At 45.3% G+C, this 122,453-nt stretch overlaps 7 protein-coding genes and 1 pseudogene across 10 annotated transcripts in view; 3 read left to right on the plus strand and 5 right to left on the minus strand.

Moving 5' to 3' along the window:
- Nucleotides 1-6,869, minus strand: part of LOC134396011 (zinc finger protein 260-like) — an 11,015-nt gene extending 4,146 nt beyond the window's left edge. Inside the window, exons 1-4 of the mRNA XM_063122331.1 lie at nucleotides 6,795-6,869; nucleotides 5,198-5,324; nucleotides 3,725-3,835; nucleotides 1-1,646 (exon numbers count right to left, since the gene is read on the minus strand). The exon at nucleotides 1-1,646 is cut by the window's left edge and continues 111 nt beyond it. Coding sequence (XP_062978401.1) covers nucleotides 1-1,646; nucleotides 3,725-3,835; nucleotides 5,198-5,324; nucleotides 6,795-6,800 — 1,890 coding nt within the window. The 5' untranslated portion in view covers nucleotides 6,801-6,869. The remainder of the gene's footprint in view (nucleotides 1,647-3,724; nucleotides 3,836-5,197; nucleotides 5,325-6,794) is intronic.
- Nucleotides 6,870-10,602: 3,733 nt separating this feature from the next.
- Nucleotides 10,603-12,041, minus strand: LOC134395524 (zinc finger protein 665-like; annotated as a pseudogene).
- A 1,173-nt stretch (nucleotides 12,042-13,214) lies between these two features.
- Nucleotides 13,215-16,447, minus strand: LOC134395525 (zinc finger protein 621-like). Its single transcript, XM_063121689.1, has 4 exons — nucleotides 16,373-16,447; nucleotides 14,723-14,849; nucleotides 13,855-13,950; nucleotides 13,215-13,249 (listed from the first exon to the last, which is right to left on the minus strand). The coding sequence occupies exons 1-4, from the start codon at nucleotides 16,445-16,447 to the stop codon at nucleotides 13,215-13,217; spliced, it is 333 nt and encodes a 110-aa protein (XP_062977759.1).
- Nucleotides 16,448-21,171: 4,724 nt separating this feature from the next.
- On the plus strand, nucleotides 21,172-34,912 carry LOC134396012 (zinc finger protein 665-like). Of its 2 annotated transcripts, XM_063122332.1 has the most exons (6): nucleotides 21,172-21,273; nucleotides 22,738-22,822; nucleotides 24,230-24,380; nucleotides 25,466-25,576; nucleotides 27,193-28,838; nucleotides 33,657-34,912. In XM_063122332.1, the coding sequence occupies exons 2-5, from the start codon at nucleotides 22,748-22,750 to the stop codon at nucleotides 28,818-28,820; spliced, it is 1,965 nt and encodes a 654-aa protein (XP_062978402.1). In that variant the 5' UTR covers nucleotides 21,172-21,273; nucleotides 22,738-22,747; the 3' UTR covers nucleotides 28,821-28,838; nucleotides 33,657-34,912. The 2 variants fall into 2 exon arrangements, with proteins under 2 accessions (XP_062978402.1, XP_062978403.1); XM_063122333.1 differs by lacking the exon at nucleotides 33,657-34,912 and having other exon boundaries at nucleotides 24,230-24,356; nucleotides 27,193-28,870.
- Nucleotides 34,913-38,712: 3,800 nt separating this feature from the next.
- On the plus strand, nucleotides 38,713-62,381 carry LOC134396018 (zinc finger protein OZF-like). The gene is made up of 5 exons (XM_063122340.1): nucleotides 38,713-38,795; nucleotides 49,763-49,889; nucleotides 54,634-54,744; nucleotides 55,698-56,879; nucleotides 58,510-62,381. The coding sequence occupies exons 1-5, from the start codon at nucleotides 38,790-38,792 to the stop codon at nucleotides 58,695-58,697; spliced, it is 1,614 nt and encodes a 537-aa protein (XP_062978410.1). The 5' UTR covers nucleotides 38,713-38,789; the 3' UTR covers nucleotides 58,698-62,381.
- Nucleotides 62,382-74,595: 12,214 nt separating this feature from the next.
- LOC134396016 (zinc finger protein 883-like) lies at nucleotides 74,596-81,569 on the plus strand. Its single transcript, XM_063122337.1, has 4 exons — nucleotides 74,596-74,660; nucleotides 75,192-75,318; nucleotides 76,979-77,089; nucleotides 80,128-81,569. The coding sequence occupies exons 1-4, from the start codon at nucleotides 74,601-74,603 to the stop codon at nucleotides 81,489-81,491; spliced, it is 1,662 nt and encodes a 553-aa protein (XP_062978407.1). The 5' UTR covers nucleotides 74,596-74,600; the 3' UTR covers nucleotides 81,492-81,569.
- Nucleotides 81,570-87,562: 5,993 nt separating this feature from the next.
- LOC134395526 (E3 ubiquitin-protein ligase TRIM7-like) lies at nucleotides 87,563-96,520 on the minus strand. Its single transcript, XM_063121691.1, has 7 exons — nucleotides 96,130-96,520; nucleotides 92,608-92,699; nucleotides 91,343-91,573; nucleotides 90,861-90,883; nucleotides 90,282-90,397; nucleotides 89,507-89,542; nucleotides 87,563-88,552 (listed from the first exon to the last, which is right to left on the minus strand). The coding sequence occupies exons 1-7, from the start codon at nucleotides 96,317-96,319 to the stop codon at nucleotides 88,026-88,028; spliced, it is 1,215 nt and encodes a 404-aa protein (XP_062977761.1). The 5' UTR covers nucleotides 96,320-96,520; the 3' UTR covers nucleotides 87,563-88,025.
- A 7,457-nt stretch (nucleotides 96,521-103,977) lies between these two features.
- On the minus strand, nucleotides 103,978-117,894 carry LOC134396020 (zinc finger protein RFP-like). 3 transcript variants are annotated; one of them, XR_010025243.1, is made up of 9 exons: nucleotides 117,384-117,894; nucleotides 116,616-116,705; nucleotides 114,149-114,379; nucleotides 113,024-113,046; nucleotides 110,533-110,648; nucleotides 109,185-109,211; nucleotides 108,170-108,196; nucleotides 104,457-106,653; nucleotides 103,978-104,181 (listed from the first exon to the last, which is right to left on the minus strand). XR_010025243.1 is itself a non-coding variant. In XM_063122343.1 (8 exons), the coding sequence occupies exons 1-8, from the start codon at nucleotides 117,813-117,815 to the stop codon at nucleotides 106,121-106,123; spliced, it is 1,479 nt and encodes a 492-aa protein (XP_062978413.1). In that variant the 5' UTR covers nucleotides 117,816-117,894; the 3' UTR covers nucleotides 103,978-106,120. The 3 variants fall into 3 exon arrangements, 2 of the variants coding, with proteins under 2 accessions (XP_062978413.1, XP_062978414.1); XM_063122343.1 differs by having other exon boundaries at nucleotides 103,978-106,653; XM_063122344.1 differs by lacking the exon at nucleotides 109,185-109,211 and having other exon boundaries at nucleotides 103,978-106,653.
- Between the last annotated feature and the right edge of the window lie 4,559 nt (nucleotides 117,895-122,453).

Here is a 122,453-nt window from a genome sequence, read left to right on the forward strand (position 1 = left end):
CAATTTCAGAGAAAAACATTTTGCACATTCTAAGCATTTATAGGGTTTCTCTCCTGTATGGACTCGCTGGTGGCTCATGAGTACTGATTTCTGAGAAAAACACTTCTCACAGTCCAGGCATTTATACGGTTTCTCCCCTGTGTGGATTCTCTGGTGGGTCATCAGATTGGATTTCAGAGAAAAGCGCTTTGCACAATCCAAGCATTTGTACGGTTTCTCCCCTGTGTGGGTTCTCTGATGCCTCATTAGACATGTACGCTGAACAAAACATTTATCACATTTCAAACACTTGTAGGACTTCTCTCCCGTGTGCAATCTCTGGTGTTTCGCAAAAGTCGATGGAGCACCAAAACACTTTCCACATTCCAAGCATTTATATGGTTTCTCTCCTGTGTGGACTCTCTGGTGCCTCACGAGTTGTGATTTTTGTGCAAGACACTTCCCACACTCCAAGCATTTATATGGTTTCTCCCCTGTGTGGATTCTCTGGTGTCCTGTGAAGGCTGATGGATCAGCAAAACACTTCCCACATTCCAAACATTTATAGGGTTTCTCTCCTGTGTGGACTCTCCGGTGTTTTGTAAATGCCGAGGGACTAGCAAAACACTTCCCACACTCCAAGCACTTATAGGGTTTCTCTCCTGTATGGACTCTCTGGTGAACTGTGAGTTGTGATTTCCGAGTAAAACATTTCCAGCACTCTATGCATTTAAAAGGTTTCTCTCCTGTGTGGACTTTCTGGTGGCTCATGAGATGTGATTTCAGAGAAAAACACTTCCCACACTCCAAGCATTTGTAGGGTTTTTCTCCTGTGTGGACTTTCTGGTGCCTTTTGAGACTTGATTTGAGAGAAAAACACTTCCCGCACTCCAAACATTTATATGGTTTCTCTTCTGTGTGGGCTCTCTGGTGTTTTGCAAAGGCAGAGAGATTTGTAAAATGCTTCCCACACTCTAAGCATTTATCTCCTGTGTGGACTCTCTGGTGTTTTGCAAAGGCAGACGGATCAGCATAAGACTTCTCACATTCCAAGCACTTATAAGGTTTCTCTCCTGTGTGCATTCTCTGGTGCCTCCTGAGACTTGATTTCAGAGTAAAGCACTTCCCACACTCATAGCATCTATACGGTTTCTCACCCGTGTGGACTCTCTGGTGAAACACGAGAGATGATTCCAGAGAAAAATACTTCCCACACTCCAAGCATGGATATGGTTTCCCTTCCGTGTGGGTTCTCTGGTGGCTCATGAGGACCCAACTCCGAGTAAAACGCTTCCCACATTTCAAGCATTTATACGGTTTCTCCCCTGTGTGCGTTCTCCAGTGGCTCATGAGTATCCACTTCCGAGCAAAATACTTCCCACATTCCAAGCATGGATACGGTTTCTCCCCTGTGTGGATTCTCTGATGTCTCATAAGGTTGGAGCGCCGACCAAAACATTTCTGACATTTCAAGCATTTGTGGGGTTTCTTTTCTACGTGGATTCTCTGGTGTTTTGCAAAGTTTGATGGATCAGCAAAACATGTCCCATCCTCTAAGGATTTATATGGTTTCTCCCTTGTGTGGATTCCTAAAGGTTTAGCAAGGTCTGAGTTCTGAGTAAAATTTCCCCCACACGTGGTCCTTGAGTACTGTTTCCTGCACTTGCCTGTGGGCATAAAGGACAAAAAGAAACAAGATTGATGTTGGAGGATGGGAAAGAAAGCAACCCAGTGTGGTGTAGTGGTTAGAGTGTTGGACTGGGAGTTGGGAGATCTGGGTTCTACTCCCCGCTTGGCCATGAAGCTCACTGGGTGATGTTGGGCCAGTCGCAGACTACCAGCCCAACCTACCTCACAGGGTTGTTGTTGTGAGGAGAGAAGGAGGATTATGTACACTGCCTTGAGCTCCTTAAAGAGGAAAAAAGGTAGGATATAAATGTAACAAATTTAATTTAATTTAATTTTTTATTGGATTTATATCCCGCCTTTTTTCCTCCAAGGAATAAAATAAATTAAATTAAGTTGTAGGGGGAAATTGAGCCATTAAGACTGTGGAGATATTGAAACAAGGCACAAAACCTCATCATTTCTACCTCTCTACTTTTATCCCATTACCTCAGGGGAGGTATTTTTTTGACCCGAAGATCCACATGCCGCTATAAGTGGTGGGCTGGGGAATGTATTTTGGTGGGGGTGGTTGAATATGGGAGGACACCAGGGCTGTTGTCCCTCTTGCATTCCCCCCCCTCTCTCTCTCTCACACACACACAGTCAGTCATATATACATTCAGTGGAGGCTGGTGGCTCATTTGTCAGTGGGGCAGTGAATCCACTCTGGATTTCAGTCAGAACTCTAAAGAAACTATCTAAAGTGCTGAACCCATTTTGGGGGTAGGATTCAGAACCTTGGATAGCCCCTTTAGACTTCTGACTAGCTCTGATTGAAATCCAGAATGGGTTCACAGCCCCACCAAAATCGGAGCCTCCAGCCTCCACTGCACACATTTCCAGGGAGGACTGGTGCATAGGGAAAGCTGAGGAATGCCTCCCCTCTACCGTGTCAGGCCGTGGTGAGCCTGATTCTCATGCAGAGGGTTTACCCATCCTCCCTGTCACAATCACACTCACTCCAGCAAGTCGCTCAGCTGTTTATGGGCTGGAGGGAACGCAATACGCACAAGGACGTGGGTATGCGGGAAAGAGTCGTTCTTGCACACTGTCCTCCCCGAGAAAAGCCTGATTCACCCAGGATGACGATCACCTGAATGGTGGGCTTGGGGATGCAGGAGAATTTGGCAGCAGCGGAGGTCCAGACGGAGGGACTCGGCAGTGGCCATGAACTGGGGACCCTGCAGGGCAGCGCTTCCTCCTGACTTCTGAAGGAAGCGACTGAAGCATAAGGCGGAATGTTAGCATTTGAAAGGGGACGGATCAGAGTTCCAAGGGGCGTTGGTCAACTGGCCTCAACTGACGCAGGAGTCCGGCAGTGACATGGACTCTGAGGCCAAAGACCCATGGAAACTCTAGGGCCTGAGCACCACTGCAGAACTGCCAGAGACCCTGAGCACTGGCCTCCAGAGACCCCCGAGCCTAGCCCCAACACCACACCAGCATCCTCTTCTACAAGAACTCCACCTCCCGGGGCATAAGAACATAAGAAGAGCCCTGCTGGATCAGACCAAGGGTCCATCTAGTCCAGCACTCTGTTCACACAGTGGCCAACAAGCGTCGATCAGGGACCCACAAACAGGACAGGGTGCAACAGCACCCACCCATGTTCCCCAGCAACTAGTGTATACAGGATTACGGCCTCTGATATTGGAGACAGCACACAACCATTAAGACTAGTAGCCATCAATAGGCTTCTCCTCCAGTAATTTATCCAACCCCCTTTTAAAGCCATCCAAACTGGTGGCCAACACCACATCTTGTGGTGGTAAATTCCATAGTTTAACATAGTATGAGCTCTTTGAGAGATTGGAGGAGTCCTAGGCTCCAGGGGGGAGGCCTGTCCCTTTAAGGCCTCTCTTCTGTAGGAAAGGGTAGAGTCTGGGACTGTAGCATAAAAAGGCTTCCATTTGGGCTCAGGCCTCCTTTTGGAGCAAACTGCTCATTAAGAGCTCTCCTGAGTGTTGAAACTTCCAGCCGGCTTTGCCTCGACTCCTTGCTGCCGTGCCACTTTTGGCCTGGTACTAAGCCCTGTGGGCTTCTACTCGGTCCAGAACAGGACCCCGGGATCCCTCACCTGAGGTAATGTTGGCGTTTTCCGCTCCATCCAAGCCTGGGGAATCCAGCACCCACACTTCTTCCCCTTGTTCCAGCCGGGAAATGAGCTCAGGCTTGGCGACTGCAAAGCCTGCTCAGGAAAGAAGAGAACAGGGAATATCATCACTCAGTTTGCGACCTCTAAAAATACCCAAACAACCTCCCATTGTACGGCTCTGTGTTTGTATGTGTGTGTGTGCATGCACCACAGGCGTGCACAAGGGGTATGCCAGGTGTGCCCAGACACACCCTTATGTCTCAAGAAATAAGCACCAAATTGAGGAAGCCATTGAGTAGGGATTCAGAGGGGGATCGAGGCACAGTGAGAACAGCCCTCCAGCTGCTCTGATGCCACTGCCTGCCCCACCAACAAAAAACAGTGTGCCGTTATTCCTGGCAGCAGGAGCAAAAAGGAATCACTCTGCTGGGAGCCTCTCTGCCAGGAGCCACACTTCAGAGAGACCAGGGCAGGAGGAGGGACCCCGAAGGCGACTGTTGCCTCTTAAGCCCCTCCTCTGGCCAGTATCACCACAAAGCCCCACCAATACTGGGCTTGAGGAGCGTCTCCTCGTTCCCCAACCCCTCACCAGTGACCCTCCTGTGGTCAGGCAAGCCAAATGCAGAGTAGGGCATCAGTCTCTACAATGTTTAATAAATGAATGAATAAAAATAATGCCCTTTATGACTGAGTATTCAATAAATGTTCACTTTTAAAAAAAAATCCCTGGCTGCACACCCTAATTAAATGTGCTGTGCACACCTTTGGTGTGCACGCATGTATGAGATGGGGTGATGGCTTCACCCACTTTTTGCTTTGGTCCTGGTAATTTTTTGCTATAGCTCCTACCCATCATTAACATTCAACCTCTGGGACTTCCTTCCATCCCAGCTCACTCCAAACATCAGAGCCAGGAAGAAAGAAAAGTACTTGGAGCAATTGGTTGAAGGGAGCTCTGGGGCTGTAGTGGGGGTGTGGGGGAAACTCCTGGCCTACCCAGTCGAATTTTAAGATGTCTGACTGTTATTTTAATAATGTATTAGTTTTATATGTTTTTAATTTTATGTATTTTGTAGTATTTTTGTATTCATTGTTGTTCCCTGCCTTGATCCAGAGAGAGAGGCAGGTAAGAAATAAATGTTATTATTATTACTATTACTACTACTACTACTACTACTACTAATAATAATAATAATAATTCAATATGAAACATAATGGCTCTGTAATGTCCAAATCTTTCCTCAGCTGAGCATGCCAGAGATGGTTGCTGTGAGGAGGAAGGAGGTCAGTATTTCATGCAATTTGCCCTGATTTGCTGGGTTAGGCTGAGAAGAAGCCGAGGGAAGCAATCCAGATATTAACGAACAAACAAAGTCATCATTTCCAGAATGCAACTACTGACAGGGGAACACCAAAACTTACAGCTCATACTGAACGAGGATTCAAATCCCTTACCCAATGAGGCCATGTTCCCATAATTCTCCATCATGACGTCCCTGTACAAGGCCCGCTGACCCGGATCCAGCAGAGCCCCCTGGCCCTCCGTGAAATACACGGCCACATCTTCGAAGGTCACCGACACCTGCAAGAACAGAGAGATTCCCCATCTCAGTCTCCACAGCCCTAGAAATCCTTTCGAAGTCAGAGACATGGAATACAAGGCTGCCACCCTGAATGTGCAGGGAATGCTAAATAATGAAATGATATGGTTAAGCATATCAAGAGTGACATGGTTTGAAAAGCACTACAGAACTATATTTTGCGATTTTATTTTTTTTAGGAAAACTGAAGGAAAAGACAAACTTCAATGAATATACAGTTTTTCAGTCTGGCAAAATTAGTGCAATATTGCTAGATTTGGGGGGTCCTGGACAAGACTTCTTCAGAGGGGGGGTCCTCGCTCATAGGAACCCATCCTCCTCACGTCCATGGTCACCAACTGCTGCTTCTCTTCCCCATCAGCAATGCCCCCCAATATCTCTTCCTCCCTCTAAAACATTGATACCCCCTAAACGAATTAGCAAGCAAGCAAGCAAGCAGGGATGGTAACTGCTGTTTCTCTTTTGGGCCAGAGGTATAGGACAGGTGAACAAGCAGCAGGCCCTGGGAGCTCTCGATGGAAGACGCACAGGTAGGTACCCTATCCAACTATCCTGACCCTGCTGCTTCCACTTATAGAAGAAGTGGAAGTAGGGGAATAAAACTATGGGGAGGAATGGTTCTTCCCAGGATTTCTGAATGTGCAGTGCTGTTTCTACCAGGATGTGCTGGGCCATTCATTCTTCAGTTTGCATACACTACAACAACAATTGGAGGAGGATGCTATTGCCTGTGAGCTTCCCATTTAGTTGGCCGCTGTGGGAACAGGACGCTGGATTAGACAGGCCTTTGCTCTGATCCAGCAGAGATCTCTGTATGTTGCTAGAGCCTCCTCCCCGAACCAGGTGCCCTCCAAATACTTTAGGTTCCAACTCCCCTCAACCCAAGCCCAACTGTCAGCAATGATTACTGTAGTCCCAAACATCTGCAGGACACCAAGTTATTCCTAGAGCAGGGGTGGGCAGAAAGTTGATTTTAAGATGTTTTGGACTTCAACTCCCAGCACTCCAGATCGCTAGCGCTGCTGGCAGAAGGCTTCTGGGAGTTGAAGTCCAAAACATTTGGCGATCTATCTTCGGCCCATCCTTGTCCTTCATCACATTTGTGACACGCATTTTATTAACAACGGTAACGAGGCTCTTTCAATTGCTACACAGATCGGACTTTTATTTTATTATTTTTCTGCCTCCGCCATTTTAAGGAGATGTCGGTGGGTCTAGCTTCCAGCTTTCCTGTCCTTTTTCCTTTCTCCCGCTTTCCTTCCCAAATCTACTGCGGGGGGTGGGGGGGGGAAGGATCCAAAGCGCAGCCATTTCTTTCTCCCCTCTAGATCTATTTTAAAAGGGGGCTCAAGCAAACAAAGGAAAGAGACACTGTATATAATACAAACCCTCGCTCCCCCCCCCCCTCCTCCTCCTCCTCCCCCCACGTACGCACCTTCTCTCCTCCTTACCTGCATTTTGCACGGTGGGATTCAAAATGACACCTCCGAAAGTTTCTTGCTCTTGCAAGAAACTCAACACCTCCCACCCCCAACCCCGCACCGTGATCATGCGTTTTCCCCACCCATTTTCCAGCTCAGCCAATCACTCCGCTCCTCTGCACACCTTCTTTCCCAGCTCAGCCAATCAAACATGGGAGTATTCAAGCCCCTGACAGGCAGACAAAAAGCCGCGTCGCTGCTGGGTATTGTAGTCCTTCTGTCCCTTGTCAGAGCACAGCCGGTCCCGTAAGCTTCGAGCGTCCCCAAATTATTGGTTCTTGCAGAAGCTCGTGAAAATCACCGCTATATTTCCGTGAAATACACCGCCACGTCTTCTTTTAAATAAATAACGGGTCCGATCCGGGCTGTTTCGTTACAGCTTTTACACCGTCCCCAAAAATGTCATTGCGTGGTGCCAGTGCCAGATTTAGGAACAAGCCAAGTAAGCCATGGCTCAGGGCTTCATATTATGAGGGACCTCTAAATAAGTTGGAGATAAGTAAGATGCACTATAATTTAAATTGCTTTGGCTTAACTATGTTGGAAAGACTAGTAGGACTTTCAGCAGATTTGCCTTAGATAGAGAAAGCGTGGCAACCCAGCATTTCGTATTGGAGGCAATAAGCACAGATGAGAGCCAATTTAAAAGAAGTTCAAATCAGCTTACTTTATTGGTGTTTTTATTTATACACATCTTTAGAGAAGGCTGACACTGCTTAACTATAAGCACCAGGTAGTATCCTTTCTATTATAATGTAATACACACTTTCCCCCTTTATTTAGCTTTAACTGTGCAAATGCACTCCTGGCCACCGCTGAAATCTGGGCATCCAGGGTCAGGGCTGAATCCGGGAGTACACCCAAGCTGCAAACCTGTGTCTTGAGTTACGATCTCAACCTCCTCTACTGTGTGCCTTAGGGAGCAATCCTATGCATGTTTAGAAAGAAAACGTCCTACAACTCCCAGCATTCCCCAGCCAGCCAGGTTGGGAAATGCTGAGAGACGTAATACTTTTTTCCTAACTAAACATGCATAGGATTGCACCCTTACTCACTTTGAGCAGCCCTGTACTGGATCATCACAATATCCCCTCAGGCTATTGAATTCTCTCACACTGCTGACATCCACGGAGGGTTGTTTCCCTGGCTGCGTTCGGACAACACAATAGTCAATGGTGGGTTAACAGTCAACTCTACAGTTGATTACCAAGGGGTTACTCCCCACACAACATGATTATAATCAACCATGGTGTGGATTAAGGGCAGCATTGAGTTGACTATTAGTCCACGGTGTGTTTGACTTCCACATATCCTCCTCTCTCCCCCCAGTCCTCCCACTAGTATTCCATCAGCCATTGCAAGTTCTGCCAGTTGGACTAGAGCGGCATCCACTTTGGTTGCTCTTGCCAGGGGACTCTGTAGTAGCTAAAAATAACCAACTGTTTGAGACAAAATAGTCAACGGTGCCCAAGACATGACATGATAACCAACGGTTGTTCAAATAATTCTGCGCAGCATTGGTTATTTTGGCTGAATAACCAACCATGATGTGAAAAAGCCCCAACAGACAACACTATAGCCCACCATTGAATATTTAATCCACCACTGGTTATTGTGTCATCCAAACCCAGTCCCTCTCTTTATCTATGTAGGTCTTTAATCCCAGATACTCAAGTAAGCGCCCTACCTATTTATTTATTTTAAATCTTAAAGAAATAAAATAAAAGTTAGAAGGAAGAAGCAGCCTGATGGATGCCAAGAGAGGTGTCCATGGGCACACTGGTACCCAGGGGCACCATGTTGGAGACCCAAGACTTAGAGAGGGTGTTATTAGGTTGTTACAATACTTTGCCAGGCCCATGAATTCTGTGCAGTATGAAGGCCAGGCTCTATTTTTGATCCAGGGAGTCAAGTGTGCAGCCAGAAAAAAGGACAAAAGAGCCAGATTATAAATTAAATGGATTTGAGAGATTTATTGGCATAACATCATACAAATGTTGAAAACTTATTCGCTCATCAATAAAAGGTGTACGTGGATGATAAAAGAGCAGTATAGAGATGGAAGAGGAAGGTGGATTAGATCAAGACAAGATAACACTATGCAACAAAAAGAATAACAATTAAGACAGTGTGAAGTGAGCGTTAGAATGACAGGAATTTGAACACGAATAATAGATGAAACGACTACTAATGAAACAATTGTATATACATTACCAAATACTACATTACCTCTTCCCAATACTTCCTCCAGTCCACCTAGTTTAAAAGCATTTAGGCATTAAGTTCAAAAGAAATGCATCACTAGCTACAAGTTCAATGTAGATAGAGTTGATGAATAAAAGCTGGGAAGGGGGGAATCCTTTTGTAGCACTGGGGTAAAAAGTGGGAAGAGTTGAAAATATTCCCTAAAAGTTGGGAAAAGCTCAAAAGCAGGTCATAAAAACAACTGATACTAGTTCTAGAAGATCAGAATAGGAAGAAGAAATGAAGATTAAATCAGAAAAGAAATAATTAAGCCCAAGCCTTAAAAGATTTTTTTTCAAAAAAAGAAAAGAAAAAAAAGAACTCCTAACAGAAAAAAGGACAAGAAATGAAACTAATTAGAACTACCACTCCTGACAGCTAAGTGTTACCTGCAGTATCAAAGGCAGTAAGCCTATATGCACCAGTTGCTGGGGAACATGGGTGAGAGGGTGCTGTTGCACCTGTGTCTTGCTTGTGGGTCACTGTTCGACAGCTGGTTGGCCACCGTGTGAACAGAGTGATGGACTTGTTCTGATCCAGCAGGGCTCCTCTTATGTTTATTTATTTATTTAAAACATTTGTATCCCACCCTATATCACTAGGATCTCAAGGCGGCGTACAGATAAAATCATACAATATAAAACAATAAATATACACAGCTAAAAACAGATTAAACCATGAATCAAGTTAAAACCAGTATATAATTTAAAAGCAATAAAAACAATTAAAACAGTTAAAAATAATGTGCAAATTTGGTGAACTTATAGCTATGAAAAGAACCTATGAAACAATCCATTTAATAATAATAATAATAATAATAATAATAATAATAATAATACCGTATTTCTTTGATTCTAAGACGCACTTTTTTCCTCATATAAACATCTTTAAAAACGGGGTGCGTCTTAGAATCGCAGGCGTGACTTAGGGTTTTTTTTTCTGTTGGTGGTACTGAAATTAGTGTGCGTCTTACAATCGATGGCGTCTTACAATCGAAGAAATACGGTAATAATAATTTATTTATTACCCGCCTCTCCCTTTGGATCGAGGCGGGGAACAGCATTAGAACAGGAACCAATACATCTTAAGAATTCTTGATTTTACATTGATCTGGATAGGCCTGCCGGAAAAGGCTAGTCTTTAAAGCTGCCTTAAAATCAAACAGAGAGTTAATTTTACAAATCTCCTTCGGCAGGCCATTTAAACAAATACCCGCAGAAAAACTTAGAAGAATAAGAAAGAAAGAATTCTAAAAACGAAAGGAACAAGGCATCTTCCCCATGGCCCAGGCGGCTGGGCGGAAAACAAACTGCAGCATAAAAAGCAAAGGAAATAGTGCCAATAATGTATTTATGAGCTCCTCGTCCACCTTATATTGGCTTTATAGGTGACTATGGGAATAAGGGGAGCTTAAACATATTCATTTCCAATCACACAGTCCTAATTTTGGCTTAGGCCGTGCGACTCACTAGTGTGTAAATATCTTTATGCAAGCCAAAGATTTCAAAGAAAGCCAATTTGGGGGAGGGGGAGGGGGGAAGCATCTCTCACCTGCACATTCTTTGGTGTTTAAATAAGCTCCATTCTCTACTGCATGGGTAAAGGTTGGTAACATTCATAAGGTTTTTCATCCGCATGGGCTGGTTGGTGTCTAAGAAGGGCTGATTTCGAAGGGAAACCACCGCCACACAACAAGCATTTATGAGGTTTCTTTCCTACGTGAACTTTCTGGTGGCTCACAAGACTTGATTTCAGTGAAAAACACTTCCCACACTCCAAGCATTTATAAGGTCTCTCTCCTGTGTGGACTCTTTGGTGGATCATGAGTCCTAATTTCCAAACAAAACACTTCTCACACTCCAAGCATTTATAGGGTTTCTTCCCTGAGTGGATTATCTGGTGGTGTATCAGTTGTGATTCCCAAACAAAGCACTTGTTGCACACGGAGCACGTATAGGGTTTCCCTCCGTTATGGACTATCTGGCGGTGGATGAGTTGTGATTTCCAAGCAAAACACTACTCGCACTCCGAGCACTTACGTGGTTTCTCTCCTGTGTGGACTATCTGGTGGTGTATCAATTCTGATTTCCAAACAAAGCACTTGTCGCACACGGAGCAGGTATAGGGTTTCTCTCCCGTGTGGACAATCTGGTGGTGTGTGAGTTGTGACTTCCAAGCAAAACACTGCTCGCACTCCGAGCACTTATGAGGTTTCTCTCCTGTGTGGACTCTCTGATGAACTGTAAAGGACGAGGAAGTAGCAAAACACTTCCCACAATCCAAACAGTGATATGGTTTCTCTCCTTTGTGGACTCTCTTGTGTCTTGCCACCGCTGAGGGAGAAGCATAACATTTCCCACACTCGAAGCATTCATAGGGTTTCTCTCCAGTGTGGACTGTTTGGTGCCTCGTGAGTTGTGATTTCTGAGCAAAACCCTTCCCACACTCCAAGCACTTATGAGGTTTCGCTTCTCTGTGGACTCTCTGGTGGGTCACGAGATGAGACTTGTGATCAAAACACTTTCCACATTGCAAGCATTTATAGCATTTCTCTTGTGTATGGACTCTTTCGTGGTCCGTGAGATTGGATTTCTGAGCAAAACACTTCCCACACTCAGAGCACTTATAGGGTTTCTCTCCTGTATGGATTCTTTGGTGGTTCATGAGGGATGATTTCTGAGCAAAACACTTCCCACACTCCAAGCATTTATAGGGTTTCTCTCCTGCCTTGACTCTCTCGTGGTATATAAGATGTGATTTCCAAGTAAAACACTTCCCACACTCCAAGCATTTATAGGGTTTCTCTCCTGTGTGGACTCTCTGGTGATATACAAGTTGTGACTTCCAAGTAAAACACTTCCCACACTCCGAGCATTTATAGGCTTTCTCTCCTGTGTGTATATGCTGATGTTTAGCAAGATTTGACTTCTGAGCAAAATGTTGCCCACAGATGTGGCACAAGTGCCCTTTCATACACTTGTTTGCTGGGATAAAGGGAAAAGAGAAACAAGATTTACTTCGGAGTTTGGAAAAGATGGAAACCCAAGAGGCAGGTTGAAGGGGGAAATTGAGCCATTAAAACTATGGTGATATTAAACCATGGGTTAATTAAGCAACCCTCAGTTAACCTAACTAATAATTCTAGGTTAACTGTGAGTTGTTTAATCCATAATTAACTTACAGTGTCCTGGTTCGGACATCACATAGCAATCATGGGCTGAAAAGGTGGCAGAACGCTTCAGGCGCACAGCATGGCAAATTGTGGGTTAAGGAATTAAGGCATGCACCAACTATTGTGAGATTCAGGCACATCATGCTAAACACATTTCCTTTCTTCCAAGCTTTTGCAGTTTAATTTCGGTTGAACGAGTATGCTGCTAGTTATTTTTTCAGATATATATGGTGAAATAGACATTTTACTATTTTATTTTGTTGTTTGTAATTGAGTTTTTGTGTTATACCCCACTTTAGTAAATTCCTTTGTAAAATGGTATGTGTGTGCATAGATAGATAGATAGGACAATTCTGGGAGATCAATGGCGTAACTTGACCGTATGTGTTTAATTTCTGGTTTGCCCTAGCACTCAATAGCACTGAAAGGGCTAAATTTAGCTTGTTTTCAAGAAAAATGCATCTCTGAGCATCATCACACAGGGGGAAATTGTGTTTGCTTACCGTCGCTTCTCTGCCTGCACATTTGTCCCTCATTACTTCCTCTTTTGAAAGAGGAAGTAAACAACGTGCCCATGGCCCATTCAGTGGGCCGTTTTGATCGTGCTGCTTCTCCTGCACACAGCAGGAGATAGTGGCAATTCCCATCTTTAAAAATAAGTCGGACTTACTGGGGTGTTTTTTTGTCATGTGAAGAAGGCTAAAAGAGGTGGGAGGGACCCACGAAAATCCGTGAGTGCCCAGTAGCAAGCATGCAATAAAACACGTGTCTGATGGAGCTCCCTATTAGCTATCTGTGGCAACTATAGAGCACTAAAAAAGTCAAATTTAGTTTTCCAGAAGGGGCATTTCCCCCCCCCACATTAAAAGAAAGAAATCACCGCCACCAAACTCAGCAGTTTTGCAGGGGGCAGGGGGGGCTGCATGTTGCCCACCCCCTTGATCTAAAGAGCTCAGTGCTGTACAATAACTGTATTAAAGGGAGTCGCACCTGCCCTCACGGCGACATTCTGAAAGAGACAATACAAAAAGAATTAAAAAAGGGAAGAGGAGCAGCAGCAGAGATAATTAAAGGTCCCAGGAGTGGAAGAACGTCACTCTTCAATGCTATTTGAGTTAGTGCAAGAAGGGAGAGGGCTGATATCGGGAGGCAGTGCGTTTTAAATAGCTGGACCCTTCCTCTCATCCTAGAGTTAAACAAAGGGGAGATGCCTGCCCTGATGCACCTTCCCAAGAGAACACCTCAGCTGAAAAAGAAAAGAAACCTCACAGCTCGGACCACAGTCTTGATCTTCTTCTGCAACGTGCTACAACAGAAGAACACTGGATGTGGTTAGGGTCACTCAGTTTCCATGGGGCAATAGAGTTTGTTTTTAGATGCCTTGGAAATCTTTGATTGCGAGGTGGGGTAGACATCTTTTAATGATTCAAGAGGCCAGACGTTGCCCTAGAGCGTGTCCCAGAATCCTTTGCAAGGGGCCTCCTGCCATCTGAAGCAATATAACCAATGCATAAGAAGAGACCTCAACATTTTAAAAGGGGAGGGACCAGAATGCCAAGGCATCAAGAAATCGCCCACAAGTCTTTCATCAACTGGTTCACTCGGAACTCTCACCTGAGTCAACGTCGGAGTTCTCCATTCCATGTGGCACCCACGGCTCTTCCCCTTGTTCCAGCCGTGAGATGAGCTCAGGCTTGGTGACTGGAAATCCTGCTCAAGGTGGAAGAGAACAGAGAATAATGATGATAATGAATTTTATGTTTAGTTAAGATGTTTGAGAAAACTTTGTGTTTAAGCTTTGCTGTTTCTGTGGGTTTCTGAACGCAGGAATGGCACCAACATACAGGCAAAATAAGGGGTATTGTTTTCTTTCATTTTCCTCGCTCTGACTTGTATTTCTCAAAGAATGCACCGCATTTGTCAAGTTGCTTTGTCACCTTGTGCTCACATTTGAATTTGGGCCTACATATGAATTTCCAGCTTTGTTTTGGTGGGTTTTTTTTTACACAAAGGGGTTTTTTTTCCTAGTAAAAGCTACACATTATTATTATTATTATTATTATTATTATTATTATTATTATTATTATTTTATATCACCAACATTATTAGCATCATGGCTAATAATTTTACTAGGGTCCTACTCTAATCTCCAAACTACCCCATTTAAAGGCCCATGTATTTTGAAGGAACTGTTCTGAGAGATAAAGGAGGTAATGGCTGAAGTAGCATTCCCCTTTTACACCAAGAATGCTACCTCAGACGTTCATAAATACACTAAGGGCAAAATCCTATGCACGTTTAGACAGGAAAAAAAGTCCTAGTCCTCAACATTCCGCAGCCAACATGGGCTTTTTTCTGTCTAAACATCCATAGGATTGTCCCCTAAGTAATTTCAAAAGGTTAAGAGAGTGGAAAAATGCAGTGATAGACTGAGGAACATCAAGACTTCCAGCTCTTACGAATAAGGAACGAAGCGCCTTACCCAAGGAGGCCACATTCCCATAATTCTCCATCATGACGTTCCCGTACAAAGCCCTCTGACCTGGATCTAGCAGAGCCCCCTGGTCCTCCGTGAAGTACACAGCCACATCTTCAAAGGTCACCAGACTCTGCAAGAACAGGAAGACCTCAGCTCAGCCTCCAGAACTCTAGAAACCCTTTCAAAGGCTTAGCCATAGACATAGAATACAAAGAAGCCACCCCAGAGGGAACAGCAGAAAACATGATAACACTGCTATTGGAATGTACCACTTCAGACTGCGGGTGGAGCAATCAGATATTAGAATAATCCCCTATTAAAAAAAAGAAAATAGTAACAACTCTCCCTGCACATAGACACCTAACATGTTCTAACCTAGCCTTTTCTCTGATATGCTCATTTTTTAAGCACAGGGATTTTTTTCCTGTGGGGTAGGCATTCAAAGATGTGACCACCCCAATACAGGAACAGTTTTACCATGTGAACTTGCCTTGCAAGGGAGATCTACAAGTCGAAGAAGAATTTTGCATGCAGTGCGTAATCTCCACACAGACTACATACATCTTGCAATGTGCACGAGAAATGTGCATTCCCACCCAGCGTCCTGGGGACAATTGTCTGTATGGGGGTGTCTCACTGCTGCAAGTTGCCCTGAAAGCCTTTCACAGAGCTGGCATCAAAGCATGAGAAAAAGGAGTGTACAGTTAGACTATGGAATTTGCCACTGTAAGATGTTGTGATGGCCACCAATTTGGATGGCTTCAAAAGGGGGTTAGACAAATTCCTGGAGGAGAAGGCTAACAAATGGCTATTAGTCCTGATGGCTATGTGCTACCTCCAGTATCAGAGGCAGTATGGGTACACTAATTGCTGGGGAACATGGGCGGGTGGGTGCTATTGCACTCACATCCTGCTTGTGGATTTCTCGTCGACAGCTGGTTGGCCACTGTGTGAATAGAATGATGGACTAGAATCAGCCTTCCTCAACCTGGGGCGCTCCAGATGTGTTGGACTGCATCTCCCAGAATGCCCCAGCCAGCAGAGCTGGCTGGGGCATTCTGGGAGTTGTAGTCCAACACATCTGGAGCGCCCCAGGTTGAGGAAGGCTGGACTAGATGGACCCTTGGTCTGATCCAGCTGGGCTCTTCTTATGTTCTTATGTACTGCCTGCTTGCTCATTATCTCTTTGCCTATAGGCAAGTTGTAGCAATGATGAGAAAGAGGATGAGGAGCAATAGCAGCTGGTGGCAATGGCAGGGAGAAGGTCTTCTCACACAGAGAGGGAGCCCATTGAGGTGTCTTGCCCAAGGGCCCTCAAAATCCTGGAGCCAGAGTGGACCCTTAGCTTAAATGGCCTTGTAAGAGGATTATACAGTTCACAGTGTACAGATCTAACAAGAGATATTTGCCATGGTAGCCAAACACGATTCTTGATCGAGAACAATGGACAGCATTTGCTTTGATGCCTGGCTTATGGGCCTCCTAGACTCGATAAACCTCTTGTTCAGGTCCAGAAGAGGCCTTTTTACATCCACTAGAAGAGAAAGAAAGTTGCATTGTGATCCTGGCTGGTTTCATTCTCCTTGTACAGGTCTTTCTTTCGCTCTCCCCATCTCCCCGTCCTTCACCATCAGCTTTTGGAGAATCTCCTACCTGGCTTGGATCTACTGCAGTCTCTTGCCTTGTCCCAAGAGGAGGAAGTAATCTTGGTCGAGACTTGGACTTCATTCTTTGGGGACAAAGCAAAGGTGAAAAATGTCAAAAACAGATCTTTAACATCGCTTTCTGACTCAAGATGCAGAGAGGCTGATTTTTCCGTTCTTCAACCTATGTCATGACCGGAGGAAAGAAAGGGGCAAGATCCGCAACAGCATCAGTGAGTATGTATATGGAAGGCTGCTGTATGCCGAGATGGACCATTAGACCCTATAAGCCAGAGCACTTTGCTCTAGCTGGCAATGGCTCTCCAAGATCTCAAGCTAAGAGGGGTCCCCCCCCACAGTTCTAACAGAGCAAGTTCATGGAGGCCAAGGATATCAGTGGCTACTAGATGCGAGGGAGACTGGAGCAGGCAGGCACCATCAGAGCCTGCTTCAGTTGGACCCCCCCCCCCCAGGGCTAACTGACATCTTCACCCTGTGGGGAAGAACATGCGAGGGAGACTGGAGCAGGCAGGCACCATCAGAGCCTGCTTCAGTTGGGAACCCCCCCCCCCACAGGGCTAACATCTTCACCTTGTGGGGAAGAAGGAGCTGTTGGTTTGCCCCTCCATTGGGAGATGAGAGGACGGAGCAGGGCCTTCCTACCAGCCTAAACAGTCTCCTTAATTTCTTTTTATTTTCTCCCTTTTCCCTCCCCATCCACTTTTCCTTGTGTGTCACGTCTTTTTTTTTAGAATGTAAGCCTGAGGGTAGGGACTGTCTTCTTTATTGATACATTGTAAGCCGCTCCGAGAGCCTTTTGGCTGAGGTGTGGGATAAAAATACTCTAAATAAATAAAATAAAATAAAATAAATAAATACTAGTCGTGACGACTATACAGTACCTCCAGTATCAGAGGCAGTATACCTATGCACACCAATTATTAGGGAGCCTGAGCAGGAAGGTGCTGTTGCATTCATGTCCTGCTCGTGGGTTTTCTATAGGCAGCTAGTTGGCCACCATGTGAACAGAGTGCTGGACTAGATGGACCCTTGGTTTGATCCAGCAGGGCTCTGCTTACGTTCTTAGCTCCTTGCAATGTGAGATGCCTGGGACTGAACCTATGATCTTCTACCTGCAAAGGATATACTCTACTCCTGAACTCCCAAGTATCGATTAGGACAGCAGAAGACACCACCTTTCCTATAAACAGAATCAAGAAATGCAAAGCTAAAAGGAGAAGTGAAACACCAAACAGCATAGAGACATCAAGGGCTGCTTCCTCGGCAGAGACTCTGCCACACCAGTCCGAAATTCCTCTTTCAGCTCAAAAGAGGAATTTAGAAAAGGGGCAGAGAGTAGAAATTGGATCTACATAGTTATTCCTGGACTCCCGTGATTTCTACATAAAGATTCCTCCAAACTAGGGTGACCATATGAAAAGGAGGACAGGGCTCCTGTATTTCAGCAGGTATCATTTGTATGGTGATACAAATGATGAAATTTGTATCTGGTGAAATATGATACATATTTCACCTGGTGAAATTCCCCCTTCATCCCAACAGTTAAAGCTGCAGGAGCCCTGCCCTCTTTTGTATCTGGTCACTCAGGCAGGGCTCTTGCAGCTTGAATTGTTAGGATGAAGAGGGAATTCCACCAGGTGCTGCATGCATACAAATGACACCTGCTGAATTTCCCTTCTCTGTACAACTGTTAAAGATACAGGAGCCCTGCCCTCCTTTTCATATGGTAACCGTAGTTCACACGACATGCTAAGTCATGGTTCACACGACATGCTAAGCCATAATGTTTAGCTCAAAATGCTTAACCCCGATAGCTTAGTGTGTTGTCTGAATGGGGCCACAATGGGGTGAGGCAGTGAGGAGGCAGAGCCCTCCTGCTTCCTCAGACTTTCAGCTGCCATAAATGAAAGGGGGTAGACTTGGCTAGTTTTGATTGCCAGATTCCCTACACGCAACTCCCCTTTTCTGTGTCAGTCTGAAAGCTTGTGAGGTCCTCATCTCCTCCCACAGCAGGGTGAGTGCTGGGCAAAGCACAGGCATGACTGAGGAAGGAATAAAGGTAGTTCAGTAGGCCAGGAAACTGGTTAGAAGGGCATATTCCCTTAAAAGGAATTATATAAACACAAGGTGATTGGGATTATGTGCTTCTCTTGGGGCAACCAACCTCTACAATTGGGCAGTGGATGTAAGATTCATGAAGGGATAAACCCTATGTTTATTCTGGAGTCACAACCTATTCAATTCAGGAAATGCTTCTTTCTCTGCCTCTGATCTGAGCTTATTTCTCTTTTCTCAAGATCACTAGAAAATATTGGGGGGTGGGATGCTACCCTTCCCCACTCTTGTCAGGAGAGGGGTGAAACGGGGAGACCTTCCTCCATAAAATGAGTGAAACTATTTGCTCTGCAGCCCATGCTCCTTTCTGCATTGCAGTGCCAGTTTTAGGGACAAGCCAAGTAAGCCATGGCTCGAGTTGTAGGGCTTTTCCTCCTGTCTCAACATACATAAGCTTGCGCCCTAAATCTCCATTATCAATGCCATTGTTCTATGTTTAATGTGATTTTCATAGCAACATTTTCATCCGGGAGAGGGAAAACCGACTTTAGCAAGACACATGCACGCCTGGATTCTCCCCCACAGACACACACACTTAATCGGAAGGAGGATTAAGTGGCTGAAGGATCTTGCCTTTGGGCACGAGGCTGCCCTCCTCCAAACTCTCATTATTCCAAACCTCTTTGCAAAGGGATAGGAGACGGCCTAACAGCATTGGGTCTCTTCTTCCAGCCCGTCTCATCCTGCCGCTTCATAACAATGGCGAGACCCGGATCCGTTTGCAAAGGCAGAGATCCCTTCCCTAATCTCTACCCACCCAGCGTTTGCGGCACACTCGTACGCAGGTTTACTCGGGCGTCAGCTCCACTTCGTGCAGAGAGGGTTGCAGACAGCCTTTAAAAACAAAACCTCCCTCTCTTCCAGCGTCGGTTTCCTTCTCCGATCTGCCGTCAGCCCCCACCTCGCAACGCAAAGGGAGATCCAACGTGCAGCCCACGCCCCCACTGCACAACAGAATGTGCAAAGCGAAGACGGATTCAGACGTGCGGAAAAGGCACGACACTCTTCGCCCCGCTACCGCCACGTAACAAAATACAGAGGAACAGAAAGACAGACAGAGACGCGCTTCTTCTGGTCCTCCTCCCCCCAGCACTGGCACTCGGTAGGATTCCGACGCTTCTGCAAGGCGTTTATGTGTTGGCGCGGAAAACGCCTTTCCTCCACCGCGGTGTCCAGGAGAGGAAGGAAGACGCGGCAGGCGAGACCTCGCACTGGCAAGCTCTTCTCGCCTTTTCTTTCTTCCCTCTATTTGCATCTCCTCCTCCTCCTCCCCTGTTCCCAGCTGGGTCCGCACAGAAACCAACCAGATCCCTTTGAGCATCCCACAAGTAGGACATGAAGGGAACAATCCTCTTTGCTCTCCCCCCACCCTAATCCCCCTACCCTAATCCATTGCCATTCAGAGGCCTACCCAACCACTTCAACTCCCATCATTCCTGACTTTTGGGCCAATTCTGGCAGGGGCTTCTGGAAGTCAAAATCCAGAACTTCTGGAGACCTACATCCTCCCCACCCCTGTCCTACTGCAGTCTTCCTCAGCCTGGTGCCCTCCAGATATATTGGACTCCAACTCCCATCATTCCTAGCCAGTCTGACCAATGGCTGGGGATGATGGGAGTTGGAGTCAAACACATCTGGAGGGCAAGATGCACAGTGTGAAGTACTTTTCTTCATGGGATGACCCCATCAAGTTCTAGTATTATGAAAGAGGGGAGAAAGGACCACTGTCTACATTCTTTACACTATGCATAGTTTTGTACATTCCTGCTAATGTAACCTTCCCTCATGGGGGGTGGGTGGGTTCTCAAACCCTTTGATTATTTTAGTTGCTCTTTCCTGCACCTTCTCCAGTTTTACAGTGACCAGAACTGCACACAGTATTCCAAGTGTGATCACACTATAGATTTGTATATAGGCAGTATGATACTGGCAGTGCATTAAGTGCTTTCAAACTTTTGGAATATGATGCTAAGCAACATTCACAAGAAAATTGCACAGGTGCGTTACAGCAGTGTGTGTTATGTGCACAAACTGAAATCACATACAATTGTGCAGCTTTTCCTCTACCCCGCCGGCCGGAAAAGTTCCTCCGGACGTCCATACAGGGATGCAGAGAGAAATCGTCAGAAGCAACTTCTCACTTAAATTCTTGGACTGGGGTGAAGAAGAAAAAACTTTTCACACTCTGCGGAGGGAAAACGCTTTAGGGCGTGGGGAGAAGAAAGCCCTGAATACCTTGGTGAGAGAAGAAAACACTTTACTACGTTGGGGAAAGAGGCGATTGAAAGGTATCGTAAAACGAGATTTAAAAAAATGTTTGATGGCAAATCTGGCGGCTGCCATAGAAGATCTCTGGAGATTGCTGGGAAATGTAGTCCCATGTGCTCCATAAGCCCAAGAACTGAGATTTGGGGTGGGGGTAAGCCTGGATGCATCCATGGACAGAAAAGCATACAAAATTCAAACGACGTCTTTGTTTAAAATAGGGACGTCAGAAACGTATGGGAAGGGCTGCGTCCTGAAAGGGGGAAGGACTACAATCCCCAGCAGCCACAGGGCATTTCGCCCGCCTGCTCCGTAAATAACCCGATGGCGGATTGGCTGAGATGGAGGGACCGGGTGCCGAGGAGTGGAGTGATTGGCTGAGGTGGGGAAACGGGTGGGGGGCGCATGAGCGCAGCAGCCCCAGGACGGGAGGGAAAGAGCGAGTGAGTTGCAAGAGCAGAACCGAGAAACTCCGGGGGAGCCTCCCAAGCGCACCTTCCGCACATGCAGGTAAAGGGGGGAGAAAGGGAATAAGGAGAGAGGGTCGGGAGGGCTTAAAAATGTTCCCCGGGATTTGGGAACACGGGGTGTCACTTCCCTTTGTCTGCTTGACTAACCTCCCCCTCCCCAAAACAGACACACACATACACACACACGCTTTTTAATAGATCTAGAGGGGAAAAGAAGTGACTGCGCTTTCGTTCTCCCTGTGTACTTGGGTTGGGGGAGGTAGAAAAGAAAAGCAGGAGATCACACCTATTTGTGATCTCTTAAAATGGTGGAGGCAGAAACAGATATAGTCTATGTAGTTTCTGAAAACGCCTCATTATGCTTTTTCGTTCTAAAAATTAAAACCAAATAAAAGCAGCTGTTCAATATATCTTGCATATGTTCAATATCTCTTGCATATGTTTCTAGAAACACAAAACTTAATTAAGAACATAATATACATATCCTAAAAACATTCTAGATTTAGGATATGTATATTATGTTCTTAATTCAGTTTTGTGTATTTTATATTTACTGCTGATCCCCACCTCGTTCAAAATGAGGAGGCGGGTAAGAAATAAGTTGTTGTTGTTGTTGTTATTGTTATTACTTTTGCTGCTTGATTTAGGGCACAATCCTATGCATGTTTTGACAGGAAAAAAACTCCTACAATTCCCAGCATGCCCCAGCCAGCCAGCCTGCCTAAACTTGCTTAGGATTGCTTCTTTATTTATTTTTGTTCAGTCAGGGCTTTAGTACTTGGGTGGTGAATAACCTAGAAGGAGCCTCATGATTTTGCATAATATGCCCCAAATCCACCCTCTGTAAAGACAGCTTGTCTCTTTACAGCATCAGTGTGATGCCTTAAAGCAGCCCCCCCCCCAAAAAAAAACTGGTGCCCTCCAAACGTGTTGGAGTACAACTCCTATTATCCCCAGCCAGCATGAAGATGCTGGGGATGATGTCAGTGTCCAAAACTCAATGTCTGTGATACAGATCTTCATAGTTGCTGTAGGCAAGAGGCAGGAATAGCAACTACATAGTTGCTGTAGGCAAGAGGCTGGTGTCCTTCAGCTGTTTTGAACTACAACTCATATAACTTCTGACCATTGGCCATGTTGGCTGGGGATGATGGGAGTTGCCCGTAATGTTTGGAGGGGACCAGGTTGCTTTTCTCTGCTGTAGATCAACAAATTCTACAATCTAACTCTGCAAGAAACTAAAAAAGGTGAAGATTATCTAGATCTAGCACGTAACTTATCCTAGCTCTGGGCTAGATGGAGCAAATGTCGCACTCCCACACGGCAGCTTTTTAGTGCATAATCATTGACACCATTCAGAATGGTGTTTCTTTCTAATCTCCCAAAATTACACATGTTGAAGATCATAAGAAACAGCCTCTCTCTCACTCTTTCTCTCTCTTTTTGAGACAGAATATGACCTGTATTTCTGTAATATTTGCCCTTTGCTTTCACCCCCCCCCAGAGTATGAAGAATGACGTCCGACTCTCAACTGAGGTTGCTGCCTCCTTCCGTGATAAAGCGAGAAGTTGCTATAGAGCTAAGCCTGGTAAGGAGGCCCTCACAGAACCATAGAATAGTAGAGTTGGAAGGGGCCTATAAGGCCATCAAGTCCAACCCCCTGCTCAGTGCAGGAATCTACCTTAAAGCTTACCTGACAGGTGGTTGTCCAGCTGCCTCTTGAAGGCCTCTAGTGTGGGAGAGCCCACAACCTCCCTAGGTAACTAGTTCCATTGTTGTACTGCTCTAACCGTAAGGAAGTTTTTCCTGATATCCAGCCAGAATCTGGCTTCTTGTAACTTGAGTCCATTATTCCGTGTCCTGCACTCTGGGATTGTTGTGGATATAAAAAAAACGAGAAGAGATCCTGGCCCTCCTCTGGGTGACAACCTTTAAATTATTTGAAGAGTGCTATCATGTCTCCCTCAGTCTTCTCTTATCCAGGCTAAACATGCCCAGTTCTTTCAGTCTCTCTTCACAGGGCTTTGTTTTTAGACCTCTGATCATCCTCATTGCCCTCCTCTGAACCCCCAGCTTGACTGCATCCTTCTTGAAGTGTGGTGCCCAGAACTGGACACAATACTCAAGATGAGGCCTAACCCGTGCCGAATAGAGAGGAACCAGTACCTCATGCAATTTGGAAGCTATACTTCTGTTAACGTAGCCCAAAATGGTATTTGCCTTTTTTACAGCCATATCACACTGTTGGCTCATATTCACCCTCTGGGTGCTGGATGCTGATGGTGAGGGAGGGGAGATGGAGAGAGAACGAATAGGACCTGTGAAAGGAGATTAGGGCCATAGCTAGACCTAAGGTTTATCCCTGGATCGTCCAGGGGTCAAACCTGTTCATCTAGGTGACACACAGGGGATCCAGTGCTCAGGCAGGGGTGAACCCTGGATGATCCCAGGATAAACCTTAGGTCTAGCTGTGGCCGAAATCAGCAGGGAACTTAAAGCATCGCTTCTGTTCTTTTTTCCAGTAACATAAAAAAGGTCTTTCCTGGATCAAAAGAAAAGCTTATGTCACTTAGCATGCCCACAAACAGGGCATGAAGGACATACCCCTTCCTTGTTCCTGGTCCCCAGCATCCAGTATTCAGGGGGTCCATTCAGCTATCTCTTGTTAAACCTGTATACCATTTCATGGCTAATCCTCTTGCAAGGTTCTTTAAGTTAATGGCCATCAGGACAACCTGAAACAGCGAGACACCGTTTACCAGTGAAGTGGTACATTTCTAATTTAGATAGCAGTATCCAGGGGAACGTGTATCCCCACCCACACTACACAGTCTGCATGAGGAAAGTTAGTCTGCATGCCAAAATCCTAGCGAGAACAAAATGGTGGATGTTGTAGTATGAGCTGTGTCTAAATTGAGCTGACTAAAGTTCTGTATTTGCAACTGAGTGTTTCTAGAGTTATGGAGGCTGAGCTTAAGCCTCTCTGTCCTTGCAGGGGCCGGTGACCTTTGAAGATGTGGCCGTATATTTCACGGAAGGCCAGTGGGCTCTGCTGGATCCGGATCAGAGGGCCTTGTACAGGGAGGTCATGGTGGAGAATTATGGGAACGTGGCCTCATTGGGTACGGAACTTGGTTTTCCATTCGGTAAGAGCTGGAAAGCTTGATAGTTTGATGCCCTTCACTATCTATTTTGTAAGATGCACCTGTGTACTTATTACTGTCTTTATTTCTTCAGTCAGCTTCTTCTCACCCTAACCCAAGAGATAAGGGCAAATTGCATGAAATAGTGACCTCATTTCCTCCTCGCAACAATATTCTCTGGTAGGCTAAGCTGAGGGGAAAGCCTAGGCGTTACAGTGCCGTCAGTCACATATAAAGTGGGGATTCGTTGGGAGTAGCAATAAAGGAGTCGAGGAGAGAGAGGCCATTGTCTCCTCCCCTGCACCACAGCTCCCTATAGCCAACAGCTCCTGGTATTTTTCTCCCTTCCTGTCTCTGATGCTCAGGGTGAGGTGGGAAGGAAGGGAAGTCCCAGAGACAACAGCCTAAGGAGAAGTAAAGGACGAGGAGCAGGAAAGATTCCGGGCCTCTTTCCTGCATCCTCCTTTTACTTCTGAAGCAAGACACTCACCGAATATGTAAACAGGCCAGATGTTTGATAAGAAATACGTGTCTCAGTCCTATCACATCTGATATGGCCCTAATTTACGTGGCAGGCCCAAGTGAATTTTAAACTGTTCAAAGCTTTTGTTTTGGATCTCCCAGTCTTTGGACCTGTTCCTCAGCCCTCCCCCATCATTGTACTACAGGGCCCTATGAGGTGAAGGGCAACTCTTTTCTATGCGAGTTTCTCCCTGCTCACCTGTGGAAATAATATTGCAGGCGTTGGCCTGTTGACGCCATCTCTTGAATGGAGCTTTTCCCTCAGGAGAATTCATTAATCCCCTTCCACGGGTCATTTTTTTTGTAAAGGACCAAAAATTGAGGAAAAAGTCAAAAATAAGTGATCTAATTATCTTTGTGAGGACCTTTGCGCTCCTCATTTGACCCAGAGAGTGTGCTTAAGATAGATATTGGAAATGTCTTCTTAGCTTTGTTCTGACAACAAGTCTTGTTCGAAAAGGTTGTCATGGGGCTTGCTCTCTGGAACGTTTTTTTGGCGGGGGGTGGGGATTGAAAGTTTTGACCACATCCCCTTAATATTCCTTGTTTGCTTCTTTCCTGGGAAGGATTTCCAGTCATCAAGCCTGAGCTCATCTCCCAGCTGGAACAAGGAGAAGTGCCATGGGTCCCAGATTTTCCAGGCTTGGAAGGAATGAAGAAGTCCACTGTCGAGTCAGGTGAGGGGTCCGTCCATGCAAGCCAACGTCTCTTGGGTCATTCATTGGAACTCTCATCCTTGCCCTTTCAAGGAACCGTTTTTGCGCTGACTCCTCTGACAACAAAGTCCCTGCACGTGGGGCGGGCATCTTGCAAAGAATTCTGGGAAATGTTTCAAGGCAACTTTTCAATTTATGCGTGACAGAGGCCTGGCCTCTTGAGCATCAATATTAGCTTTTGATTAAAACTTTTCTACTCCACCTTTCAACCAAAGATTCCTAAGGAATCTCACAATGCGCACTAGTCCCCCAGAAATGGGTGTGGGCTGTAAGCAAGGAGCGTTGTTTGCTTTTCCACTTCAGTCATGTGTTTTTTTGGAAGGAGCATCAGGACAGGTGTTTCTCCTTTCTTTCACCTGGGGACAAGAGGAAGGGTCCACCTGGGGACAAGAGGAAGGGTCCAATGACGGACATCTTTTAAAAGAGGAATGTGTAAAGTTGTGCGACCATTGATCAGGGTAGGCGAACTGAACCGTTAAGCCCCCCATGAACAAGGCAAAGCCAAAAGGTAGGACAGTAGACAGCTTGAATCATTGAATATAACTCCCTCAATCCCTGCAGAGTTGCTAAATCACTGCAAAGGCTCAGGCCTTAGCTAGACCTAGCAGTCTAGCGGGATGGAGGGGTGAAGATCTTGTGATTTTTTCATCGTGAGATCTCCCCCTCAGTTCACACGCAACGTGCGACAACCTCAGACGGAGAGGCGTTGCGCCTGCCTTTTTTTTTTAGTTAAAGGGCCAGCAGTGCACGAACACTTGTGCACAAAAGGTGAGTGATTTTTTTAAAAATAATTACTTTCCCCGCTCACCCCACCCCACCCCCGAGCGCTGCGCCCCGTGCGCGGGTCCAGGCTCCTCACGAGGAATCACGAGGAGCTGGGACAAACCGTGGCACCCCACCACACATTCTGTGGTCTCGGGCTCAGCCCGAGACCGCAGAAAAACCAGGCCTAAGGGGAAGGGCGAGATCCCAGGGCAAGGGAGGGATCATCCCACCCTGATCCCAGGATCCCCTGTGTGTCATGTGGATGCACAGGGACGATCCCGGGGATCACCCTGGGATTTTGCCCCGTCTAGCTATGGCCTCAGCTTTGTTCTCTCTGTCATTCGTGATTTGAAGGCTGTACTTCCCTTCTTTCTGGTCTCTTTCTAAGCTTGACCTCTTCTTCATTCTTACCTGTTCTTGGGATTTTTTAAAATCTTCTTTTGCCCACATGTCTCCTTTTTAAAGTTATGCTTATTGATTTTTATTCACGTTTGTGTTCCAGCCTAAGGGAATGTACAGACAGAAAACCTCCTATAATTCCAAGCATGCAGGCTGGGGAATGCTGGGAGTTGTAAGATTTTATTTTGTCTAAATATGCATAGAATTGCATCTCGTTTAAAAATCACTCACTCTTGGAGTGCTGTCTCCGACCTTGGAAAGGGTTTTCCGAGCCATCCTATAGTCTCAGGGATGCTTATCCAGGGACCATAAGATCGCTCTCAATGACTCAATTTCCTCTTCCAAACTGTTTCCTAGCTTTTCTTCTGTCCTCCGAAATAAATCTTGTTTCTCTTTGCCCTTTGTCTCAGCAGATGAGTGTAGGAAACAACTCTCAAGCATCGTTTGGGAGAGACATTTCATTCAGGAATCACATCTTCCCAAACATCAGCAAGTCCGTACAAGAAAGAAATCCCATAAATGCTTGGACTGTGGGAAATGTTTCGCACAAAAATCAAAACTTATGATCCACCAGAGGATCCACACAGGAGAGAAACCGTATAAATGTCTGGAGTGTGGGAAGCGTTGCACTACCAAATCTAATCTCACCAGCCACCAGAGAATTCACACTGGAGAGAAACCCTGTAAATGCTTGGACTGTGGGAAGGGCTTTGCTTGGAAATCACATCTAAGGATCCATCAGAGGTTCCATACGGGAAGCTCCCCTTATAAGTGCTTGGAGTGTGGGAGATATTTTCGTCATAAATCCTCTCTCATGGATCACCAGAACATCCACACAGGAGAGAAACGTCATAAATGTTTGGATTGTGGGAAATGTTTTGCTTGGAAATCACAAATCAGGGACCATCGGAAAGTCCACACAGGATTGAAGCTGTATAAATGCTTGGATTGTGGAAAGAGTTTTGCTCAACCCTCAATCTTTGCAAAACACCAGAGAGTCCACACGGGAGAGAAACCTTATAAATGCTTGGAGTGTGGGAAGTGTTTTGGTTATGCCACATCGTTTGCTATACACAGGAGATTCCACACAGGAGAGAGACCCTATAAATGTTTGGAATGTGGGAAGGGTTTTGCCGATGGTTCCACCCTTGCAAAACACCAGCGAGCGCACGCAAGAAAGAGAATCTACAAATGCTTGGATTGTGGGAAATGTTTTGCTCGCAAGTTATTCTTCTTTAGACACCGGAGAGTCCACGCAGAAAAGAAACCCTTCAGATGCGCAGAGTGTGGGAAATGTTTTGCTAGCAGATCCAATTTTGCGAGACACCAGAGAGTCCACACAAGGGAGAAGCCATACAAATGCTTGGAGTGTGGAAAATGTTTTGCTGCGAAATCGCATCTCACGAGGCACGAGAGAGTTCACACGGGTGAGAAGCCGTACAAATGTTTACGCTGCGGGAAATGTTTTGCTGATTCCTCAGCCTTTGCTATACACAGGAGAACCCACACTGGCGAGAAGCCCTATAAATGCTTGGAGTGTGGGAAGTGTTATGCTGATTCCTCAACCTTGGTAAAACACAAGAGAATCCACACAGGGGAGAGACCCTATAAATGCTTGGAATGTGGCAAGTGTTTTTCTGAGCCCTCAACTTTCTCAAAACACCGGAGAGTCCACACAGGAGATAGAACTTACAACTGTGTGGAGTGTGGGAAACGTTTTGCTGACAAGTCACACTTTGTGAGACACCAGAGAGTCCACACAGGAGAGAAACCCTACAAATGCTTGGAGTGTGGGAAGTGTTTTGCTGATCCCTCACCCTTAGCAAAACACCAGAGAGAGCACCCGGGGGAGAGAACTCACAAGTGCTTGAGATGCCAGAAAAGCTTTGCTCAAAGTTCAGACCTTATGAGACATCAACGAAGCTGCACAGCAGATAAACCTTATACATGCCTGATGTGTGGCGATTGTTTTTCTTCGACATCAGCCCTGATCATTCACGAGAGAGCTCATGTGGATGAGACCTATGGAGCATACTTTTGAGATATCAAAAATGTTCCGGTGAGAGATACTTTTTTAAAAAAATCTCAAAATGGGTCTTTACTCATTGATAAGGCATAGGCCAAGAGGCATCAATTGTTTTGGCTCTCTGAGCCCTATTTAAGGGAGTGTCATGGATGCTGTAACAAAATGGCTGCCATGGTGGGATGGGGGTGCTTATACATTCATAAGATGGCTGCCCAGAATGCAAACTGGTGAAATGAAAAGAAAATTAACTCGCTCAAGAACTTAAGTACCAGGCAGTGGTGGATTCTGAGCTCCAAAATACAAACCCCCTCTTTGGAATCAATCATTTTCTGTCCCAAAACTCATTCCGCAGAAGGTAAACTGATATGGCTTACATACAATTAAAGATGGTACTGAAGGGAAGCCATTTGCTTGGCAGTATGCCACTCTTCGAAATAAAAAATAAAAAAGATATTTTAAAAAAATAACAGTCAGGAGAAGCAAGGAGCTGGGCAGGCAAAAGGAGTGTTCATGAGCCAATTGTGCCCATGGAAACCGTCATTTTGTAGGCTCCAGTTCCAGTCAGGGACTCTCAACCCAATTTCAAAAGCCACCTGCATGCAGTCAGTCATGACTACTGGCAGGAAAGTTCTGATAGCCTTCTGCATGGGAAGAAAGGGAGCATGAGAGGGGGAAAGAAGGTGGTAGAAAGAGAAGAGGGGAGATTCACCACTGTTTGGCTCAGTTCCTGCCCACTGCTGGCTTTGGCCCTTCCCTTCCCGGAAATTGCTCCCCATCATGACCTATAGAAAATAGGTCCGCCCCTGCCCTATGCCGTAGTAGAAATGTTGCTACACTTATATTCTACAATTCATTCAAAGGGCTCAAGGCAACACACATGGTCTCTCTCTTCCTTATTATTATTATTATTAGTAGTAGTAGTGGTAGTATCCTGCCCTTTGCCCAATACTGGACCTCAAGGCGGCCTTACAAAATTAACATATACATTTTAAAACCTATGAAAAGAAATATACAAAAGTTTTTTTAAAAAATAAATATATTACAAGATTATAACATTTAAAATACACAACAATTTTACAAGTCCTTATCGTAGACGGAGACCCAGATTATTCGCCAAAGGCCTGCCAGAACAAAGACGTTTTTGCCTGCTTCCGAAAGCATATCAAGGAGGGAGCCAGTCTAGCTTCCCCGGGAAGAGAGTTTCCAGAGCACTGGAGCAGCCACCGAGAAGGCCCTCTCCCATGTTCCCCTCCAGGTGCGCCTGTGAAGATGATGGGACTGAAAAAAGGGCTTCCCCAGAAGTTCCCAAAGCACGGGCAGGCTCATAAGGGAGAATACGGTCTCTCAGATAACCTGGACCCAAGCCATATTTTATCCTCACAACAACCCTGTGAAGTAGGCTAGGTGGAGAGCTAGTGAGTGGCCCAACATCCCCCATTGAGCTTCATGGCTGAGTGGGGATAGGAACCTGGGTGGAGCGAAACAAGACAGAAGTGGTGGGCAGGTGGAGTCTGCTGGGCTTTTCTTTGATTTCAGAAATTGTTTGTTAATGGCTGTAATTTCCATGTTAACAAGTTCTGCCTTGGAAATGGGAAACATTGATTGTACTGCCTGTCTGCCTGATAACAAGCCTTCAAGGTGTCCGAATCTGGGTATAAAAAGAAAATTAAAACACAGTAAGGATTACAGAAGAAATAATGTCCTGGTGACTGCTTCAGGAACTTCAGGAATAATGGTGTGAAATAGCCTCTTTCCCATCTTTGGAAGTTTCTGCTGCTGCTCCCTAGTCTCGTCATGTTGTTACAAAGGAACAGGAGTGCCTAAATAACTAAGTCAGATGGTTCTTCCAGCTGTCTGTCCTGAAAATGCCTACATTTTTCAGGTTTATTATTATTTATTAAGGACGCAATCCTATATATGTTTAGATAGCAAAAGGTCCTACAACTTCCAGCATGCCCCAGCCATGCCATCTGGCCAATACTCCTGTCCTCTTTTTTACAACAACAGTTTATTGCAGTCAATAGACCATTCCAGCAAATAAAATTTTTACATACAAGCAAACTGAACATACCATTAACTATTAAAAAGTCAGGCGATCATAGACGATCTGAAAGAAATGGCCAAGTTCAAAAACTTGGCCACTTGCTCAGTGATTGATTTGTCTATATTACAAAGTAAAAGAGACGTTAAGAATTCAGTTGGGTGACCAGGATAAGATTGTAAAATAGGGTTCAGAAGATCGTTTCTAGCCCCTAGGTAAAATCTACAAAACAGTAAAACATGAGATACAGTTTCCACTTCACTATTGTTGCAGGGGCAGCATCTGTTGAGCACTGGAATTTTACTAAATCTGCCCTCCAGAAGTTTGGAGGGAAGGACATTAAGGGCCTTGCTAGACGAGGCCTTAGCGTGCCTTGAGAGCCAGTTTCCCTGCTGTGCGTCCACATGACGCACAGGGGAATCCGGCCCCAGGCCGCACTGAAGCCTCCTCTAACGCGCCATAAGCGAAGTCACTTATGGCGCGCCTTTTCTGCAGCTCCGGCTGCAGCTTACTCGCAAGTAGCTGCAAAAAGCCGCGGACTGGGCACAGCGGCGCTGTGCCCATCGGGGCGATGGGGGGAAGGCCGGACCTAGCAGGAGGGGGGAGAGCAGGCATCGGGGATGGCAAGGGGGGAGGGCAGGTGAGAGAGAGAGCGGCGGGCGCCGCTGCCAGGGAAATGCCTGGCGTGGAGGGGGTGCGCTGCTGCCCGGGGAAGCGGCGGGCGCTGCCGCCTGGGCAAGGCCAGGGACATGGAGGGCGGATGGCACAGGCATCAGGGCTGGGGAGGGCGGGGGGGGCTGGGGAGATGTCTTAGGGGTGCTTAGTTTTTTTAAAAACCGGACTTACCTGGTCCGGAGTCTTCAGGCCGCACGTGGCCCCTTTAAACTTTTTTTTAAAAAAGGCGGACGCTGCAGGGATCCCGATGTCCCTGCGCATCCCGCGTCTGGAAGCCGGGGCGGCGCGCGCTAACGTCATCGCGCCGTCACCCCGCCTCCCTGCCAGCTTATCCCGGCAGGTCTAGCAAAGCCCTAAGTCTGGCTAATGAAAATGCTCTCCTGTATTTAGGAATAGTCAACCAGCGTAGATAAGGCATCCCATCTTCACAAAAAGAGGCTGGTAGTCCTAGGGACAGGGGGGAACTTGGGCCCCGTGCAGCACTCTGAAGGACTTGCATATCTATATCAAGCCGCCTCTGTTTCACTACTGATTTGGCACTAGCTAAATCCCTTGATAATAGCATTTGTGGGGATAGGTCTACTGACTTGATTTTACTAGTCATGGCCTTTGACCAAGGAGATTCAAAGTGGTCTAACAGAATCTTAGATACTAGAGAATTAGATGGAGGTGCAAACTTACAGCGAAGCCCAAAATGGACAGCATGGATCCAGGCCAGGCAATTAACAGAATTCAGACCAACTTCTAGTTTAAGAGCAGCTCCAGAGACACACTTGTCCTCTTTTTTAATAAAATATCTATTGGTAAAACATAAAAAGAGCCCTGCTGGATCAGACCAAGGGTCCACCTAGTCCAGCATTCTAGTCACACAGTGGCCACTCAGGAAACCCACAATCAGGACATGAGTGCAACAGCACCCTCCCGCCCATGTTCCCAGCAGCTGATGTACATAGGGGTTAGCGAATTGTCTGAATGTCCTCAGGGTGGCTTGTCAACCACGCAGTGTGGCTTATTTTCTCAAACAAGCCACCTTGAGAGCCCATGGTTTGTTGTTGGGTTGTTCAGGGCAATTAACAAGCCACACTGGCCGTTTTTTTTATGACAGCACTGTGATGTATGGCTATGTAATGTGAGTTATGGTGCAGGTTGGTATGCATATTTATGGTAATTTTGTTTATGCCCTTTGTGTATAGTTAATATGGTAAGTTAGTTAAGGCGGGAGGGTGGGAGAGAATGAACGGAAGCTAGAGAGTACAGGGAAAATCTGGTGTTTTGGGATAGATCATAGAATCATAGAATAGCAGAGTTGGAAGGGGCCTATAAGGCCATCGAGTCCAACCCCCTGCTCAATGCAGGAATCCACCTTAAAGCATCCTTGACAGATGGTTGTCCAGCTGCCTCTTGAAGGCCTCTAGTGTGGGAGAGCCCACAACCTCTCTAAATTATTTGAGAATAAAAAGATCGTGGAGAAACTGAATGAATTCTTTTCTTCACTGCATAAGATATTGGACAGATACCTGTACCTCAGGAACGGAATCAGAGGAACTGAAGGAAATAGTTGTGACAAAAGATGAAGGAGTTAGATTAGGCTAAGAATAATTGAAATATTAATTTCAGAGCTTTCATTGGACACACAAATAAAACTCCTTTGCCATCTTATGTGAAATTAATAAATTATAAGTTCTTTTGTTCACAGCATACAGTGTGGCATCTTTCATCATAGGTAGCCTCTCAGTAAGTCCAAAAACGTTAAATAAAGGTTATACAGTGGCAGCGGCATTAAGGGAGTGGTCGAGAAAACAGTGTTCCTCGAAGTGGGTGTGAGTGGATGCGAGTGTGTATAAAGGGAAGGGTTGACGTGTTAAGGAGAGACCCCTCTTTTACACAGAACAAACGTACCCATAGCCTCAGGGAAAGGACTCCAAGGGGAGAGGTACGACACCTACCCTATGGAAAACATGCTGCGTTCAGACAACACGTTAATCCACAGTTCAACAAACAACCCACAGTTCAAGACAACCCGCATTCAACCACTGAGTGTGGGTAAGTGTGTTGCATGAACAGCTCTTCCATGTAATGTGAAGATCAACTCTGAATGGCTCTTTCTCTATTTTTCATCCTATCGTTTTATCCAGCAGCCCTGCACTTCTGCCCAATGGAGGAGCCGCTCAGGAAAGAATACCAGACAAATAGCTTCCACATTGAGGAAATGGCTTTGTTTCAAAGGGGAGAGAGCCCTGTTCATAACAAAAGGATTTCTGCAAAAGGCACAAGTCTTAGAGATGCTTGAGGCGTGGCAGAAGATGGATTGGACCCAGAGAAGTGAGAGCAGACAGGTGAGGGGGCTTTCCTGGCCCCTTCTCCCAGCTGCAGCCTGTTGTGTCCCTCAAAAGTTGGGACCCTCTGGAAGGGCACGGAGCCCCGGGGGACTGCAATGGGGCAGGCAGTGACCAGAATTCAGGGAGGCTGGCTTGTGCAAGCAGAAGTGCCCGTCTGCTGGCGGGAGACAACTTTGGATCCAAGTTATCTATTCAGGAAAAGCCTTGGCTGGGTTTAAATGAACCATAAGAACTTAAGAGCCCTGCTAGATCACACCAAGGGTCTATCTAGTCCAGCACTCTGTTCACACAGTGGCCAACCAGCTGTTGACCAGGAATCCACAAGCAGGACATGAGTGCAACAGCACCCTGCCACCCATGTTCTCCATCAACTAGTGTAGACAGGGTCACTGTTTCTGATACTGGAGGTTGCACTTAGCCATCAGGACTAGTAGCCATTGATAGCCTTCTATTCCAGGAATTTATCCAACCATAAATGTAGCAGCCCTTCTGGAGTGGATATTTGGATCAGGATCCTGTTTTTCTTGACTTCAAGTGGGCCTGCACAGCTGGGAGCTCTTTCTGTTCCTCTTTCTTTGATGTTCTGATGCTGTATTTTAAGCCAGCTTTCCAAAAGACTGTCATTCTCCAGCGGTGTTGGACTGCAACTCCCATTGCCCCCTGCCAGTGTATTGTCTGGGGATGATGGGCATTGTAGCCTGACATCTGTGGAGGATGCCAAGCTGGGGGAGTTTGGCTTATGTTGTTAACATAAGCCAAACCGTTCAACAACAACCTACACCAGGTGGGTTAGCATGTTGTGTGAGCCCAGCCGTATGCAAGAGCATCCCCTGACCTTTGGCAATAGCCTAGGATGGTGTTGCTCAAAGTGAACCGGGCATGCTGTCAAAGAAATGCTGTTGATATTCTTGTTGCAGCTGGGCCTGCTCTTTTCAGATGGTCTGCTTTGCTGTATATGTGAGTGGGACAAAAGCAGCAACTAGAGTTTTGTGAATCGCCCAGAGAGCTCCGGCTATTGGGCAGTATAGAAATGTAATAAATAAATAAATAAATAAACTATAGCAACAAAGGGCAAGACACTTATTATTATTATTATTATTATTATTATTATTATTATTATTAATTTATATAGCACCATCAAAACACTGTATTTTGCCATGGAGGTGGAAAACTTTCCTGATCTGTTTATTAACAAGCATACACTTTTTAACAGGTGAAAGGCCAACCCTAAATTTCATAGAATTTGGTTGGAGTTCCTGGAACTCACTGAACCCCGGTGGGATATTTTACAGCATAGGCAGGCAGAAGGTAGAGCTGAAGTTACAGGTAGATCAGCAAGGACTTGTTTAACTGACAAACTGTTCAACAATAGCAGCAACTTAAAGGTCACGTGTACACCAGGTCTCAAGTTATGCTGCTGAAATGAAGAAAGTGCGGTGGGGAACCAGAGATGGATTTTTGTGTGGAAAAACTGTTGAGCTCCATTCAGTTCTGGTACTCAAATTCGTGGCCTCAGGATTCTTTAATTACCCATTTATGTCTTTTGCACCAGGCTATGGTCAGTGGATCTGAGGTAATAATAATAATAATAATAATAATAATAATATATTTAAAAAACCATAAAAGTAGATCCCAGAAGCCTGAGGCTTGCAATCCCTGTTCTGCACTAATATTATCAACTCCACTTTCTTTGTTCCTTCTCTAAATTTGGCCAGAAGCAAATTTGTTAATTTATAATTGTGGACTAGCAATTAATCGAGGGTGTGTTGGAATTGGTCTCAGGCAGATCTGGGTGAAGACAAAATAAGGAAGAAAAGTTCTCTTCAGACTTTTTAAAAGCATTTTTTTAAAAAAACAAAACGAAAACAAAACCCTGTCAGTATTACAAACATAAACCCCAGGTGTAGATTATTTTCTAAATATAAAGTGGTAACGTAACCACTCCAGGAAAATAAAGTATCTTTCCTCAGCCTGCCGGCCTTCAGATGTGTTGGACTACAATTCCCATGCTCCCCCTCTTATCCCATCTCTTACCATCTAATTAGTATCTTGAATGAATACCTGTGGATTCTGTCAAAAGCCATAACTGTAGCAGGCCCCTTTTAAAGCAAGCACAAATATGCTACAATGAATGTGCAGCCGGCACTTCACTGGTTGATGTTGGGGGCGCTTTCTGTGTGCTTAAAAGAAATGCACCCTACTTGTCACAGCAGGAACAGCATCGTGAGGTCACAACCTCCAGATGCCCGCATGCATGCGCAGACTGCTGAACTGTCTTCCACCGGCTGTATATTGTAGTCATTGGCTGAGTAATTGCTCGTCTTGCACTGTCTTTTGAAGCAAGCTGTTAGTAAGCCTATCACCATTGTTTTAATTTATGTAAGGCACAATCCTATGCATGTTTAGACAGAAAAAAGGCCTACAACTCCCAGCATGCCCCAGGCAGCCACACTGGGAGTTGTAGGCCTTTGTTCTGTCTAAACATGCATAAGATTGTGCCCTTCAATGATCTATTGGGCTTCCACAGATTGCTTTAATCTCACAATGGATCTGGTCAAAGTACTTACTACAGAACACGTACTAAAGGCACAACCCCATGCATGTTTAGTCAGAAAAAAGGCCTACAATTCCCAGACAATGGAATTGCCAATTTAATACTCCCCCCACCCACCCCCAAGGCTTTGCAGTAAGTATATCTGAACTGGCAAGGCTCAGAATAAAAATCAAATTTGCTTTACTACACTTGGGAACTGCAGTAAAATGTTGCAGTATGGAATGCTCCTTTTTGCAGAGTCGCAGCCAACTGGTCATGCTTTCTTCCAAGATTCTCCATTCTTTCACCTTCCCCATTCTGCTTTTCTGTCTCCCACTCTCTTCCCTGCCCCGCACACAAAAAATGGAGCCACCATGGAGGCTTACTCCTTGTGCTGTTTTTTTTTTGGGGGGGGGAGCTGCTTCCCACCTTAAGTTCTTTTTGTTAATGATTTGTTTTTACTTTTACAAACCTTGTAACTCACTGACGCCTCCCTCTTATGTGTGTATGGTGCCCGTTGGTCTACAGAAGTCTTGACACTTGGGAGAACTGAGATCATTGCAACTATTCTGGAAATGTGAGACCTGGCTGCAACGAAATGTTGCAGTATGGAGTGCTGCTGTTCATGCACTCCATTTCATTCCCCACCCCTACCCCAGTTTTCATGTCTGTTTCCCAACATTCAGCCACTAAGCATGCTCTGTCCTCATTGGGCCGTTTTGGGGATCTCCCCCATCACCTTGGTAGGCCTAGCTGCTTATACCACCCTGGCCCCTGCTTTTAAGTTTAGTTTCCATTTCCCTTAGCACACAGTATTCCTGATGCAGCATTGCTCCAGAGCATTGTGAGAAATTAAAATGGAAATTAGATCCAACCCCCTGGGGCTATTTGGAACACCCTGCCCTACCAGGGAAGCCACCCAGGGTCCACTGATGGAGGAAGGAACCCACCAGTTGGCTTTATACCCAGGGCCTCTTCGTAGGATGGCTATTTGTACTACCCTATTTCTTTGATTCTAAGACACACTTTTTCCCCATATAAACATCTCTAAAAATGGGGTGCGTCTTAGAATCATGGGTGTGTCTTAGGGGTTTTTTTTTTCTGTTGGTGGTACTGAAATTAGTGTGCGTCTTACAATCGATGGCGTCTTACAATCGAAGAAATACGGTACTTTACATAGCACAGTCCTTTACATAACATCAGCAGGGATCTTCAAGGTGCTCATGAAGAGTTGGCACCTAGATGGCAGACTGAGCAGGCAGACAGGTCACATGGCCCCTGTCTTGCCCACTTTGTTGCCATGAACTGTCTATTTAGATTATGATTATTTTGAAATGAGCATCTTTCTCTATAAATTAGTATATGCAAAACTGTGTCCTCTTTTGACCTTTTTTTTGGGGGGGGGGTAATGTGTTTCCTTTTTTCTTTTATTGTCAATGCTTAAGAGGCCACCCTAAACCTGGAGTTGGCCCCAAGCAGCACACTGGCTTTTAATATCCTTGGGTACCTATTTATTGTTTAATAAATGAGTTAGGCTTTAAGGAATCCCAACATTCTGTGTTGGTTTTGCTGTAACTGACTTAAGACAACTACCCCTCTGGAAATGACTTGCATACATGTGCATTAAATGGATGACTCTAACCATGCATATTCCCACTTCTTCAGAGAGTGCTCAAACATCTGAAGAAATGACTTTAGTACATGAAAGCTTATGTCAGAATAAATGTGTTAGTCTTTAAGGTGCCACGCGACTCTTTGTTGTTTTTGCTGCGATAGACTAACAGGGCTACCACACTCGAAATTTCACAGTTGGCTGATCCATCCAAAGGCATCACGTATTTTCTTAAGAGAACTAGACTGTATGCACATTCTGCAGTTGTTTAAAAAGTATTCAGCAGAGCTCCACAAAAAACAAAATAGGGGTCATGGTAATTGCACAGTGGTAGCAGAAAGCAGGAGTACAAACTGCCCCAATTTTGGATTTGGGTTTTATCTGCTGCCGTCTTAAACTTCAGTTCCTAGGATTTTTGTTATTAATCATGAAAGCCTCAGGCAGAAAAGCGAAGTAAAAAACAAATCAAGTCAATAATAAGTAATAAATGAATATAAAGTAGGGACACTGGAAGAGTAGGGGACCGACTGTGCTCTGAACAGGAAAAGGAGGACTACACTTCCCAGCAGCTCCCAAGCTTTCCGTCTGTCTGCCTCTGGAATATCCCGATATTGGATTGGCTGGGATGGGCAGCAGTAGATGCCGAGGAGCGGACTGATTGGCCGAGCTGGAAAATAGGGGGGGCGCATGAGCGCAGCAACCCCAGGACAGCGGTGGGGGGCGGTGAGTGAGTTGCAAGAGCAAGAAACTCTTCGGAGGAGCCTCTGAATCCCACCGCTCGCAAATGCAGGTAAAGAGGGGAGAAAGTGTGCCTAAGGGGAGGGCGGGGAGGAGCGTTTCTCAGAACTTGGGAAAACGGAGATGTCTCTTCCCTTTGTCTTCTTGATTCACTCCCCACCCCCCTTTTACTAGATCTAGAGGTGGGGGGGAGGAGAGGAAGTGACTGCGGTCTGGATCCCCCTTGTGTATTTGCGGGGAGAGAGAGCAAAATAACCTCAAAGCAGGAGAAAAGACCAATTACCTCTTAAAATGGCGGAGGCAGAGGGGGGAAAAGAGATAAAAAGTCAGATCTGTGCAGTTCCTGAAAGAGCCTTAGTTTGTTTGTTTTTTAAAGCAATTACAACCGAACAACAGCAGCCATTAAAGGTACCCTGCATATGTCTCCTGTCGTTGCATGATTTGTTTGTTTATCTATCTTTGAAGTCCTGGATCCAGTACTTTTGGTGTTGGTGGTGCTGCAGAATCTGGATCCTCACTATTTTACACGCTGACACCCCAAATCCACCCTCTCGAAACACAGCTTGCGTCCTTGGCTGCTTACTGCATCATAAAAAATGACTGATGTAGCTCCTCTTGGCGCTGCAGTGCTATAAAAGCCCTGCTCGGAGGCATGTCTCCTCATTATGTTTACATGCAAGTTTCACAACACCGCCCTCTCGTCGTAACTCAAAGGAGTCTTGTGGCGCCTTAAAGACTAAGGCATAACCATAAGCGTATGTGGATCAGAGCCCATTTCACCGATTGACTCGCTCAGATCTGTGCCTGCTGACGACAACATCATAAAAATAATAATAAACATTAAAAAAAACCCTTTCTCTGCAACATCGTAAAAACCTGCCGCAGTGGTGCAAAAACAAACACGGAAGGCACGGATCTTTAGGATTTTTCCATGCAGAACACGCAAATCTCCCTGCTGACAAGATTATGTGAATCCATTTGCTCTTATCTATCCCTTGGTAACTGTGTCTCTCCACTTTTTCACTGTCAAAGGTTAGATTATAAGATCTTGGGGGCAGGGGCCTGCCTTCAATTCAAATTGATGGTTAGTTATACTTGCAGCGGAATCTAAAGCAGGTTTACTCATAGAATCATAGAATAGTAGAGTTGGAAGGGACCTATAAGGCCATCCAGTCCAACCCCCTGCTCAATGCAGGAATCCACCCTAAAGCATACCTGACAGGTGTTGTCCAGCTGCCTCAGAAGGAAGGCTCTCTTAATCCGTTAGGACTTGCACGCTAGTTAGTCCAGTGCCTTTTGACATTGCAATAGCCAAAACACCCTTTCTATGGCACCAGTTCTTACAAAAATGACTGTAAGCCAATTTCCCCCCAAACTGATGCCCTTTGGACATTTTGGACTTCAACTCTCATCATCCCCAGCCAGCATGACCAATGGTCTGGAATGCTCGAAGTTGTAGTCCATAATATCTGGAGGACACCAAGTTGGGAAAGGCTGCTGAAAGCTGCCAAAATCCACCACCAAAGCCTTGGAGTCTACTACAAATGCAGCCAAATATGGTGGTGGAATACACTTTCCCATTTCGGACTGTGAGCAGGGTATGCACCTTCTGTATGGTTTGAAAACTCCATGCAAACAGAAAACTAGCACATCAGGGATGTGTGTTGTAGCCTTCTGCCATTGTGATACAGTGAGCAGCTTTTAACATGCCAAAGTGACATTCCCTCATCCTCTGAAGACAGGTGCTTCAGTCTCTTGTACCACCTTTTTTGTGCTGCATCTGATGAAGATATGTACACCTAAAAGCATGTTATCCTTGCATAGGAATTTAAAAATTACAGATCCGAAATCTTGTGGACCTGCAAAAACCCACCGCCAGGGCGTATACTGGAGTGCAAGATAAAGCATACTTCTTCTCTGATGCTCCAGAAAGCAGGTCTAGAACCAATGGATGGAAATAGCTGGGAAGCAAATTTCAGCTAAGTATTAGGAGAGACTTCCTAATAGTAAGAGCTGTTCAGCAGTAGAGCAAACTGCCTGTGGAGCTGGTGGAGTCTCCTTCCCTGGAACTATTTAAGCAGAGGCTGGACAGCCCATGTGCTGCGTTCAGCCAACATGGTAACCCACGCTGCGGAAAATGCGTTGCATTCAGACAACACGATAACCCATGGTTCAACAACAACCCACACTGGCTGGGTTAGCGTGTTGTGTGAACCCAGCCTCTGTCAGCGATGATGTAGCGAACCTGGTGTTCTCTAGATATTTCAGATCACAGCTGCCAGAATCCATGGCCACTGGCCAGGCTGCCTAAGGAGTTGAAATTCAAAACATCTGGAGGTAGACTAGCCCTGCTGTAATTATATCCTGCATTGTAGGATGAGCAGGAGGCTGGATTAGATGACCTTCAAGCCGTGGAGGCGGCTGGCTGCTATGTTAGCAGGGTGGTGAATCCGCTCCAGGTTTCATTTAAAACAAGTTAGGAGCTGTTCAAGGTGCAGAGTACCTTGGATAGCTCCTTTAGTGTTCTGACTGGTTCTGACAGAAACCCAGCGCAGATTCACTTCCCCAGTGATATCAGAGCCACCAGCCTCCACTGCCTCCAAGATTCCTTACAGTTCTATAATTTTTATAACCCTTTATGGAGACATCAAAGATTCACTGACACTTCAGCTGATATCTGTCCCTTGTGACTACATTTAAACATACACATCTTTCCCTATGTGGTGCCACACATATCCAGGACACAGTTAATTACAATATTTCTTACGTTTCGCTTGCTATTTGGCTTGGTATTTAAGTAGCATGTTCAGAGCAGTACACATACATCACCCTGTAATCATTACTTCCTTACATGTTTGTCTTGGTATCCTTGTATTGCAGATAAGGCAGCTGAGGCTGAGCTTGAGTGGCTTGCCTAAGGCTGTGAGTTCATGGCAGAGACAAGATTTGAACTGGGGACTTCCTGGTTCACTGTCCAGTCTCTTCGCCTCTACATTACTAGCTCTCATTGTTCTGTAATCTTGTTTTGCATGCAGGACCCATGGACCTTTGCACATTGGTGTTCTCTGATTCATATTTTGTAAAACATACTTCTGGCATGCTTGTGACAAAATATTTAGGATAAACACAAGGAAATGGTTCTTCAGGAGATGGGTGGTGGTGATAATCTGCTAGTTTATTTGGCTTTTAAAAAGAGTAGATAAAACAATAGAAGATACAATAACTAACCATGGTTGCTAAGAATAGAGCCTCTATATTCAGAGGAAGTATACCACCAATTGCCAGATAACAGGATTCATACCATCTTCATTTCCTTTTTCCTGTCAAATGCTATGGGGCATCTAGTTAGTCACTGAGGGAGATGAAATGCTAGATTATATTATGTATTTTACAAATGCGCAGGGCAGTTTACAAAGTAGTTGCAGGTTTGGTTTGATCCCGTGGGCCAGTTCTTGTGTTAGTATGATTGGTTATTGATTTAACTTTTAAAAAAAATCAATAAAAATGATTTGTCGGCAGGCTCGGTTTTGACAGTTTATCAGGAAATATTATCTATGACATGTGAATATAATTGTATTAGGAGCATTGCTATCCCCTATTGCCTTGGTTGGGAGTTAATGTTTAATATGAGCCATGATGTTGAATTTTGGTTATGAGCTGGAAGGTTAGTAATGTTGACAATACATAGCTAATGAAAGAGTTTTTAGCCTCCTCCATGTGAATGGACAGGGAGGCTTTGGAAGAGGTTTCTTTTATGTATTTTGAACCCAAATAAAGGGCAGCAGTTTGCGTGGCAGCATGGCAATCTCTCAGTTAAAAAATAACCAGGAGAGACAGGGAGCCTGGTTGGCACGAAGAGGAGTGTCCATGGGCACCATGTTGGAACCTAGACTTAATGCCTCTGGATCAGGAAATTCTTCACAAAATGGGGAGGCTGAGCAATGATGCTTCCAGAGCCAATGTCTGTACTTAACTTGAGGAAAGTGGAATTATGGGCCTCCCTGCTACAAGGAGGGAATTATGGGCCTCCCTGCTGAGGCCCTTCTCTCGGTCTGGCCTTCCTGATTGAAGAATCTTGGGAGAGCTTGCACCTGACTGACCCTGACAACTATTTCCCCCCAAGTAAGGCAGTACTTCCCTGAAGGACAGCTGGTTGAGGGGGAAATGGAGGCCAAGGACCAACAGAGTCTGAATTCCTGATCCCCACAAAGAGAAACATGAAGGGGGAGCCCCATTGAAGTCGGGGCAACTGAAGGGAACTAGTGAAGAAGGATCAGCCCAAAAAGGAGAGAGAGAGTCGTTATTCCTTACCTTAAGAATAGACTGAATCCTTCCTTGTACCTTCTGTTGTAACTGGAGGAGAAAACTGGAATAAAATAATGGAGGAGGACAGAGTTATTGTTCCCTTGCCTGAGGACTTGCCCACAGTCTTCAACTGGTAGTTGACAGGGTCATAACTAAGACCAGTGGTGAGGTGGAGTAAACCATGCACATCACAGGGGCCCTTCATTTAATTTAATTTCTTTCCTTTTTACTCATTTTTGTTTCATTTGTGTGTGGGGGGGGTGGCCCCTTTTGCTGTTCCTTGCCTCCTGGGAAAAACGCAGATTGAGGTCAGATGAAAGGAAGGGCTTCTTCACAAAGCGCAGAGTTAAACTATGGAATTCTCTTCTACAGGATGTGGTGATGTCCACCAATTTGGATGGCTTTAAAAGTGGGTTGGATAAATGCCTGGAGCCGAAGGCTATCAATGGCTACTAGTCCTATTATTATTATTATTATTTATTTATTTATTTATATAGCACCATCAATGTACATGGTGCTGTACAGATTACACAGTAAATAGCAAGACCCTGACGCATAGGCTTACAATCTAATAAAGTTGTAGTAAACAATAAGGAGGGAAAGAGAATGCAAACAGGCACAGGGAAGTGTAAACAGGTAGGGTGAAGCTGACAGTATAGTCCTGATGGCTATGTGCTACCTCTAGTAGCAGAGGCAGCATGGCTCTCAATACCGGTTGCTGTGGAACAACAGTGAGAGAGGGCTATTGCCCTCATGCCAACATCACAACAGTTCAAGCTGTAGGAGCCCTGCCCTCTTTTGTATCAGGGCACTCTAGCTATACTCCTGCAGCTTTAACTGTTGTGCTGAAGAGGGAATTTCACCAGGTGCTGCATGCACACAAATGACACCTGTTGAAATTCCCTTTTCTATACAACTGTTTAAGATACAGGAGTCCTGTCCTCCTTTTCATATGGTCACCCTACATAGAATGATACAGCTGGAAGGAACATTGGAGGACCGACACTCCCTGCTCAATGCAGGATAGAACTACAACTGTTTGCAGACCGAGGCACATAGAGAGGCCTCGGGGCCGACGGACTTGCTGAGGAGGCTGCCAGGATGGCTACTCACTTTGCTTTTCAACATGTCAAAGTTTCCATCAAGTTATTATACCCCTATCTTTAAGTCTAAGCAGAGGAATGTAAGAGCTGTGGGAAGGCCAGGTGAATGATTAAGCTTCTTGAATTGAAATCAGTTCCATTTCAACTCGGCCACTGTGAGAAAGTGTGTTGGGGAACAATGGAGGGCATTTTTGGAACATTTTTAGCAATAGCTGTCAGACTTCAATCACAGCAAAAGGCTCAGCCTTGTTGACATACAGATTAAACTTTGTATGCTGTATTTTATTGTTTTTAATCATTGTAAAACGCCCAGAGAGCTTCAGCTATGGGGCGATATAGAAATCATCATCATCATAAATACACTTCATCTTTAGAGCTGAAACATTTCCTCTAGCCAGAGTTGAATCTGTTGCTTACAGCACAATCCTATACCTGTCTACTCAGAAATAAGTCCCATTGAATTCAGTGGGACTTACTCCCAAGTAACTGAGAATATAAGATTGGTGCCTTAGGGCACCTCTCTCTCTGCTGGCCACAGATTGACAAGGTTAAATTCTCTTTTATGTGTCATTTTAACTGTAATCCATGGTTCACATCCATTTCTCATTGAGTTTGTAATTTCCTGCCTTATGTTGTTGATACTTTAAGTAAACATTGCAAAAGCGTTCACTGAGTTGATGTCTCATTTTTGACCATGGTATGTAGTGGGAAAGAGATTGAATTAGATTGAAGCCTAGACAAAATGGAAGTAGCAGTCACATAGGCCCCTTGCCTGTAGCCAGAACTTTGCTAAGCAGTGCTGCATAGAATTGTGGTCCTCTGCTTTATCTGCAGAATGGCTGTCTTAAAGAATCCAAACTGTAGTCAAGAGGATCCCAGTCACTCATACAGATCACCAGTGGTCTAAAACAGCCTTCTCCAACCTGGTGCCCTCTTGATGTTTTGGACTACAATTTCTAGCATTCCTGACCATTGGCCATGCTAATTGGGGCAGATGGGCATTTAAGTCAAAAACATCTGGGGTTTGGAGAAGGCTGGTAATGTGAGACAATATGTGTCTTTACTGGAGAGAGCAAACCTGTTAATGGTTACGAAAGTTGGCTCATAAAAAATAAAGATAACTGCTCTAATTCATGAGGGGGAAACATCCATAGTCCACAGTTGAATAATACCTTTATTAGGAGCAACCAAAATTCCACAAAAGTGTGCAGGCTCTCAAGTTCTCCAGAACTCTTCATCAGGCTAGGCGGTACAAAAACGGGATAGGGAAAAGCCAGAAAAGTATAAATTAGGCCAGGTGTTTTAGTCATGATGCCTACAGTTTAAACCCATTCTCAAAATGGAGATTACAGACTGAGGCTGCAGTCATGCTGGCTGGGGCATGCTGGGAGTTGTAGGACCTTTTTTCGGTCAAACATGCACGGGATTGCATCTTGAATGAATTAGTCACTGGTAGGTATCAGGTTGCCCTTAGCCTTCTGGGACAAAGAAGCAATGGCTGTGACCGGTCTCATGGTTCTCTAATAAGCAGAGAACAGACGTTAGAGAGAGAAACAGGACAGCAAAGCCAGAGATTAATTTTAGGAGGTGTACTAGGTTAAAAAAAAAAGTAATTGAAGCCAACTTATGTAGTGCCTTGAGCATGAAACTGTATGGGTGCTTCATGTATGCAAGAATGCACATGTTGCAAAGAAACCAAATTGCAAATCCCAACGGGCAATGCAATAACATATATGTGCATAGTACCATTAGTGTGCAAGCGTCGACAGTAAAAACTATGAGAAAATTCTTGGAAGTCAGTTTGAGGAGTTTTTTCTCTCTCTCTCTTGTTTGCTCATTAATAAAACTCAAAAGGACCAACCAATGCCAAATTGAGCTGGGCAGGAACTTATCAATTATTTGACAGTCGTTGAGACACATTTATATATAAGATAGCTCAGTTGAAATCAGTGGGAATTGCTTGTGATTAAATGTGGAATCAGGTTATAATAGTCCAGTTATCTGCCTCTTGATTTCTTTGTTACAAAAAATAAGCAGGTAACAGGAATAGATTTAACACACTTTACTCAATAATGAATCAGAAATTAAACTAAAATACACTAAACCCCAAATTCCGGTGACCGATGATAGATGAAAGAGGCATTTCAGTTCAAAAAATGAAAGCTGCAGTTTTATGTACACTTTCTTGAAAGTAAGCCCAGGTGGACTTGCTTCTGAGTAAACATGTCTGGAAACAAAGCCCTACAAAGAGAGACTGAAGCAACTGGGCACGTTTAGCCTGGAGAAGAGAAGATTGAGGGGAGATATGATAGCACTATTCAAATACTTAAAAGGTTGTCACACAGAGGAGGGCCAGGATCTCTTCTCCATCATCCCAGATTGCAGGACACGGAATAACGGGCTCAAGTTAAAGGAAGCCAGATTCCAGCTGGACATCAGGAAAAACTTCCTGACTGTTAGAACAGTACAACAATGGAACCAGTTACCTAGGGAGGTTGTGGGCTCTCTCACACTAGAGGCCTTCAAGAGGCAGCTGGTCAAACATCTGTCAGGGATGCTTTAGGGTGGATTCCTGCATTGAGCAGGGGGTTGGACTCAATGGCCTTGTAGGCCCCTTCCAATTCTACTATTCTATGATTCTAATATTGGGCTGCACAGTTTATAATGACAAATTACAAATTAGGATTTTTTCTTGATAGATGGATGGATCCTAAGATAGAAGAAGATCCTACTTTGTTTGCAATGTCCTGCAACCATTGCAAGGTTTCTGCCCCAAATTCAGCCATTTTAACTCCTTATTCAAATCTACCCAAAGAGCTTAATATTGTTTGTTTGTTTATTTGTTTCAGTGTTCGCAAACACTTTGTGAACCGCCCAGAGAGCTCCGGCTATTGGGCGGTATAGAAATGTAATAAATAAATAAATAAACATCTCTGGGAAAGATGTCTTCAAAACAGCCAAATGTATCTAACACAATGAATAGATCAAGGCAAAGAGTTACTGGGAAATCTCCGTGTGATAATTCTCAATGTCTTTAAGAAGCACCAAATTGGCAGAGCATTTTGGGGCATGATCCAGTGGGATATTTTCCTGCACAAACCCCATGGAAATGAACAGGAGCTGCACAAGAGCGGAGACTGTGTTTTTGCGCATCTCCCCTTCAGTTCCATGGGGTTTCCACAGGAGAACATCCTACTAGATCATGGCCTGTGCGTTTCAACTATGCATTTAATATAGAGACGTTCCTCAGAATACGAAAAACCACTGACCAAGTCAAAAGGATATATAAAGTGGGTATTTTTAATACTTAAAAATGGCAATAATACATGAGCAACATATGTATCAATGACTCATGTTATAATTAGAAAATAGGTCAGAAGACAAAGTAATGAAATGGGGTGCATAACAATTGGAACTATTCAACTAGAGACAACCACTTGTTACAACTCTGTTTCAGTCTTGGCTACAACAACAATTGTATTATACCTTCAGCAGGGCCGGCCCTAACACTAGGCAGGGTGAGGTAGCTGTCTCAGGCAGCAGATCCTGTGGGGTGGCGGGTGATAGCAAGACTGAGGGGTACACATACAAAGCTGTATGTGTACCACACAGCCTACGATGCACCTCCTAAGCCAGCCAGCCACCCTGGTAGAAGCAGCCATCATTGAAGTAAGATTCAACTGCCAATCTGATCATCTTCTGTACCAGAATGGCAGGGTGCTTCGGAGGCTGTTGGCTCCTATTTCAGTGGGACAGTGAATTTGCTCTGGGTTTCAGTCAGAACTCTAAAGGAGCTCTCCAAAGTGCTGAACCCCATCCCTAGTGGGAGTTATCCAAGGGTTCAGCACCTTTGATAGCTCCTTTAGAGTTCTGACTGGTTCTCACAGAAGCCTAGGGTGGATTCACCATGACACTGAAATTAGAGCCACCAGCTTCCACTGGCTTCACCTCAGGCAGCAAAAGGTCTTAGGCCAGCCCTGACATTCAGTGTTACAATTTTGTTATTGCACATATCCGGTCTTATAGTGCCTTCTGGTTACAGCATGTGTCATTTGTATGTATTATTGTCATTTTTTTTACCAGTACATTTATTTGTTTGTTTATTATTTGGTACGTTTCTATTCTGCCTTTTCCTCTAAGGAGCCCAAGGCAGTGTGCATGAACTTCCTCCTCCTCCTTTCCATTTTATCTTCACAACAACCCTGTGAGGTAGATTAGGCTGAGAGTCAGTAACTGGCTGAAAGACTAGTGAGCTTTATGGCTGAGGGGGGACTAGAATCCAGACTTTCTTTGTCTCAGTCCAATACTCTAACCCAGAGGTTCTCAAACTTTCTACCCCCAGGGCCCGCTTGAGAGAGCTGAAAATAACTTGAGACTCACCATCAGAAAATGGTGACAGATGGAGTTGGAGTTTGGCATAGCCTGCTGGCAATTGAGGCTATCATTCTGTATTGATATGCAATCTCGCTTTAGAAATTGCTAGATTCTTTGCCACAGCTATCTCCTTGTAACAGGGAGGTCCATAATACAGCTTTTCTCAAATTAACTGCAGTCATTGACTCTGGAGGTATCATTACTCAGCCTCCCCATTTTGTGAGAAATCTACTATCTAGATGCTTAAAGTCTGGGTTTCCAACATGGTGCCCAGCAGGCTCCTCGTCTCTCCTGATTTTAATTTTATTTCTTAAGATAATTTAAAACTATTTTTTTAACTGGGAGATTGCCATGCTGCAAAGCAAACGGCTGCCCTTTATTTGGTGTCAAAATATTTATTGTGTTCCAAAGCGTGTTTTGTATTTTGCTCAGCGTCCCCCTTCCCAGTTTCTTTTCTGTTAGTCTCACCAGTAGAGTTTTGTGATTGTGCATGCTCACCAGGGCAGCCATTTTATAAATAGGTAAGCCCCTCCATTTTGTGAGAGTGCCCATGACACTCTCTCAAAATTCCCTGACCCAAAAAGTAGGGGGAAAAGCAGTTTATTTTATATTGTTTTTTCTCCCCACCACCTCGACATGCCTGTCAGAGGCCTCTTACCCATCTCCTGTTACTTTTTCTCCCCTTCTCCTTTCATACTTGTATCCTATCCCCAACTGCCAGTTTCTTTCATCCCTCCCTCCTGCTGCTTTTACATTCAGTTCCTCCTGTAACAGATTCCCTCTCTTATCCCCTTCCTGTTTATTCCCAGATTTTAAAAATTATTATAAATATCTCTTGCTCTCTAACCAACTCCTGCTGCCGCGGCTGCCTGTGTAACGTGGTCATGGCACAGGACAATTAAGCAGTGGGCAGTTTGCAGCGCTGAGACCCACCTGAAGGTTGGCTGAGACCCACCAGTGAGTCCTGACCAACTGTTACAGAAACACTGCTCTGACCACTACACCACACTGGCTCTCAAAAATACCCGCTTTATATATTTATAGCAGTCCTTTTGGCTTTGTATGAGGAGTTTTCAGCAATATATCTGATGGCCACTTGATGAAGTACCTTCACAGCCCGACGGAGGACAATGTTCTTGCTGGAGAGGTGGATTCCTGACCGTGTTTGTTTCAGGGCCGTTGAGGGAGATTTTATGAGGCGCTGGAGACTGAGCAAAGGTTCTTTGTGTTCTTGCAGAGCCCGGTGACTTTTGAAGATGTGGCTGTGTATTTCACGAAGGAGCAATGGGCTCTGCTGGACCCAAACCAGCGAGCCTTGTACAAGGAGGTCATGATAGAAAATTACGGAAATGTGGCCTCATTGGGTAAGGAATTTGCTCTTCTTTGTTGGGTGGATGCTAGGACAACTTTGTCCAGAAAGGCAGCATATAAATGCCTGTAATAATTAATTAAATAAATACATTTATAATATCTATTTTTGTCAGTTTCTTTCCTTCTCTACCTCCCAGTTCTTTTTATGTTAAAAAAATGGGTTTGTTTCTTTTATCCCTGGAGTTTCCAATGCGGGTGCCAGTGTGCCCACCTGACAGACATCTCTGTTAGTGCCTGCCAGGCTCCCTCTTCCTCCTGATTTTTTTTAATGTCTGAAGTATTTTTTAAATTAAAACTTTTTTAAAGAAAAACTGGGAGGCTGGCTTGCTGCAAAGTGAAGCACTGCTCTCCAGCACTATCTTTATTTTGAGTTCAAAAGACTGCTTTTGTGTTATGGAGCTCAGACCACCCCATCTCTGCCTCGTTTTCTTTTAATCTCACCAGTTTGCCTTCTGGGAAATGAACATTCTGAAACTAGCCAGGCCTACCATGGTAGCCATTTTTTGAATAGGCGAGCACCACTCCCATAGCAGCCATTTTGTGGAAGCACCTACAATACTCTCAAAATTCCAGATGTGCCCACTGACAGAAAAAGGTTGGACTCCTGGTTTATTCAGTCAGATTGCTTTATATCAGCCATCCCCAACCTGATGCCTGCCAGATGTTTTGGACTTCATAGGAAGTTGCCTTATACTGAGTCAAACCCTTTGTCCATCTAGCCTCATATTGTAGGGTAACCCTATGGAAAGGAGGACTGGGCTCCTGTATCTTTAACAGTTGTATAGAAAAGGGAATCTCAGCAGGAGTCATTTGCATGCATGCAGCACCTGGTAAATTTCCCTTTTCATCACAACAGTTAAAGCTGCAGGAGCTATACTAGAGTGACCAGATACAAAAGAAGGCAGGGCTGTTTTGCTGCGTACATACAAATGACACGTGCTGAAATTCCCTTTTCTATACAACTGTTAAAGATACAGGAGTCCTGTCCCCCTTTTCATATGGTCACCCTACCGTATTGTTATTGACTGGCCGCAGCGCTCAAGGGTTTCAAGGAGGATTCTTTCCTAGTCTTACCTGGAGTTGCTTTGGGCTGGTCCTGTGACTTTCTGTATGCAAAGCAAGTGCTCTAACCACTGAACTACAGCCCCCTCATCAACTCCCATCAGCCCCAGCCAGGAACACAAATGGTTAGGAATGCTGGCAGTTGTGGTCCAAAACATCTGAAGGGCACCAGGTTGGTAAAGGCTTATGAGGAGCTAAAAGTGAACTATAGGAGCTCTTTGCCTCGTTTTATCCTCAAAACAACCTTCTGAGGGAGGTTGGGATGAGACTTAAGGGATATGCACTCAAGCTCCTTGCCTCTCACATATTGACCTGATTCGCACAACACAGTTATTGTGGGTTGATTAACCAGTGATTAGCCGCAGTGCATGTGGCCTGTGTGCGGCTGCTGGTTTGAGCAGGCAACCTCCAACTGGGGCAATCAGGGATTGCAGCGTGTCAGGCGAAGTTGGTCATTGGGAGTTAATTGAGAGTTGAACTACCCACACTGAATTCTCAGTTTGTAGTTGAGCTTGATTAACCCACGATGGTCGGGTTCGGACGACGTGCGCTGCAGCCCCCGATCGTCCCGATCAGAGGTAGCGTATGCATAATCGTGGCCGCATGTGTGTGGCTAATTGTGGGTTAATTAATCCATGATAAGTCACTGTGTTGTGCACATTGGCCCAGTCAGTAAGCCCGTGAGGTTGGAGTGGGATCGCCCCACTGCCCCCAGGCAGCACTGGATAGGGAGTTGGTGAGGAAGGCCCATAGAGCTCTCCTTCACATCAAGGAACCCTAATTAATTACAAATTACTTTGCTCCGCTTACATTGGAACCACCAGCTTCCACTGAATTCCCACTCAAACTCCTTTCCAGTAGACTCAAGGGCGATGAGACCTCCCAGGGTTAGACATGTGAAGGCCTTGAAACGAAACAGTCTGTGGATTGAGTCATTCTACAGGAGAGGTGGTATGGTATAATGGCTAGAGCAGGGGTGCCTGGTGCTCTCCAGAGGTTTTGGATTTCAACTCTCATAAGCCCTGGTCAGCAACTGATGATGGGAGTTGTAATCCAAAACATCTGGAGGGCACCATGGTGCCAACCTCTGAACTGGAGTGTTGCACTATGATCATAGAGAGCCAGGTTCAGTTCTGCATTCGGTCACACCAACCTTACTGGGTGATCTTGGGCCAGTTACATTCCCTCAGCCTCACCCACCTCATAGGGTTGTTGTGAAGTTACAATGGGGTTTGTTGTGTGGAGAACAACCCTGCTTCCATACAAATATATGGTAGAAAATTCAAGAATTGGGCAGGCTTGATTTAATTTAAATCAAATTGATTTAAATCAGGATTTAAATTGCTTCTCTGAAGGACTCAATTTTAACAATTTCAATTGCAGTTTAAATCACTAGTGGGGACGATTCTGTTTAATCATCATTTTTAGTAGAAGAATATTATTGTTTAATATAAACTCAATACATATTCAGAGATATAGGTTTCATTAGAAGGTAGATACACACTAAGCAATTATTCTGACTTGTTTTCAGATTAATTTTTGTAAAGAAACGGGATAATAATTTGGTCATTTTAGTACTAAAGCTGAATGAATTTGTGAATTCATTCAGGAGATGAAGCAGCTCCAACTGCTCCATGTCATGACATGTCAGAATCACCACCATCAAACAAGCTTTTAAATTGTACTAATAAGATTGTTTATTCTCCTGTTTAGTTTTCTTCTTCAACAAGCAACACAATTAACAAAAAACGCACATGGATTTTTGAATGGTTAAATATATCAGTTTTTAGATAAATCTAAAGCTCTATAAAAATAAAAGTTAGGCAATTTTAATCACAGCAGGTACAGAAACAGAATATAATCAAATGGGGTCTCTTTTATGGCCTGCTGCTGCCATGCAAAGTATTTCCTTTCTACAGTGGAGGATACATGCAGCTGAAGTTTCCACAGGAGTCAGGAGGGCATGAAAATGTTCTGTTCACTTTTGGTTTCTCTTAATATTCCCCTCCCCGTCACTTGCATTTATATCCAGACCCCTTGTTCTGATCTCCTCCATCTCCCCCAATTTTGTATTCATTGACTTTCTCTATTTATTTTTTATTGCATTTATATCCCGCCTTTTTTCCTCTAAGGATCCCAAGGCGGTGTACATAATCCTCCTCCTCCTCTCCATTTTATCCTCACAACAACAACCCTGTGAGGTAGGTTGCGCTGAGAGTCTGTGACTGGTCCAAAGTCACCCAGTGGGTTTCCATGGCGGGGTGGGGACTAGAACCCGGATCTCCCAACTCCTAGTCCAACACTTTAGCCACCACACCACACCGGCTCTCTATCTTTGCACCTAGAGAGAAGCAAGGCCTTGAGAAAGAAAGAAAGAGAGAGAGAGAGAGAGAGAGCGCAAGCATACACTTCTGTACAGCACCTGCAGTGCAGAATAGGATTGATCAGGTTATTTCTCAGCTCTTTCAATTGCTGATAACATATTCATAGAATATAATTAGATAGGGTGACCAACTGTCAGGATTTCCCCAGATTTGTCCTGGTTTTTGTTCTTTCCATGGTGTCAGGGGGGATTTTCTATAATTTTCAATAATGTCCTGGAATGACACACCTTCCCCTTTAAGGCTGCCATTAGCATGGCAGGAGGGAATGACATGCTTTCTTGAGGCACATCATTCCCCCACCCCGAGCTCCAACTGAGGTCTTAAAGGGGAAAGTGGGTCATTTGTGGACATTATAGAAAAGGCCCCAATTGGAGTGGATGGTGGTGGTGCAGAATGAAATCCTTTCCCCTCCTCCACTCCAATTGGGTTCTTTAAGGTGGCAGGGGAATAACGTACTTTCTGCAGGACTCAGAAAGCTGCTTCCCCACACACACACTAGGTGTCCTCTTTTTTGGTTTCCCAAATATGGTCACCCTATAATTAGAAGCTGTATAATTCGTATTCATGATGATATCTTTGACCTTGACTCCCCTTCTTTTTTTGCTAACTGTTTTAAGAAAATTTCAAAATCTGATTTAAATGCAAAAAAATATATATATCATTTTTTAAAAATCGTTGTTTTATCAAGCCTGAAATTGGGTGCCAATTTTATGTTTGACCTGAAGGTCAGTCCCAGGTCTGAAAATATTACAGAGTAATCCTATATATGTCTACTCAGAAATAAGCCTCATTAAGTTCAATGGGGCTTACTCACAGGTAAGTACGTATAGCTAGGATGAGGAACCTTTCTCCCTTTGAGGTCAGTATGACCTCAGTCAAAACCTGTCAGGGTCCACATTCCAGCAGTAGGCAGAGACCTAGCCAAAAGTGGACGGAACAAAGCCAAATTGAGTAAGTTTTGAAACTAGGCGGGGGCCCACATTCGGCCCTTATGTCATGGGTCCCCCCTCCCTCTCCGGCATATAGGATTGCAGCCTTAGATGGCTTTACAAAGCAATACTCCAGGAGCCATCAAACTGAATGGAGCTTCTATGTTCTGAGGCAGTGTACCTATGAATACCACATGCTTGGAACGAGCAGAAAGGTACCCTGTTTGGGGGGATCCCATTGGCTCTTGTGGAGAAACGGGATGATGCCGGCCGAGTTGCTGTCTTGATCCAATCCGGCAGAGTGCTTCTTATGTCCCTCCAGTTTATCCTAACGACTCCTCTTCTCTCCTTTTCCTGAGAAGGAGTTCCGGCCCCCAAACCCGGACTCGTCTCCCGTCTGGAACAAGGGGAGGACCCTTGCGTGCCGGATTCTCAGGCCTTCGATGGAAGGAAGATCTTCGACACCAGCTCGGGTGAGGCATTTGGGCTCGTGGATCTTATTTTAGGCATTTGTAGCCCTTTTTTCAGCTGACGCAGTGGGTGGTGATGTTCGCTACTTCTTCAGCTCCTGCTCGCAGGACAGTTGGTTCTAATAGCTTTTCTGAGGTGAAAGAGCAGCAAATAGAGAAGAAGACGATGACGGCAGCTTGCCTTAGTAATACTAAAGTTCTCCTCTTTCACCTTTATGCATTCATTCAAAAGAACGGGCGTAATTACCCTGACAGAATTGTGCTGCTCTTGTTGCTGACATTTCGGTGTCTTCCCACAATGTCACCTGAACATCTAGAGATGGATCCGGATTTAGTTGTACATAGAGTAGACCCATTAAAACCAATGGAATTTAAGTAAACCATGACTAATTTGAGTCCCAGTTATTTCAGTGGGTCTACTCTAAGTATGACTAAGTCCGGATCAAGCTCACACACACCCCTGTTTCTCTTACCATCTCCGTTCTGTAACCTTTTCACTTGTATTTCCTGACCACACATTTCGTTCGGCTCATGCTGATTTTGGAATGAACTGAACTGTAGATTCTGAGGCACTAGCAACGCCGTCTCTAGGCTGAGCAGGGGAAATTCACTCGCTCCTGCTATCGAGGCCAGGCCAGCCCTACCATGAGGCAAAGTGAGGTCGCCACCTGTGGAAGTTAATTTTTGAGTAACATAAAAGGGTAGCAGGTTTAGTTATTTCATTTATTATTTTTATTATTTTACTGCCAGGGAGAGTTACTTGTGGAATTTTCTGCCTCAGGTGCCAAAATTACTTGACTAGAATTGGATTCCAAAATGTCTTGGGCTGACCCTGTATACTGCCACATGTTGTGGTACCAAAGTCGGCTGTTAATTGTTTTATTTTTAAAATTATTTCTAAAGTTTGTTCTGAGAGTATTTCTGTCTCTGTTTTTGCCCTTGATTTATCCCATTAGACAACCCACGGAAAAAGCACTTGTGCACTGTGTGTGGGAAACGTTTTACTCAGAAACCAAACCTCACCAGACACATGAGAATCCACACAGGAGAGAAACCTTACAAATGTTTGGAGTGCGGAAAATGCTTCGGTTGTCATTCACACCTTATGAGCCACCAGATCGTCCACACAGGAGAAAAACCCTACAAATGCTTGGTGTGTGATAAATACTTCGGCCGCAAAGCGCACCTCGCCAGGCACCAAGGAATCTACGCGGGGGAGACGCCCTACAAATGTCTGGAGTGCGGGAAACATTTTGCGTGCCAGTCACAACTGGTGATCCACCGGAGGTACCACACGGGAGAGAAGCCCTATAAATGCTTGGAGTGTGAGAAATGTTTCGCCGACCCGTCAGCCCTCGTGAGCCACAAGAGAATCCACGCAGTAGAGAGATCCCACAAATGCTTGGAGTGTGGGAAGAGTTTCGTTCAACAGTCTCACCTTCTGAAACACCAGAGAGTTCACACGGGGGAGAAACCGTATCAGTGCCCAGAGTGCGGGAAATGCTTTGCTGACCGTTCCGTCTTTGCTAAGCACCAGAGAGTCCACACTGGAGAGCGGCCCTATAAATGCGCGGAGTGCGGGAAAACCTTTGCGCGCCAGGAACACCTTGGGAGCCACCGGAGAGTCCACACAGGGGAGAAACCCTATAAATGCTTGGTGTGTGGGAAGTCGTTTGCCCGTCAGTCCCACGTCGTCAGCCATCAGAGAGTCCACACAGGGGAGAAGCCCTGCAAGTGCTTAGAGTGCGGGAAGTGTTTTTCTGAGCGCTCCACATTTGTGAGACACCAGAGAACCCACACGGGAGAGAAGCCCTATCGGTGCTCGGATTGTGGGAAATGTTTTGGTTCCCCTTCGCACTTGACGAGGCACCACAGGCGCCACACGGGCGAAAAACCCCATCGATGCATGGAGTGCGGAAAAGCCTTTGCTGATCGCTCGGCCTTTGTGAAACACCAGCGCGTCCACACGGGCGAAAAACCCTATAAGTGCACGGAGTGTGGGCGATGCTTTGCTAACCGGACACACCTCGTGACCCACCAGCGCGTCCACACGGGAGAGAAACCCTATGCCTGCCTGGAGTGCGGGAAAAGGTTCAGCGCAAATAGAAGCCTAATTCACCATCAAAGGCAACATATAGGTAAGCGCCCCCTTGTTTTTGCAAAGGCAGTAATATACTGACGGGGATAGAAATGCTAACTCAGCATCAGTCAATCCCTCACCTGGATAAGGTGTTCCATAATTTATTTTCTCTATTTATTCCATTTATATATTTATACCCCTTATGTTAGGGGTGGAGAAGTCCAAATGTTGTTGGGTAGACTACAACTCCCATCAGCCTCAGCCAGCATGGTCAGTGGTAAAGGATGATGGGCACTGTAGTCTCTAGATGATTGCAGGTGTGGGTTTGTATGAATTGTAGAAAGTACAGGACAGTGACAACCGCATTGCTAATAGTGGCTTTTCACAAAGCAGTTGTTGCTGATAACACAACAATCAAAACCTATTACCCATGCAGAGTGATTAAAAAACAAAACCTTTATCCTGATTCAAGCCACAGGAGATAAAATTGAACCGCTTAATGAACTCTAACTCAGTGGCCTCTTATTCTAACATACTTTTGGAACGTTCTTTGCTCCAGAATTGCCATTTTAAGCTCCGTGGGAGGCTAAACTGCTGTCCGCATTGACTATTTCTGACCTTTTTTGACTATTTCTTAGCAGGCTAAAGAAAAGCCTTCTATCAAGCACACTGGCACAGGAAGAGCTGAGTAATTTGGCTCTCTCCATCTAACCTACTCCTTCCGCAGCTGGTTGCAGAGGAAGGGGCTCCAATTGGCAGATCTCAAGGTGCTAGTAAAATTCACAGTAGAACTCATATAGCAGAGGAATGAGAAGTCTTTAATCTCACAGCTCACATCCCGCCAGCTCTCTTTCCTGTGTTATATGAGGTCTGCCAGGATCTCTTCTCAATCATCCCAGGACACAGAATAATGGACTCAAGTTACAGGAAGCCAGATCCTGGCTGGACATCAGGAAAAACTTCCTGACCGTTAGAGCAGTATGACAATGGAACCAATTTTCTCAGGAGGCGGTAGGCTCTCCCACCCTAAAGGCATTCAAGAGACAGCTGGACAGCCATCTGTCAGGGATGCTTTAAGGTGGATTCCTGCATTGAGCGGTGGTGGGGGGTTGGACTCGATGGCCTTATAGGCCCCTTCCAACTCTACTATTCTATGATTCTATGGTTCTAATTCCCCCCCTTCCCCTCCCCTCAAACACACCAGGATATTTACTACCAGGTGCTAAGCTCTTGAGCAGATATGTTCCCTCCCTCCCTCCCTCCCCCCCCTCCCTCCCCCACCTTCACCCCCAGTTCCCCCACCCACTCAACATTCTTGTACAATGTCCTGGAAGCTTGGAAGCTCAGAGTCCACTGGAAGCTGGTCAAGCCATTTTGAGTGGTTTCAAAATGTATTTTTCTGTTCATTTAAACACATATATACTTCTGTGTACCTTGACTATTCCTAGAAGTCTCTCTCTTAGTTCGGAGATCCTGTTTCATTTCCAAATTTATCTGCACTCCATCAGCTGAGTTCACAACTAGAGGGAGAAAAGTGGTATGAATTGTAGAGCGTATATAGGCAGGATCACAGCCTTGTGGTCGTGCTGTCATTTGGTTTTCTTTCTTTCTCCCACGTTTTTGTAGTTCTATTTTGTTCCCCTCCCATTCCCCAAGAGTCTCAGTCGTTATTTCTTTTCTTGTCCCAGGATATCCTCTGACCCAGTGTGTGGAAAATATTTTGTTGACGAATCAAGCCTTGTGTGACGTCGGAGAAGCTGCACAGGAAAACAAACTGTATGAATGGCTCACATCTGGGAAATGGCTGACCCTGCAAGGGACCCTGGTTCAGAACGAAGGAGTCCACACAGAAGGAGAAACCTTGGGGATGCCTTGAACAAGGCCAAGGATTCGTTCTGAAAAGCTTTGGCCTACGCCAGTCAGTTCTCCATGGTGACAGATTGCGGCAACATCACAGTCCAAAGGTGGTCAGAATAAATGACGCTAAACCCAGAACAAACTTTTCCAACAAATTTTGAAATTTGTCGTGGTCTCAAATTTCACTGTTTGGATACTGAATTTGAAGACTGACCACAAAATATGAGTGCTTGAGATTTTGTTACGCAGTCCCTTGATTGTTTGGTTTTTATCAGGTGTCAAAAAATATAAGCTAGCGGCTTTAAAATAGATACTGTATATACCATTGCATGTCAACTTTGAAAGTTGAGTAGATAGTAAACACTATTGCATGACTGTTATCAAATACTACATTCCATTCCACTTCAGCTATCAAATAGGAAACACTATTGCATGTCAGTGGTTAGATACTAATATTTTGCATGCCAGTTATTTAAAGATGCTTAAAATACCATTGCATGCCAGTTGTCACAACGAGTCAAACCATAATGTTAGCTAGCAAATATAGTCAAACTTTTATACTAATGCATGTTAGCTATCAAATAGGGATATTTATGCATGCCAGCTATGAATTGCTTCTAAGTAACAACTGTCAGATACCATTGGGCGTCAAATATTGATATTGCATATTTAATATTTGGTATGAAAACTCAGAGAGCGCTTAATTTATGAGAACAAATCCACTTCAGCTGTAGATGGTACACTTTCAGAATGTACAACATTGAGATCTCCTCAGGATTTGTATAGTTCTAGTTACCCAGTGGTGAAGTGGATCTCCAAGACATTTTGACTAGCGGGGATAAAGATGTCATATGACATCCCTCCGAGACTTTCCTGTTCCTTTTGAGTTTAGTTGCAACCCTCACAGTAGCTGGGGGAGAAATGGATTTTCCCAGCAACAGTGTCCAGGTTCACACGACATGCTAACCCACCATGGGTTAGCATGTTGTCGGACTGTAGTGCATCTTCCACAAGGTGGGATAATGTGTTGTCTGAATGCAGTGCATTTTCCGTAGGGTAGGTTATCATGTCTGAATGCAGTGTGTTTTCTGCAAGGTGGCTTGTTAACTATGCAGTGTGGTTTATTTGAGAAGAAATGGCTTGAGAACCCATGGCTTGTGGTTGGTTGTTCAGATTCATTAAGAAGCTGCACTGCATGGTTAACAAGCCATCCTGCAGAAAACGTCTTGCATTCAGACAACAGGATAACCCGTGGTTCAACAACAACCCACACTAGGTGGGGTAGCATGTTGTGTGAACCCAGCCAGTGTATTGGTGTGAGCTATCTCTGTTGTAATACAAAGTTATCTGGAATGGCTTGGCCTTGAGTGAGTCATTAAGACCCATTCGCTTTACAGAAGGCCTGCTCAGAATGGAGATGAAAACTGGTTTGTTGACTTTGCGACAAAATGTTTCTGCATCCTGCATTTTTGGACTTCACTTGGGGATATGTCTATGACAGCTTTCCCTACCCTGGGGCCTTCAAGATGTGTGGTGCCCTCAGATACTGGCTGGGAATGATGGGACTTGCAGTCCCACACATCTGGAGAGTGCCCGATTGGGGAAGTCTGTCATGATGAGCACCTGCACTTTAAAAATTCACCACTACATCACTGTGGTCACCACATCTCAAAATAGACTGGGGAAAATGCTGAAAAGGGCAAGCAAAATGATCAGGGGGCTAGAGCAACTCCCCTATGAGGAGAGCGTACAACATTTTGGACATTTCAACTTAGAAAAAAGGCCAGTAAGGAAACACGATCGGGGTTTAGAATGTTATGCTTTGTTCAGAGAAAGTGGAGAGAGATTTTTCTCTCTCTCTCTTAATACCAGAACCTGGAATTATTCCATAAAGTTGAACAGTAAGAGATTCAGGACAGACAAAAGGAAGTATTTCTTCACACAGTGCATAATACAGCTATGACATTGGCTGTCCCAAAATGCGTTGATGGTCCCTAGCTTAGATGGCTTTAAAAGGGGATTACCCAAATTTGTGGGGACTCTTGATCACTATTAGTTGATACAAGTGGGAATTGTAACAAAAAGTTGCAGCGTAGAGTGCTATTATTCAGGGTTCCAGTCACTCCATTCCATTTCCCCCCCAGTCTCTGCCCTCCCACCCCCACACAGTCAGCTGTGAATCCACTCTCAGTCAAAATGTTAAAGGAGCTATCCAAGGTGCTGAATCAATTTTGGGGGCAGGGTTCAGCACTTTGTACAGCTCCTTTAGAGTTCTAACTGAAACCCAGAGCGGAACCACCAGCCTCCACTGTAAGGTAGCCAATAAAAGGCCCTGGGGAATATCCAGGCGTTGTGTTGCCAAAATAACAGGTATCTCCTAAGGGGAGAGACCATACCTCTGTGGTAGAGCCCTGCTTAGCATGCAGGATGACCCAGATTCAACGCCTGGCCTCTCCAGTTCGAAAGGATCGGGGGAAAAGGTAATCTGTGGGCTGGGGCATGCTGGGAGTTGTGGTTCAACACATCTGGAGGGCGCCAGGTTGGGGAAGGCTGGTCTACATTGATTAGGAACGACTTTCCAGGAATTTCTCTTAGTCCTTCCTGGAGAAATTGGGGATTGAACTTGGGACCTTCTGCATGCAAATCAGGTGCTCCTCCACTAAGCAACGGTAACTTGCAAAAGCAAGACTGGGAGATGATGCCTAAGCGGGATATAAATGCAATAATAAATAAATAAATGAAATGTCTGTTGCATCCATGTTCTGCTTGTGGGTCCCTGGTCGACAGCTGGTTGGCCACTATGGGATGGGAACAGAGTGCTGGACTAGATGGACCCTTGCTCTGATCCAGCAGGGCTCCTCTTACGTTCTTATGAAATGGAGGGGCGTTGGAAGAAACACCTGCATATCCTAGAGCAGGGCTGGGGAAGCTCAGGGCCAGAGGCCAAATCTGCCCATCTGGGTTTTCCCAGAAGGCCATTCCCCTTTCCATCGTTTCCCCCAACTACCAATCATTTGGCAGTTTCCTGGCTTTGGTGCAGTCCCCCCCCCCCCCGCCCTTTCCAAAAAGTGGAAATGCCTCTCTGAAGGCTTATTTGCTGGCAGAAAGAGCTTTCAGCTAAAACATGCTTGTCTTGTTTTGTATTTTTGGCTCCACCCTCTTTGCCTTTGGTCTCGCCCATCCCTGGAGCTTCTCCATCATTAGAATTGGCCTTCAGGTTCACCACCCCTGACCTAAAGCTCTATGGAGGAAAGGTGATTCGAACCAGTTGGGAAGGCAGCTTGACAAAGAAAAGGAATTCCATCAGCCTTCCCCAACCTGGTGCCCTCCAGATGTGTTGAATTACAACTCCCACCAACCCCATTGGCTATGCTACCTGGTGATGATAGAAGTTGTAGTCCAACAGATCTGGAGTACCAGGTTGAGGAAGGCCAAATTACATGGTCAGGGCGTAGGTAGGCTGATGGTCACTCAGATGAGAAACAGATGTCCACGGATGGTGGCTTTCATGAGAGAAGGACCCAGCCCTAAAGGGTTAGTCATGCTAGTGGGTGGCACTAGCATCCTTAGACTAGAAGTGTAAGCATAGGCTAGAAACCTTTTGACTTACATTTCAATGTGTAACGGTACCATTCACTTTGTATTCCACTTCTCCGCATTCAACTGTTCTTCCTGTCTTTAATAAATCCTGAGTTTACTACAATTGGGCTCAATGTGTGTTGTATCATTATCAGAAGCAGCAAGTCTATATACTCTAGTTACTGGGGAATATGGGTGGGAGGGTGCTGTTGCACCATTTCCTGCTTGTGGGTCCCTGGTCGACGGCTGTGGGAACAGAGTGCAGATGGACCCTTAGTTAGGGTGACCATATGAAAAGGAGGACAGAGCTCCTGTATTTTTAAGAGTTGTATTGAAAAGGGAATTTCAGCAAGTGTCATTTGTACATATGGAGAACCTGGTGAAATTCCCTCTTAATCACAACAGTTAAAGTGCAGGAGCAATACTAAAGTGACCAGATTTAAAAGAGGGCAGGGCACCTGCAACTTTAACTGTTGTGATGAAGAGGAAATTTCACCAGGTTCTCCCTCCTGCTCCTCCTGCTCCTCCTCCTCCTTCTTCCCGCTCTGTTCCTTCACAATCACACATCAGTGATTTCAGCCAATCAGAATCAAGTGCAATGACCAACTATTTTATTTCAAGCATTCAGCCCAGTAAGGGTGGCTCCAATAGACATTTCAGCAGAAGAACGAACAAGGGGAGCCTCGCAACAAAATGTTGCAGTGTACCCCTGGTTTTGTAGGTGTTACCTGCGCCGTGGCTAAGGGGATTGATTGAAGAAACAAAAGTTAGCATCAAAACTTCTAAAGACGCTGAAAGGTGGGAGATTCAGGGGAAACTAAAGGAAGAACATCTTCATTCAGCACATACTTCAGCTATGGAATTCACTGTCACGAGAGGTGATGCCCACAAACATTTAAAAGGGGATTCGTCCAATTCATGGAGGATAAGGCTAACGCTGGCAACTAGTCCTGATGACTATCTATTGCCAGAGTCTGTACGCCTCTGGGGTAGCAACTGGGGAAGAGGGACACTGTCCTCATGTCATACTCGGCTTCTGATGGGGCCATCTGGCCCGATTCAAAGTGCTGGTATTAACATTCAAAGCCCTAAACGGCTTGGGGCCAGGTTATTTGAAGGAACGCCTCCTCCCATATGTACCTGCCCGGACCTTAAGATCATCCACAGGGGTCCTTCTCTGTGCTGAAGGAAGTGAGGCAGGTGGCTACTAGGAGGAGGGCTTTCTCTGCTGTGGCACCCCGGCTGTGGAACGAGCTCCCCAGAGAGGTTCGCTTGGCGCCTACATTGTTTTCTTTTCGTCGCCAGCTGAAGACCTTTTTATTTTCTCAGTATTTTAACACCTAATTTAACTTAAATTTAAACTCTGCTGTTTTAATTTCATATTTTAACCTATATCAATTTTTGCTGTGTGGTTTTATCCTGGCCGTGCTTTTTATATTGTATTTTGTATTTGTGTTTTTAAATTGTTGGTTGTTTTATTATGCTTTGCATGGTTTTAATTTTTGTGAACCGCCCAGAGAGCTTCGGCTATTGGGCGGTACAGAAATGAAATGAAATAAATAAATAAATAAATAAATCTGGTTAACTTCTACGAGAAGCAGGCTGCCGATGAGATAAGCCTTGGCTCAGATCCAGGAGGGCTCTTCTTATGTTCTTATTATTATTATTATTATTATTATTATTATTATTATTATTATTATTATTTATTTATTTATTTATATAGCACCATCAATGTACATGGTGCTGTACAGAGTAAAACAGTAAATAGCAAGACCCTGCCGCATAGGCTTACAATCTAATAAAATCATAGTAAAACAATAAGGAGGGGAAGAGAATGCAAACAGGTACAGGGAAGGGTAAGCAGGCACAGGGTAGGGAAAAACTAACAGTAGAAAGTAACAGTAGAAGTCTGCACAACATCAAGTTTTAAAAGCTTTAGGAAAAAGAAAAGTTTTTAGCTGAGCTTTAAAAGCTGCGGTTGAACTTGTAGTTCTCAAATGTTCTGGAAGAGCGTTCCAGGCGTAAGGGGCAGCAGACGAAAATGGACGAAGCCGAGCAAGGGAAGTAGAGGCCCTTGGGCAGGCGAGAAACATGGCATCAGAGGAGCGAAGAGCACGAGCGGGGCAATAGTGTGAGATGAGAGAGGAGAGATAGGAAGGAGCTAGACCGTGAAAAGCTTTGAAGGTTAACAGGAGAAGTTTATATTGGATTCTGAAGTGAATTGGAAGCCAATGAAGAGATTTCAGAAGCGGAGTAACATGGTCGGAGCGGCGAGCTAAGAAGATGATCTTTGCGGCAGAGTGGTGAACAGAAACCAACGGACTGATGTGAGAAGAAGGAAGGCCAGAGAGAAGAAGGTTGCAGTAGTCCAACCGTGAAATAACCAGTGCATGAACAAGCGTCTTGGCAGAAGAGACAGACAAAAATGATCGAATCCTGGCAATATTATACAGGAAAAATCGACAAGATTTAGCTACTGCCTCAATATGAGGAATAAAGGAGAGCGAGGAGTCGAAGATAAAGCCAAGACTACGAGCTTCCTTGACCGGAGTAAGCGTAACATCATTGACAGTAAGAGAGAATGAGAGATGAGGAGAAGGTTTAGGAGGGAAAACAAGCAATTCAGTCTTTGCCATGTTAAGCTTCAAGCGACGATGAAGCAGCCAAGCTGAGATATCTGAAAGACATGCCGAGATACGATCGTGAACATCAGGAGAAAGTTCCGGAGATGACAGATATAGTTGTGTATCATCGGCGTACAGATGATATTGGAGGCCATGAGATTGAATAAGCTTGCCCAAGGGCAACATGTATAAGGAAAACAACAACGGGCCAAGCACCGAGCCTTGCGGAACCCCTACTGAAAGGGGAAAGGAGGAAGACGAGCTGCCATTAGTCAACACGCTGAAAGAGCGACCCGCTAGATAGGAGGCAAACCAGTTATAGACAGAGCCACAAAATCCAAGGTCATGAAGGGAATCTAAGAGAAGATCATGATCAACCGTGTCAAAGGCTGCAGTTAGATCAAGGAGAATAAGAACGGAATAATGGCCTTTAGACTTGGCAGTAAGGAGATCATTGGTGATCTTAGTAAGGGCTGTTTCGGTGGAATGCAGAGGACGGAATCCAGATTGAAATGGATCCAAAGCAGAGTTACTAGAAAGAAAGTCAAGACAGCGAGAGTAGACCGCACGCTCCAGGATCTTTGAAACAAACGGCAACAAAGAGACAGGTCGGTAGTTAGACAGAGATAGCCTATCAAGAGTAGGTTTCTTGAGAATGGGAGAGACTGTAGCATGTTTAAAAGCAGAAGGAAATGAACCAGAGGACAGAGAAAGATTAATAATATGTAGCAAGGAAGGGAGGATAGCAGGAATAAGATTAATAAAGACGCGAGAAGGAATCGGATCACGAGAACAAGTGGAAGGCTTCGAAGAGCGTAGTATTGTAGACAGTTCATCCGCAGAGACCGAAGGAAACGCAGAGAAATTTGCAGGAGGAGCTGACAGATGAGGAACAGGAACTGGAAGAGGAGCAGAGCTGGCCAGATCAGAGCGGATAGTTTGGATTTTAGCATTGAAAAAAGAGGCAAAGTTATTAGCAGACAGAGAGGCGGGGAGAGATGGCGGATTAGGCTTCAGAAGAGAATTGAAGGACGCAAAGAGCCGCTGAGGATGCCTAGCATTTGACTGGATCAGCGTTGAGTAGTACTGCTGTTTGGCCAGTGAGATGGCAGAAGAGAAAGAGGAGAGTACAAATTTGTAATGGACAAAGTCTGCCCGGTCCCTGGTCTTACGCCAAAGGCGTTCAGCTGCCCGGGAACAAGAGCGAAGGTAGCGGAGGGAAGAGGTGAGCCACGGTTGGGGTTGAGAAGGGCGAACTATCCGAGTTGTAGATGGAGCAAGATTATCAAGAGTTGAAGATAAGGAGGAATTAAAGAAGGAGACAGCTGAGTCCAAGGAGACAGCCGAACAGACAGAAGGAAGGGAGGAGGCTAGAGACTGGGAAAAAGCCTCGTAATTGATAGATTGCAAGTCACGACAAGAGCGAGAAGCGGGACGTGAAGGAGGAGGATTATGAGTAATATTGAAAGAAACTAGGTGATGATCTGACAGCGGAAAGTGAGCAGTAGAAAAGTCCAACACAGAGCAATTCCGAGTGAGAACAAGATCCAGACAGTGTCCAAGGGAATGTGTGGGTGCATCAGACCAAAGCTTAAGATCATAAGAGGAAGATAATGAGCGAAATCGTAGAGCTGCAGCATCTTGAGGGTCATCCACATGAATATTGAAATCACCCAGGATAAGAGTAGGACAGTTGTCAGAGAGGAAAAAGGACAGCCACGAATCAAAATCAGAGATAAATTTTGAGGACGAGCCTGGGGGGCGGTACAGAACTGCAACCCGCAGTCGCAGTGGAGCGAAGAGCCTCACCACATGTACCTCAAAGGAGGAGAAGCAATGTGAAGGTGGAATGGAAAGAGGCTGGAACTGGCACAAACTAGATAATAAAAGACCCACACCACCACCCCGACCCTCTGGGCGACTAGTGTGAGAGAAAGAGAGTCCTCCAAGAGAGAGGGCAGCAGAGATGGCAGTATCATGGGCAGGAAGCCAGGTTTCAGTAAGAGCAAGGAGGTGGAGGGACCTAGAGATAAACAAGTCCTGGATGACAGGGGCCTTAGAAGCAAGAGAGTGACAGTTATTATTATTATTATTATTATTTATTTATATAGCACCATCAATGTACATGGTGCTGTACAGAGTAAGGAACACGAAAAAGGCACAAGTTCTTGTCTTCAGTGCCAGCTCCAGGTCTTGGAAAGCCATTGGGCAAGGCCCTCTCAAAGGCTCCCCTCCCTCAATGAGTGTTCCTTCCCACCGCCATTGTCACCGGCTGCTATTGCTCCTCATCCTTTTTCTCCTCATTGCTACCACTTCCTTGCTTGCTTAAGGGGAGGGGCCCACAAACCCCAGTCACAACCACCCTTTTTAGTTAGGGTGACCCTATGAAAAGGAGGACAGGGCTCCTGTATCTTTAACAGTTGCATAGAAAAGGGAATTTCAGCAGGTGTCATTTGTATCCATGTCACACATGGATACAAATTCCCTCTTCATTACAACAGTTAAAGCTGCAGGAGCTATACTAGAGTGACCAGATTTAAAAGAGGGCAGGGCACCTGTAGCTTTAACTGCTGCGATGAAGAGGAAATTTCACCAGGTTCCCCATATATACAAATGACACCTGCTGAAATTGCCTTTTCAATACAACTGTTAAAGATACAGGAGCCCTGTCCTCCTTTTCATAGGGTCACCCTATTTTAGTACAGAAAAAAGGCACGGGGTGTTCTGATTAGGGAATTCTGTCTAGTTTCCTCTTAAGTGGCTGTAGCCAAAACTCTTGGGACGGTGTAAAAGCCGGAACGGAACAGCCCGGAACAGCCACATTATATTAAAAAACCATACCAAAAACAGTGGCATGTGTTAGCAACACTTGAGAACAATATTTTAAGACTAAAACCATACCAATATTATATCACTATTAACCCCAAAACTCCCAAAACGACGTCCGGAACAGAATGGGATGGCCGGAACGGCCACTAGGGAAAGAGCGATATCAACCAAACTCACCAGTCATGCATAACTAAATGGCAGGTATGCAATAAGCCCCAAAAGTTGCCCCGAAACCACGTTCCGATACCCGTTCCGGGCAAAAATGCGTATTGCACAAAACCGGCCGTAAAAGCAGCTTCCCAATGAGGAAAGTCAACCAAACTCACCAGATGCACATAACTCGGTGGGGCAAATATAGAAAGCTCCAAAAGTTGCCCCGAAACCACGTTCAGATACCCGTTCCGGGGGGAAACGCATATTGTGCGAAATGGGCCGTAACGGCAGCTTCCCAATGAGGTAAGTGAACCAAACTCACCAGATGCACATGACAAGGTGGGACAAATATAGAAAGCTCCAAAAGTTGCCCCAAAACCATGTTCAGATACCCGTTCCGGGCAAAAACGCGTATTGCGCAAAACGGGCTGTAACGGCAGCTTCCCAATGAGGAAAGTCAACCAAACTCACCAGATGCACATAACTAGGTGGGGCAAATATAGAAAGCTCCAAAAGTTGCCCCAAAACCACGTTCAGATACCCGTTCCGGGCAAAAACACGTATTGCGCAAAACGGGCCGTAACAGCAGCTTCCCAATGAGGTAAGTGAACCAAACTCACCAGATGCACATAACTAGGTGGGACAAATATAGAACGCTCCAAAAGTTGCTCCGAAACCACGTTCAGATACCCGTTCCAGGCAAAAACGCGTACTGCGCAAAACCGGCCGTAACAGCACCTTCCCAATGAGATAAGTGAACCAAACTTACCAGATGCACATAACACGGTGGGACAAATATAGAAAGCTCCAAAAGTTGCCCCAAAACCACGTTCAGATACCCGTTCCGGGCAAAAATACGTATTGCGCAAAACGGGCCGTAACAGCAGCTTCCCAATGAGGTAAGTGAACCAAACTCACCAGATGCACATAACTAGGTGGGACAAATATAGAAAGCTCCAAAAGTTGCCCCGAAACCACGTTCAGATACCCGTTCCAGGCAAAAACGCGTACTGCGCAAAACCGGCCGTAACGGCACCTTCCCAATGAGATAAGTGAACCAAACTTACCAGATGCACATAACACGGTGGGACAAATATAGAAAGCTCCAAAAGTTGCCCCGAAACCACGTTCAGATACCCGTTCCGGGGGAAAACGCATATTGTGCGAAATGGGCCGTAACGGCAGCTTCCCAATGAGGTAAGTGAACCAAACTCACCAGATGCACATGACAAGGTGGGACAAATATAGAAAGCTCCAAAAGTTGCCCCAAAACCATGTTCAGATACCCGTTCCGGGCAAAAACGCGTATTGCGCAAAATGGGCTGTAACGGCAGCTTCCCAATGAGGAAAGTCAACCAAACTCACCAGATGCACATAACTAGGTGGGGCAAATATAGAAAGCTCCAAAAGTTGCCCCAAAACCACGTTCAGATACCCGTTCCGGGCAAAAACACGTATTGTGCAAAACGGGCTGTAACGGCAGCTTCCCAATGAGGTAAGTCAACCAAACTTTTTGTATGTCTCTTTGCACATGTGCTATGCAGTGGCTCACCTGTCCCTTTCCCAGCAGACATGGTGCCTGTACGGCAGTGGATTGCAAATGAACTTCTCATGCACAAATCACTTCTTCCACGGCCAAGTTTAATGCAGAGACAGCAGCAGAGAATAAAGAAGCAAATAAATCAGAGAGAAATTAAGCAATTCAATAGTCCTGTTTCTAGAAAACCACCGAAAGGAACATTTTCTACAATCCAGTTCTTGTCTTCAGCAATACAACAGTATAACACTTCATCTTGGTCTTTGTGCTTAATGGGTGATCAGTGCAAGAAACCCAAGGAGGACACCATGGTTCTGTGCGAGGGAGCCTGTCAGGACTGGCACCATCTCTCTTGCCTTGAGATAAATCAAGCTTCTCGTGGTATATTCAAATGTCCAAAGTGTTGTGAGAAATTAATAATCTACACTGTAGGCAAAAATTTATGTTAACAGGTGCTATATGTTAGCATTTACATTTACACACACACACACACACACACACAGAGAGAGAGAGAGAGGGAGAGAGAGAGAGAGAGAGAGAGAGAGAGAGAGAGTATATAGATATTATGTACATTGTTTTTGTTCTTACTGTTTGTGGTTATTTTTCTTTTATTCATGCTTTCATAAAGAATATGACTAAAGAAGCGTATATGTTAATAAAGCTTCAGAACATCACAGCCAATGACAATGGGTTATACTGAATCAAACAAATGGTCAACCTAGCTCCCTCTTATTCACATGGGGCTAACCTATTCAAGACACCTAACATACAATTAAAAATTGTGTGATTGGCTTTTAAAAATAAATTCCATGTTTGGGGAGGGGAGGGGTACCTGTCAAGATTGTGGAATGTGGGCATTAACGCTTTGTTTCCTGGTGTGATAAGGGTGACCAGATGACCCGGAAAACCCGGGAGACCTCTGGAAAAACGGAGATCTCCAGGGCAACCGGGACTGGCACCCAATTTCCTGGGGGAAAGGGCTGAAGGGGAAGGCCTCCATCAGCCCTGGAAGGGGTTGGGGGCCGTGTTTTTGGACTTCCTGGAATGCAGCCTCCAGTACTCCCATGGCAATCCTCAAAAGACCTGGGCTTTTTTGACAGAACATTTATATCCCACCCGCCACCCAGAAACGCATGGTGAACTACAATGGCCTTTCCCAATTTTGTAATAACCCTGTGGGATAAGTTAGGTTGAAAGATGTGAATAGCCACAGATCATTGTAAGCTTCATGATGGAATGAGACAGCCCAACCCCAACAATGCCATCATAGACTGATATTTTAAGCACACTACCAAACCACATGACAACTACGGGCTTCTGTAGGAAACCATCTTTGCAGAACTTCACTCTGGATTCTGAGAAAGTTTATTAAATGTTCCAGTTAGTACAATGAAAGTAGTTTATTTGATTGCATTCACACACATAGAAGTTGCCTTTCGAGGCAATTTCCCGACAATAGATAGTGCCTCATTTTCCTCACCCATAATTTTCTTTGCCAGCTAATTTTGGGAATATGAACTATGGCCCGGAATGGGTAACAGAACCTGACTTTCATGGAAATTTCAGAGGTTATTATATCTGTCCCATCTAGTAATGTGCTTCTGGTGAGTTTGGTTGACTTACCTCATTGGGAAGCTGCTTTTACGGCCTGTTTTGCGCAATACGCGTTTTTGCCTGGAACGGGTATCTGAACGTGGTTTCGGGGCAACTTTTGGAGCTTTCTATATTTGTCCCACCTTGTCATGTGCATCTGGTAAGTTTGGTTGACTTACCTCACTGAGAAGGTGCCGTTACGGCCCATTTTGCGCAATACGCGTTTTTGCCCGGAACGGGTATCTGAACGTGGTTTTGGGGCAACTTTTGGAGCTTTCTATATTTGTCCCACCTTGTCATGTGCATCTGGTGAGTTTGGTTCACTTATCTCATTGGGAAGCTGCCGTTACGGCCCATTTTGCGCAATACGCGTTTTTGCCCGGAACGGGTATCGGAACGTGGTTTCGGGGCAACTTTTGTGGCCTATTGCATCCCTGCCTTTTAGTTATGCATGTCTGGTGAGTTTGGTTGATATCGCTCTTTCCCTAGTGGCCGTTCCGGCCATCCCATTCTGTTCCGGACGTCATTTTGGGAGTTCTGGGGTTAATAGTGATATAATATTGGTATGGTTTTAGTCTTAAAATATTGTTCTCAAGTGTTGCTAACACATGCCACTGTTTTTGGTATGGTTTTTTAATATAATGGTGCTGTTCCGGCCTGTTCCGTTCCGTTCCGGCTTTTACACCGTCCCAAAACTCTTTCAGTGTCCTTCCTCCCACATGGGGTAATAAGGCAGGGCTGTCATAAAGACAACTGAGCTGTGCTATGCTCAAAACGTAACTATTACTATTGGCCCCAGGCCTCATATTTTTCCGTTTGGACACAAGACGCATTTATAAAGCAAATGTGCAACACACTGTTATGCATAGCTGGAAACGATCTGTTTTTAGTTGATATTACATTAACTGTTGCATATTAGAAACAGATTGTGTAGCTTTATTTATTGATGATTAAAATATATAAGCTTGTAGGATGCCTGACAAGTCTCTCTCTCTCTCTCTCTCTCTCTGTGTGTGTGTGTGTGTGTGCTATTCAGGTTGCCCAGAAATGCATACATTTGGATATTAATATTTCAAGTCTGTGCACGTGGCATATCCAGATTTCCCCGGAGATTTCATGAATCATTGTGCACACATGTAAACTTGCCAGAAAAGCCAGTGTGTGGAAAGGGTGGGGCAGATTATCCTTGCTTAGCCTTTCTCAACTGGGTGCTCAATTCCTTTTATCTATCCCCGGCTGGGGATGACGGGAATTGCAGTCCAACACATCCAGAGAGCACTATGAGGCGGGGTGGGAAGGCTGGCCTAGCTGATGGAAAGAAGAGACTCCCAGTCCCAGAATCCTTTGAGTGTGAAAGGTGGGGGAAGACTACAATTCCCAGCCGCTCTGGGGCCTCTTGGCTATTGGGACGTGTGGCTTCGGAGGAGCGGTGGGCCTGAAGTGCGATGGCTGCAGGGGAGGGTCTTGTGTGGGGTGGGGGGGAGGTGGGCACTTGCAGGCACAACCTTCGATCCAAAAGCCGGAGGAATATAGTTGCAGAGCGGCTGTGCTGGTGAATTGCAGCAGCAAGAAGAGGAAACAGTCCGGATGAGTCTCCGATTCCAGCTCCTGGTGAGGAGGGGCGGAATTGGGGCGGGGGTCGTGTCCGCCTTTGGCCTCTGGGGATCGGGAGCGTCGTGCCTTTGTCTGGCTCGTTTGTCAAGGATCCTTCCCCGGAGCTTGGAGGGGCCTCTGCCCTTGGGATCCGTCCCCATCAAACAGGCGAGACAAAAGAAGGGGTGGAGAGATGGTCTGGAGAGAAGACGCGGAAAGAGTCGAGGCCCTCGCTTTCGTTACTGTGCAAACAGACAAAGAGGGGCAGGGGGAGCAATTTCGGGTGCAATCCTTGATAGGTTTACTCGGAAGCAACCCCCATTGAGTTCAGTGGTGCTTAGTCCCAGGTAAATGGGTCGAGCATTGCGGGTTGAAACCCTGACACCCACTTACCTGGGAAGAGCGCCGCCGGACTCAATGGGACTCACTTCTGAGTAGACCTGTCTAAGACTTCTCTGTTCGCTTCGCTGTATTATGGGTTAGATCCAGGCTTAGTCAGAAAGTAAAACGATACTATGGCAGAGACGCCTTCTTCTGACCGGCATCAAAATAAACATTACAGCCTACCCTGTATGATTCGGGACTGTGCTTCAAATCTACCATTCCAACCTCTCCGTTAATCCCATTTGTTTTGCAAATCTCCCTTTATGTGGGCTTTCGAACAGTTACTCCCCATCCCCTTCCTTCCATCTGTCGGCTGCATCACAGAAATAATGGCAATATTGATAGGGTGCTTTTTTTGTTTTTTAAAGGGTGTGTTTCCTTCCCTTTGAGTAATACAAACCTTTGGGGAGGGATAAGGGTGGCCATATGAAAAGGAAGACAGGACTCCTGTATCTTTAACAGTTGTATAGAGAAGGGAATTTTAGCAGGTGTCATTTGTATGCCTGCAGCACCTGGTGAAATACCCTCTTCATCGCAACAGTTCAAGCTGCAGGAGTCCTGCCCTCTTTTGTATCTGGTCATTCTAGTATAGCTCTAGTATAAAGGAATTTATACATTCTAGTATAAAGGAAGCCAGATTCCAGCTGGACATCAGGAAAAACTTCCTGACTGTTCGAGCAGTACGACAATAGAATCAGTTGCCTGGTGAGGTTGTGGGCTCTCCCACACTATAGGCCTTCAAGAGGCAGCTGGACAACCATCTGACAGGGATGCTTTAGGGTAGATTCCTGCATTGAGCAGGGGGTTGGACTCGATGGCCTTGTAGGCCCCTTCCAACTCTGCTATTCTATGATTCTACAAATTCCCTTCTCTATACAACTGTTAAAGATACAGGAGCCCTGTCCACCTTTTCATATGGTCACCCTACATTATATTTAATTTTTATTCCCCTCATGGTGGATGGATAAGTATAATAAATGCTGCTGCGTAGGGTGAAGGAATTGAGGCTTTTATGGGAGGTGGTGGGGCACCTTTTTGTGTCCTGAAGCTGTATCATAGAATCATAGAACCATAGAGTTGGAAGGGGTCTATAAGGCCATCAAGTCCAACCCCCTGCTCGATGCAGGAATCCATGAAATGGAGATTGCGGGCATTCAAGTGATCTGCCTTTAATCATTTCTAGTGGGAATGTGATAACAAAAAGATATTATAATTTATAGATTATGAATAGACAGTTCCCTAAATCTATTGGACATGCCCTTCTCTGTCACTCTGTGTCCCATCTGTGGCTGAGACACGATTGACTGGAATGAAAGAGAGGGCCTTCCTTTGTTAGTATTCCTGCACTGTTTGGGCTGCAGGTTTCCATTTTTCCAGGTTTCCATTTCTCAGCCATTTAATCTACTTCCCTGCACCTCCCACGCCCCAGAAGTTGCATGTCTCCAGTTTCACCTGTCTTTGTAGTTGACAATCCTGTGATGTTCCATCTTTCCTTCTCCCATCATACCTTTTGCCTCCAGAAGATTCCAAACATTGTGTCAATGTCTTGAGGTGCAATAAGATACTGGAAAATCTGCTTTATTCAAATATTCTCACTTACTTTGCTTTTTATCCCCCTAGAGAACTTGGAATGGCCTCCCCATCTCAAGCTGAATTGTCTCTACTCTCCATGGACAGGTCTGAAACCAAAGTAAGGTCCCAGTCCAGCACTTTCAACAAACTACAACCACAAGGGACCTCACGAATCTTTCTCCTGAGGCACTACTTTTATTAGCAAAGAGTATTTTACAGGCAGGACAAACGTTACAAAAAGTAATCCACCACTTACAGCCTCACCATGGTTTGTTTGTTTAATTGATGTATTTCTATACTGCCTTTCTGCCAAGGCACCCAAGGTAGTTCATAATTTTTAAATACTAAAACAAATAAGCAAAGAAACAAATGTTACCCAAAGCCCTTCAAACACTAGAATACAGTTCTCTCGAGCTATTGCCATGACCTCCTTGCCCTGTGGTTCTCCTCTTCTGACCTCCCTCAGGACCCAGAGAAAGTCGGGGAGGCCCAACAGTCATCTCAGCCCCTTGACAGCCCCTTCAGGAGCTTATGGGACAAGGCCAGGGTTTCTCCTCTTGGTTTTTCCCATCTCATTTGAATGGCACGTAGAGACTAGGCCCGAGCTGTTGGGAGGATTCCTGCAATTGAGTTGACTTTGTTCTTGCAGGGGTCAATGTCCTTTGAAGACGTGGCTGTGTATTTCACGGAAGACCAGGGGGCTCTGCTGGATCCCAATCAATTAGCTTTGTACAGGGATGTCATGATGGAAAATTATGGGAACGTGGCCTCCTTGGGTAAGGAATTTGATTCTCCGTTTGATAGGAACTGGAAGACTCTGATGCATCCATGTTGGTCAATGTCATCTTCCACCCATTGTCTTTTCCTGTACTGTCCCAACAGTTAAGAGTAAATTATGCAATGGGGAGTTCACTTGAATCCCTCCCATGCACTGAAAAAAAACACGTGCGAGGGGGTCACAGGGTCATCCAGAGAAGAAATTCTGGTTGGAGAAATGTGCTCCGTCATCTCTGTGACAGCCCTTCAGATATTTGAAGATGGCTGTCATATTGCCTCTTAATCATCTCTTCTCCAGGCTAAACATACCCAACTCCTTCAACCTTTCCACATGGTGTCCAGACCCCTCACCATCTTCTCTGGACACATTCCAGTTTGTCGATATCCTTCTTAAAAGTGCGGTGCCCAGAACTGGACACAGTATTCCAGGTGAGGTCTTACCAAAGCAGAATAGAGAGGTATCATTACATCTCGTGACCCGCACACTCTATTTAAGTTGATGCAGCCTAGAATTGTATTAGCTATTTTAGCTGCTGCATAGCACAGCCGGCTCATGTTTAGCTTGTGGTCTACTAAAACCCCTAGATCCGTTTCACATGTACTGCTGTCAAACTAAGTGTCACCCATCCTACATTTGTGCATCTGATACTTCCTACCTAAGTGCAGAACTTTTACATTTATCTCTGTTAACAGTTACGTTGTTAGTTTTGGCTCAGTTCTCCATTTTGTCCAATTTCCAATTAAAATATAAGGAATAAGTGTTTAAAAGCAATGGAGGGAGCAACTCTGCCCCTAGACAGTGTGTGATGGGCCATAGGATGGTTTGGCATCCCCCCACTGAGGTTGGAGACAGCACCCTAACCTCAGAAGGAGGAGTCAGAGATCCAACCCCACTCCCCCTCACAGCCAGCGCAGAAAGAACCATGCTGGCTGGCTTGAGAACTCCACCTTGGAGAGGGGGAAAGGGGGCATTATATTATTATTATTATTATTATTATTATTACTCTTTCTCGGTCATGGTGGTTTTTCTAGACGGACATGACGGGCTTTGCCAAGTCATGCTGTCTTTTACAGGTTCATGAATTTCCTGACAATTGAGCATGTTTTAAGTATGACTGCTTTCTGGATGTTGGTGTGGATGTATTTTGGTAGGCCCAGTTTCTGAATTTTTTTTTGTATAGGTTTTTGATGTGATGCTGGTGACTGATGTGACTAATGGAATAATTCTGATTTTTATTTATTTATTTCTCTGGATTCCTAATTACCTTTTACGCAACGGGCTTAATTGCCTGGGGCTTGCAGGCTCAAGACAAGATAGCTTTTTATATGTGGGATGTGTGTGAGAGAAATAATCACTTCCTTCAGTAATCATTTTGAGCACAGTAAGAACTGTGTCACTGACCTTTCATAGCAGAACAGTGACATAGGCCAGGGAAGGGGGCGTGATCCCTTAATGTTGACTCCGGTATTAATAATATTTTTTATTGGGAAGAAGGAGCCCTTCGTTGGATCAACAAGGTAGGTATATCCTCTTGATCACGAGATTGTTTTGCCAGTAGAGCATGTACTGAAGGTGTTTTAAAAGTATGTCATGGAAAGTTTACACAGTTTGATCAAATCAATCCAGACGCATTTGGTTCTTTCTTCTCTCCTGACAAGGATTTCCTCAGCTGAAACCGAACCTCATCTCCCGGATGGAGCGAGGCGAAGAATTGTGGATGCCCCATCACCAAGGCTCGGATGAAACGGTGGTCCCCAGCACCAGTTCAGGTAAGGAGCTTGAGGAAGCTGGCTGATAATATGCCCACTTGGGATTTCCTGTTCAGTGGGAACTGGTGGCGCCTATGTCAGTGGGGTGGTGAATCCGCTCCGGGTTTCAGTCAGCACTCTAAAGGAGCTATCCAAGGTGTTTCACACCTTGGAAAGCTCCTTTAGAGTGCTGACTGGTTCTGACTGAAACCCGGAGCGGATTCATCACCCCCACTGACATAGACACCACCAACCTCCACTGTTCCTGTTAGTCTGAACAACTCACCTCATTCAGAGGGATACCTGAGAGAGCACCTCCTCCCTTACCAAGCTGCCCAATCACTGAGGTCTTTGGAGGACAAGCTCCTGGTGGTTCCACGTGGAATCCATCAGGAGAAGAGCCTTTAGTGTGGTGGCCCCTTCTCTGTGGAACTCCCTGCCTCTGGAAGTCAGGCAGACACCAACACTAGGCTGCTTCCAGCACCTTCTGAAAACAGCTTGAGAAGCTTTCCTCACCTGACTAGCCACTGTTTTTCTGGTTCCTTTGCTTTTAAATTGAACAATTTTAAATTGCTTTTTTTAATCTTCCTTTTTACTGTTTATACCTTCAGCATCTGTTTTAGATACTGAGCGGTATATAAATATTATAAATAAATAAATAATGAATGAGGTTTGCTACTCTGCCGCAATTGTTTTCGTAGCATCGTGGAGGGGGCCCTGTGAGCCATTTTGTCCTGCTGCCTGTTCGATGCAGGAGATCCAGAAATGGAGCACCCTCAACAGATGGCCTAGATCAGCAAGGATTTCTGATCCCAACGATCTAACAGTGGCAGGAACAAAATGGCTCTTCTCCTGGCCCCCTAACTTATACTGCTGAAATGAAGAGAGCTTGGGGTAACCAGGAGTGGATTGCTTGTGTGGAAGGACCATGAGCTCCACTCAATTTTGGTACTCAATATAAATTCCTGGGCTTGGAATTTTTTTCATTTTAATTGCCTGCCTTTTGCACCAGGTTCTGATTGGTGAGTCTTGGGGTTCTAGTAAAAAACCCAAAAATCCCACAAGCCTCAAGCCTGTCCATACCTGACCTACACCCATTAGATCTAGTCCCGCGTTCTGGGTCAGCAGTCTTTGAGCTCTTCTGTGTGGCAGCCATTCTGACATTCTCTTCCCGCTAACCCAACTGTCCCAATGTTCCTTCCTAGCTCCTTGGTTTTGATTTGCAAGCAGGGTTGCTAACTGTCCGTAAAATGACATTAGCCTCCCAATAACAGCAACTTGATCTACCAAAATCAGCAGGTGGAGCTTTTTGTAACATGGCAATCAGAGTTTGTTTATTTATTTGATTGTATGTATGTATGTGTGTGTGTGTATGTATTTATAAAAAGTATTATTCTGCCCTTCTTCACAAAGTGATCCCAGGCTGGGTCACAATACACAACATATCGATCAGAAGCAGAAACATGTCGAATAACCTGCTTAAGTTCGATAACTCAGTGGTAAACACTTGCTTTGCATTCAGAACGTCCCAGGTTCAATCCTTGGCATTTCCAGTCTTTAAATGGATCAGGTAGCCGGAGATGGGGAAACACCTCTGCCTGAGATCTCTGGGTAGCCACTGGCTGTTAGATTGGAGAATACTGAGCTGCATGGACAAATAATCTGACCTAGAATAGGGCAGCTTTCTTCGTTGCTATGCAAAGATGCTTCATTTTAGGGATGGGCAAACTCCCCCGAGTCCTGTTCCCGCTCTGCTTGCCAGACTCCCGCTGGTTGTCCGAGCCTGGTGTGCGTGCAGGGTGAGCTGCCAGATGGTCCATGGGCAGCTGGCGAGAGCTCACATCTTTTCCCACCCCCATTTGCGCAAATTTCCAGTTGGGAATATTTACGGAAATCGCAATTCAGCCATAAATAGCAAAATTTGCATAAAAAGGTGGGCGTAAAGGACCATTTACACCTGCGATGTTGCACAAATAGGGCTAGTTGCATAAATAATCCCAGCTGTGAATTTGCGCAAATTGGGATGCGCATGCACACAGAAAAGAGAGCGGGCTGCTGCGAGCTTGCCTGACTTGCGCCGAGTTAGGGGTGGGTGAGCTGGTGTCCAGGGGGTGGGGTGAGCTGACAAAAACTCGCCAAGCTCCACCCCCAAATTGGATTCCTACAACATCCCTAGTGGAGTTGCTCAGCCACCATATTTGGAACTTTGCGTTGGCTGAATAACTAAGAAAACAGATAAGGGCACAAAGGCAACAACAAGAATCTGACACCTTGCATACAATTTGGTATAAATTTGTTGACTTTAAAAACAAACTAGGCTCCCAGAGAAAACTACCAGCACGTTGTGGACGGATATGGAAACTTGCCTTTAGATAATTGCAACTAAATCTTAACCCCACCCCCCCACCCCGATGAACATCATTACAATATTTATATACCGTTCCCCATTGAAAATTTCAGAGCGGTGTACAAGATAAAATAAAATAAAAACAGAATTGTGGGAAATAGATTTTAAAAGAAGCAAAATGTACAGTGGTCATTAAGGAAAGGCTTCCTGGAATAATGACATTTTCAGGAAGCGCCAAAAGGATTACAAAGCTGGCGCCTGCCTGACCTCCAGGGCCAGGGAGTTCCATAGGAGGGGGGCCACCACGCTGAAGGCTCTTCCCCTGGTGGACTCCAATCAGAGGATGGGTCTATGTGGAACCACCAGGAGCATGCCCTCAGATAACCTCAGTGACCGGGCAGGTTGGTAGGGGAGAAGGCACTCTCTCAGGTTTCCTGGTCCTAAGTTGTTTAGGGCTTTGTACACAAGTACAAGAACTTTAAACCTGGCCCGGTAGCTGTATTCCTGCCTTCCCCAACCTGGTACCTCCAGGTGTGTTGTGCTGTGACTCCCATCATCTCCAGCTGGCTGGGGATGATGGGGATTGTAGTTCAAATGGCACCAAGTAGGCAAAGGCTGCCTTAATGATTTGTTTTATCAGTCAGTTTTCTGACATTCGCTTCACCCAGGCTCAGGAGTTGATCATGTCTGTGTTTGCCTTTTACGCCAACAGATGACTCTAGGAAAAAGCATTTGTGTCCTACCTGTGGGAAACGTTTTGCTCAGAAGGCTAGTCTTGCTATCCACCAGAGAATCCACACGGGAGAGAAACCTTACAAATGCTCCACATGTGGGAAATGTTTTGCTGACCGTTCGACTCTTGCGAAACATGAGAGAATCCACACTGGAGAGAAACCCTATAAGTGTCTGGATTGTGGGAAATGTTTTTTTACAAAAGCAGAGTTGGTGATCCACCAGAGAGTCCACACAGGGGAAAAACCCTATAAATGCCCTGAGTGTGAGAAATGTTTTGCTCAGCATTCACAACTCATAAGCCATCGGAGAGTCCACACCGGAGAGAAACCGTATAAATGCCTGGACTGTGGAAAATGCTTTGCTCACCAATCACCCTTCATGAGCCACCGAAGATTTCACACAGGTGAGAAGCCTTATAAATGCTCAGAGTGTGGGAAGTGTTTTATTCAACATTCTCAACTTGCAAGCCACCGGAGAGTCCACACTGGAGAAAAACCCTATAAATGTGTCGAGTGTGGGAAATGTTTTGCGCAAGCATCAGCCTTCATGAACCATCGAAGAACCCACACGGGTGAGAAGCCTTATAAATGTTCAGAGTGTGACAAAAGTTTTGGTCAACAACCACACCTTATCAGCCACCAGAAACTCCATACAGGTGTGAAACCCTATAAATGCTCAGAGTGTGAGAAGTGTTTTGCTGCCCTCTCGGGTCTTACAAGCCACCAGAGAGTCCACACAGGGGAGAAACCCTATAAATGTTTGGAGTGTGGGAAGTGTTTTTCCGCACAGTCCGTCCTTGTGACCCACCAGAGACTGCACACCGGAGAGAAACCCTACCAGTGCTTGGATTGTGGGAAGCGTTTTGCTGATAGCTCAACCTTTGTGAAACACAAAAGGATTCACTCTGGTGAGAAGCCCTATAAGTGCTTTCAGTGTGAGAAGAGTTTTGCTGGGCATTCGTCTTTCGTACAACACACCAGAGTCCACAGTGGAGAGAAGCCCTACAAATGCTCCGAGTGTGGGAAATGTTTTCCTTATCGTGCAGATCTTGTGCGGCACAGGAGAGTCCACACGGGGGAGAAGCCCTACAAATGTCTGGAGTGTGGCAAATGTTGTACTGACACCACAGCTTATGTGAACCACCTGAGAGTCCACACGGGAGAGAAACCCTACAAATGTTTGGTGTGTGGGAAATGTTTTGCCTACTCTTCAGGATTTGTGACCCACCAGAGGATCCACACGGGAGAGAAACCCTACAAATGCCCGAAGTGTGGGAGGTGTTTTGCTGACCGTTCAGCCTTTTCTAGACACCTTAAAGTCCATAGGGGAAAGGAACCTTGAGCACATCAAAACTTCCTCCGTGCACTTTGAGCGAAAAAACCCTGCTTGGACATTAGAGAATTCAGTAAAGTGAGGGATGTGCTCCTATCATGTAGTAAAAAAAAAAAAAATCCCTGTGAGAACTTCCCCAGCTACTAAATAAGATTATGTCTACCTCAGCCTGAAGCAGAAGAAAGGCAAACCTCAACTCTGCAATTTCTGCCTGCTCTCTTTCATGAAGTGCATAATGCAGAGTTCAGGCCTGTGGGATCTACTTTGTTTTTTGTTTTTTGAGGATAACCTTAAGATCCACCAACTGGAACCTGGTGCCAAAGACGCGCACTTAGAGTGAAAGAATTCTGAGCCCAGGAATTCGTTTTGAGCACTAGAACTGAACTGAACTCATAGTCATTTCACACAAAAGCGCACTTCTGGTTACCCCAAACTCTCTTCATTTCAGCAGTATAATTTAGGGCATCGGAGAGTCATTGCATTGCCACTGTTGTTAAATAAGCGGGCGTCAGAAGTCCTTGCAAATCACCTAAAGAGCTACCAATAGATCCTGATCTACGTTCTGACCACTGCTGTGAGGACCGACGCCTCCAACATGATTTCAGGTTGTCCATCCTGCACCATGCTAGTGAATATTGTGAAGAGAAGACAGCTGATGCCTCTGAGCTAGTCTGCAGGAAGGTTTTCCACCATGGATTTGATCTGTCATTGGAATTTACAGTGGTGGCCAAAATTGTGGACACTTTTTGAAATTTTCATGTTTTGCAACTTTGCATGCTTATAGAAAATGTTCTGTTTCACGAAATTCAAATGTTTATATATCAATTAAAAGAGAATTTAATGCTGAATTCAATACAAAAAACAGAATGCAAATATCTGCAGTACAAAAAAAGTTATGCTTACTTTAGTCTAAAAACAAACAGGTGTGATTGAGTGAAGAAGCGACTGGAATTGCAAACCCTACTGGCCAATCACAGTCCTTGTTCTGGGGACCAATCACATGGCAGTAGCTACGATACATCATGTTTCAAGGCCCTGTCTACACGTCGTACTGAAGGCGCATGCATGCACCCCCAGTACACCCCCAAAATGATGGTGTGGACTGCAGCCCAGAAGAGACAGAGGAGGAGGAGGCTGGGGAATCTGGATGTGTCCTTGCCGCCGCCACCTCCCCGCCGGCTTCCTGTTGCTGGGGTAAGAGCGACCCGGGTCGGAGAGCTCGGCGGAAGCGGAAGCCGAGCTCTCCGACCCGGGTCGCTCTTACCCTGGCAGCAGGAGGCCGGCGGGGAGGCGGCTGGGGAACCGGCCGCGTCCTTGCCGCCACCGCCGCCTCCCTGCCGGCCTCCTGCTGCCGGGGTAAGAGCGACCCGGGTCTGAGAGCTCGGCTTCCGCTTCCACCGAGCTCTCCGACCCGGGTCACTCTTACCTCGGCAGCAGGAGGCCGGCGGGGAGGAGGCGGCGGCAAGGACGCAGCCGGATTCTCCAGCCTCCTCCTCCTCCGTCTCTTCTGGGCTGCAGTCCACACCATCGTTTTGGGGGCGTACTGGGGGCGCATGCAGTACGATGTGTAGACAGGGCCCAAGTTGGGGAAAGTCAGTTTTGCTGTGTGTTCTGTAACTGAAGCGCAATTGGGGATTGTGTGAATATTTGCAGTATTCCTCAAATTAAAACTGTACGTACGTATATCATAAATAGAGCAATGGCACCAAAGAAAAGAGTTGATTGGACACCCAGCAAAAGAAGCAGGATTGTTGCGTTATGTGAATCAGGTCTTTCAATTGATATATAAACATTTGAATTTCGTGAAACAGAACATTTTCTATAAGCATGCAAAGTTGCAAAACATGAAAATTTCAAAAAGTGCCCACAACTTTGGCCACCACTGTATGAAAGCATGGGGTGTGGTTGTTTTTCCCCTGCTATGAATTCCAGTGTGTGCTGAAGGCTGGCGGTCTTATCAAGTGGTAAGGTTTCCCAACTAAGTTGTCTGTCCGTAGTCCACCTACTGATGCTCTCTCGAACTGTGCAAGCTGACGCAAAGGTGTTTGTGGGGGGAAGTGCCTGTCGTTTCTCTTAAATGCTTCAGTCCCTGTTCCCCCTGCCAGTCCATATGTGTGTGTGGACCAGAACGTTAAATCAAGATTCCGCAGTTTCACGCCAGTGGTGAACTCCCCACTTCCATATGGCGAGCGCCCCTATGTTCACTGGACAGAAAGCAACTCGCCTTCTCTTTTTACTGTGGAAAGGTCTTGATATAGATTTCCAAGAGCACTTACTATACACATTCAAAACCAATAATATAATAAAAACCGTGCTCAATCATCACAATATAAGCCTATGCGGCAGGGTCTTGCTATTTACTGTTTTACTCTGTACAGCACCATGTACATTGATGGTGCTATATAAATAAATAAATAATAATAATAATAATAATAATAATAATAATAATAATAGGCATAGGCCAAACACGTTTTGACCGCTTGTCTTCTTCAGTGGCCAAATAGCTAAAAATACACATAAAAGACAATAATAATAATAAATGCCTCAGATACAAGACAGGAATTATAGTTATTTGAATAATGTGGAAATAAATTGAACCTACACAGGCTTTTATGTACTTCAGAGCAGTTTTTTTTTTTTAAAGGGGGGCTGACTTTGTTATTCCCAAATTTAAGGGCTGTGTAAAGGCCACTCCCCTCAATGAAGAATAAAGTGCATCCTGGAATAAAGTAAAATATTTACTTATAACTAATCTAAAAGCCAGGATGCACCAAAATAATTGTCAATAATGAAACAAAAAACAAGATGTACTCCCAGCGTTTGCAATCTGCCTCAGCTTTCAAACACAAGTAGGTAACGTTTGAAAAACCAATTTGGAGCGAGGCTATTTCTAGTGAGATAACGGACACTGATAATCACCTGTGTGCTCCCCAAGGATGTAAATACTATATTTTGGCAGCAAGACCAGCACTAGCAGCCGGTCCATTTACAAACGGTCATACTGCCATTGGAGCATGAAGAAAATTTTTTCCCCACAACTGGCCATTGAAATTAGGATGTCGCTGACTTTATTCTCATGGGTCTTGAGGGGTTCTGAGTGCTGTGTTCTATTTAGCAATGCATGCCATTGGTGTTTAGTTTGAAATAACAAAAAAAGCATTCATGCGGCATTTCAGCTATTTCACATACATTACTCTAGTAATCCTTCATACCCACAGGTGGGCATGAAACGCTGATGAATAGTTCAATTTTGTTACATTGTCCTTTGATCAATCAGGCTGCTATCCTGTGTATCTAGTAATTGTTGCTCTGTGGTGGTGTTTCTGTGGTTCTCTGTCTGGTTGCCTTTTCTTTCTTTTTTGAGCTCTACTCCATATATACGCTGTGCTTTCTCTTTGTTTCTAGTTTGTGTGCATTGCAATTTTTATTAAACCCTAAGAATTTAGCTGTAATCCACTCTTGCTAATCTTCAAAGTAATTTCGACCTTTGAAATGGGTTATTGTCAGCCATTTTGGAGTGTTCTTAAGAAACACAGACTTGAGTCTTCTACAGTAGGGTGACCATATGAAAAGGAGGACAGGGCTCCTGTATCTTTAACAGTTGCATAGAAAAGGAAATTTCAGCAGGTATCATTTGTATATATGGAGAACCTGGTGAAATTCCCTCTTCACCACAGTTAAAGCTGCAGGAGCCCTGCCCTCTTTTAAATCTAGTCACTCTAGTATAGCTCTTGCAGCTTTAACTGTTGTAATGAAGAGGGACATTCACCAGGTTCTCCATACATACAAATGATACCTGCTGAAATTCCCTTTTCTATGTAACTGTTAAAGATACAGGAGCCCTGTCCTCCTTTTCATATGGTCGCCCTATCTACAGTCTGAGGGCATTTCCCGTTCCTCCATATCAACCTGTGTTCAAATTTCTCTTCACCAAGAATTCCCCCCACACACACACCTGATAATATTGTATCGAAGTGCCCAGTGTTTGATGGCAATTGAGCGTCCCATTCTGCTGAGCAGTAACTCTGATTTGTCATTCATACAAAACAAGGTTTCCCAACCTGGTGCCCTCCAGATGTTTAGGATGACAACTCCAGAATTCCTGAACATTAGTTATGCTGGCTGGGGCTGATGGGAGTTGAAGTCCAAAACAACTTGAAGGCATCAAAAAGGGGCAAAGGCTGATATGAAAGGAAGAGAATGACTCCCCAAATTTCTGAGTGAAAAACTACACTTGCCAACAGATCATTACAACTATAAAGTCATGACTACTGTGAGAATTGACCAGCTCAAAAGTGACCTGGTTCACATGATCACCACAGCTTAAACAAGCCAGAGCTTTGGTGATCGTGCCATATGCCATACTGTGGCGTTTGTCATCCAAACCAGGGCAGCATGGCTTGTCGGAGGAGGGAACAACCCTCAAATAACCCATAGGCTATGTTGGGTTATTGGATGGTTCTTTCCTTCCAAGAAGCCATGGGTTCAGATGACACAACTGTACCCAGGCAGGTAATTAGGCAAGTGGTATCTGGCATGCACCGGGGCTTAAACAACCCACTATGGGTTGTTTTAGTCATGGCTGAGTGAGACTGCCTAGAAACAGTTATTGATTAAAAGAATAAGGGCTTATTCAACCTTACCCTAGATTCCTCTGTTCTCATTATATTTTGCCCTATTTTCAATATTGGCCAGGCATTGAAGGTACGTTTTACAAACGTTAGAATTCAGTAGGGCTGTGCACGCCCTCCCCGAACTGCTTCGGATCCTGATTCGAACCTTCCGGATCGGGCCTGAACCGGTTTGGGTCGATCCAGACATCCCCTGATCCACTCCAGAACTGGATCCGGAGTGAAATCTGGAGGTCCGGATCAATATTTGGACGCCATTTTGCACCCCCTTCACCAAGATCCTCCTCGTTTGTAGTATTGCTGAGTCAAGTATCCTGGGTTCAGAACTTGGCATTTATCCGTATTAAATTTCATAGGGATAAATGCTGTTTATTGGAAAAAGAAACCAAATGCACAGTTACAAGATGGGAGATACTTGGCTCAGCAATACTACAAACGAGAAGGATCTTGGAATTGTTGTAGATCACAAGCTGAATATGAGCCAACAGTGCGAAATGCCTGCAAGAAAGGCTAATGCTATTTTGGGTTGCATTAATAGAAGTATAGCTTCCAAATCGCGCGAGAGGTACTTCCAGATTCTCTTCTCTTCCTTCTCCTTCCTGAAGTTTCTTCAGAATTTCTATCAATTTAGCCAGAGGCAGGTTTGGCCTGAAGTTTGTTTTCTCAAACAAACCCTGAGGGCAGGATGCATCTGCGTCTGACTCACTCCAGTGCCGGGGGAGGCAGGCTCAGCAGAAATTGTACCCACAATTTAGGAGCACTGGTTCCTTGAAATATTCCAGGCAGAGGGACAAGCTGTTTTATTGCGAGTTCCTTGATGGGAGCCCCGGCTTCCATGGCTGCCTATCTCTGAAGTGCAACAACAAGAGGAGTTTTATTTTGGTTGCAAATAATGACTGGCCATTACCTTTCCTGTAACTGCCTCTGTTTAGCTGGAATTCCTTACGGAACAGGAAATTTCTCCCAACCCCTTAAAAATACAACACTAAAGCAGAACAACTGGGTTGGGTACACTGGTGACAATATATATGATGATAATAATGATAGTAATAACAATAGTAATAAAACAATTAAAATTATTTAATTTTTCAATCTACCATGGAAACAGATGTATAATATATATTGGGCCAATAAAAACACAATATTGTAACATTTAAAAACTAATACTTCTTCAGTGGCAAAATGAACATACACAATTATAGAAACATATATCAACAACACAAATATCAATAGGCACTACTGAAGTGTTAAAACCTGTAGATACAAAGACAGTAGTATGTTTAAAAGTATTATTTATTTTAAAATCCTACTTAAAATCGAAGTAAAATGTATCCAAAAATATGAGTTTTTTTAAAAAATAAATACAATTTCAACTCACCAATTTAAGTTGCTTGCTAATCCTTCCTCTAATATATGTAGGGGTTGGGAAAATAGGCGTTAATCCCCCACCATGATTGTAATTCTGATCCTGAATGTGTATGAACATATATGTGGCTGTGAGCATGTGTGTGAATGGATGTGAGGTTTAACACACCTGCTTGAAAGTGATATTTATTATTTTATTTATTTGTAATATTTTATACAATTTGAAATAACAGAATTTCTGAGCTCCAGCAAAACAAAACTAAAACAAAATTACCTGAAGTATTATATATTTTTCTGTGGAAAGCCCAGTAGTTTCAGAACATTGCAACTAAAGGGAGCCTCCAATGTTGCCTCATTATTTGAATTGTTTACATTTGATATGGTTTTCATGCACCGTTTTTGCTCTGGAAATGGAAGATTCTAACAATTACAGACTCTTGTCTGCCTCTCATGGAACAAAGGAAAAGATGCTGTCATATCACCGTCTTTCAGGGGCGTGGAAGTGATAGCGGAGGTGCAGAGAGACAGTGGAGGTCCTTTGTGAAACTCACAATTTCATTTGGGATCTATACCCTAACCAGAAGTAGGGGCAGACCTTCTCCCCATCGAAGGAGGATGCGGTGAAAGCAAAGATCAATTCATTTCTCTCAACATCCAAAAATTCCACAAGACCTTTTTCATAGTCCAGGGTCACCCGGATATTACTGGGCACAGGACTCAAAGACAAAGAGGTCCGCTCGGGGGAAGTAAAAGCTACAAGTTCCCCCGTGATCATCCCTACAGCCCAGATCCCCTCCTGAGGATTCAGACGGAAGTTGAACTTCCCTTTCCTCCTGACAGACTCTCGTGCCGCTCCCACAGCCCACATTGCCCCTTTGCCATTGCTCCCCACCTCCACCTCCCACCAATGTTTTCCTGAGGTAAATCTCTCACGGCCCAGCACGCAAGGCCTAACGTCAAATCTCCCAGGTTTGTCCGGCAGCTCCTGCTCGGCGTCTCCCTTTATCACACTTGTCAGATCTTCAGAGAGAATAAGGCAGGGATGGGCCGTGTCTGGATCCAGAGTCACATTCACTGCAGTGGGGGGAGGAAGGGGAAAAAGAAATGGATGAAGGACAGAAAGAAAGGGGATGAAGTACAGTGTCAGGGAAAAACGATTTTGGCTCAATTCTGGAGGAAAACTTGCCAAACTTCCTTCCTCCAAACTTCATCTGAAACTGGTCAGTAAGCCCAAGAAAGATCAGAGAAACCACTGTTGATGAAGGCACTTGGGGCCTAGTTATTGGGATACACACTGAGGGACAAACTCAACATGAATTGCATTCATGCAAATAATATGTCATTTGTAATGGCATGAATGCAATTAACATGAAGGGGTGGGTGGGTGTGAATGTGGAAACAACAGGTTGGCATAGAGAGCATAGGGCAGGCCATGAGGCAAACGGCTCCCTCCTCCAACACCTTGTTGCCACCTCCCAGCATCTGCTGGCTGAGGCAACTGCTTCACCCTGCCTAATGGTAGGGCTGGTCTGCTTGAAGCTGAGCTGGTGTTGAGTCTCCAGCACCTATTCAAATGTTTCCCAGCTTCTTCCTGGTATTTACCTTTCTTTTGTACTTGCTCTAGACCCTCTGTTATGCGGAACACAGCCTGACAATGTTTAAGCCATAGAATCATTAAATGTTAGAATTAGAAGGGACATTGAAGGTCATCTATTCCAACCCCCTGCTCAGTGAAGTTATCTTGCATCTATAGTATCCCTGAGAGATGGCTGTCCAGCCTCTGCTTAAAAAAATCCAATGGAGGGCAGCCCATCCTAAAAATAGCAACATCTAATTTCATATTGTTGTTTTTATTAAACAAACCTCTCGCACTGCAGAACTCAATTTAAAGTATGACTTTAAGGAATAAATTAATTGTGGATGTCAGGCACAATCTCCAAGAGTTAGCGGAAAAGTGACCGCCTTGATCCCTATCTCATACGCCACCTCCCACTGAAGTTTCCCACCTCATTCAAATGAGAAAGTTACCTTTGTACAGGTGTGGCTCCAGAGACTCCAGAGATTCTGTTATGTGGAGAAAAGAAAGACAAATGCACTCAGACAAATGTATCGTGCGTTAAAGGGCGCTGCACTAAAAGTATGTTTTGAAGAGAGGACATATAAGGAACAATCTCTCCTAAGGATCAAATTCTGGTGGTCGGGGCAGATAATTTAGGGTGACCAACAGCTTATTCTAGGGAACAGAGATTTGTAAACTTCAGTTAAGAATAGAAGAAGAGACATTGCACCAAGAGTCCATCCAGTCAGCCAACTGTCCAAGCGAAAGCCACAAGCAGGACATGAGTGCAACAGCACTCTCCTGCCCATGTTCCCCAGCACCTGGTGTACATAGGCATACTGCCTCTGATAGTGGAGGTAGCACATAATCATCAGAACTAGTGGCCACTGATAGCCTTCTCCTCCAGAATGTGTCTAACCCCTTTTTAAAGCCATCCAAATTGATGGCCATCACTCCGTCTTGGGGTAGTGAATTCCATATACGCTGTGTGAAGAAGTCCTTCCTTCGATCTGTTCTGAATCTCCTACCAATCGGTTTCATGGGATGACCCCATTGGGTTCTAGTGTTATGAGAGAGGGAGAAAAATATCCACCTTCTCCACACCATGCACAATTCAGGCCTTGACTCAAGCAGTTTCTCCACCTCTCTTTAAATCAAGAACTGAGAACCAACTTCAGCTGTTCAACCAAGTGGAGCACTCTCAGAGATCCATATCCATCAGCCTTCCTGGGTTGTCCCTCATACCTTTAAAATTCACCATCGTATTTCCTAGAACTGAACTATTCTCTGAGTACGTTCCAAGGATCTCCTCCAATCCAGGAGAAAGGTCTACTGGTTGCCTTACTTGTTCCTTCGCATACCTGGAAGAGAAGAGGGTTAAATTTAAGGAATGGTTGAAGAATACTGCTTCCCCTTCTCATAAGAACACAAGAAGAGCTCTGCTGGACCAGGACAAAAGTCTACCTAGATTGGCATCTTGTTCACACAGATGACTCTGCAAAGACCACAAGCAGGATTGTTCCCCAGCAGCTGGTGTTCAGAGGCATACTCTTCTGATGATGTACATAGCATATGGCCATCAGGACTATTTATTTCTTCTTAGTTATTAAAACGTTAAGATCTCGGGGCAGCGTACAGATAAGACCAGTTCAACAATATAAAACAATAAATATACACAGCTAAAAAAACATATTAAACCATTAATCAAGTTAAAACCAGTATACAATTGCAGTGGGAACTGCAGTATTTTTTTAAAAAAAAATCATCCCAAAACTCTTCCACCTGAAGTTAAATGGAAAAAAGAGTGGAAAAAGAGCAATGTACCTGTTCAAAGTGATTCTGATGTTCTGAAAGACAGAAAGGGAAAAACAGGTCTCAGTTACACGAATAGAATACACACTGGGCTGCTCCTTCCTCTAGTGGAGTTTTATTTATTTTTCCTTTCCTTCCCTAAAGGAAAGAAAGATCATCCCCAGGATTGTGCCTTATTTATTCCTTAATCTTAGGATTCAACAGTTGGGCCCAGCTGCTATCGGCAGCTGATGGCGATAAGAGCATTTCTCTGCTGGATACTGAGGAATGGAGCCTTTTTCAATGCTCAGCAAGGTAAAGCTCTTATCTCCAATCAGCTACTAATTGGAGATAAGAGCTTTTCCCTGCTGGAAGAAAGGAGCGAGGCCTTGGTAAGAAGCTTGTGGGTCAGATGGGGAACCCCCAAAGCCCCACCCCTGAAGTACCGCCTCCCAAATATGACTGATTAGATAACTCAGGCAACCAACCTTCAGCACCTTTGCCTTACATCTCACCTGCAGCAATTCACATACAGGCTGCTGGCACTTCTCCTCCATCTCTGCAATCAGGTTACTGAAATGGGAAATCTCTCCAGACAGTTTGCGGGTGTTTTCCTGCTGCCTCTTCTTCACCACTTTCTTCAGATTGTCAAGCTGGGCCAGCTTGAGGTTTGCCACTTTTTCAAGCAATCTGTGCATTTGCCGAAAGTCAGACCTGAGCTTCTGGTCCCTTGTTTCTAACTGTGTCTGGAAAACACACACAGAGAGAGAAATTGTGGAAGGGGCACCCGAAGCATTTATTTATTTATTGCATTTCTATACTGCCCAATAGCCGAAGCTCTCTTTTGAAGACTGGTCAACAGAAACTAGGTAGTAATAAGTAACTGCAACGCTGAATGAAATGGGCATGCAATACTTGTTTATATGTATTATGAGGTTGTTGGAATTTATCCAGTCCAAACCAAGACAGTTTTGTATAATGGGCCGGCCCTATCATTAGACAGAGTGAAGCAGTCATCTCAGGCAGCAGACCCTTGGAGGTGGTAACAATGTGTTGGAGGGAAAAGCTATGTGCTAAGCAGCCTGCCTCATGTCCCCTAAGCTACCTTGCTGTCTTCAGGCATGGTGAAGAATGCTGTTCCATGGCCAGCATTGAAGAAGTATTCAACTGCCAGTCCAGTCAACTTTTGAACATGGAATGAGAGTGGATGCCATCCTGTTCTTTGCCCAAGGCAGCAAAATGTCTTGAGCCAGCCTTGTCTATATACTTATTATACTGATGATCTTTGTGCCTCATGAGGTGTTAAGATACTTCCAAATGAGACATTTGCGTAATTGCTATGCCTCATACACCTATATTTAATGGGAGTATATACGATGCAGACATCGTCCTGCAACCCTACCAAGTTTTCCCAGTGCTGTTTAAGAAAACCTGACTTTGGGGGAAAGAGTGGAGCAGCAGTGCAATTTCTTTGCAGGTATGGACAAGAAAAAATGCAATTGAGGAATGGGGAGGGGAGGGGTGTGTGCTTCCAGACAGAGGGGTCCTAGTGCTAGTCATCAGACGGCATTGTTTTAAGAAAAGAGACAGAAAAAGCGGTGGGAAAATACAGGAGGATTACAAGTGGAAGACAGAATAATGACATGTGGAATCCTGGTAAAGTTCCATGAATGAATCAAGGTGATGAGTGGCATGTGTGAACTATTTTGGAAGGACAACACGGCAACATACATCCGTGCCCATCATCCACAACATGAAAGCCGCAACAATAAACACTTACCAGGCACTCCTGGTTTTCCAGTTCTTCAGCCAGTTTCTTGACCTCAAGATCTGCCCTCTTTTTCTCTAGAGGGTTCAACTGACTAATGATTTCTACCTGCACAAACAGAACAAAAGGTTTTGCTCCTGCCCTCAATGATTTCTGTAGAAAAAAATGTCCTCCCAGAAACCCAAGGGCTAGCAACTTAAGAACCTAAGAAGAGCCCTGCTGGATCAGGCCAAGGGTCCATCTAGTCCAGCTATCTGTTCAAACAGTGGCCAACCAGCTGTCGACCAGGGACCAACAAAGCAGGACACCCTCCCACCCATGTTCCCCAGCAATGGCTGCACACAGGCTTACTGTCTCAAATACTGGAGGTAGCACACAACCATCAGGGCTAGTAGCCATTGATAGCCTTCTCCTCTAGGCTATCAATGGCTGAAGAATATTCCCGTTCTACCTTTGAGAATTCAGATAGCTTCTCTCTGGCCTAATCTACACCAAGCAGCATATTCCACTATGAAAGTGGCATATAAAAGGCAGGAGCCACAGCAAGCAGGATATAGCACTATGAAAGCGGTATATGGTATGTGTCAATGGCCCCCAACAGTTGTCAATGCACTTCAATACCATTATAAAGCAGTAGCGTGGCTCCTGCCTTTTATATACCGCTTTCATACCATTTTCATAGTGCAATATCCTGCTTGGTGTAGATTAGGCCTCTGACTTGCCCCTTCGCTTCTTGGCTGTCTAGCTTTCTGAAATCAGTGATATTTTGGGAATATGTGGGTGTGATCCAGAGGATCCCTCCTTGAGCTAGAGCTGTGTGTTTCCTGCTCAAAATTCCAACTGAAGATAAGCTAGGTTCCAAAAAGCAGGTTAGCAGCAAAATAAAAAGATCAACAAGGAAGTTTTCAGCACGTGTGATTATGTCCCTTTTTAAAAGCAAAAGGTGAGGAGGGGGATAGCTCAGTGATAAAGCACAGGCTTTGCATGAAGAAAATCCTTGCCCCAGTCCCTGGAATTTCCAAGTAAGGCAGATGTCTTCTTATGGCGGTCATCCTATTTAATAAAAACCCATAGGCCAGTTTGTCATCCATTTTATTATTCCTTTGTTCCTTTTCTGTAGCACATTTTATCACTTGTTTTATGTTTTCATTGGCACATCGCCTGTCGTTTTCCGTGATTTCAAGTGCAGGGTTGTTTTTCCGGCTCGGAACAAGGAACTATCAGTGGCAAAAACCTACGGTGGTTCGTGAACTGTGGTTGAACTGAACACACAAAAGCTGGGAAATCCCTTTTTCAGCCGTAAAGTCAGCCCCATTTCAAACCATAACACGCCTTGGGCAAAGGGACCAGCAAATGACGAAGGGCAGGAGCCCGCTAGGATGCACATGTGACTTTCAAGCCACAGTGCTCTGGAAGCTATCAGTCAACAACCCGAATGCTCGGACCTGTGAAATATTATGCAGTTGATCATGCCTTTTCACTCTTTATTCTCAGATTTACACACTCCACAAAAAATTCTACCATAGCCTATGCACTAGAAGAACTCCCCACAGACCTATATCTCAAAAGGCAACATTAATTTCCGCCCATGAGGCCCTACATGAGAGCTGAATCCTTTTCCCTGATAAAAATCCCATAATAATAGCAAATCCGTTCGAACATTACATAGCTATCTATGTGCAAACTTTGGGGCAGATCAAATAAGGGGGAGTTTAGCTGTGCCCCCCAAAACTGACTTTTTGCCCCTGTGGGAAAAATGCATAAAATGGTGATCTCACCCGGGCCACCCACAATAGTCAAGAGGAAGTGATTGGTCACAAAGCAAATGCCTGCTAGAGAGCATTGCAAATAAATCTTGTGAATAAACAACAGTTATTAACACCGCTGTGGAGCTGGGGAAAGTCTAGCGAGGCCCCCGAGCAAGAAGGAAAGACATTTAGAGAGACCTGTGGGCGGGAACCCTTCTGCTCTGTTGTCTTGTGCGGCTTTGATTTGTCTTAAGTAGCTGCTGCTCTGTTTTTAATTGGCTGCTGCTCTGGTTTTATTGTTCGGCATCAGGGATCGGCAATTTTATGGGGGCGAGGGGGAATGTTGTGGGCCTGCATTGCCCCCTCCCCTCCCCTCCCCTCCCCTCCCTAACCTTCCCCACACAGTGCTGCCGAATTTGCCAGCAAAATGCCCCTCTTTAAAAAGGGTAAAGCAGTTTGCCACCAAAATTTGGTGGTGTGGTGGCAGCAACGAAAAGAGGTGGTTTTATATCAAAATATACCCCTTTTACCCCTTTATAATAGGCCCTAGAGGATAAATGGCTGCTTTATCTTTTAAAAAAAGAGACTATTTTGCAGCTTTTTAACCTTGGTGGTGAGACAGTGGGCAGCTGCAAAGAAAAAAAAAAGGCTGAAGGGGGGGGGCACATGTAGACTACAGGCTTTTCTGTCACCCACCTCAACGTTACTGGAATAATTTTGACTGCTCTTTTTAATGCATTATTTTGCATTGTTTTAATACTGCATTTTGTTTGATGCCTGTTTAACATCAGCACCCTCTCAGTGCCCAAGCATGCCAAGTGTTGACGTGCCTCCTTATCGGAAATGGCATGTGTATGTAAAAAACAAAGACAGCCGTGCTAGTCCTTGTGGAAAAATAATAATCAAGCATTGGGCAAACCTTTGTTAGGACTAATCAAATGTGCAAAGTGTAGGGCAGCAGTTGTAGCCATGAGGGTTGCAGCTTATTATCACAGGGAGGTGATTTGTTGTTTTCAGCCAAAGGTATTGCCATTCCTTGTACATATATCCTTGTATGTTACAGGTAGAGATATATGAGGAATTGGCAATGGAATCAAATGAATTGGGATTTCTATTAATCCAACTCTCATGTTCTGCAGAGGACCACCTTTTCCTGACTCTCACTGATTTCACAGTCTTTCAGACTTGTGTTTTTGGGTGTTTTTTTTTACCTTCTGGAATTTTACACAAATTTAGTGGTAGAAAATACGTAAAATAAAAGACCACCGGCCAAAAATGCATATTTCCTTCATACGCTAAAGCAAGAAAATGCACATTTGGGGAGACTTGCACAAATGCGAATTTGTGACATTCAAGGAATTGGGGAGGGAGAAATCTGATTCCACCAGTTAGCACACAAAAGAACGCAACATGCAGATGGAATGTATTTTGCAAAATCCATACATCCTTCATTCCAGCCTCGGATGTTGTACATCCGATGAAATGGTGTGTAGTCCACAAAAGCTTATTTTAGTCCACAAAAGCCATATGGCAGTTTGTCTTGTTTTGTTTTATTCTGTACAGCGCTATGAAAATTGATGCCACTTTATAAATAAATATTATTATTATTAATAATAAAAGGTTTTAAGGCACCACAAGACATTTGCTTGTTTTTGCTGCAAAAGTCTAACACGGCTACCGCTTTGGAAATTGGTACAGGAGTGAAACTAACAGGATCCTCCAAAGAACAAATAAACCTTACTAATCCCACAGCCTTCCACCACGGGGGGTGGGGGGTGGGGGACACCTACCTGGTATTCTAGGGCAGCTTCATCCAAGGGAAACACATCGTGCCCTCGGTGCTCCTTGGCCCTGTCACACACCAAGCAGATGAGGGCTTCGTCGTCTTTGCAGAAGAGATTCAGGGGCTCCTGATGGATCTTACACGTTTCCTTCCTCTCTTTCCTTCCTTCTCCCTCCTGAAGTCTCTTGACCATATTAGCCAGAGGCAGGTTTGGCCTAAAGCTGCTTTGATTAAACTTTTCTCCACACTGAGGGCAGGAACCGGCTCCTCTAGGCTCCTCCAGGCACTGGGTCAGGCAGAATCGGCAGAAATTGTGCCCACACTCGATAGTCACTGGACATTTGAAGTACTCCCGACACTGGGGACAAGTAGTTTCTCCACAGAGTTCACTGATGGCACCCCCAGCTGCCATGGCTGCCTCCCTGTGAAGCGGAGTCTGAGCTTGATGTTGTTTTCCTGTCTGCAAATCGAGGCACTGTGTTTCCTTTCCTGGAACCGACTCCGGATGGGGAAGGCTCTCACTGAACACAAATCAAGAGAAAAGGGTGTTGTATGGGTTTGCTGCTCCCCTGCCTTTTCGTGTGCTGCACCCACCCAGAGGTGTGGACTTTGACTGAAGCAGGAAAAGTTCTGCTCCCAATGAGAAGTCGCCCATTCTTAAATCAGTTCTTGGAAATGAAACCTCTTCACAAAAAACAATCAACTTGAACCAGTCAGAAGCAGTTGGCTCTTCTGAGTTGTTTTGTTATGGTATGTGTGTGTGAATGTGTTGTAGAACGACCAGGTGTCCTCTTTTGCAGAAGGCTGTCTTCTATTTGAAACAATGCCAGCGGACCTCCTCTTTTTGGATACACCCTCGACTTGCAGTGCTGTCCTGTCTGGATTAAAAACCCATAAGAACTGTTGCCTATCAACAGTTAGAACCTGAAGAGCAGACTGAACAGGCAGGTACAGGAGTCACCTGGTCACAGCTTTCCAAAGTAAGGTGTGATGGACTATTTCCCATTTAATGAGAATGATTAAAACTAAATTTGCATCTATTAAATTTGCATCTGGCTACTAGGAGGAGGGCTTTCTCCGCTGTGGCACCCCGGTTGTGGAATGAGCTCCCCAGAGAGGTCCGCCTGGCGCCTACACTGTACTCCTTTCGTCGCCAGCTGAAGACCTTTTTATTCACTCAGTATTTTAACACTTAATTTTAACATAAATTTAAATTATACTGTTTTAACTCTGTATTTTAACCTTATATCAATTTTGCTGCGTGGTTTTATCCTGGTTGTGCTTTTTATATTGTATTTTGTATTTGTATTTTTAACTTGTTGGTTGTTTTATGATGATTTTAATTTTTGTGAACCGCCCAGAGAGCTTCGGCTATTGGGCGGTATAAAAATGTAATAATAAATAAATAAATAAATAAATATTCATATAAATTAGGATATGCAACTCAACAGCCTCTAGGGAGGACAGGGCTCCTGTATCTTTAACAGTTGTATTGAAAAGGGAATTTCAGCAGGTGTCATTTGTATATATGGAGAACCTGGTGAAATTTCCTCTTCATCACCGCAGTTAAAGATGCAGGTGCCCTGCCATGTTTTAAATCTGGTCACTCTAGTATAGCTCCTGCAGCTTTAACTGTAGCGATGAAGAGGGAATTTCACCAGGTTCTCCATACATACAAATGACACTTGCTGAAATTCCCTTTTCTATGCAAATGTTAAAGATACAGGAGCCCTGTCCTCCTTTTCATATGGTCACCCTACCCAACATTAAAGAAGCTGCTACACTTCTTAAGGTGTAACCCTATGCATGTTTAGACAGAAAAAGTCCCAGCCAGCCTAGCTCGAGAATGCTGGGAGTTAATGGACTTTTCCCCTGTCTTAAGATGCATAGAACTGCGCCCTTATTCTATATGGAAGGTATGCCATTGATCTAGAATATGTCATTCTTCTTTCCAAATGTATGTATGGGGAGGTAAGGATGCTGCATTTGCTCAGTGGTGAAAGAAAATCACTCTGCATGTTGCTCAGAGGCATTCTATTATTATTTCAATATTTTTTTCTGCCTTAAAAATCACATGCTACAGATTCATTGACTGATCTTGGCCTAGTCACTTATCCCTGCACCAGTTTTCTTCATCTGTAAAATGGGTCCAATGTACACTGAATGTTAACAATGCAAATATTATTGTTTGTATTTGACTTGCCTCGCTGCTCTTGTCATCTGGAGCCGTGTGTTTGCAGGCACTCACTGCTCGTGGGCCATGTTACATATATATGGATTATGTTGACCCCACTACTGTTTGCCAGGCCACACCAGCAAGTGAGTGGACCCTGCCCCACAACAGCAGCACCCCCTCACTCTTGCTCAGGAGTGCCCCTATTTTCCCGTGAAAATTCGGGAAGGTATGCAGTAATTGCTGCAAATCAAACTGAAGGGGAAGAGCTACAGGGCCCCAGTTCCAGATTTGACAACTTTCCCTTCATCTGCGTAACATATTTGAATCTAACACTTCGATGCTTTGTGAATTACGGAAAATAAATGTTGGCAGGCCTACTTCAAATAAGTATTCTGTATGTATCAATGCAACATAATGATTGTTGTAAAAGTATATATCTGTTAAATATACATTACTGAATTAACAAAAATATCTTACAAGATAATTTGCGTTCTAAGTATTTTAGGAATTTGAGCTATACCCCTTAGGTCCTTACCTATACTTGTCTATTGCTAAGGCCGCTCCCCTCCTTTTTCTTGTTTAGGCCTACTTCAAAGCCTCCTGAGAATTCTCAGTTTGGTTTTCCTCTCCCCAAGCCTCTCCTCCTCACCCCATTTCCCCTTCTGAACAGGACGAGCAGTGGTTGCTTTTGCTGAAAGGAAGAGAGGACAGCACAGGAAAATTGCTCAAGCAGTTAAGTCCTTCTGGATAGCAACGCTGTGTGTCCCCACAACAGACACACCCAGAAGGAAGAGAAAGGGTATCCAAACCGGAGTTCAACAATTGTTATTGAGTGTTTCTATATCTTTGCAGTGGTTTGAGGTGGTGCCTCTATTCCTGTGTGTATCTGGACTGCTCCTGTGCCTTTCATGTGAGGTTGCCAGGCCACAAAGAAGCAGAAGAGAAGTATCAGCACCTGCTAACTGCTGCATAAGCAATTGCACTGTCCAGAAATTAGGAACTTGGGAAGCTGCCTTATATGGAGTCAGACCATCGATCCCATCTAGCCCAGTACTGTCGACACTGATCCTGTTCAGACGACATGCCAAGCCACTGTGGTTAAGCATTTTGAGCTAAACATTATGGCTTAGCGTGTTGTGTGAACCAAGGCTTAGCATGGCATGTAAACCATTCGTAACCATGGTGGCTACCTAACTACGGTTTAAACGTGCTCACTACCCATTTGCTGCAAAAGGTTTAGCAGCCTAACCATGGCTTAGCGTGTCGTCTGAACAGGCCCTCTGACTGGCAGCAATGGTTCCCCAGGACTTGAGGCAGTTGTTGTTGTTTTTACTAGCCCTACCTGAAGACGGAGGAATGAACCTGGGCCCTTCTCCATGGAAAGCAGGTGCTCTACCACAGAGCTATGCCCCTTCTCCAAATATTGGCCCACCCTTTCTGTTTCATATGAGAAGACCCCAACAGCTTCCCACTTCTTGAAATAAGGTATAAAATTTAATGGAGGGGGCAGTCTTGCCTCACCCTCCCTCGCTTGGCCTTCTTTAATTTATTGTATTTCTGTGCCACCCCATAGCTGAAGCTCCCTGGGCAATTCACAAAGATTGAAAACCATTAAGGGTGCAATCCTATGCATGCATAGACAGAAAAAAAGGTCCTACAACTCCCAGCATCCCTCCAGCCAGCCATGTTGCCTAGGGAGTGCTGGGATTTGTAGGACATTTTTCTGTCTAAAGATAACTAGGATGGCACCATAAAAATACATTATGCAAAGTGCAAAAAACATATACACAAGCAGCGCACACCCAGATAACACAGAGAGCGTCATCAGACGAGAGTTCTCTTGCACGCTTGTTACTAGGCATTCATTATTATTATTATTATTATTTATTTATTTATTTATTTATATAGCACCATCAATGTACATGGTGCTGTACAGAGTAAAACAGTAAATAGCAAGACCCTGCCGCATAGGCTTACATTCTAATAAAATCATAATAAAACAATAAGGAGGGGAAGAGAATGCAAACAGGCACAGGATAGGGTAAACAGGCATTCACGATGTTGTTCACCTCCCGTGTGTCTCCCGCCCCTTCTAGCTTTCTTCCCGTAACAACAACAAAAACCCAGTAGGTCCAAATTATTTTTGGAAACGGAACTTGCCACTATATCTTCTGCTATGTGCAGAAGTGGAGCGATAGAAAAGGCCCACTAATTGGGCCACGTGCACGTTGTTTACTTCCTCTTTCCTCTCTCTGAGAAAGAGGAAGTATTGAACAACGAAAATGAGAGCAGAGAAGCGACGGTAGGGAAGTGTGATATCCCCCTGTTTGAATTTTAAAGTTTTTAAAAAAAGTTTCCACAGCATGCAGAATTGTGTGTAGGTTATCCCTTTCCTTCCAGAGAGAAGCAAGTGGGCACCACAGAAGCACCTCCGCAGCGCTCTAGGATTTCAGGCAGGCATTTTTCCTGCCCCACCTGGAGATGCTGGGATCAAACCCATGATTTTCAGCATGCACTCTGTCACAGTGTCACATTGAGCTACAGCCCCTCCCAAAGGACCCTGGTTCAAAATGCATCCATCGTATCCTTGTCTGGCTCCTGTATCTGAACTCAACCTGGCGCCCTCCAGATGGTTTGGAGTACAACTCCCATTGGTCATGCTGACTGCAGCTGATGGGAGTTGTAGTCTAATTGCATCTGGAGGGCCACATGTTCTCCCACCCCCGCCCCCTCTAGGGGCTAAGTGCTTTGCAGGTGATCCGAAACATAGCCAAAGCTCTCTGGGCGGATTACAAAAGTTAAAAACAGTAAACATTAAAAACAAATATACAAAGTTTAAAAACATAAAAAGCATAAAAACAACAGTATCCTTACAAAAACAGCTATTCTGGGGTCCGTATTTATTTATTTATTTATTTATCCATTACCCGTCTTTCTCCCCTATTCAATGCCCACCGCTAGACGGAAGTCAGAACTTCTCAATCATCAGATAATCCACACGGGGGAGAAGCCCTACAAATGCCTATTGTGCGGGAAGTGCTTCGCGTGGAGATCGGACCTGGTGAGACACCGGAGAGTCCACACAGGAGAGAAACCCTACAAGTGCCTAGTGTGTGGGAAGTCTTTTGCTTTGGAAGGGAACCTTCGGATGCACCAGAGGATGCACACGGAAGAGAAACCCTACAAGTGCTTGGAGTGTGGGAGATGCTTTGCTTACCAGTCACACTTCATTTATCACCGGAAAGCCCATCTGAGGAATAAACGCCACAAGCGTGGTACCGTCCCCTCCGTGGATTTTGTTGCAAACTCCCCAGAGTCCCACGTCTGATACCAACTCCCCATGGATCTTGCTGAACTCCAGTTTAGTCTGTATCAGATGGAGCCTATATCAGGACGTGTTACAACAGCACCATCTCTAGAAACAGTTGGACGGCAGCCTTCCTCAGGCGGGATCCCCTCCAGATGTGGTGGACCAAGTCCCATCATCCTACAGCCAGCATGCCGAGTTCATAGCAAATTCATTCCCCGAGTGTGGATCCTTGCCTAGCCAGACTTGCAGCACCTTCACACAAGAGGGAGGCATTGGCAGGCTTCGGGTGGATCTTTGCATGCCCAAACTGGCAGCGGGTCTGTGGGTGGGGAGGAGACCAGGGCGGGCGGCTTACGAAGAATCCTCCAGCTGCTCCAGCCACCTTCCCTCCCGCTCCACAGAAACCCAGCTAGATGGGCAAAATTTCCCATCTAGCGAAAACGCAGGGTAAGAAGAATGCAGAGGTGACAATGGTCTCTATGCTCCTCCTGTCCTGCATACGATGCCTGTCATCCCCCGATGTTGGAGGCTGACGGGCATCCAGATAGGATTGCGCCCTTAAAAATGTAACTAGTCCCCCCCCCCGGCAATTTTTTATTCCCTTATCCCTTTACCACAAAATGTAGTGATGGCCACCAATTTGGATGGATTTAAAAGGGGTTTGGATAAATTCCTGGAGGCAAAGGCTATCAATGGCTACTAGCCATAATGGTTTTGTGCTATCTCCAGTATTCGAGGCAGTAAGCCTGTGTGCACCAGTTGCTGGGGAACATGGGTGGGAGGGTGCTGTTGCACCATGTCCTGCTTGTTGGTCCCTGGCTGATGGCTGGTTGTCCAATGTGTGAACAGAGTGTTGGACTAGATGGACCCTTGGTCTGATCCAGCATGGCAATTCTTATGTTCACATCTCTAAGCACACAAGCTTGTAGTTGTGTTTTAGGAAAGATTAGTGAAAGCAAAATGGAAGAGGGGTTACCAATGCTGGACAACGACTGGGGAAACCCAAGTTCTGCAAAGGAAACTAGATGATCTTGACCTAGCCACCATCATTCATCCTAACCAGGTTGCAGCATAGGAGTTATATGATGCAGCCACCTTGTTGAAACTAGGCAGGTCTGTGCCTAGCTAGAGATGTAAAATTTTCGTAAATTTTGAAGCCATGGGAAAAAAACGTTTTTTTTTCGGGGGGTTTCAGAAAAAAATGGAAATTTTCAGAAAAATTGAAATAATGCAATATTAGCACTTTTTACAGATTGAAAGTCACTTTGTTACTTTAGGAACTTAAAATGTAATTATGTCCAAGATGGTTTGGCATAAAATTATTACATTTGATATATTAAAAGTACAGTGTATTCAGGGCCGGCGCTTCCATAGAGGCCAGTTAGGCGGCCACCTAAAGCGCCACAGTGGTAAGGGGGCACCAAACGGCGCGCCCGGAAGTCGCCCTCCCACTCCCAGAGCCGCTCTGGCCGAGTGACAGCAGCCTCCGGGTGCGCCGTTCCGAAGCCTTCCGCCTGCCCCCCCGCCCCAGTGTCCCTGGCTTGGCTTCAGCTGGGCGCTCCACTTCCGTCCACTCCCCCCCCCCCACCAGCTTGGTTTTGGCTGGAAGCGCTCAGCCGAAACCAAGCTGGGACACTGGGGGGTGGGGGCGGGCGGCTCCACGTTCTGACTTCCAGCGCGCGCCGGACGTCAGAACGTGGAGCCATCTGACTGCCCTCCCCCAGCGTCTTGGCTTGGTTTCGGCTGAGCGCTCCCAGCCAAAGTCAGGCTGGCGGGGGGGGGGGGGGGGGAACGGACGGAAGTGGAGCTGCCTGCCCACCCACCCACCCCACCGCAGCGTCCCGCCAAGCCAGGAGGACTTCGGGAGAGGGACAGGATAAATTCCTGGTGGATCATGCTTTGGCGTTAAGTGGGAGGCAACTGGGTTTTCGCCCTCAAGGCACCAAAACTACCTGTGTTGGCACCTGTACAGCTATCATATTAGGTTAGGTTCCTTACCAGGAGATTTAGACCTGGTTCATAATGACAATTCTTGGGTTGTTTAACCATGGATTATTGCTGGGTAAACTCTGGGTTGTTTAACCCCTAAATAACCCAGAGATTGGGTTCGGACATCATGATAAAAACCCAGGAACGAGGGTATTCCTGAGTTGTTGATTGAAAGTAGAAATGATGTTCAGTTGTTATGTGTGAACTGGGTCATATACTCCCCCACAGCATGCGCGCGCACACACACACACACACACACACACACACACACACCATGTGATTTGGAAATAAAACTTCTCTGGATAGCCATGCTCATTCCCTAAAATAAGCAGAATCAGAAATTGACCAAAGCAAAAAGATCAGTGGAAGAGAAAAAGAGTTTACCAAGCGGACTTTATTGATGGTTCATGAAAGAACTTTTGAAATGTTAACACAGCATGTCGATAATATTGACGATACGCTAGCGTGGACCGAAGAAAATTAGATGCTTGCAAAGAGGAAGGCTTTTTCTAACTAATGAATCATCTCAAACATAAAATGAGAACAGTTCTAGGCAGACCCTATGGAAAGGAGGGCAGGGCTCCTGTATCTTTAACAGTTGCGTAGAAAAGGCAATTTCAGCAGGTGTCATTTGTATGCATGCAGCACCTGGTGAAATTCCCGCTTCATCACAACAGTTAAAGCTACAGGACCCCTGCCCTCCTTTGTATCTGGTCACTAATATAGTTCCTGCAGCTTTAACTGTTGTGATGAAGAGGGAATTTCATCAGGTGCTGCAAGCCTACAAATGACACCTGCTGAGATTCCCTTTTCAATACAACAGTTAGGCCCTGTTAACAAAAAAGCCTTAATCACTGTGGCTTCATGTGGCTTCTGAACAGGGCCTTAAAAATACAGGAGCCCTGTCCTCCTTTCCATATGGTCACCCTAAACAGTTCTGATTTCACGGGTGGATCTTTCCTTCCCATTCCCAACGAATATCCTTCTCAACGTCCATAAGATATTGTCTTTCTCTCTCTTCTACTCTCACGGGGGCTCCTTCATTAATTGACATTGTAAGAGAGGTGGCCATGGCCACCAGGAATGAAGCCACCTAGCCTAGCACATCACCTGGCTCCAAGGAGATATTGCAAAAAGTTCCACATAGATGTCACTTCTGGTTTCATGTTGTAATCTTGAGGCTGAGACAGGAATAGCTCCTTCTAGGAACAGAATCAATGTGATAGACAAGGTTAGAATCTAAACTTATAAACAAAAGGGGAAGTAAAATGATCAAGGGGCTGGAGTGACTCCCCTATTAGGAAAGGTTACAATGTCTGGGGCTGTTCAGCTTAGAGAACGGGCAAGAAAGAGGAGACACGATGGAGGTGTATATAATTATGCATACTAGAACCCAATGGGGTCATCCCATGAAGTTGGTTGGTGGGAGAGAAAAGGGCACAACTCTGGAACTCGCTACCACAAGATGTGGTGATGGACACCAGTTTGGATTACTTTAAAAGGAGGTTGGACAAATTCCTGGAGGAAAAGGCTATCAATGGTAGTCGTCATGATGGCTAAGTGCAACCTCCAGTATCAGAGGCAGTAAGCCTGTATACACCAGTTGCTGGGGAACATGGGTGGGAGGGTGCTGTTGCACCATGTCCTGCTTCCATCCTTCCCACAGGCAGCTGGATGGCCACTGTATGAACAAAATGCTGAACTAGATGGGCTCTTAGTTTGATCCAAGGTAGCTTTTCTAACGTTCACAAAAGGAAAAAAGAAAAAGAAAAAGCTGGAAACCCCTGACATGGTTTCCCTGCGAGTGCTGGTTTGCCTTTAAAACTCTCATGACTAGCAAAATGTCATGGATAGAGATGCAGTGATTGTGAGTGGTGGCATTATCAGAAGTCACATGATACAGGGACCATGTTGAAGCTAAGTGGGTCTGCAGGTAGTCTTGTGCCTACTAGGAAGACATATGGGAATCCTACTTAAGCCCCTTTGAGTTTCAAGGGAGGAATTTGGAATAACAAGCAAACATAGCTGTTCAATGAATGCCTATTGTGCAGCTTTTAAAACCCTGCCAAATAATATTTTTGACCCTTGCCGCTTTAAGAACAAACTTTTTTTTTAGTAGAGGTTATAGTTTTTCAAAGGCCTGAAACAGAAGGGAGTCCCTACAGGCGCAATCCTATACATGTTCAGACGGAAAAACATCCTACAATTCCCAGCATGCCTCAGCCAGCCATGCAGGCTGAGGCATGCTGGGAGTTGTAGGACACTTTTCTGTCTAAACATGCATAAGATTGCGCCCTAAGCCTGGTTGGTTCCTTTGAGATTTTTCCATGGCTTCTGTTTACTTCCGCCACATAAGGTAGATTTTTAAAGGCCTGCCTGGGAACCAGAGTTACTACTAAAACCAATTAAGACTATATTCTTTTGCTGGGCCCTCTCATGCAGCGATAGAGAATGTGCTAGAATGTCACCACCCTCTCGGGGTGGCGGACGCAGTTGTGATACGTGAGGCGTTTCCCCCTTCAGCACTTCAACCTGACCCCCCTCCACACCCGGAAAAAAGGGCGGATCTTCTCCCTGGAGAAACGGACTGAATGGAAAGTGAAGATCTGGTCGTCCGAATCGACATCAAAAAATTCCACCCGTTGGGCTTCGTAGCACAAGGAAACCCGGAGTTTCCGGAGCTTCCGCCTCAAGAGCAAAGGGGTTGGCTTCGGGGAAGTGAAAGCCAGGATTTGACAAGGTGACAGTGGGTCGCGGAAGGACTTTCCCACTGCCCAGAATCCCTCGTCGGGACTGATGCGGACCACGCCCTTCCTCCTGACAGACTCCCGCGCAACCCCCACGGCCCATCTGCCCGAATTTTCCTCCACCTCCACCTCCCACCAGTGCCTTCCTGAAGTGAAGATCTCACGGCCCAGCACGCTCATCATGATATCGAATCTCTCCGGGTTGTCGGGCAGGACTTGATACCTGCTTCCTCTTCGCACGCTCTTCAAGTCCTCAGACAGAATGAGGAAGGGATTTGCAGTGTCAGGATCCAGAGTGAAGTGAACTGCCGAAAGAAAGAAGGGAATGGCGGTCATAGAGTCACAGAATAGCAGAGTTGGAAGAGGCCTATAACGCCACTGAGTCCAATCCCCTGCTCAATGCAGGAATGCACCTTAAAGCATCCCTGAAAGATGGCTATCCACCTGCCTCTTGAAGGCCTCTAGTGTGGGAGAGCCCACCACCTCCCTAGGTCATTGGTTCCTTTGTCATACTGCTCTAACAGTCAGGAAGTTTTTCCTGATGTCCAGCTGGAATCTGGCTTCCTGTAACTTGAGCCCATTATTCCGTGTCCTGCACTCTGGGAGGATTGAGAAGAGATCCTGGCCCTCCTCTGTGGGGCAACCTTTTAAGAATTTGAAGAGTGCTATCATGTCTCCCCTCAGTCTTCTCTTCTCCAGGCTAAGCATGCCGAGTTCTTTCAGTTTCTCCTCAAGGGGCTTTGTTTCTAGACCCCTGATCATCCATGTTGCCCTCCTCAGAACCCCCTCCAGCTTGTCTCATGGTGTGAGTAGAAAGCTCAGCCTCTGTGATGATTTGTAAAACATTCTTACTCTCAGGACAGCTTTCTCCAACCTGGTGTGTCTTGCAGAAGTGTCAGACTACAATTCCCATCATTTCCAGCAAGCATGGGCTGGAGATGATGGGAGTTTGATGCCTATGGAGACCACCAGATTGGGGAAGGCTTCTCTAGGCCTTCCCTGAGTCAAGTCAGGAAGACTAGCAGAAAGACACATCACCAGGGAGGAGCAGGTTGGGGACAGAGACAAAGCGAGGCAATTGCCTCAGATGGCAAATATTGGGAGGCGGCAGTTGCCTTGCTTTACCTAATGGCAGGGCTGGCCCTGACTTAGTCATACTTTGAATGGATCCATTAAAATCAATGGAACTTAAGCCAGCGGCTTACTTAAGCTCCATTGATTTCGATGGGTCTTCTCTCCTAGCAAGTATCTCCATGACGCAGGTGTATTGGTCAGGCTGTTAGGTTGCTTAAAATGAGGGGCATCAGAGAACTCTGCAGCAGACTGAAATGAGTTTGGATTTCTATGAGCATGTGATTCCACACCAGATCAGCTTTTTCCGAGTCACACAGACTCCAGCTAAAAGAAGCAGATCGTACGGTTAGGATACCCTTGGGAACTGAGGTGGTTCTATAGTTGAGGCGAATGGGGCAATGGCCCCCTGCTTGCCCCCCACCCATGTATAGCAGAGCGATCTCCCAACAAATAGATCCGTTTGCGCCAATGTGCAGCTGAGTGCCATGTGTGGTCTTCTACTGTCTTCCACCGGCCCCATCAGCCCCAAGGGGCAGCAGTCACCACTGCCTGAGAAGTAGGAATTGGCATAGCTTTGTGGCTGTTAAAGAAAAAAATCTTAGGATGGCTCTGCCTTAAATAAATCCCACTGCAATGGTCAGAAGTCAGGTTGCTGAACTATCCACCTAACACAACCCAATTGGGCCTCCCTCGCCCTTCCTCCCAAAAATCCCCCCCTTTTTTTTTTAGTTCCATGCAGATAGTTACCTCTGTACAATTCTTGATTCAGAGACTCTGTTATACAGGGGAAAGAGTAATAAATTTAGAGTTAGACCATCTTACATGTAGCAGATATCCCCATGTTATGTTTTGAGAGAGGAAACCCTCTCACACTAAAGATCAGATTTAAATTAGGACTATATTGGACGATTACTGATTTCTGGATTAGTTTTGGGATTATCAAATGTAGCCTCCGAGAGCTAACAGAGGGGTCCCCTCTGTAACCCTGGTTGCTTCCACACTAGCACTTTTCATTCTGATATTGTCACTCCTAGGTCAGTAATTTTCTATGGTGAATCAAAATTAAATTGTCACCCATAATTTTATTGCAGCATTTTCTGTGCTGTCCACCTATTTCCCCCCCGTTTTGTTTGGTTGCAATAAAAGATAGTTGCCACATCAGCCCATTAAGTTTGGACAAGCAAAGCACTATTGCAGCTTTTAAGATCTCGTGCGCCTTTAATTAAAATACTCCTATTCACAGTTCTTCCTATTGTATTGAGCTCTGTACAGGACAGTTGGAGAATTAATTATGAAATGACCTATTTAGTTAGTTTCTGTTCCCTGCGGAAATGTGTGTGTCGAGGTGGTGGTAATTTTTTTGGTCTTTTCTTTCATAGTGAAATAACAAAACAAGAGCAGAAAAAGTAATGCAACAAAACTTGCCCTTCCCCCTGTAATGAGGAACATAAACTGACTAAGGGGCAATTTATCTGTAATCTTCTTGCCACACATAACAGGAAGCAATAAAACAGGAAGAAACTGTGAATAGGAATCTTTAAATTAATGTTGCAAGGGAACTTTGCTGGACGGAACTTACTTGTGAACTCAATATTACAGCAAGATCATGGCCACGGAGAAGGCATTGCCGAAGTGCTGTGTGGAATAACATTTAATTGTGGAAAACAGGACTTCAGCTATTTTTTCTAGTGTGGAAGCAACCCCTATCTCAAACACCACCTTTCATCAAGTTTTCCCTTCCCCTTCAGTCCCAGAAAGCTACCTTTGTTCAGTGCTTCCTCCAGAGATTCTGTTATGTGAAGAAAAGGGTGACAAATTTACTCAGACTGTCATATACATTGCATTGCATATAAAAATGAACCAAAAATCTCCCAAAGGTTTTACTTGCACAAAAATAAAACCAGTTTTTAAATGTAAGGCTATTTGGCATCAGAGTTTCTTGTTTAAATTTGGGGCCTGTGTTAGGAGTAAATAGTAATAAAATGATGGGGAAGGAAAGCCAAAAAGAAGCATAGGTTTTACATGTGAGTAAGCACTTAATGAGGCATTTACAACAAGACCAACTGGCAAGAAACGGGGAGGAAAGAGGAGTCACTCCCCTGGCAGGGGGTGTTTTCTGGTCGGTGACTGTTTTGATGAGGAGAGGTCAAGTCTGAGAGCTAGCTTTGTGACAGGCTGGATCTGAGGGTCATATAGGCTGAAGGTAGAAGGTATTTTTTTACTTATTTATTACATTTATATCCTGCCTTTTTTCCTCCAAGGAACCCAAGGCGGCGTGCATAATCCTCCTCCTCTCCACTTTATCCTCACAACAACAACCCTGTGAGGTGGATTGGGCTGAGAGTCTGTGACTGGCCCAAAGTCACCCAGTGGGTTTCCACGGCCGAGTGGGGACTAGAACCCGGATCTCCCGACTCCCAGTCCAACACCTTCGCCACTACACCACACTGGCTCAATGGTCAAGGAAATGTTGGAGGTCAGGTGCCCAAAGGTCTGAGATAGAAACCTAGTCAAAAGTCAGTTTGGACAGGTGAGAAGTAGGAAGGCAATTTACTCAGACTGAGGAATGCCCCCTGAAGCAACGGTTATATAGTGCTAGCCAGGCCCCTATTGGTTCTTCCAATCACATGGTTCTGGCTGGATTCTGGAGCTGCAATTCCAGCTCTGGCCACCCTATGGGTGGTGCTGCAGCAGACCAGAGACTGGGTTGGTAATCCTCTCAGCCAAAGAGCCGTCTTGGAGTTGAAGGGAGAGAAGTGCCTGCAATCTATTGCCTGAGTCCTGGGTTCGAGTCCCCTAGTGTCTTACAGGAGAGCAATTTCACGAAGAGCAGGTTACCTGTCTTCCTTAGAAATTAACCAGAAGTGGAATGAGAGCTCCTCCACCCACAGATCTGTTTGTGTGGCAGGGCTACCGTTTGCCTTTGATGCTCCCTCCTCCTCAAAAGATCCACTAATGGTGAATGGAAGGGACAAAAAAAATAGTCTTCTGACATCTTGAGTAGCACCCTCTTTAACATGGGACTGACTTTCCTTGCAGCCAAACCAGAGCTGGGGCGTTCAGTATGGCCTGTCTCCATCCCCTCTCTGGGCTGTCCCTCCCCACAATACCTTTGTATTTCTCCATTGCCTCTTCTAGAGCGGAATTGGTCTGAGAGTAAATTTTGAGTTTCTCTTCCAATCCTGGAGAAAGTTCCGCCAGCTGCCTTGCTTGTCCTTTCTCATACCTTGGAGGGGAAGAAGAGGAAAATGTGGAAAGGATAGTTCAGAAAAGCAAAAAGTTTCTCCTTAGTGCTTCATAGAAAGCAGATCTACTCACGGTTCAGTGCCCCAGCCTAGCATCTCAACTCTGGAGCACTTTCCAAAGAAGTTTCTGCTCTAGTCATATGGGGGGAAAGAAGGAGGGAACTATTTTCTCCTTAAGAATGAAATCCATTCATTCCATTTATATTTCCCGCCTTTTTTCCTCCAAGGAACCGAAGGCTGCATACATAATCCTCCTCTCCATTTCTTTCCTCACAACAACAACCCTGTGAGGTAGGCTGGGCTGAGAGTCTGTGACTGGCCCAAAATCACTCAGTGAGCTTCCATGGCTGAGTGGGGACTAGAACCCAGATCTGCCAACTCCCAGTCCAACACTCTAGCCACTACACCACACTGGCTCTCACCACACTTGACCAGAGTATAAGCTTCTAGTGTAGCCTTCCCTGACCTGAGGCTCTTTGGGTGTCTTGGACTGCAACTCCTATCCTGCCCATGCTGTCTGGGGAAGGTAGGAGAACACAACGCAAATTTGACAAAGAATGTTCTGTTGTGTATGTGAAGGTTGACTGTGTTTGAACTGAGTTCAACCTGGTTGAACCGGGTTGAACTCAGGGGTCTGGAAACAAAGCCCTATGAAGAGAGACTGAAAGAACTGGGCCTGTTTAGCCTGGAGAAGAGAAGATTGAGGGGAGACATGATAGCACTCTTCAAATACTTGAAAGGTTGTCCCACAGAGGAGGGCCAGGATCTCTTCTCGATCCTCCCAGAGTGCAGGACATGGAATAACGGGCTCAAGTTAAAGAAGCCAGATTCCAGCTGGACATCAGGAAAAACTTCCTGACTGTTAGAGCAGTACGACGATGGAATCAGTTACCTAGGGAGGTTGTGGGCTCTCCCACACTAGTGGCCTTCAAGAGGCAGCTGGACAAGCATCTGTCAGGGATGCTTTAGGGTGGATTCCTGCATTGAGCAGGGCGTTGGACTCGATGGCCTTGTAGGCCCCTTCCAACGCTGTTATTCTATGATTCTATGAGTACCCTGGTTTTGCAATACAGCCTTTGCAGGTCTTTATGGGAAAAGGAGAGAAGCAAACAGGGAAGAAATGAAGGGAGTGAGAACAGCCAGATACAAGGCAGTGATGGGTAGGGTGGGCATAGTTCAGTGGAAGAGTATCTGTAAGTTTCCCTGGAATCAAATTTGATGAAGGGGTGGTATTAACATTATGGTTTAAAAATAAATGCTTTACATATACAAGGATTCTATCTACAGCATCTCAACTTACAGGGCCCACTAGTATTACTTTCCCCCAGCCCCCTGCTTAAAAAATTATTCTAGCCTGGAATGCTTCAGCTCCGAGCAGCCCTGGGTGTCTGGGTCTAATTGCCATTTAAATTTCCCACAATATCTCGAACACAGTAATGGAGGCTGGTGGCTCCAATTTTGCTGGGGCTGTAAATCCATCACGGGTTTCAGTTAGAACCAGCTACGCCTCTAAAGCATCTGTGCAAGGTGTTGAACCATGCCCCCCCCAAAATAGATTCAGCACCTTGGATAGCTCTTTTAGATTTCTGGTTGGTTCTGACTGAAACCAGGAATGGAATCAAAGCTCTACCGAAAATGGAGCCACCAGCCTCCACTGGAACATAGCCTTGGTTCGGGGCAGTGTGAGAAATTAAAATGGTGCCTAGACCCAACTGCTCAGTGCCCTTTGGAGTCCTGCTGCTGCCAAGTAAGCCCAAGACCCCTTCAAAGCAGGAGCCAGCCCTGTCAAGTTACAAGGACCTGGGGGTATCAATGCTAGAAGAGGCAATAGCTGGTCCCTTGGGGAGTGACTGCCATCTGGAGGACATATTTCTGTCTAGAATTAGCCTTTCCCAATAGCAGGTTCCCAGATGGTGGTGGAGTACAACTTCCATCACTCCCAGCCAGCGTGGCCAATGGGAATGATGGGAATTGTAGTCCAACAACATCCGATGGTTGCGAAAGCGTGGTCAAATGGACTCGGTATAAGACGGTTCCCTGTGCCACACTCCTCACAATGGCAAGTGCTTGATTTCTGACAACAAAGGCCAAATCGTGGCCCAAGTGGTTGGGGGTGAAAGGCTCCTCTCCCAGCCTCAGAATCTGAAGGGTGCACGTCACGACCTAAAGTTTCAGCAATTCCCGCCCTGCCCGCAGCATACTTTCAGGATCCTTCATATAGAAGAAAATGGCTTTTCACAGTGGGTAGTGCCCAACATGTGTCAGTGACTCTATTTTACAGAAATGTGTGTTTTAGGAAACCGAGGCTTTTTTACCACAGATGAAACACAGAGAAGAGTGGGAAAGAGCCACATACCTGCTCAAGATGTTTCTGATGTCCTGAAAGCATGAAAAGAGAGAGAGAGAGAGAGAGAGAGAGAGAGAGAGAGAGAGAGAGAGAGAGAGAGAGAGAGTTGCGTTCAGCAACACAAACCGAACACACCACAGGCTGCTTCTAACTCCTCCAGGGATTCCTTTCCCCCTGCTTCCTCCTTGAGGAATATTAATGGCCATTCCCAAGGTCATGTCTTCCTTATGCCTAATCTCATGATTCAGGGAGGCCTCTGTTCATTCTGCAGGGACCTGAGAAAGTCCTTTCTAAGAGCTGGCCCTACTGTTAGGCTTAGTGAGGCAGCTGCTTTGGACCCAGGCTGCGTTTTTACTGCAAGGGAAGGGGGAAGAAGAGCTTGTGGGATTTTGTGCCGCAGGTGCCGAAATGACTTTGCCGGCCTTGGAAAATATGCAGTGGAGGCTGGTGGCTCCAATGTCAGTGGGGCAGTGAATCCACTCTGGGTTTTATTCACCACTCTGAAGGGGCTCCCCAAACTGCTGAACCCTACCCCCCCCCCACTGGGTTCAGCACCTTGGACAGCTCCTTTAGACTGCTGACTGGTTTTGATCAAAACCCAGAGAGGATTCAATGTCCCATTGACATAGGAGCCATCAGCCTCCACTGAAAATATGATTATCTTGATTTTGATGATGGAGGCGCCATTTGCTGCTGCTGCTCCTCAAGTAGCAAAATGTCTTCATCCGATCCTGATCTTAGTACATAAAAACTGTCTCTTTTCCTTTGCAATTTTACTCGCACTTATTAAAATTCTGGAAGTCAGAAAGCCTTGGAAATCTACTGCAACTCAGCCAGAGATCTAGCAATAGATCCCTGAGATATTTGCAGCTGTGTGAACAGAGCGCTGGACTGGATGGACCCTTGGAGTGATCCCGCAGGGCTCTTCTTATGTTATTATCCCAACCTACTTTCTGCTCATCCCTGTTATAGAGTTTTGAAAGCCGCCTTGTGAGGGCAGTGTGCATAATACATAGTAAATGGTGTGTGTGATCTGAAGAGCAAAACCAGACAGAAGTTGGCCTCATCCCACAGGGGCAAAAAGACATAACAACTCTTGCTTTTATGTATGTTTGTAGGCACCCTCAGTCTTACATGTGGCAATTCACTTTCTGGCTGGTGGAAGGTCCCTTCCACTTCTGTGATCAGGTTGCTGAGATGGGAAATCTCTTCAGAGAATCTGGTGACATTTTCTTGCTGCTTCTCTTCGATCTCTTTTTTCAGACCTCCAAGCTGGGCCAGCCGGAGGAGCTCTAGTTCTTCGAGGAAGTTGTACATACGCTCGAAAGCAGATGTGACCTTCTGCTTCTCCATTTCTAGTTGTGTCTGTAAGGGCAAAGGGTGGGGGGACATATCAAAATTGACCTGGACAAGCAGCAGTTAAATGTGAAGGGCTAATTCATACATGCTTGAGAACACATCACAGTGCCTGGGTTCACACAACATACTAACCCACACTCAGTGGTTGAGTGTGGGTTGCTTTGAACTGTGGGCTGTTTGTTGAACTGTGGGTTAGCATGTTGTGCAAACCCAGAACATTTCCTGCAGGGTGGTTTGTTTATCCATGCAATGTGGCTTGTCAACCATCCTGATCAACCCAACAACAAATCACAGGTTCTCAGGGTTGTTTGAGAAAAATAAGCCACACTGTGTGGTTAACAAGCCACCCCTGGACTGCATAGACCCTTGGTCTGATCCAGCATGGCTCTTCTGAAGTACTTATGTGCTCCCCTGCCAACCAGCAAGACCTGCCACCACCATATTCCATGCCTTTGCTGCTGCCACCACCACCACTGCCATGTCTCCCACCCACCCTGTCCTTGTTCCCACTGCTTCCCAGTCTGTGTATCCTCTTAGAGCAAGCTGGCAGACGGCTGAGAAATCTGAAGAGCTGTGTCGGCTGGAAAAGCAGCTGCTCTTCAGAGAGGTGGCCACACCCAGATGTGTGTCTCAAAGGTTCCTTCCTTAGAGTCAGGCATTGTGGAAGGAGGGCGCTCCCTGGAGATTGCATGCAGTACAGGTGACATCCAGGGACACTCCCTTCCATGGAATGGGCAGCGGCAGCAATGTGGTAGGTAGGTAGGGGGTAGGAAGGAGACAGACCGAGCAGGTGGGGAGGAGGGGAGAGACACAAGGGAGGGGAGGAAGGGGGCAACAGCCAATAGTAGTTGATGTGCTTTCCTGCCGCTACTCTAGACTGGCTTTCATCAAAAAAGATAGCAAGGTGGTTTATAAAATAAAATCATTACAATGAAACAGCAGAAAAACAGATGACAAAATATCCAGAATTTAATAAAGCTGGAATTAAAAAGTCCCCAACTATTTTAAAAATTAAAATAGGCTGGGAATGCCCACACTAATAGTTGGTTTTTACTAACTGGGGCAATGCCTTCACTGTAGGTGCCTGTTGAATCTCTAAGGGAAGGGGATTCCACAACATGGGGCCACCACAAAGAAAGCGCTCCTTTGAGTTGTCATAAGGTGCATCTCTGCTAAACGCAGCGGGATTAGGAGGACTGATGACGATGACAAGGAATGGGGTGGTCTATACAGAAGGAGGTGCTCTCTCAGGGCTTATCTACACCAAGCAGGATATTCCACTATGAAAGCGGTATGAAAGTGGTATATAAAAGCAGGAGCCACACTACTGCTTTATAGCGGTACTGAAGTGCACTAATAACTGTTGGGGCCCATCGACACATACCATATTCCACTTTCATACCACTTTCATAGTGTTAGTTATATCCTGCTTGGTGTAGATGTGTCCTGGGCCCCAACAGCTGTCCGTGCACTTCAGTACCACTATAAGGCAGTAATGCCTGCAGCATACTTCAAAACTGCTATAAAGCAGTAGTGTGACTCCTTCCTTTTATATACCACTTTCATACTGCTTTCATAGTGGAATATCCTGCTTGGTGTAGATGAGCCCTCAGATAGCTTATCCCCAAGCTATTCAGCTCTTTATACATCATGTATGTTTTTTGGGGTTTTTAGTTTTTGTATATTGTTTTAAAGTGTTTTTATCTTATGTAAACCGCCCAGAGAGCTTCAGCTATGGGGCAGTATACAAATGCAATAAATAACAACAACAACAACACCTTAAATTTGGCTCAGTGGCAAAGAGGCAGGCAAAGGAACTCTTTCAGTACTGGTGTAATATGTACAAGCCGGAGTTTCCATTCATCCTAGGCACTGTGTTTTGCACAAAATGCATATATTTATTTTATTATTGCATTTATATCCCGTCTTTTTTCCTCTTACGGAACCCAAGGCGGCATACATAATCTTCCTCTTCCTCTCCACTTTATCCTCTCAACAACAACCCTGTGAGATGGGTTGGGCTGAGAGTCTGTGACTGGCCCAAAGTCACCCAGTGGGTTTCCATGGCAGGGTGGGGACTAGAACCCGGATCTCCCAACTCCCAGTCCAACACTTTAGCCACTACACCACACTGGCTCTCTTAGTAACCACAAGATGTGTGGTGGTTCAATAATCAAAGGCACAAGGAGTCTCCCAGTGAACACTCATCCCCAAGATGTGAGCCACAACAAGAAGAACCTACCAGACATTCTTGGCTTCTCAGCTCTTCAGCTAGTTTCTGATCCACAAGAATTTCTCTCTCTTTTTCTAAAGACTTCAGCTCAGCTTTTTCCTACAGAAGGGAAAAAGAAAAAAAAATGAAGGGAAAAAACCTATTTTTCTGTTAGATTATCAATACCAACCATTGATTTCCTTAGAAAATCGTGTTTGAACAGATCATGAAGGACTAGCAACTTGCTGAGTATCCTTCAGATGCCCTTTGCGGTCCCTTCCAGCTCTCCCAATCCATGCCAGATCTTTGCATGCCTTGAGCCGACAGAATCTCTCTCTCTCTCTCTCTCTCTCTCTCTCTCTCTCTCTCTGTGTGTGTGTGTGTGTGTGTGTGTATCTACAGGAGTCCTTTAAAAGAAGCAGTTACTACCCCACAACTAAAAGAAAAATGAAGTTATTATTATGACATTATTATTATTATTATTATTGTTGTTGTTGTTGTTGTTGTTGTTGTTGTTGTTGTGAACCGCCCAGAGAGCTTCGGCTATTGGGCGGTATAAAAATGTAATAAATTAAATAAATAAGTAAATAAATAATATTATGCCGGTGGAGGCTGGCGGCTCCGTTTTCAGTGGGGCGGTGAATGCGCCCTGGCTTTCAGTCTGCGCTCTAAGAGAGCTATCCAAGCTGCTGAACTCACATCCCACTGACAGCGGAGCCCCCCGCCTCCAGTGTATCATGCCATAGCCCACCCTTAAAGTAAGTGGCTTTCTCCCCCGCCCCACTCCCACACACACACCTCGCCCTGTCGGGGCGCCTCTTCGATGGGAACCACGCGGTGCTCCCGGTGCTCCTTGGCCCTGTCGCACACCACGCAGACGGGGGCCGCATCGTCCTTGCAGAAGAGCTTCAGGGGCTCCTGGTGCCGCTCGCACAGGCCCAGCGCCCCTTCCCCGCGCCTGCGCCCCTCCGCCTCCTCCAGCTTCCGCAGGATCTCGATCATGTTGGCCAGCTGCCAGTTGGGCCGGCTGCCCCTCCGCTGCACCGTCTCCCGGCACTGGGGGCAGGCGATGCCTTTATCGCTCTCCCCCCAGCACTGGGACAGGCAGGCGTGGCAGAAATTGTGCCCGCAGTCCAGAATGACGGGCTCCTTGAAGTACTCCAGGCAGATGGAGCAAGTGGCTTCGTCGCACAGCTCCTTGAGGATGGGGTGGCGCCCGGCGGCTTCCATGGCTGGGCCGGGCCGGAGCCTCGCAGCAGCAGCAGCAGCAGCAGCAGCAGCAGCAGCAGGCCCTGGCTCGCCTTTCGTGTCGGAGGGCGAATAATGACTTGGCATTTCCTGCAACTGCCTCGGGGCGGGCGGGAGAGCCTCGCAGAGCAGCCCACATCGACCAGGGGGAAAGGGGCGTGCCGTAGCTGGCGGGGGAATTAAGGAGCTTTTACACCCATGCCAGGAGCAGGGGCGTGGACTCCTCATTTTCCAGGGGGGCTAAACCTGGGCAAGGGGGGGGCTATGCTTATTTGTCCACATTTATGTATGCATATATTTCTATTTCTGGAAACCATCCTTCGTCAATGGATCCTAGAGTGTTTAAAGCCGCATTAAAATAACCAGTACTCAACAAAAACATTACACTTTAATTATAATATTACGATAGTTTATACACTACCCCACCATCCAAAGGCCCATACAGTATACCATCCAAGTTGAAGCCCTACGATAAAAATCAACAAACTGTTTTTATGGGTTTAAATAAATTTATTATAACTAACCAGAGGGAGCACTACAAAGCACCAAGCAGAAGAAATACATTCAGCCCCCGGCTATATGGAGGTGCTTTGCCTTTGAGAGGTGCCTTGCACCTGCATTTGCGTTCCTTCCTGGGGGTTACACGGAAGGAAGGCAAGTGCGATTTTTCCTGGAGGTTGCCCGGTCCTCCGCATATTCAGACTCTTTAAAAAAATTTTTTTAAAGGAACCAGGGGTGGGGAAGGAAAGGAATGGGGCTGGCCTCCCCCCCTTTTTTAATTTAAACAGCCAAATCTGCACAGCTCTGCATGGGGGTTGCCCAGTCCTTCCAAATAGATTGGAGGTTGCCCAGGCCTCCCAAATTTATATTTGTTTCTGTGGAGCTCCACAGATTTAGAGCATAAAATAAAAAAAAGAGGGGAGGTTTAGCACTGTCCCTCTCCTCCCACCCCGTGACACTTTAATGTTTTTTTAAAATGTTTTTTGTCTTTTTTACAGCCGCAGAGCCACCTCTGCTGCAAAAAAGTCAGGATAAATGCCCGACTTTTTTGGAGCAGATTTTCCAGGGTTTGCCCCTGGATGGCTTCGCATTTGTGGCTGCGTCATCTGTCCGAAGATGCGAAAATGCACATTTTCAGCGCAATTGGAGGAGGGCTAACGTTGTCCCCATCTTCAAAAAGGGCAAAAAGGAGGAACCTGGGAACTACAGACCAGTCAGTCTGAAATCCATCCCTGGGGAAATTCTGGAGCAGATTATAAAGAAGTCAATCTGTAGGCACCTCGAAAACAATGCAGTGATTACTAGAAACTTTGTGAACCGCCCAGAGAGCTTCGGCTATTGGGTGGTATAAAAATGTAATAAATAAATAAATAAGCCAACATAGGATTTGTCAAGAACAAATCCTGTCAGACTAATCTGATCTCATTTTTTTATCGGGTAACCTTGCTTGTGGACTGTGGGAATGCTGTGGACATAATATATCTTGACTTCAGCAAAGCTTGCCCCGTTATATTCTGATTCACATTCCCAAACTAGAATGGCTGGCTGGAGGGATGCTAGTTGTAGGACTTTTTTCTGTCTAAACATGCTGAGGATTATGCCCCAAACAAAGAACCAAAGAAAAGACTGCTGATCACTCCTAAAATTGCTGCTCAAGAGATCCAGCACTTGCACTGATCCTGGTAACACAATAGGGGCCATCTGGATAAGCGTTTAATCCTGGCTGATCCCCTCTTCCACAAGGTAACACTGACCTGCTGACCCAGGTTATTCCCACTTCAGGTTTCTCCTGATTTTGGGGTGAGGACTAGGTAGCTGAAGCAAACATCTTGGTCAAGCATGTTTTGCAACGCCTTGCCTTATGTAACAGCAGCTAATTGTGGGTTAATAAATCATGGGATTGCATGCCACTGTCTTTTTGAATAAGTAGCCGCTGATTGGCCCAATTGGAGGCTATTTAGTGACATTTGAACCCAGATGTTATTAGTTAATTGTGGTTTATGCAACCCGCAGGTAACCTCAGAACTAATTGTAATTTAACTGTGGATTGTTTAACCCATTATTAACCCATAGTGTCCAAGTTCACACATCAGGAAATAACCTCTGATTGGAGGTTGCGTATTTAAAAGGCGACAAGACATGCTGGGCACACAAGCTGGTGAATGTGCCCTCTATGTCCTTTCACTCCCTCCTCTGCCCACCCATCGGCTGAGAAGCGGACTGCCTTCATGTTCCTTGCAGTTTTATATGCCCATGTGTGTAACTTTGTGCCCATGGACATTAAAGCAACACAGAAGGCAAAGCATGCTGGGTGAGGCCAGTTCTGAACTCTTGATAATGTAGTGTAAGACAGGGTTTCCCAAACTGGTGCCCTTCAGATGCATTGGACTTGTGCTAGCTGGGGGATGCAGGGTGTCTGACACATCTGGAGAGCACCAGGTTGGGGAAAGTTTTCGTAGGAAAATGGTATATTTTTCAAGTGTATTTTTACAAAAAAAAAACCTACGGTCTTCAATTTCCCAGCAGTGCAAGGTAAATCTATTACAGCAACGAATGCTGCAGATGTAATAGTGCGTGTGGAAGCTCAGTTGGTGGCACTTGGTATTCGACCTGGGGTTGTTAGAAGCATGTCCCTACTTTCCTCTGAAACGTTGCAGGCTTTGATTGACAAATTGAGAGGACTGCAGTAGCAATGCTGCAATAGCAATTACTCACAATGCTATTTTTACTCGTAATTACTGCCCTTGGTCCAACTAGCCCAGTATTGATGACACTGACTGGCAGAGGCTCTGCAGGGTTTCAGGCAGGATTCTTTCCTTATCCTATATGGAGATGCAAGGCATTGAACCTGGGACCTTCTGCATGCAAAGCATGTGCTCTACCACTGAGCCACGGCCCCTCTCCCAAAGTCTGTGACATCTCCAGATTTGGAATAATGCAGATCTGGCAATCCTAGATACCAAGGTGCCAGACCTCAAGAAATAACAACATCCCAAGAACACTATGGATTTGTAACAGTGATTGGGTAATTTGTGATCCTTCAGATGTTTTGGCCTATGACTCCCATCATGCCTCATCATTGGCTATGCTGGATAGTTATAAACCAGAACCTCTGGACCCTAATTTCCCACCCTGATGTATAACAACAGTAATTTGAAGTGTTTTCAAATGAAAGTATCCTGGGCTGTATGTCCACCCAATGTGCGGCTGCTGTAAAGAAGGCAAACTCCATGTTAAGCATTATAAGAATCATAGAATCATATAATAGCAGAGTTGGAAGGAGCCTACAAGGCCATCATGTCCAACCCCCTGCTCAATGCAGGAATCCACCCTAAAGCATCCCCGACAAATGCTTGTCCAGCTGCCTCTTGAAGGCCTCTAGTGTGGGAGAGCCCACAACCTCCCTAGGTAACTGATGTCTTACTGCTCTAACAGTCAGGAAGTTTTTCCTGATGTCCAGCTGGAACCTGGCTTCCTTTAACTTGAGCCTGTTATTCCGTGTCCTGCACTCTGGGAGGATCGAGAAGAGATCCTGGCCCGCCTCTGTGTGACAACCTTTTAAGTATTTGAAGAGTACTATCATGTCTCCCCTCAATCTTCTCTTCTCCAGGCTAAACATGCCCAGTTCTTTCAGTCTCTCCTCATAGGGCTTTGTTTCCAGACCCCTGATCATCCTGGTTGCCCTCCTCTGAACACGCTCCAGCTTGTCTGCGTCCTTCTTGAATTGTGGAGCCCAGAACTGGATGCAATACTCTAGATGAGGCCTAACCAGGGCCAAATAGAGAGGAACCAGTACCTCACGTGAAAAGGAATTGAGAATAAAATGGCCAGTATCAAACTGCCTTTATACAAATCTATGGTGCGACCACACTTAGACTACTGTGTACAGTTCTGGTCACCACACCTAAAAAAAGGATATTATAGAGCTGGAAAAGTCCAGAACAGGGCAACTTAAATGATTAAGGGGCTGGAGCATCTCCCCTATGAGGAGATGTTACATCAGCTGTGATTGTTTAGTTTGGAGAAGAGGAGGCTGAGGGGAGACATGATAGAGGTGTACAAAATTATGCATGGTATGGAGACTATTGATAGGGAGACATTTTTCTCCCTCTCTCAAAATACTAGAACCAGCATAGTTAAATTATGGAACTCATTACCACAAGATGTGGTGATGGCCACCGGTTTAGATGGCTTTAAAAGAGGGTTGGGTAAATTCCTGGAAGAGAAGGCTATCAATGGCTACTAGCCCTGATGGTTGTGTGCTATCTTCAGTATTTGAGGCAGTAAGCCTGTGTGCACCAGTTTCTGGGAAACATGGGTGGGAGGGTGCTGTTGCACCAGGTTCTGCTTGTTCATCCCTGGCTGATGGCTGGTTGGCCACTGTGTGAACAGAGTGCTGGACTAGATGGACCCTTGGTCTGATCCAGCATAGCACTTCTTATGTTCTTATAGACCTTATTTTGTTTTTTTGCTATCTAATGATCACCCTGTATAAACATACTGTTCAGATTTGTTTATAAATTTATTTTAGACATTTCTATGATATAAATTACATTTAAGTTGGTTTACATATAAAAAAATAAACAACAAAAACTGGAGAAAAATCCAATATAAATAAAC

The sequence above is a fragment of the Elgaria multicarinata genome, chromosome 3, assembly GCF_023053635.1.
Source record: "Elgaria multicarinata webbii isolate HBS135686 ecotype San Diego chromosome 3, rElgMul1.1.pri, whole genome shotgun sequence".
In the NCBI taxonomy this organism is placed as follows: Eukaryota; Metazoa; Chordata; class Lepidosauria; order Squamata; family Anguidae; genus Elgaria; species Elgaria multicarinata.

Excerpts from the sequence above, each read along its gene's own strand:
- LOC134395525 (XM_063121689.1), bottom strand. The coding sequence starts at position 16,447 with ATGAAGTCCAAGTCTCGACCAAGATTACTTCCTCCTCTTGGGACAAGG. Across the intron at positions 14,850-16,372 it reads CTGCAGTAGATCCAAGCCAG|AGTCTGGTGACCTTTGAAGA; the intron begins GTAGGAGATTCT and ends CTGTTCTTGCAG. Across the intron at positions 13,250-13,854 it reads GAACTCCGACGTTGACTCAG|AATGTCGCCGTGAGGGCAGG; the intron begins GTGAGAGTTCCG and ends TGTCTCTTTCAG.
- LOC134396012 (XM_063122332.1), top strand. The coding sequence starts at position 22,748 with ATGACGTCCGACTCTCAACTGAGGTTGCTGCCTCCTTCCGTGATAAAG. Across the intron at positions 24,381-25,465 it reads GGAACTTGGTTTTCCATTCG|GATTTCCAGTCATCAAGCCT; the intron begins GTAAGAGCTGGA and ends TTTCCTGGGAAG. Across the intron at positions 25,577-27,192 it reads GAAGTCCACTGTCGAGTCAG|ATGAGTGTAGGAAACAACTC; the intron begins GTGAGGGGTCCG and ends TTGTCTCAGCAG.
- LOC134396018 (XM_063122340.1), top strand. Across the intron at positions 54,745-55,697 it reads GATCTTCGACACCAGCTCGG|ACAACCCACGGAAAAAGCAC; the intron begins GTGAGGCATTTG and ends TTATCCCATTAG. Across the intron at positions 56,880-58,509 it reads CCATCAAAGGCAACATATAG|GATATCCTCTGACCCAGTGT; the intron begins GTAAGCGCCCCC and ends TTCTTGTCCCAG.
- LOC134396016 (XM_063122337.1), top strand. The coding sequence starts at position 74,601 with ATGGCCTCCCCATCTCAAGCTGAATTGTCTCTACTCTCCATGGACAGG. Across the intron at positions 74,661-75,191 it reads TGGACAGGTCTGAAACCAAA|GGGTCAATGTCCTTTGAAGA; the intron begins GTAAGGTCCCAG and ends TTGTTCTTGCAG. Across the intron at positions 75,319-76,978 it reads TGGGAACGTGGCCTCCTTGG|GATTTCCTCAGCTGAAACCG; the intron begins GTAAGGAATTTG and ends TCTCCTGACAAG.
- LOC134395526 (XM_063121691.1), bottom strand. The coding sequence starts at position 96,319 with ATGGTCAAGAGACTTCAGGAGGGAGAAGGAAGGAAAGAGAGGAAGGAA. Across the intron at positions 92,700-96,129 it reads TGCCCTAGAATACCAGGTAG|AAATCATTAGTCAGTTGAAC; the intron begins GTGTCCCCCACC and ends TTGTGCAGGTAG. Across the intron at positions 89,543-90,281 it reads TACGATGGTGAATTTTAAAG|AATCTCTGGAGTCTCTGGAG; the intron begins GTATGAGGGACA and ends TCCACATAACAG.
- LOC134396020 (XM_063122343.1), bottom strand. The coding sequence starts at position 117,815 with ATGGAAGCCGCCGGGCGCCACCCCATCCTCAAGGAGCTGTGCGACGAA. Across the intron at positions 116,706-117,383 it reads AGGCGCCCCGACAGGGCGAG|GAAAAAGCTGAGCTGAAGTC; the intron begins GTGTGTGTGTGG and ends TCCCTTCTGTAG. Across the intron at positions 110,649-113,023 it reads ATCAGAAACATCTTGAGCAG|GTATGAGAAAGGACAAGCAA; the intron begins GTATGTGGCTCT and ends TTCCCCTCCAAG.